The following is a 132382-nucleotide window of genomic DNA, read 5'->3' on the forward strand; positions in this document are numbered from 1 at the left end:
AGCAGGCATTTCTGGCAGCCGTGAAGGAGAGAAAGAGGCAGCGAGAGGAAGGACAGGCGCCAGCGGGTGGGTCGTGGCCAATAATTGGGAGTAAGAGAATAATGGCGGGCCCTTGAAAGAAACTGGAAGGAAGCTCTGCGTGTGTGACTCCGCTTCTGCTCCCCTTCCCACGTTCCGTGCCATGCTTGCCCAAACTTTGGAAGCACAACAACCCCATAACCAGGCGCAGCTCAAAGTGCCTTGGCAACCTCCGCACCCCGTTCCTTATTTATTAAGGGGGGGTCTATATGTTTAAGGACCTCGTTTCGTCCTGCCGAAAGCCGGCCCCGCCCACCCAGGGGCCCTCAGCCAATGAAAGGGCTGCTTCTGCCACTCGGCGCCCTTTTTTGCAGGGAGCCTCGCGCGGGCGGCGTGGCGCGAGGAAGGCAGCTCCTGCCGGGAAGCGGCTCCCACCGGCTGCTCCAGCGCCACGCCGAAGCGCCGCCCCTGGCCGAGAGGCCCCGACTGCGGACGGGCACCCGCCGGTGGCAGCTCCTGCCGCGGAGGAAGGGGCCGGGCGGCTCCCCGGGGAGTCCAGGGCAGACGCCCCTGAGGGCTCTCTGCCTTTTTCCGCGGGCCTAGGGTGGGGCGTCGAGGGGGGAAGCGAGTCGACGTTTCCTCAGGGACGGGAGGCTCTCGACGGTTGGTTTGTAGGTTTCTTCTTCTGTTTGATACTAATATGTACCTGCCACTCTTGATGGAAGTTGGTTCCTCGTGGCGTCTTCTTTACCGGTTTGGGATATACCTTTAAAAAGGCACATTTCCAAGCGCGGTCTTCCCCTTGAATAATTCTGGGCCCCGCAGATTAAGGCTTGCTGGGACTACAGGCCCCAGAATTCTTTAAGCGGTGGGGAAACGGGCTTCAGAGGTGTGGGGCGTCTGCCGCCCTCGTTGGCTTGAAGGCCCAAGGCGGTGGAAAGGTGAAATACATTTTTAATACACAGCAGTGTACCAAAAATATCGCCACTTGACATGTAGAATTACAATGAAATAAAACCAGCTACTACTGGCCTGGGGGGTAAAACAGTTTAAAATTATCTGTTTAGGATAGTTTCAAATGAAACTGGTATCCTAAATAGAAGCTGAATGAAGCTTTTGGGGTAGAAAATTAGCTGCTGTTCCTTTTCTGATGGTCACTTGTTTTTGGTGAGTGGGTAAAAAGCTTACTTGCAGAACGAGGGCTTTTGCCTTAATTTTGGCACACAGGTGCAGGTAGATACTTGCCCTGTTGAATTTTGGCCTGTTAGCTGTTAAAGACATTGGAACTCTACCCAGAACAACAATTAGGGTGTGTACTCAAGATCGCTTGCAGTATAGTCCTATGCATGTCTACCCAGAAATAACTTGCATTGAGGGAAGTGGGATTTACTCCTAGGTACGTTTGTAAAGTAGTAACCAATCTATACTAAGGCTGAAATTCTAAACACAGTTTAGCAGTTCCCTTGTTCTCATAATCAGGATTGGAGCAAAGGTAGATTTTGGTTACCCTTTGATGTGTATTTGTTTAAAGCTGAGGATTCTGCTTCACATTGGTGTTTGTGTGGTGCCATGGGGAGAAAGAGCAGGTATTTTGCATGAATGCAGAGTCAAAGGGTGTGATCTTGTTAGGAGTTGAGTATTAGGCATACTAATATGTACTCAAATCCCTCCATGTGGAAGTTTCTCAGCTGGGGCTGGGTTGCTGCTTTCCTGTCTGCCTTAAGTTATATACATAATCCACAATAAGATTAAAGAACATAAATATCCTTTCTCTTTAAAACACAATGATAATCAGCAAGATTCCAGCTAAAATAGCTGTAAGATCCACAACAGTAAGATCCACCTACATGTCTACAAGAGTAAAAATGTTTTCATCTGGCACCAAAAAGTTATCAGTGTTGGCACTAGGAAAGCTTTCCTTGGTTGGGGATATGATTCCACAAGGTTGCCACCAAAATCAGCTAGTTCTCTTGGTACCACCCTCTGGACTTCTGAAGGAGACACACAGAGAATGTGTGACTTGAGCTGTGTAAGTGTAAAACTAGCACCTAGATCATGGGTAGGCAAACTAAGGCCTGGGGGCGGATCCGGCCCAATAGCCTTCTAAATCCAGCCCGCGGACGCTCCAGGAATCAGCGTGTTTTTACATGAGTAGAATGTGTCCTTTTATTTAAAATGCATCTCTGGGTTATTTGTGGGGCACAGAAATTCATTCATTCCCCCCCCCCCATATAGTCCAGCCCTCCACAAGGTCTGAGGGACAGTGGACTGGCCCCCTGCTTAAAAAGTTTGCTGACCCCTGTCCTAGATCTACATAATGGCTTATGAAAAGATAGGAGATGGCAAAGTTCTGGTTTCCCCAATTGAGAAAGGATATTGTGGCACCGGATAGCTCAACTGGTAGAACATGAGACTCTTAATCTCAGGGTCGTGGTTTGTGCCCCATGTTGGGCAAAAGTTTCCTGCATTGCAAGTTGGGTTTGATGACTTTCATGGTCCCTCCCAACTCTGATTCTATGGAGAAGTTGCATGAAAGCACAGCCCAAACGACCATGGGAGTGGAGCACCTTCCTTATGAAGAAAAGTTACAATATTTGGGGATTTTAGTTTTGAAGTAAGAAATGATGTAGTCAGCTGTGACAGGTCTATAACATTATTGCTAAGGGAGAGAAAGTGGATTTAGAAGTTTTTATTCCTTTTACATAACAGAGCATTGTAGAATCAGAGTATCAGCTCATAACATCAGCAATATACCATGACTGTTAGCAGCTGATGAAACTGGCAGATGATGCAGGATTGGCAAAAGAGCCTTATTTCACGTGGTGCACAATTAGTGTATAGAATTTATTGCTATAAAATGAGGTAGCGACTAGTTTAGATGGCTTTAAAAGGGGATTAGAAAACTGGATGAGATTTCCTTTGGCTACTAGTAATAATAGCTATATGTGTGTGTGCGCGCGCACACCCACCCTGTGGTTCAGAAGCAAGTATTATGCTACTGAACGCTGTTGCTGGGTAGCAGCAAGAGGAGAGAGATACTGTTGTCATGTCCTGCTTCAGTTTCCAGAGGCATCTAGTTGGCCACTGTTGAAGAAAGAAATACTTCAAGAAGGCATATTTGTATCATACTGGTCTTTTAAATCTTGGATGTAGGACCAACATCCACCAGCTGATGTTCTTTTGCATGCAAACTAAATAACGGGTTACCAGTTGAGGTTGCTGCAGGAGGATCAGTGCTGATATACAGCTGGGAGTAACATAGTAAGGCATATTAAGAGAGACATTTTCTGTGAAAGGTGATCCATTTACAACTGGGGCAACTTCTGATGACTTAAAGGAACAGAGAATTTCTGATGACTAATGCTTCAGATTAAGATACTCATCAGTTTGAAAAATGGTTTGTTTTTGGCTTAATTTGATGTCATATGGAGACTGTAACAAAATTTGATGTGTTTTGTTTTTTGCAAACTTTTTTTCTGATTTCCACTTGAAATATTATGCTTTTATACAGTTTAAAGAGTGATTTCCCTCCCTTATTTACCATTTTTTATAAATTCCTGTCCTTTGTGGAAATGGTGAATTCTTAGCCACAAGACCAAATAACACTGGTCTCGAAAGACCTACATTGGCTCCCAGTAAGTTTCTGAGCACAATTCAGTTTGTGCTGACCTTTAAAGCCCTAGTGTTGGTGCTGACCTTTAAAGCCCTAAACGGCCTTGGTCCTGTATACCTGAAGGAGCGTCTTCACTCCCATCGTTCAGCCCGGACACTGAGGTCCAGCTCCGAGGGCCTTCTGGCAGTTCCCTCACTGCGAGAAGCAAAGTTACAGGGAACCAGGCAGAGGGCCTTCTTGGTAGTGGGGCCCAGCCTGTGGAACACCCTCCCATCAGATGTCAAAGAAATCAACAACTATTCAACTTTTGAAGACATCTGAAGGCAGCCCTGTTTAGGGAAGCTTTTAATATATGATGAATTACTGTATTTTAATGTTTTGTTGGAAGCTGCCCAGAGTGGCTGGGGAATTATTATTACTATACAGTGGTGCCTCGCAAGACGAAATTAATTCGTTCCGCAAGTCTCTTCGTCTTGCGAGTTTTTCGTCTTGCGATGCACGGTTTCCCATAGGAATGCATTGAAAATCAATTAATGCGTTCCTAGGGAAACCGCCTTCAGACCAGGTCCGGGGACAGTCTGTCCCCGGACCTCTTCTGAAGGCTGGGGGGGGGGGGGACAAGGGCTTTTCTTCCCACCCCCAGCATTTTAAAAAACCCCGGGACAGCGGAGGACTTCTCCGCTGTCCGGGGCGATCTTAAAATGCTGGCGGGCGGCATTTTAAAATCGCCCCGGGACAGCGGAGGACTTCTCCGCTGTCCGGGGCGATTTAAAAGCCCCTGGGAAGGCAGGCAGGGGGGACAAAGACTTTTTCTCCCCGCCCGCCTTCAGAAGAGGTCCTGGACCTCTTCTGAAGGCGGGCGGGGGGCGAAAGTCTTTGCTCCCCCCGCCTGCCTTCAAAAGCCCTCCGGGACAGGCAGGCAGGGGGGAGCAAAGACTTTCGCCCCCCGCCTGCCTTCAGAAGAGGTCCAGGACCTCTTCTGAAGGCGGGCGGGGGGCGAAAGTCTTTGCTCCCCCCCGCCTGCCTTCAAAAGCCGTCCGGGACAGCGGAGAAACACGCTGCGTTTCTCCGCTCTCCCGGGAAGGCAGGCAGGGGGGAACAAAGACTTTCGCCCCCCGCCCGCCTTCAGAAGGTGTTCCCTCCCCGCCGCCCGGCTTCGGAGCATCGTTCCGAAGCCCGGCGGCGGCGGGAGGTGTTCCCGCCCCACCGCCCGGCTTCGGAGGAGCCTTCCGAAGCCCAGCGGCGGCGGGAGGAGGTGTTCCCGCCCCGCCGCCAGGCTTCGGAGGAGGTCCGAGGACAGTGGGGAAGACGCGCTGCGCTTCCCCGCTGTCCCGGATATTTCCCTATGGGCTGTCGTCTTGCGAAGCAAGCCCATAGGGAAATTCGTCTTGCGAAGCGCCTCCAAAACGGAAAACCCTTTCGTCTAGCGGGTTTTCCGTCTTGCGAGGTGTTCGTCTTGCGAGGTACCACTGTATTATATATACCTTGTTTACTGTAATCTGGCAAAACAGGTTTATTGTTTTGTTAATTAAATTCTCAGGTGTGTTTTTTTTGCTCTTGTTCCAGTGTAAAATGTATGCTATACCGAAACAGCAAGGAATAATATATTTTTAAATAAGGGGTTAGGCGATCCACAAGTCCAAATTTACTTGGTATAGTGACCCATTGTTTTATTATCAAATGAATTTTGGATGCCATGTCTTTGTCAGCCGTTGGTTTCATGCATTTTTATTTCAAGTTTGCCTATTTTATAACTGCTACTTGGGACACCCAAGTAAACGTTTACTTAATGCTGCTATTATGTGGAATTTGTTGCAATATTTATAAAAACTTCCAAAGTTATTCACAGTATTGTTTATGGGAATGTTAAGAACACCAGCCATCTGATTGCACAATATTGCTTCATAAGCTATAAAATGTTATTCTAGAAACATATGGTTACACAAGTAGTATTAAATACAATGGAGTATTAATATTTTTAATATTCACGATAAAGTTCATTTTAGCATGTAGCAGTGGTTTGTCTGAGCTTGTATTTGGCCAACAAGTTGGCCAGTGAGGCATTTGATGGTTGTCACACATGTACTAATGTATGTTCACATTAGTAGCTTGAAACTCAGTGAGGTCATTTGCATGGAGATGCCTTCATGTGATCTTTATGGCTTCCTTTCCCCTGCAACCCCTATGGAACTCCTGTGCATTATGCTTTCACCTTCTCTTCCATGCTCATCTGCACTTGTGTGATGACTACTAGTGTCTTTTCACATTGCAGTTTACTCTGTATCCAGTTTTCTAATTGGATGGCAGCTAGTCTGAGTAAAAACACGTCCAACAGCAGTATTTGTCAAGGAACAACAGGATTGATATAGATTGTGGCTAAGGTTGTGTGAATTCGGCTTCTGGAGTTAGCAGTGGGAGCGCATTGGATGTAGAGTAAGTGGTGATGTGAGCATACCCATAGTCTGATTATTATTATTATTTTATTTATTTCCCAAATATATTGCTTGATTGTAAGAAAACTACTCTAAACGGTTATTAATACATAGGGTATAGATATTATTTCTTATTTTGACTAAGCAAATGTCAAATCACCTTTGGCTTAACTATTAACTGATCTAGTTGGCTGGTCCAGTGCTTTTACAGGGAGCACCTTGTGGTGAACTTTCACCAGATCTGCCAGAGTGTGGTTCCCAAGTGTTAAAATGCATGACTGGAGCTTTTTTTCTAATGTTCAGGTACAAGTGTCTGTCCACACAGCAGTGTAATGTACCAACAGAACAAAAAGCTGTAAGTGGTATTCAAATCAGTTAAGGATTAAAAGCAGAAATTATTTGGGGTTTACTTATAAAGCTTGCAACCCACTTGAACAGGGTTTGCGACCACAGCCCACAGGTTGGGAAACACAGTTTTAAATGGTCCCTGAATTTTTGGGAGATCAGCACCCTCCCCCCACCCAAATGTAGATTTCAGACAGTGTTGGAATTTTTTCCATAGTAAGGTGCAATACACCTAACCCTGTAGACTGCTATGGAATGATAGAGTTCTGCTTAAAATCTATTAATATTTTAATTTTTGAACTGACTTGTTTACTGTGTATTTTAAAAATTGAAATTGACAACCTGTGTGTCCGAAGTCATTTGCCTCAGAATGGGGTATGAAAGGGTTTGCAGTATTGCTTGAGCAACTGATATGGTCAGTGTTGCAAGAGAGGAAGAACACAGGTATTAACAGTTCACAAGTTCTTCTACTTCATTCCTGACCATTTGGGCATATTGGAAAATCTTAAACACAATGTATTTATTCATTGAAGTAAAGCTAAAATAAGTCTTGTGGATTGCTGACAGTATGATGGGGGAAAGTGCTGCAGTTTAAGAATATTCTTTAGCAGAATTACCTGAAGGAAAACTTGCATAGCTGTATCTTGTGCCTCAGGCTGCAGTCTTATTTTCAAGCATTACCACTAATATTTTTAAATTTGTGCATGCTTTCTTAGGAGTCCCATTGAATTCATTGGGTCTTTCTTCCAAGATGACTTTAGGTTCATAGACCTTGATAGCTGCATCCTCAGAACTGTGTCTACCCCACAGAAATCTGGTGCCTGACAAAGTGGAAATTCTGCTGCCATGAGCCCTCCAGCTGCGAATCCCAAGATTCTGTATCGGAATTCCCGCCTTCTTCGTATGGTGTTCCTTCAGCTCCATCGGCAACAGAGAGCTGACTTATTTTGTGATGTTGTCCTACAAGCAGAAGGTAATACTTAAAGCTGGGAGGGTTTAAGTTAAGGGTGCTTTGCTTCCTAACAGAGTTGGAAACTCCCAGGTGCCTGGAAATTCCTGGCCAGCACTTCTGCTTTAAGGATCCAGCACCTAGAATTTTGACAGTGACTCCTAGAAATTTCAAGTATTTTTCAAGCTTAGACTGCATGGTTACCAAAAAGGAAACATCAGCAACAATTAATTAATGATGTTTATGACCTATTGGATGTGATAGATGCATAGCCTGTTCTCAGTGTCATAGGTCCCTTAGAAACTTAGGCAGCTTTCTTGCAATGAGTAGAACCCATTGGTCCATCTAACTCAATAGTGTCTAAACTTAACTAACAGCAGCCATGGATTGAAGGGACTTTTTGCATTCAAACCTGAGCCACCACTGGTTTTTCTCTCCCAAAGCAGCTGACATCAATTAAACTTGGTCTGCTGGTTACTGGATAGGTGTGCTTCCCTTCTGTTCTGCAGTCCCAGGACAGCTTAACTCTCCCATTGAAATCAAGGCTTTGCAGTGCTGAACTTCGGCTGGATTATGCCTAGAGTTCTTAACCATGTGCCTCTCCAGTGTAGTGGTGTTTTTATGATAGCAAATTGTTCTTTGTCTGTAAAATGCCTGCTCACAAACAAATGTGAGTACAAATCCACTGAGAACTTCTCCTAAGCAAACCCAGTTGAAACAAACAAGAGTATATGTGTACTGGGAAAAGTCTGTGTATGCTTATAAAAATGTATAGTACATCTTATGCTGTGAATTGCTTTTTGCTAGTGCTTAAGTGCCCTCAAAGCTGAGAGGGCAGAGAACAGGGTGAGCTAAAATAACTTATTTTTTTCCAACCATTCTGTTCTTTATTTTAATTGTATCATATCCAGAAGGAATTGTGAAAATAAGTTTAACAGTTTTAAATGAGCTGCTGAGACAGACTCATAAGCAGACTGATCGTAAAACTAAATGGTTTTATGCTGTAATATGCCTCAGTATGTAAGAATGATTAAACAGTACAGCTCTATAATTAGTCGTGAGATAACACTTGGGGAATCTCAAGAAAAAATGTTTATTTAGGGTCTGGAACACTTTGGGACCAACTTCTGTCCAGAGAGGGGCAAATATCTGGGTTTCTTTGTTGATACAGTACCTGCTAACAATTGTGTTGTTTGCAGGGGAAGCTGTTCCAGCTCACTGTTGCATTCTATCAGCCTGCAGCCCTTTCTTCACAGAGCGTTTGGAGCGAGAAATGCCCCCCAAAGGACACAAGGTGGTGCTAGAGATCCGGGGGCTGAAAATTGGGACTTTACGTAAGCTGGTGGATTTCCTCTACACCTCTGAGATGGAGGTGTCCCGGGAAGAAGCCCAGGATGTTCTTGCAGCTGCACGGCAGCTTCAGGTGTCAGAGCTGGAGTCACTTCATCTAGAGGGAGGAAAGTTGGTCAAAAAATCCCTGGGCCCTAGATTAAATCGGGATTGCCTACAGCTATCTAGTCCATTATCCATCCCAGAGTTAACGCTGTTGCAGTCTCCCCCTGCCTGCAGTGGTAGCTCTTTGACGTCATGGCTGTCTTCAAATATGCAGCACACCGTAGTGAATGTTCCATGCACCAAGGAAATGGATAACAATAGCAGCATTGTCCAGAAAGCTGTCAAGAAGGAAAAACCAGAAGCATTGATGAGTGTGAATGAAGACCAGATGCCTAAAGATCCAGCAGTTACTGCCGAGCCCCTTAGAACTAAAGTTAAAAAACGTCTTACAGGGATGGGAAAGAATATATTAGGCAATAATGAGCATGACAGTTTGCGGACACAGGATGGGCCTGGCGATAGCCAAACTACAACCAGCTTGCAAGAGTCAAAAAAGATTAAGCTCAGTCGCTCAAAGCTCCCCTCATCACCTTTGCCTGTACCATGTGCCATCAAAGACTCTAGCACTGTGGAATCCAGCAAACCCTCAAGGTCCAGCAGGCGTCACTGGAGGCAGAAAAGTCTTCCGATCAAAGATGAGCAGAAAGAAGCAGAAGATAGCCATTTGTATGGTTTCTGGAGCCCGCCTCTACCTCCAGAGGCTGCTAAGAGCAGAAAGCGCAACGCCAGTGAACCTTGCGTTAGCTGTCCCCAAAATGCAGGGCAGATTGGCCGGGTAAGGCTCAGAAAAGTTATCAATGGCAGCTGCTGGGAGGTGGTGCAGGAATCTCCCTCAGCTCAGGCCACCAGGCCAGCAAACACTATGTGTGCTCTGAAAGAGGAGGGCTCTCGATCTCCGCCCAGGTATCCTGAGCTGGCAGGAGTAGATGCACAACAGTCAGTCACCTCAACTAGAGGGCTGCCCACAAAAATGGAAAGTCCACCTGTTAATGAGAAGAACCTGGGAGAACAAGCTGAGAACAAGGTATCCTTGGAAGATGGAGACCCTTATAAATTGGATCTGTTTCTGCTAGACCATCTGACTGAGGATGTGCAGTATGACAAGCTGGTTTCAGCTGGTGAGTTGGAACACATGCTTGATATGTTTTTGGCAGATGATGGTGATGCTGTCGAGGAGCCTCAAGAGGCCACTATTCCAGAAGGCATGAATATTTTATGGCCTGCACCAGGAGCAAATGAGATTCCACTAGAATGTGCTGAAATTGAAAGAAAAGATATGTGCTCTCCAGAAGTCTCTGACTGTCCTCCGTGGGTCAAGACCAAAAACAGTCTCCTTAAAGGGGAACTGGAGGCTGTTGACATGAAGATCAGCCGAGAAACTCATGGCTCAGCAAATGGGAGACCCTTGCTAGACCCTGTTCCCAGCTACTTTCCATTTGTGAAGTCTGAAACCAGCAGTGACTGTTTCACCTGGTACAAACCAGCTTCTCCCCAACTGGATGATTGGACAGCTCAGCATCAACTGTCCCTGTCAGAGAATATGCCTGCAAACCTTGGTGATCCTTTGCCCATCACTTTGGCAGACAATGAAGACCGGGGTTTTTTGTCCTATGAAGTGGGTATCTCTGGTGTCGAAACACAGCTCCATGCTCAGACATTGCAGAAGAGCCCTTTGCAGCACCACTTGGGCTATAAGGTGCCTCCATGCTTGGAAGAGGAAGAGATAGATGTTGGTGGGGTAGATGAACTCTTGGTTAGCATCGAATGCGTCAGGCCAGATCCCTCTCCGGTGTCCGAAACAGAGGTGGATGTTGTGAACTAGTGAATGCAGACCATGGGAAGGAGTTGCCTTGACTACCCAGGGGCTGTGAGGGGTCAGGCCTGATGTCAAAGGTCTGCTGGTCAGGCTGAGAAGGGCCCACTGCTACCCTGCTCACCTCGGTGCCAATAGGATCCCATCGGGCATTGTTGCTGCTACTTGCTGCCATTGGCTCATTATCCCTCTCCCTGGATGCATTTATCCTGGAGGCAACAGCACTTGTGGTTAAAGGGGAGCCTCAAGCCTTTGGTGGGCAGCCGCTATGCCAAGTCTCCCAAAATGCAAAGTATGTGGGGACCTTGGGGGACATTCAGCGTTGTGACTGCCTGCTGCAGGCCAAAACTGAACTGAGACTTGGCTGAGACATCTTCCCAACTGAAAGCGGGAAGCCTGCATCTAGGGAAATGGGGGACGAGTGTGTGACACAGTAAGCAGCAACGCCACGCCTCATCCCCGTCACCTTTCTCTTGGGACCATCTGGACTGTTGGACTTCCTTGGTGTGGTGGTAATGGTGAGCTGCAGTGCACCCTTTAACTTGGCTCTCCCCTGGTTTTGCTTTCTTGCTTGCCCAGTGCAGTGCACTTCTGATTTCAGCCTGCCACCCCCTCCCTCATGGACACAAGTGACGATGTCAGCCTTCCTGTGACGCCTGCCAGGACAGAGAACTCAGCTGCTGAACTGAGCCTCCCCATTGCCAGGCTGCCCTGCTTGAAAAGGTGGAGAAGAAAAAACGTAACACACACTGCCATGAGAGGAGAGGAGGGTGCCTCAAAGTAGGGGCAGCATCACCATGTCAAGGTCTCATAAAAGTCTGGCCCTGTGTGGGATAGACTTCGGTGCCACACTTAAAATCCTTGATGGGGCTGCGGTAAACAAATACTGTACATTAGTAGTATCTTACAGTGCTTTTGGAGTGCTGAGGGGAAAGTGCGCCCCCCCCAGGAATTCCAAGTGGTAGGCGGGGTTATTTTACTATCATCACCCCCTCAGCCTTATCTAATCATGACTGTTATGTTTGTAACTCTGTTTTCTGTACAGTGCAGGCTGGCAGGATTCCTGGTCTGCTTTATAGGATAGGTAGAAGCTAGAAACTAAAAAACTGAAACACCTAGCAGTGGTTCTGTCAAAAAGTAAGGAAATGTTAATGGTGGAGAAAGTCCTTCTCATGCACTAAAACTGCACATGAGCACAGTCTGTTTCAGTTCTATTTATAGTAGGAGGGCCACCAGTTTCCCCCCCACCACCCCCAATAATGAAGGAGGGTATAGCTGCCCCAAGGTGAACAAAAAGGGCTTTCTAAATACACAGGAAGTGTGGCACTCACAATTCAGTGAACAAAGTCAGTTGTGCATTCTAGGGTAACCAGAGAGTGACTGTGTTCTCAGTGACTCAAACTTATAGTTTGTTTGTGGCTTTAATTTTTAATGGTAAGCAGCTAAAGCAACTTTTAGGCCTTGCTCCCTGCCCCAACCTCTTAAAACCCAATCTGGTGAACAGTTACACTAGCAGCACAACTTGGGAGTAGAAGGGACTTTACAACACTGGAGAAGACATGGGTGGTGGCCTACTGTTCCCACCAGCTGTGTGCACACATCAAACACTTTATCACAAAGGTCACACTGGAGCTAGAAACAGCAGCAGGACTTTTGCTGATGCCTCTCACTGCATCTGCTGTACTTTTGAGTGGGTGCTCTTTGGGCTGCACTGCAAAAGCTCGGGGCATTTATTGGAGCAGCTGCCTGGAAATGTTAAAAGCCCCTTCAAGGCTGTCTTTTCACTACTTCCGGTAGGACCGACCACTTTCACTGGCTATTAATGCTGGCTAACCGTCTGTGGAAGCTGATTTAGTAAACAGTTACATGCCCTGCTGATTTTATTTTATTTTGTACAGAGATGGCTCTCCAAAGTCTAATAACAGGTTAAATCACTTGTTTTACATTCAAACCATTTCCCTTGTTTACAGCTTATTCAAGGAGAGGTGTATTCAAGTGCAGTGACCCATGCCTCCATGACGCTGTGCCAACTACTTCCTTTTGATAGCCCAAAGCTCTCATTGTACAGAAAACAATCTGAAGAGTAGATGGCACAAAGGCCATAAGAAATGTTGAGTTGTGACTTTGTTCAATTAAAGTTCCTATACCCCCCCCCCCGAGTTGTCTTTATTTTGTTTAAACTTATGGCAGCTTATGGTTTAGTTGCAGCACTGGTAGAAAAGAAACAAATTGCACACAAGAAGCTTGTTAGAAACAGGATGAGGGAAAAGCTGATATTACGGAAGAATCATCATCTAGAAAGGAAGTTACTGCAGGATATATAGGCAGATCATGGCACCAGATTTGGTGCTTTCAGGCTAGAACAAAATGGAAAGAAAGGGCTCCAGAGATTTACAAATGACATCCTTTTTGCAGTTAATGAACGAGATAATAAAGCATGCTGAATGTTAAGGTAGTTTTGCAAAAACCCTGTGCAGTTGCACAGGATTGTGATAGCAGGGGCAAGTCCTTCTAGCTTCCAACACCTAATTCCAACACCACACTGATTTTTATGCTGCTTAAGGAAAGATAAGGGCTTCACTACTGAAGGGCAACTGCACAGGATCCAGAAGAACCACTTTTATTTAGGGGCTTGTCCACATTTATTGCTTACCCCATACTTTCTAAACACTGTTCTGTTTGCCCCATCGCTTTCCCCAGGAAAACCTGTTTAGTGCCAAATTGGAACAAACATCAATCTGCAGAAAACTCAATTGATAAGTGGAAGTGTAGATGGGGCCTTAGTGAAGCTGTAGCACATGCTGCACTAAGGTTTGTCTAGACAGGTGCTGTCCTGACTGAACAGAATTAAGAAATATATAAGAATTAAGAAAGTATAAGGCATGACAATAGTTAAAGCTTTACTGAAAAGCAATATATGCCCACCCCCAAATGACTAACAAAGCAAAACCGTAAAGGGGTCAGGAAACAAGCAGCTGGTATGTTTTTCCTTTCGTGGAGGAGGGGCAGCAGCTTCAGAGATGCGACTGGAGTTTCATTATATACCCCACTTAATCATATCCCATCATGGATGCTCCACCTCTCACACAGGACGAAGTGTTCATCAGCTGTGCTAGATGCAAGGACAGACAGCCATTAGCCACAGATCTTGCTCAGTAGAAAGCAAGCTAAGTATAAATTCATATACTATGCTGAGTAGCTTGGGGGGGGGGGCATGCTCTTGATTTCACTCCCATCCCTTTCTCAGGAGATGCCAGCACAGATGGATAGCACAGCTATGATCCAAGATTCCCAGAGCTGGTAGGGAGGGGGCACCCTTTTCCTCTCCCTTGCTGCCACCTCCACACCCATATGTAATTAGGCCAGTGGCTGTATACTGCCAACCTGTGCTGTAGGTGATAGTGTACAAGACTGATGGATGGATGAGCAGTCCTCGAAGTATGTGACTTAATGATGGGAGCAGTTAATTTGCCTTTCTTCCCAATTCATCCTCTACCCAGCCGGGGGGGGGGGGGGGGCACAACAACAGAGAGACCACAAAATAATGACTAGCTTTTAGTCCTATTTCTTGCTCCAGCCAGGCAGTAATCATTTAAAACTACACAGGAATTGGGGTGGTGGTGGTGGTGAGGCCAGCCCAATAAGGCACTGACATCCAGCAGATCTCAGAGAATACAGCTGCTACATTGTACAAACCTACCATTGGTAATCCTGCCCGGTTGTTGGCTTTATTCTAGGTTGCCCTTCAGCATTTCAACCACCTTGTTTGGTTCGGGAAACTTGAGCTTCCGTGGTGGCCCTTTCTTGAGGCCGCTCCATAACTCCACCTCTAAAAAACCCAATAAAGACAAAATCAATAAAGACAGAAGACAACTTGCCAGCAGCATTTGTATTGTGTTACTTCCAGTCAGCCACAAGCACGCAGCCAAGATGCCATGTCCCTCTGCTGGCTTGTAGGTAGGGTTGTGTGCATTCATTAAACTACTGGTTGCTCTCACAAATAACTGGACATAGCAGTAGCTGAGCAAGTTACATCTCCAGTTGCCCAAGATCTCACACGTTGAGCCAGTTCTACAGCTGAGCTTGTGTGTGGAGTGGTGGAAAGAGAAACCGAATCTAAAGGCGGGACGAATGGGTTAAAGCTCAATCAAAGAGCTGCTGTGTAGGTCTTGCCAAACGTTCAGCCCAGTGTCCTGCTCCAGTTCAGAGAAACCCTATGAACAAGGCTCCAGGTGATAACTGGAGCAGCTAATGGTGCTGGAAGTTGTGCAAGCCACCTCTGGAGAACTCCCAGTCTCTCTTGGCACTGCCTGCCCACTCATCTTCCAGCAGCAACTAGCTTCTTGGACTTGCATCAGCAAAGGGGAGTAAGGGATAAATAAGCAGGTAGAAAGCACAACAGAACTGGAAGGGGATCCTCAGAATATGGCTATGGTATCTGGTTGAAACCTCAGCTAGCCCAGCTTTGTGATATGCTAGAGAGAATGACCTGGAAGTAGGTAAGTCAGGGGTGGGGAACTGTGGCCTTCCAGATGTTGTTAAGACTTCAGCCACTCTGGCCCATGGTCTGGGATTATGGGTTTTAGCCCAGCAACATCTGGTGGGCATGGATTGTCCACATCTGGTTTCCTTTTTATGCCAGCACACCCACTCTCTGTACTGTGTCACTGTTGAAGGTTGGAGGAGTATTTACTGAATCCATCAAATCTAATAAACTGTCACAGGCACCACAAAATAACCATTTCACCTGGGGTGGGGGGTCTGGCAATGATTTGATCCTGCCACCAAACAGTTACAACATTATCAGACACATTCTGAAGCAGACCAAGACTACAGATAAAACATCTGACCACCTCACCCCACTCCCGAAACAGGCAACCCATCCTAACAAAAAACACACAACCCTCAAATTTAAAACTAATTAAAAATTAGGAGAAGCAGAGGATTAGGGTTGGTGCTAAGTGGTGCCCTCAGATGTCACACTAGGGATCCCAGCAATAAGATGTTCAGCTGCTGATGTTTCAGCCTCAAATTTCTAGTTATGTACATTCTGATGCGTACATACAGGGAACCACAGCTACTATTTATGGCCACACAGCCATCCCCCACCCCCAAATTCTATGGCACAAACCACAGCAGGGGAGAGATACAGAGTGTTTTCTGATTTGCAGTGGGATATGGAGAAAAGCACAAGGCAGCCTAATTGCTTTTTGTACTTGGGCACCCTTATGGCTTGGTGAGTGGATTTGTGAACATCCGGTCACACATATTCTAGGCAGATGAAAACTACACCAAGAACTCAGTGCCAAAGGTTTCTCTACCAAGCTATATTTGGGGCATCACTAACCCCAAATAGATACGGCAACTCCAGGAAGGTCCCTACTGTCTCTCACTGAAAAGCCTCCCTTGAAAGCACTTACTGGTGCCATCTTCTTTCCACAAAGCAACCTCAAAGCTATTCCTGCGCGGTTTCTCAGGGTTCACCATCACCACGATGTCAGGAAAGGTCTGGTGCAGTGCCTCGCTGACTGCATTGGCACTGCGCCCATAGACTCGTCAGCTTTTACTGTGGAATGAAGAAAAGCTTTCAGAGAACCACCTGAACTGTGATTTGAAAGTCTCTGTTGAACCCCACCAGTGTTCAGAGAGTTCAGCCCAAACTTCCCATTCCGTTTTCTACTTCATAGGAGAGATGAAGTATTTAGGGATGAGATTTCCTGTTCAAAAAAAGGGTTCTTACTAGAGCTGTGGCAATACTCAGTTAAACAATAATCAATTATAAATTTGGTGTATATATATTTAAAAAAACCACCTGTGATTAAATCTGCTGACCAATTAAACTTTTAATACTAGTTCTGATACCAGTTTGCTTGGTGCCTACTGTATTGTCACTTGCATCTGTAGATGCAATTTTAGTCATACCACATTTATAATTTTAGGGCGTTTATTTTTGTATGGACATTTGAATGGTATTACTCTTTTTTAAAACCATCCAGGGAATTGGATTCAAGGGTGATATAATAATTACTTATAAAGAAATAAGTAATCAGCCACAGATGGCTAACAACACCTAAAGAGTTATTTCCTCCCAGATGAAGAAAAAGGAGGAAATAATATTTCTCCACATACATTATTTAAAACAAAAGCAAAAAAGGTGTGCTCTTTCTTTTGGAAGCATTTCTCCCCTCAGATGCAAATGTATGTAGATTTAATCAATTAAAACTAAAATAATTAATAGACTTAAGGGTCGCATCCAATACCATCAATGTGCTAGCAGAAGGATCTTTTCATCAGCAGTTTTCTCTCTCTTTCAATGCTGGGCAACAGGTCTGCTGGTGGAACTGCCTCACATGAACAAAATGTCACAAAACTACCATTACTATTTCTGTCCTTAGGAATTGTATCTGCAGATGCAAGTTGTTCACTTATGGTACCTCTTATGCAAAAGGACCCACTATCAGAGCAAATTCAACACTGGCTCACTTTAGGATTGTGCTGGGTGCAACCCCAAGATTTCTTCTCTCAGGCAGCAGCCAGCTCTATCCAGGAATCCCTTCTAGAAAGCAAAATGCATGAAACAACCCATGGATACCGTCCTTAGTCAGATGATGCAAATAACATGCAGGTACACACCAATGCTCAATGATCACACGAAAGCCCAATTCTTCATCCTTCTTCGGTTTCTTGGGCGATTCCTCAGCAACATTCATCTCCACTCCTTCAGATGTTGCAGTCTTGGCCCGAGGTGCCTCTGCCTTCCTCTTCCTCCCTTTGGGGGCCATTCTACTACTAAAGCAAACACAGGAGGGTAGGAAAAATAATGCCCCACTTGCCCCACTGGACTGCACATCTCAATGCATGTGGCCGGCCTTCCTAAGAGGAACAGCCAAGAAGATGCAACTCCTTAGGTTTGCTTTTGCTGCCTTATACCAAATCAGATCATGATGCATCTAGCTCAGTATTGTCCAAAGGGAAGGATAGATCTACTGCATGCAAAATACTGCATGCATGCCTGCAAGTAAGTAAGTAAGCAAGCAAGCAAGCAAGCAAGCAAGCAAGCAAACTGAGCCTTTCTGCAAAAAACATTATAGTATCAATCCTGACAAAGTAAAATACCCTAATGCCATAAGGAGGACACTAGAAAGGCTTAAGAATTTAGAAATTGGGTTATCAAACCTCTTGCAAAACACAGGGAAATCTATGGAGGTTGATTTACGTGTACACACTTTCAAGCAAAGAGAATGCGAGCCTGTAAACCCAATATTCTTAAAAACCTTTTTAATTAGTTAGTTACACAGGGTGGGGTGGGGAGAAAGTGAAAAGCAGCCTTTACTGTACTTGCAAACCGCCCAGAGAACTTTTCTGTTAATGGGCGGCATATAAATACTGAAATTTAAAAGAAAAGTATTAGGAGAGCTGGTTATCCCGAAGAAACGAAGATAACGGCAGAAATAGACCCCCCCCCCCAAAAAAAAGGGCGCCAAAAAAATCCAACTAGAGGAGGAAAAAGCAACAGCAGTTAACCAGAGCGGCAGGCAGGATGAAGCCATCACAGCGTAGAAGCCAATTACCGTAGGAGAGAAGCGCCTACGAAGCAGGAGAGAAAGAAAACAGCACGTTGGAGAGACCCGAAACAAAAGTGATAAGAGAGCCAAATTGCAAAAAATCTGGATAGAGACTCCTACCCGTTGCACAAGCGTGCAATCTCCCCTGGCCTTTCTTCTTTCTTGCAAACGGCGCTCCTGCCCACGCGCAGCTTGAGGACGACAAAGGAAATTACACTGCGGCACCAACCACGTGCGCCGATGATGGGAGGGGAGACTGGGGAATATTAACGCTAAAGTCGGGAAAGTCACAAAGCACCAGTCTCCTAGCCGGCCAGTTCAGCAAATGGGGCGGCCTGTGAGGATGCCAGCCTTAGCTATCAAAACATTTTGTTATGATGAAAGAATAGCAATCGCTGGGCTTTTATCCGCCCCCCCCCGTTCAAAGAGGTTTTGCAAGGTGGTTGCTACCACTTACACAAGCCCCTCTGCAAATCGCGAGGAAGTTCTGCCGCAGCCAATCCCGGCTCGCTTCCGATGCAGGCTTCTAAGGTAGAGTCGCTGGTTTAGGATTTCGTTGCAATTCCCCGCTTAGTACTGATCGTGGGCAAGCAGATTCGTTTTCATGCGATGAAGCAGTGGAAACATCCGCTGCACCATGTTGGGTTGGTCCTTCTACAAAAGATCACTTAATGCGGATGATCCCTATGCATGAGTTTTAAATATAGAGGGTCCCCCCCTATCTATTCCGTTATGTTAATTGAAGGTATAAAAAGAGAGTGGCAGGGCGCAGGAAGTATTAGAGTTGAGTCATAAACGCCACTGTTTTGCACTGTTTCGAAGTCACATCGCTATTACCATATAAAGCTGGCTGTATATTCTAGTAAACAGGCATCAGCTAGGTATTGTAATAACTTCTGTCCGAGGTTTGCTGTTTAGCTCTCTCTCTTTCGCCTTAAAGAAAATGGGTTTCTTAAAACCAAATTCCCCAAACTCTCCCTATCTTCTAATGCAGTACTCTCTTGTGGCATGGCAGCAGGCAAAGGACAGATCCACACATTCACAGTACTCTCACACAACTGATCACATGGGAGTACAGTGGTACCTCAGGTTAAGTACTTAATTCGTTCCGGAGGTCCGTACTTAACCTGAAACTGTTCTTAACCTGAAGCACCACTTTAGCTAATGGGGCCTCCTGCTGCTGCCGCGCCACTGGAGCCCGATTTCTGTTCTCATCCTGAAGCAAAGTTCTTAACCTGAAGCACTATTTCTGGGTTAGCGGAGTCTGTAACCTGAAGCGTATGTAACCTGAAGCATATGTAACCTGAGGTACCACTATATCTGGTTGAAAGCAGCCATGGGAAGTGATTTCGCACTGTCAAGTCATCATATGGCACTGTAGCAAACACAGAACCTTTTGTATTTTTATGTTGTGACCGCTCTGCAAACTTTGGATGAAGGGCAGTATACACATTTAATAAATAAAATATCTGTGGGTGAACAGCTCCTACCTTTCCTTAGTAAGACACATCCACCTCCTAAGTTAGGAGCCCCCAACTACTTTTAGGGAACTTGTTTCATTAGCAAAACCACTGCAGTTCCATTGTAAACTGAGCTGCCTGCTTATAGTTCCCGAAGTTTGTGCAATTTTCCTTTCTCTGTTTATAGAAGTCATTCCAATGATGATCAACATGGCATCCCTATCCTCACTTTTCCTTCTACATCATGCTTTCCAAATTGTTCCCATTTCTCAAATCTTTGTCTCTGATTGTATCTGCCTTTAATTAGGAGGAAACAATATAGGCATGCCCTTCAGAAGTACAAGCTGGCATTCTGATCTAAGCAAGGTCCTTTTTATTCCTTTCTTGCAGGGTTACCATTATAGTGCTGCCACTCTGTGGCCTACACTGTCCTTTCACATCTGGCTTGGCAGTGGTGTCTTTTTTGGCCCAGCCTATGAACAGTTGCATGTCTGGGGAAGACAAAAGCAATGCCTTTGCATGTGTGAGGAACAGCAGTACATCAGATGATCAGAGGAAGCTGAGGGCAGTTATTCTTCAAACACAATTTCTTTTTTCTTTAAAGGTTTAAAAGCAGGTGTGTGTGTGTGGGGTCTGGATTGGTACTATGATGCAGGGTGTTAACCCTTCCCCTAATTCAGCCTCACCGACAGTTTTCCCCAGGGTGAAAACATACACCTATCTATATGATTGGCCTCAGCTGACTATTCAGGAGGGGGAATTTTAATAAGGAAAATAGAAGAGAAAGACTTAAATCTCTCCCCCCCCCCCCATTGTAGTCCAGCTTCAAACTGATGCTTCCTCCATCTAAAAACTGGTGGAGACCCTAGCTGGAGTTTTCCAAGATCTTCCCAGCAACTCAGCCAGCATGCTGACTTCTACAGCCTGGTAGAGACCACCAAGAAGGATAGCGTAGCAAAGCCCCCATCCCATACAGAAGAGTTGAGCCCTAAACAGTGAACAAAATTTACTTGGACACTAGGAAACATCCTTTTAAAAAAAAAAGTACAGAATGCCCTGAGATCTATGGATGAAGGGACAGTATACAAATTTAATAAATAATAAGAATAAGCAAATGCTTGCATAAATCACTACAGATTGTGGTCATAGTCCAACTCAGGAAAAAAAAGAAGGCCCCAGAAGAAGACATTCCCAAGTTTGTTTATTAGAGATAGCCGTATAAGACAATTAACAGAAGTGTGAAGGTGGATGAGTACAGTGAAGTGGAGCTTGTTCCTATCCACGAACAAGCTCCCAGGGATGGAAATGGAGTTAGCAGCTATAAGAACCCTGTCAATTATGACTCTGGACGGCAGAAGCTGCTACTCCTCCAGTCTGGGGGCAGAAGGGACCCCCTTCTTACTGCACACCCTCAGCATATTACACCACACAAGCAGCTGCTGCTGATGATGCAGAGAACAGGAAATCCATAAGGACTGCATGGCTGCTGCTTACTCTCTGGCACAGCAGCACTTTCAAGTTCAGCAAAGAAACAATGTGCGTCCACCCATCGGCTTTTAAAGCCCAAAACTTATGGGAAGAGACCACGTAAGCTCTGTTGTCAGTACAGTAGAGGGCAGTGGGTAGCAAGTAGTCAAAACTGGCCAATGATACCTGTAGCGTCTCAGCCACAGATACGACCCTGCATAAAGCCAATTCAAACAGGTGGGAGGTGTCACAGCTTTGACAGGAGGGAGTCAATTCCACCGAAAGTGGTGATTCCTCCCATCCTGCCCATTTACAGTGTACACCGAGTTCTTGCTCCCCTCCCTTTATTCATTGCCAGAGAAGCCTGCAGTCCCACATCTAGATGCAGAAACAGGTTCTAGCTTCTATAGAGTTGGGGCCACATCTTATCTTGCTGAAACTACATCTAGCAACTCCTGGAAGGAGGATCAGGGGATGGGGGAAGTCCAAAAGAAATGTGTAGCTGCCAGCAGAGAGGCACTGAGCCCGGGAGGATAGAAGCTCTCTGGCAACTACACTCAGAAGATAGAAGCTCCCTGGCACGTACAATCATCTCCCAGCACCAGCGTTGTGGGCGAAAGCAGCTTGTGGCTGATGTCCCAGGAGAGAGATCAGAATGGCAATGGAAGAGGAATGGGGAGCTAAACAGTAAAGGAACACAGTCCATTCCTCTGGGCTCTATTTGTCCTTCTTGCTCTCTCCATTGGGGACCTCAGGGACAGCAGGCTGTTCTGGAGACTCCTCTGGGACCTCAGGCTGCTTAGACACTTTCTTGGCTCTCTGGTACAGCTCGTTCAAGTTGAATTCCCGAATCACATTCTCCTGTGACAAAAAGAAAGATCAGCATTGTTTTGTGTTACCTTGTACTGACCCCCAGCTAAATAAAAGGCGCACATCTGATATTGACAGCATACAAATGAAACTTCAGAAAAGAGTGTACCTCCGAAAAATTCCACGAGACTGCTCGCCCCTTTTTATCAATCTGTGGCCGGCGCATCACCTCCTTCCCACCTTGGAAAAGGATTAGTGTGGGCAACTGCTTAGTGAGAGGAGATGTACTGACTTTGTACCTGTGAAGAGACAAAGGGCTTGAGTCCAGGGAGAATAAGAAAAGGAACATCTAGCCAGAGATTGATATGGGCCAGGAAATTTTCTAGTGTTTTGTTTTTCCTTCAGGAAATATTGTTCCACAGGTTCATTAGTCATAATGAATGCCAACTACAAATAATTATTAGGTTACCATAGCTGATCCTAAGTTTTTAGCCTTGTTTATTAAATTGAAGTAAAATAAACATGCTAATTACATGTCTCTAGGAAATCAGAAAATTTTCTGATTTGAATTACTCTAATATGAATTACTCACAACACGGCATCTCCTTTTCCCACACTGCCCTGCTAATGCAAAACAAGTTTTCATGGTGCTGCATAGCACGCACCTAGCCTTGTGGTCTTCCTCATTCTCCCAAGGTTCCTACAGCAAATAGCTCACCTGGTGCTCACATCAGGGTAGCGGCCCACATCCACCTTCCCAAAGTTCAATCCAGTGCAGTTGTATCTGGGGAGGCACACAATGGTTAGTATGGAGGAAGAAACACCATGAAACAAGGTAGATGCTTATTATTTCATTAATGGTCACATCCTGTTTTCTTCCTGCATGGAACTCAAGGCAGCATACATATGTGTCCCAGACACTTTCCCATCCAGACACTAACCAAACCTAGATGATCTCAGCTTCATCCAAGGTTGTGGCATCATGTGCTTTCAGACAATAACAAAGAATATTAAAGAACACAGGAGGCACAGCCTTAAGCTGATTCCAGGGGCTTTCTCCGTTCTCTCAAGTTTGAACTACTCCTCTGATTAAGCACTGGGAAGCTTTAGATTTTACTGTGTTGAGTTATACAGGCACCCTTTTCCTGCTTATGCAACCACAACGTTGATGTATAACTCAACTCTACAGGGACTAAAAATGAAAACACTTTCTACACTAAGGCCATCTACTGGTCATTGCTGGAAGCAATGGGTTGCTTCAAAAAAAGCCATCGGCAGCCAGGCCCTTGCCAAAAGCCACTTAAAGAGTAATCCTTCACTTTGGTACCTCAGTACAAGGGGGGGGGGGGGGGGAGGTCTTTGCCTCAATTGAATGTCTGGTGGGGTCACCAGAATCTCCTATGGAGTTTTATCCAGAAACTGCCAGTAGCTAATGAGCTATTGCCACCATCCATTTCCCATTAGTTCAACTACTAGGTCTCATAAACCTCAGAACGGGAACCACAAATAAAGTAAACTCTCTTGGGAACTAATTTTCTTCAATTTTAAATTGTCATTCTATAGAAAGGCTTAGCACTAACCTTCTGCAACCACAAGGGCCTGGATTCATGGACATTCCCTATTCATTAAGGTTCTTTCCCATTAAAGTTTGCTTTTAGAGGATACTAAATTTTCCTCTTTTAAACCATAACTTGCATGGCTATGGTAACACTCTTTCTTAAAAGCCAGCAGTACATCGGGGGCTGCATTCAGAATAACCTGGTGAGTTTATCTTTGTTCATCCAACAAATGAAATATTTTATCTTAGAAATATAAGAATAAGCCACTTTTCATCCATAGATTTCAGGGCAGTTCACAGCATAAAAATACACACTCACCTTAGCCCAATAGTTATCACACTGGAACATACTGGACTCAATGCCTTTCTGTACCCTTCGGCACAACAAAAATGCTGGAGGTAAAGTATGCTTCACACTTTAGGCATCACATATGCTGAAGTCTGCCTGCCCCTGCGCTAAGACACCATACTTTATTAAAGAGTAAACCACTCACTTGAGAGACAAGTCTGCATAGATGGGAGCAAATGACTGGCACTCATTGGACCAATTAGCAAAAAATTCCACAATCCAGGTTACCCGCTTGTCCCGTTCTAGTTCCTCCTGCAAAAGAGGGATCAAGGCTGACAGAATGCACATCCCTCAAATGTCCACATACAACACTTCAATAGAGTTGAAAGGATATAGAAGGACAATCCCTATCCTGAAGCAGGATCACACAACCATCCACCCTTCTCTAACCTGGTGCCCTCCAACATGGTTTGTATTCCAGTTCCCATCAGCCCCAGCCAGCATGGCCAATGGGGAGGGATGACAAGAGTTACAGCTTAATAACACCTGGAGGGCACCAGGTTGGGGAAAGTTGCTGCACAGGAGGACCAGCAATCACAATCCAAATCCATAGAGTTCCAGGAGTTGAGAGGCACTGGCAAAGAACAGGAGGTTATCAGTAGAAGCCTGCTGGATCCGAGCAACCAGTCCAGCACCCTCTCTTACAGTGCCCAACCAGATGCCTATGGGAAGCCCACAAGGGCAGAGTGTAACAGCACTTTCCTTACTTGTGCTTCCTAGGAACTAGGATTCAGATGCAAACCACCTTCAATATTGGAGGCAGTACACAACCATCATGGCGTAGCTCCAAATAGTTCATATACTAGGCCAGGGGTGGCCAACTCCCAAGAGACTGCAATCTACTCACAGAGTTAAAAATTGGCAGTGATTGACCCCCTTTTTGGGGGTTCAGGTCAAAGTTGTTGAGTTTTTTCAGGGAGGAGGTAAAACGTCGAACTTTTTTTAGGGGAGCCACAGTTGTTTAGCTTCTTTGGGGGGAGCCAATGATCTACCAGTGATCTACCACAGACGTCCAGTGATCTACTGGTAGATCACGATTTACCTGTTGGACATGCCTGTACTAGGCTACATCCAACAGTTACCTTCATGCTTGCACTTCTCTCTGTGTTTAAGACTATCTGGAAAGCGCTCCCTTTGTCTGAACCTCAGAGCTCAGGGCAAGGCTTTTTCAGTTGGGCTGAACCAGTCCCATTCCACCACCACTAACCGACATCAATTTAGACTGTCAATGACACTCTTTGTTCAGATCTTCATGGGTCTCAATACTCTCTGTTCTTGTGTTAATATGTACCATTTCTATAAAATATTTTAAATAATATTTAATATTCCATATCTATAAACAAAATTTCCACAATGCTCACAGGGCGGTAAGACTGCATGCAACTTTTTTAAAAAAACTATCAGCAAGAGGAAACAGTGGTACAGAATAATAAACTTGGGGCCTCTTTAAGCAGAACTAATGCAGTGCAATGGGTAGATAAAGTGTCAAAGCAGAACCTGGAAGATCAGGGGTGAAATCTGCACTCAGTAGTGAAGCTCATTGAGGGACCTTGGGCCAGACACTTTCTCTCTGGCCAATCTACCTCAGAAGGTAGTTATGAGAACAAAGTGTGTGTGTGAATGTATAGAATATATGCCTCCTTGAGCTCCAAGAAAGAAAAGGTAGAACATACAGTTGGAGCAGCAACAGTGACCATCTACGGCCTGGGAAGTGGACAGTTATCATCATCATCTCTCTGCTGGTTCAGTCACTGCTGCTGCCAGGAAAAGCCAGGAGCTGCAGACTACCCACTTCCCCGAGAATAAATGTTCCAGATCCAGGGACAAATGTGGGAGGGGAGCATATTTTCCAAGGTGGTCACTGTGGAACCTTGTTGAAGCAGTGTCTCCTTTTCAGCCAGCACTGCCTATTTCTGTTTTAACAAGGGTTTTTATTGTGTTCATTTTCTTACTGTAAAGAAACGAAGTCAGCATAATATAATACACTATACCCAAAATAATAAGCTATACCCATTTTATCCAAGTCCACAAGAACAAATGAGAGTGCAGAGAATAAAATACTCACATCTATTGTTTTATCACTGAAATATTTGATGTATTCAGGACCCAGGTACAGAGGTGGCTTGCAGGTCATCAGGAACACTGAAAAGGCACACACCAAGCACAGCTTAGCTAGCACATTGGTAGGCAAGCTAAGGCCCGGGGGCCGGATCCGGCCCAACCGCCTTCTAAATCCGGCCCGCGGACGGTCCGGGAATCAGCATGTTTTTACATGAGTAGAATGTGTCCTGTTATTTAAAATGCATCTCTGGGTTATTTGTGGGGCAGAGGAATTCGTTCATTCCCCCCTCCCCAAATATAGTCTGGCCCCCGACAAGGTCTGAGGGACAGTGGACCACCCCACCCTGCTGATAAAGTTTGCTGACCCCTGGTTTAGCACTATGCTGGGATGGGATTAGGAAGCTGCTTTATATGGGACCAGAGTTTTTGTCCACCTACTACAGTACTGTCTATTAAAACGACTGGCAGTTGCTCTCCAAGGTAGGTGCTCTACAAAAGCTGTGGTTCCTCCCTGCTTTTGAGATTGGCAGAATTCTCAAAAGCTTCCCTGGATTATATTCTCCTCTTGCCAGGAATGAAGATTCCTCCAGCCCACAGCCCTCCTCCAATAGCTCAAGAAAATGGAATTCAGGCAGCAGGTTCCAGCTGCAGTGTTAGATATGGCAATCATGGGGTAGTCTTATTTCCACTTAATGCAAGTGCCCCAAAATAGAGGAATTATGAAAGATTTATTATGTGGTAATGCAGAACTGGTGGATTTTGCATCTAAAGTCCTATTATTTATGATGTCCAAGTCCTCCTCAATTGATATAACTAGAACTAGGATATAACTAGGATGACTCACCTATACAGAGGGTGAGGTAGAGCAGTCCCATTCTGATGTCAAGGCGGAAAAAAAGGATGACATTGGCTACTTTGCTGAACATGAAGATGTTTCCCACATGCTGGTCCACAGTAACTTGAGAGAGAGAAAGAGGCACATTCTTATGGCTGATAGGCCCAGTAACAAGCTGGAATTTTGACTGAAGCTTAACTTTTTAAAAATTTGTGGAAGCTTTCTGTGCAAGACAATTACATATTTAGAATGCCTATTGATAGATACACACACACAGTGTAGTTTTCTTGTCAAACGAGTGCTGTCCTAGGCTAACTGTGCAGTTTTGTATTTTACAGCATTTGTAAGTGTGTTATTTTCCTGCTTCCCATATCATTTCAAGCTAAACCCCACATTCTGCATATCCTTTCATCGTAGGCGGTCACTGTTCTCTGCTATATTCTTATCACCTCCATATTGACCTTCACTTAATCTCACCCATAATACACCAAGTCTTGGCACATGGAAGCTTTGCCCTGCTGGCCTCCATATCTTTGTATTATGGAACAGAAAACAAAAGAAACAGACAGGTCACCTTTTGAAGCCACTCCTGCAGCAGGAATGCACAGGGACAATGCACCGATTGTGGCAGAGGAACATGGGCCCAGCGGCAGCTATTCATCTTAAAACTTTTCAAATCATTTAGGTGCTTTCTGTTTCTGTGTGAATTTTTGGCACAACCTCATCCCACTTACATCCTACCAGCTATTTGTCCAAAACATACTGACTGGACCATACTGATTTTAAAGAAAATAAGATTTCGATACAGGTTAAAGCCAGCTGTGAAATCTTTCTTTTCTGAATCATTTGTAAGCTTTACTCCAAAAAGAGAGAGATAAAGAACAAGCATTACTTACTGGATCTGCGGTTCTTCATCATCACAATGGCACTGAGGAACATAAGAATCTCCACCTCGCGCTAAAAAGAAAGATGACAGTAAGTGGTTGTACAAGAAGTGGGGAAAAGGGACCAGCTGGCCTATCCTTAGAGCAGATGTCACATTTAACCATCAACTAGTTAGCCATACTGCCAGTTCCAAAGGAAGCTTACAGTTGCTTGGAAGTTTCAGGACCACAAACCAAGCAGGTGCACAATGAAATAAAACTAGAGCTGACTTTTATGTGACGGCATATGCAAGGATCACCCTTATTTTGTACATTTAGTAAATTGTGCAAGTCCTCTATGTTACCTTTTTCTAGTTACATGAAAAACAAATTATGCAGTTAACTACCTCCACGTAAAGGATGATTTGCAGTGGAAATATTTTTTCACTAAAACAGCTAGTGCAATCGTGCATAAACATCCTGCTCAAATGTTAAAGTGTTTTATGAGGCAAATACAAAAAGAATAGCCATGATATCTTGCTGCAGCAAAACCAAACAATTTTTGTAGCCATTTACACAACAAAATACAGTGTGGTACATCTGAAAAACTAGTGTCTAGCACAATATATGACTGCTGTAGACTAAAAATACCACAATAAAAAATTGTTTTTGCTTTATGTGCAGGGCAATTTACATTAAGTGGTACACGCAAACTTTAGGGCCAATTCATTAATATAGGAATTGGTCTCAAGTACAGTGGCAACCTACACATGGCGAGGTGTTAATAATAATAATAATAATAATAATAATAATAATAATAATAATTTTATTTATACCCCACCCATCTGGCTGGGTTTCCCCAACCACTTTGGGCAGCTCCCAACAGAATATTAAAAATAGAATCAAACATTAAAAACTTCCCTAATCTTGCAAATGGTAACAGAAGTCCTCTCAGCCTGTTGCTTACCTGTTACAGACCAACCTACGGTCATGCCCACAGAATTACACAGCCAGAGATGACCCAATTAATACTTTACTCCAACCCATATGATTAAAACATGTATCACATCTAAAGAATTCAAAAGCTGTCTGTCCAAATGTCTCTTTAAGACTGCCCATAGACCGGATCCCACAACTAAACTAGTTTTGTGATCACTACGTTCTCCTACATGATCAATTCATACAGGCAGGAAACTCCACAGTGTGACATGAGAACAAGTGCTATGGAATACCACACTCAAAGCAGCTTCTTTTGAGGTTTGGACTGGAAATACGAAAGAAGATGCAACAGGAAAGGAATTTGGAAATACGAAAGAAGATGCAACAGGAAAGGAATTTTGACTTATTGATTTGCTGAGTTGCTATGCACACATGTGCCTTACAACAGAAGGGGAGCACAAAATGAAATGGAAGTTTTCTGGCAGAGTTGCCAGGCATGAAAAAACTATCATAAGATGTTGAGAATTCAGAGACACCTTTATGAGCTCTTTTGAACTTTTGTATGCAGTTCAGTGCAAGCACAGGAGCCATTTGAGGAAAGGGCAGAAAATGGTAAGCAATAGTAGGAAGAAGAACCAGAGGAAGAATGGGAGTGGGAACCACTTTGAATTTACTATCTAACCAGGGGCTGTTTGTCATGCAAACAAACTCTCTGGTGGTATTATAAGCATTGAGATTTGAACAGGACAGCCAGCCAAATACCAGCATATTGGGAAGCAGAGAACAGAGCAGGCCTCCACTACTTTAAAGGGAGGTTAAGTGTGAAAGTTGGCAGATATTCCTGGAGGTCACTCCCATCAGAGGTTGGGAAGAAATTCACCTGTGCTTGGGGTCCTCTCCTGAGGTGGAGGAGCTTATTACATTAAACACAAGCTATTATCATGTCTTGCCTTTGTGTGTGTCATTCTGACAACAATTAAAACAACTGGGACCTTACGAGTGTAGGGTGGGTGATTAATAAAATACTAAACAGCAACTAGTCTGCAGCCCTCCAGATCGGGTTGGCCTCTTAACTTCCACCAACCCCAAATAGCATGCCCAGCAACCAAAGAGGGTGGGAACTGGGGCCCAACAATTTGGGGGGGGGTATTGGGTTGTTTTATTTTTATTACATATTTTGTGGTTTTCTATTTTGATTTTGTTCTGTGAACCGCCCTGAAACCTCTGAGTACAGGGCGGTATATAAATTCAATAAGTAAAGAAACAATATCTGGAGGGCCGCAAGTTAGTCACCCTTCACTAGTACATGGCGAACCAGCCATCAAAACAACAACAGCGCAATCAGTTGATAGCGAAGAGGAAGGAAGGAAGGAAGGAAGGAAGGAAGGAAGGAAGGAAGGAAGGAAGGAAGAAAGACGTTTGTCTTTTTCCTTCCAGTCGGAAAGTCGAGAGTCTCCGGGACGAGGATGCCAAATGGCAGATCTCGACTTCTCTGGGCAAAGAGGAGAAACGTTCCCTTCCCGGCAGTTGGCCGGATGAGCCCCATAGAGGAAAGAGGGGGTGAGGGGGACTCCGGGCAAGGCCTCCTCACCCAGTCGAAGTCACAGGGGTTGCCGTCCTCGCGCTGGGTGGGCAGCCCGTGGCATAAGGGCGGCACCTTCCGCACCAGCAGGAAGGCAGCCGAGAGCAGAAGCGACAGCGGGTAGTAGGGCTGCGCCAGCCACCGGCAGATTCCAGGCACGGAGTAGATCAGGGCCAGCAGCGGAGCAAGCACCGCCATCTTCACCTCACCCTGACCGAGCCCCCGCGCCGACTGCTTCTAGCGCCTGCCGGCGGCGCACGCTCGTCGTTCCTCCGCTCGGGCTCGCTGGCCAATGGATACGCCAATCAACGGAAAGGCGGAGCTTAGAGCAACACTGCGCACTATCATTGGCCGACTTCAGAATCGCTGGGATGGATTCGGAATACAAACTAGGGGGAATGCTTTCTTTGAGGCCTCTCGACGCATGCTGCCGACGTCATGCCGCCATCTAAAAATACGTCACGAGAAAGCAGAGCACCGTCCAATCGGAACGCGGCCTAGTTTCCAGGTTAGTTAGCCAATCATACGTAAGAGGAGGTTTCACCGCTCTCCAATGAAAACAAGGCGAGCCGAGGGGACAGCCAAGATGCGAAGCCAATGGGAGGAGATTGCGCGGGGCACGCCGGGATGATGGAGAATTTCTCCGCTCTCTTCGGAGGGACGGAACCGCCTCCGCCTACCACAGCCGCCGCGCTGGGCTTTGGACCAGGGAAACCCGGAGGACCGGGGACTGGGCCACCTCCCGTCCCTGCCGGGACCCCCGTCGGAGAGAAAGCGGCGGCCGCCAGCGGCCCCTTCTACCTAATGCGCGAGTTACCAGGTAAGTGGCTGTTGGAGGGGGCGGGCTTCGAGGGGCCACTCAGCCTACCGGAATGTAGAGGCGGGCCCTGCATCCTTGGCCAATGCCAACGAGGCGCCGCGGGGGAATGGCCCAATAGAGATACGCGGCTGCGTCTTGATGGGCACTCCTCCCTGTTCCTGTGGGAACGTAGACCCAGGAGGCGAAGTTGACGACTTCGCGGAAGCGCGGGTAGTGGTGGGATTTCGATTGGCAGCTGCCGGGGGCCAATGAGGTGCCGGATCAAAACAGGGAGGCGGGGTCATGCTGTGCATCCGCATTTGGCCCTGCCGAGACGGAAGCCGCTGAAGTTCATTATTAACTTCATGGCAAGCAGCTGTTTGCCTTTCCTGCTTTAATAGATGCTTGCTGTAATAATCTATATGGAAGGTCCGTCTGAAAAGCACTGTCTAAATACCATAAGCAAATAGGGCCCAGTGAGCATGTAACAACACTATGCCAAAACCTGGCTTAGCACACGAGAGCAAGCATTCCCAGAGCAAAGGCTGTGGTTTGGCTCCGCACTGCATGCCAACTCGGGGGTCATGGTTGTCTCCCCCAAACTATGAGTGATCAACAACAAACAGCTCATGGCTTATTGGGAGAGACAGAATATGAGCCCAGGTTTGGATGTCATGCATAGCCAAACTTGACCTTGAGTAGTGCATCAGCAGGACTCAGGAAGAAGCAACGCATCCATGATTTGCGTGAAGCCATAATTTGGCTTAGTGTTGTGTGCAAACTATTGCTTTTCTACCAGACGAGGGTCCTACAAACCATTACCTGGAAGCAACCTCCCATGGCATAAGTGGGACTTAATTTCAAGTATACATGAATAGGACTTTAGGGATTTTCTTCCCAGGATGCCTCAGCCTATCAAGAAGAGAAGTACATTTTCAGAATGCAGAGCAAAGCTTTTTCTTGATCTGGCTTCACCAAAAGCATTTTGGGTGTATGAGGCTGGACATGTCCTCTTGTCATCTCAACAAAGAAGTCAGTTGCAGGTGCAAGTAATGTCGTATTTGAAGGATTTGCTTGCCAGATTCTATCTGCCTTTGTCCTGTTAATCCCAACAAGCCAAACATAGGCAGTATTGTCATGTCCTTTGTTCTTTGCCAGGTACTACAGAACTAACAGGGAGCACAAACCTGATCACCCACTACAACCTGGAGCATGCCTACAACAAATTTTGTGGCAAAAAGGTGAAGGAGAAGCTCAGCAACTTTCTGCCAGACCTACCAGGGATGATAGATTTGCCAGGTTCACATGACAACAGCAGCTTGCGTTCTCTCATTGAGAAGCCCCCCATCTGCAGCAGTTCGTTCAACCCTATCACCGGTACCATGCTAACAGGCTTTCGTCTCCATGCAGGCCCGGTAAGTTAGAGGTGGGGGCTGCAAGGGAAGAAGGAAATATTGACTGTTGGTGGGAAAAGAATGTCCTGAATGACAAAAAAATTATGCCAGAGTTGGAAATGGATGTTAGGGTGCACTGGAGAATATGTGTATTGGGAGAAACTTCTAAGAGTCCAGCAGAATGGGATCCATCTCCCTTGATGGAATAGGCAGTAGTAGGTAGGCTGAAGTTAGAGAGGGATCCTAGGCAGGAGGAGTCGCAAAGAGAAGTACAGTGGAACCTTGGGTTACATACCACCCTCCTTACAAACGCTTTGGATTATGAGCTCCGCTAACCCGGAAGTAGGTATTCTGGGTAGTGAACTTTGCTCCAGGATGCGAGTGGAAGTTGCGTGGCGGCGACGGTGCAGCAGCAGCGGGAGGCTTCATTAGCAAAAGCGCACCTCAGGTTAAGAACGGTTTTGGGTTATGAATGGACCTCCGGAACGAATTAAGTTCGTAAACGGAGGTACCACTGTACTGCCAAATTTAGTGCTCTTTTGCAGAGCAGGTATGAAGAGGAAGGTTGACTCATATGTGAATTCCAGAGTAATGCTTTAGCCATATTCTGTGAAGGGTAGATTGCCAAGGAGTCTAGGGAGCTCCGAGCTCATAACAGACCCAAGTACTAAGCTTAGTGAACATAGTAGAAACTTTTCTTGCAAGTTTTGATGGGGGATAACGGTGGGACCAGGTTACCAAAGAGACAAGCAACCCCCTTCCTGCAAATGATTGCACCTGTGGTTATTTTCTGGAACAACAGATGTGGTATTCAGTGGACTAACGTGCTCTTTTGTTTCTTTTGCACTGCTTCAGCTGCCAGAGCAGTGTCGCTTAATGCACATCCAGCCACCTAAGAAAAAAAACAAGCACAAACACAAGCAGAGTCGTACGCAGGATCCTGTCCCTCCAGGTAAGAAGCTTCCTCCTTGGGCCCTGTGGCTGCATTTGCCCTCACCAACCCCAGCCCTTCCTTTCCAATTTAGCATTCCACAGTCAGGTGGCCTAAGCTACCGCAATTCCTGCTTCATCCAAAGTTCCTGCTTCAGTTCCTTTTCTCTTCTTGGCAGAAACTCCTTCAGATTCTGACCACAAGAAGAAAAAGAAGAAGAAAGAGGATGACCCTGAGCGGAAAAGGAAGAAGAAGGAGAAGAAGAAAAAGAAAGTAAGTTGGGAAGAATGCTTCCACCAGCTCAAGTAATTGTACCCTCAGGTGCCAGAGAACTGACTGAGATGTGGGGCCTTTTCTCCTGGCCTTTCATTATTGTTGAGAACTTTCATTCTCATTCTTGCATGTGTGTCCATTTTATTTTTCTTTAGAATCGGCATAGCCCTGAACACCCTGGTGTGGGCAGCTCTCAGGCCAGCAGCAGCAGCAGCCTCCGGTAAAGTCCTGCCACGGAGTTATCTTGGAAGGTGCTACAGCTTTGACAAGAAAAGGAGGAACAGCAATAATGGGGGAGTCACCACAGACTCATATACTTCCCCTGCTTCCCCTTCGCCTCTACTGAGTGGAACTTCTGGGACTCCATTGATCTCTCTATAAGGAACATAGACTTTGCCTGCGACACAATGCAGACTGGTGTCTTTATATGGGAGCCCTGCCTACTCGGGGAGGGGTTTTCCCCCCCCCTTCTTTTCCTTTTTACAGAATGGTCCTGACTAAGTTGGGATGTGTCTGCCTCGTAATTTAGTTAAACCTTTGTTGGAGCACTTGGGAGGGTCTGGAACCTCTTCTCGTATCATGGGCTTGGAAACTGCACTGTGAATAGATAGGGAGAAACTCTAGAAGTGCTTTCTTTTGTAAAGTGTGGCCCAAGGCTAGTGGGTGAGTTAGTTGCCTAAGTAGAAAGAGCTAATGTGATCGGGCTTTTTCTAAATAGGAAAATGGGGGAAACGGCAGAACTGTGAGGTGGGAGTAAAGAGAAGACAAGGTTGGTTTTACCTTCCCGGAGCTGATCCATGCTAATAAGTAGGCCTGCTTTAGTATCATCAGCTAGAGAGTTAAGTCGAAAGCATTGACCAAATTTCTTTTAACTGTGGAAGCATGTAAGTCAAGAAGCTATACTGTGAATCCAAGGACAGAACTGTGTATATGGTGATATTTTCCCCTAAGGGCTCACTTACCAGGTAAAGGCTTCTCTACATGTAATCCCTTTAAAAATAAAACTTGAAAACAAAAAAAGCTGACATCATTTAAATCTTTGCCAGCAGAAGGGAGAAAGTGGAATCTTCAGCAACAGACTTCAGCTGTGAACAGATGGAAGCCTCTGTCAGGAACCTGGACAAATAGAAACCATTGTTTTCCTCTATCCTGTTCTGATTTTTTCTGAATTACTACCTCAGCAGAGCACCCTGGCAGAAATGGTTCCTTAAACTGTCAGCTAGTCATCTTGCTGGCTAGTCTGTCTCACTTCTAAAGACAAAGGTGGTGATGAATCTGCCCCTATTTACTGCACCAAAATTCGAGTGACAAGAGGAACGTGCTTGGAAATAGCCTGCAGTCTCAACTGCTTCTTCTTTCCTATAGGAAGGGGAGTTTCATCCACAGTAAAACATCTCTTTCCTGAGTTTAAGGATCAGAATGAGGGTGGAACTTCACTTTGCTCAAGAGTGCCTCTTAGGGACAAACTGGACATGAGAATGTCAGGACCCTGATTGAAGTTCTTGTAACTTCTTAAAATCAGATTCCCCCAATATAAATTTTCTGCCTCAAGGGGTAAATGTGGGTCCCACCCACAGTGAATAAGCTGCTCCAGGGAGACTGTTTTTATCATGGAAACAGCTAACCCCCCCAGTGCTGTGGATCCAATCCAAACCTGCCAATTTTAATGAAATAAAAAAAGTTGAGAGAGCCCTGCGTAGATCGCCTTATCAGTCCTTTCAGAGATGATAGATGCCACTTGGAAATGAAATGCAGATGCTCTGGCTGACAGTATTAATAAATTTCTTTCTAGTGATATGCTGTATACTGCTTGTCTCTTATGGTGGTCTACTTGCACAGGAAGGCTTGCTTAATGTCCAAGGACTCCAATGAAGTACGAGTTTGTGCAGACTTCATGTTGCTCCATGGGGGAGCTTGCTTTACAACCAGTGCTTTTTGTGGAAAAGTGTAGATTTTTTTGGTAAAGTAGGCTTAGTTATGCATTCACCGATTACAGCATGATGCAGTGATTCAGTTGATAAGGTGGAAAGTGGAAATCATGAAAATCTACTCGTCTCATTCTATGATTCTATGCAAGAGGCTCATTCATTTGTTTGTGTCCTACCTTCCCTCTAAGAAGCTCAAGACAGCATACATACTTTCTGCCCTCCCTCTGCTCCACTTTATCCTTTAGGCTAGGCTGAGTGTGACTGGCCTAAGAATGCCCAGTGAGTTTTTGGTTCCCCTACTATGACACCATAATCATTACGGTACACTGCCTGGGTACCAAAGGAAGGAGAGTTGGGTTCTTCACCTGTATATCCTCCTCCTGATATACCAGGCTAATAAATATTAAAAGAGAGAAGGGTGGTTGGACAGACAGTTAAATTGTTTCTTTTATTCTCTTCCCCCTTGCATTTTGAAGACATTTGTAACCAAAATTACTAGGTCCTGGATCCATTTTCAGTACACCCCCTTTGCTGCCCCTGAACAATCTGACTGCCATTTCCTTTGCTCTCAGTACCTTCAGAAGAGCAGTATGAGCTGTTTATTCCATCACCATCCTCTTCACGCTTTTGCTACAGAGAGCAAAACTGAGCCGCGGCAGTAAATGGGGATCATATAATAATGCTTTGCTTGCTACTCTTCCATGTGCTTACAAAAGAAAGCTGATGATAATAAAGGGAAAGGATGAAAGTCTACTCCACTCCCAAATCCTCTCTACCCCCAATTATCCCATGCATCTAAATTAAAAGCCATTGCTAGTAGGAAAGGTGGGGCAAAACTGGCTGTTCCTGTTCCTCTAAGTGGTGATTTCTGCATCCTGAAGAACAGGTAAGGAATACTTTCTGTTCCCAACCCAGAACCATCAGAAAAATACTGCCATCTCCTCTGCAGCCCTGGGGATATGTTTCAGGGAAGGGAAACATGCCTTCAGCCTACCCGCCCCCCCCCCGAATGTTACAAAACTTCAACATCCATTGGCCATGTTTGCTGGGGCTGATGGGCATTGTAGTTCAAAAACATCTGGAGGACCAAAGATTCCCCACCCCAGATCATCCTATGTGTCAGGTGGGTGTTCCCATGCAAGTAGCTCCTCAGGCAGCATTTTTGTATTAAGGAAAAAATCCAGGCTGAACTGGGTAGCATCAATGGGAATTGTGGAAGGTAACAGGAACTGGTGTGAACAATCTGCTTCTATATTCTTCAGGTAAAGGTAAAGAGACCCCTGACCGTTAGGTCCCGTTGTGACTGACTCTGGGGTTGTGCCGCTCATCTCACTTTACTGGCCGAGGGAGCCGGCGTACAGCTTCTGGGTCATGTGGCCAGCATGACTAAGCTGCTTCTGGCGAACCAGAGCAGCGCACAAAAACGCCGTTTACAATCCCGCCGGAGCGGTACCTATTTATCTACTTGCACTTTGGCGTGCTTTCGAACTGCTAGGTTGGCAGGAGCAGGGACCGAGCAACGGGAGCTCACCCCGTCGTGGGGATTCGAACCGTTAACCTTCTGATCGCAGTGCCACCCGCGTCCCTCTCTATATTCTTTAGAACAACGTAAATAAGCAGCACAGGCGTACACACCTGAGAGGAACGAAGTCATGTCAGTTGCAAGACAATACAAGTAAGACTAACCATAGGGTTAGTCTTCTATTTCAAACAGTGAAAATCCAGACTGAAAAATTGTTGAGCTTTCTTTAGTTTTAAGGGAAAATGAGCACTGCCAACATGGGCTGCCATATGTTTGGATTTTCCCGGACATTTGGCCAATTTCTGCTGGAAAATGCGGTATTTCAGTATGTCTCGGAAATTCTGGATGTATGGCAATCCTACCAACACCCAAAGCATTGCACTGGAACAGTTTTGAAATGAGACAACACCCATCAACTACTAGTAGCACCAGGAACGTGTGCAATATTTCTTTGTACATAGAAATGCATCACACCAATAATGCGCAAATCATACATTAACAAAAAAGGATAGTGGCACTTTAAAAGACTTAATAGTTATTATGTCATAAGGCTTCATGGGCCAGAGCCCACTTTGTAAAATGCACAAAACGGCTTCTTTGGTTCACATGTAAAAGAGGCAGCATTATAATGCAATTCAATCCTAGCAGAGTAGGTGCAAACTTTCCCAAATATTAACAAACTGCCAAAAACAAGATGGTGAACAGGAACACCAAAAACAAGATGGTGAACAGGAACACCGAAAGTGGGACAGCTGTGAGAGAGGCACTCCCTAACTATACTGAGACTAAGTTAGGGTGTCAGTTCTGAAAATGAATTCCAACTCGGCAACATCATTCTGGAGCCTCCCTTTGAAATATTTTTTTGTTCCAAAGTATGGTAACTTTATAAAGTCTCTTACACAACGGCCAGACAGACTCCTGTAACATGAAAGCTGCCATACTTTATTAGCAGTTGGGAATGCGCCACGCCCTAGCTGATTAGATCTTTCATCCTTTTGCCTGATTATTTGTGCTCTGCAGCATAATGTAGCACAGCTCTCTCTTGTATTACTGAGCCCTGTGACTGTTGTGTGTTTCTGCGCAGATGTACATCTCCACCCATTTAAGATAACACTTGGTACTATCTGACAAAGTGAGCTCTAGCTCGTGACAGTTTTTTTCTGCAATAAATTTTGTTAAAGGTACAATTAAACTGCTAAATTTTGTGGAGATTTGCATATTTACAAGGGGGCTTTGGGATGAAGGTTCGAGTGGTGTGCTAATTGCAGAAAAATATGCCTCTCCCCCTTTTTACTGGTTACTTTTAAACTTTTATGTTAGCCTTTTTCTCTCTGCACCCCACAGCACCTCTTCTGCTATACAGCCACAGGGTTCACTGCACCACCTCCTTCAGTCCACAGGTAAATCTGCACCACAATCTCTTTAACAATGCAATAGCCCAGTTGAATCAGACCAATCACCCATCTCATCCAACATTCTGCTTCACACCATGGTAAACCACCTGCCTCTAAGCAAGCCTATGAGGACAGGAGAGTAATAGCCCTTTGCTGCTGTTAACCTAACAGCATTTAGTGGCATAGTGCTTTGTGAAGACCGAGGCACCACTGTCAAACCTATTCTCCAGCCATCTAATGTAGCAACCATCACTGCTTGGAGCAGTGAATGCCATACCTTTTAAGTATGCACTGGATGAAGTGCTCCTTTTTTAATCTTCAATCTAAAGGTAAAGGTACCCCTGCCCGTACGGGCCAGTCTTGACAGACTCTAGGGTTGTGCGCTCATCTTACTCTATAGGCCGGGAGCCAGCGCTGTCCGCAGACACTTCCGGGTCACGTGGCTAGCGTGACAAGCTGCATCTGGCGAGCCAGCACAGCACCCGGAACACCGTTTACCTTCCCGCTGGTAAGCGGTCCCTATTTATCTACTTGCACCCGAAGGTGCTTTCGAACTGCTAGGTTGGCAGGCGCTGGGACCGAGCAACGGGAGCGCACCCCGCCGCGGGGATTCAAACCACCGACCTTTCGATCGGCAAGTCCTAGGCACTGAGGCTTTAACCCACAGCGCCACCCGCGTCCCTAATCTTCAATCTACTCCCCAGCAAAGTTCACTTGGGAATCCCAATTTCTGGTGTTGACAGAAAGGCAGTAAAGCGCATCCAACATTATGCATAACATTACAAGCCTCTGCCATATTTTCTAACCCTCCCCCACCAATCTAAAAAGTTTACACATTGAAAGAGGTCCAGTCCTTGGCTAGCTTATCCGTTGACAGCTGGTAGCTGGTCCCAGATCCACTAGCAACCTTTGAATGCAGACACCTGCTGGTGTAATGATGTGTAGACAATCCCCCTCTTTTTTGTCTGGGCCCTACATATTCCCACAAAGGAGAAGAAATGGGTCACAAACAATGAGGTTTTGTCCTTCTGCCAAGGAAATAGTAAGCGGTCTGAAATCTGCTACCAGGTCATGCTGTATGGCAGACGTTCAACTTTTGCAGACCCAGGGCCCACTTTTAACTCAAACATGTATTTAGGGACCCATTTCGTAATCTCTTACCTTAATATTTGCATGGTGGCACAGCTCCTGTTGCGACCCACCTTGGATCAGGCCCTGATGCACCAGCTGAAGACCAGTGGTGCATGGAACTATTATTTACATACACAAATATGCCTCAACATAAATCATCCACTGTATTGAACATTTTGGTTTACCTATATTGACAGCAGATACTAGCACTGAAGTAAATTGCAGAGCTCAAATGGTTTGAAACAATAATTAAATTCAACAAAAATTGTGGCTTTCCCTTCATAACAGAAGTCACAACAAAATCACATTCCATTCCTCCTTCTAAGATTTAGGCACAAGTAAGCTTAGATGGATTACAAGTGGCAGGTACCAAGGTATGCAAGGTTAAGGACTATTCTTTTGTAATTTGGGAAAAAGTATGGCCCTGAATGGTCTGCTTTGGTGGGGTTTCTTTCTTTTTTTGTGAAAGCTGCAAAAGAACTTGAGTGATCCATACGGCATAGCTGCCTCGCAGACCAATGTATTCTATGCAAATACAGCCGTCTTTGTGGGCATAACCATACTATACATACAGCTAGCTATGTTTTTAGTTTTAGTTTTGCAAGTCACACAGATATCTGTGCTTCTGTCAAATGTTTTTGAGGAGTAAATAACGCCTTTTTGAGTGATGGGAATAGCTACCCATGCTCTTATCTTTGTCAAATGTACATTACTTTGATTTCTATTTTTGATCAAGTATTATATTTCATTTTGCGGGCAGCTGTTTAACACGCAACACAGCCAATAGTTAAAAAATCTGTAGAACAGACAAATTAATGTTACGCAACTGGACTATTAACCATTAACTGGACTATTACCCAAGTAGACACCATCACTAATCACGTCTGTGGCACTTTTAATTAGCAAAGTGTGTTACAATCTTTATTTGCGCCCTCACAACAACCCTGTGAGGTAGGTCACTGCTGTACTCCATTTTAAAAATTTGGAACTGGGATAAAAAAATGATTTGCTCAGTGAGAAACTATGGCAGAAGCAGAAGATGGATCCAGATCTCCTGCCTAGTGCTTAGCCCTATTCTTTACTCATGACCACATCTGCTTTTTGGGGGTGGCAGACTTACAAGCCTGGAAACATGGCAGCCTTCTTCAATGCTAACCATTAGCTTCTTGCAGCCAAAAGCCCATATTGTTGACTGAAGCTCAACAAGTCACTCCCTGTTCATTGGTTTCCCTCTGCAACGGTGTGACTCAAACATCATTTTAAGTTAATTTCATAACGAAGTTACATCATTATTCTCCAAGGGGGTCTCTTGAAATGTGGTATGACAAGACTTGCAGATTCTTAATGCGTCACTGTGTGAGAGGGGGAGGGTTCAGTCTGACAAGCCTGTGCAAAGCTGTACAGCTAGGCCAATCCAACCTGTATTAACAGAACCCATAATACTATTCTGTGCAGAAGTGTCATAAAGAGATATTTAAAACAGAGTACCACAGTTCAAAAGAATATGAGACTTATGAATACAAGGAGAAGCTAAAGGAGCTGAGTGTGTTCAGCTCACAGAAGATTAAGGGATGCTGTTGACCATCTCTAAAATAGTACAGATACAAAAGGGGTTACAAAAAAAAGGGGGGGGGACCACATTTAAAATTATATATTATTATATTGCTGATCAGCAATGGAACCAGCTGCTTAGGCAAGTTGTAGAATCTTCTTCCTTAAAAGATCACCAAGGAAATGCTGGGAACGGAAGCTTAGAAGGTCATCAGTTTCAAGTAAGGACCCTCCACACAATCACTTACAATACTGCAGTTGTTTTTCACACAGCACCATCTATGTGTATGGCATGTTATAAAGTACAGGTCTGACATGCCCTTATCCCAAGCAGCCTTCAAGCTAAAAAAAGGCAAAGAACAGAGGCAGGGGCAGATGAGGGAAGAATATGCAGTTATCACAATTATATGTACTTCAGGTGGGAGGGGGACCGAATAAAATCTCCAAATCAAACTGCCAGCAGAGCCCGTAGTTCCAAACAACTAAAGGAGCATCCCATAGGGGAAGCCCCCACCCTCTCTATCCCTGACAAAATACACCATGTGTTTCTCCCCCGCCCCCAATCCCAGTATGAGGCTGTGTCTAGCTGCTATATGTTGAGTAGAAATTCAACAGGAACAGTTTTCATAATTTCTGTGCAATTTGCAGCAGAAACTGGTTGAGGCTGTCCCTTCCAACTTACACTGCATGAAGATTTGCCGGTATGGAAGCGTACCATGGCAATGCGCACTGTTGTGGAAGTTAAATTAGTCTTGTCTCCTAGCAAAACGGCAATTGAACAGCAGCTAGCGAGAAGCCAGGGTTCCCAAGATCACTTGAATTAGAATTTATTACAGAGCAGCCTAATGAGTCCCACCCACAGGCTATTAGAATTACCGGTAAGCCTTGCTACAATCCTACTAGTCTTCACCAGGAACTCCCTTTTCTTGAAGACTGCCTGCTATAGGATTATAGCCTGCTTTCATGAAGGTGTCTGTCAGATGCTTAGTCGCCATTACTGTACTACCACAGCCTTACTCAGCTCTTCCAGATGATGAGCAGGTATTGGGAGATACAAACTAGGTTCAAAGGCTTCTCCTTGAGGCAAAGTAAGCAACATCAAGGCTCTGGTTCAGAAGTGTAATTGGGGCAATTAGCACTCTTGCTGTCATCAACAAGAAGCAGAACACTTAAAAGAGCCGTTGAAGAGCTTAAGCACACATTCTGGGATAATTTAAACTAACTCACCAAGGTGGAAACATCTATGGAAACTGAATCACTCTAGAAGGACCAAGCAGGCCTAAAGCCATTACTGCTGTAGCCGGTTCTGAGCCAAGCCCCTTCCTTAGTCTCTAAAGTAGAAGAATTAATGAGAATCTGTTTCCATAGTTAATAAAAGAATTAATGAAATAAAGCACTGACTTGCTGAATGAACATCATGGTTGTTATTAGCACTTATGACATATTTTAAATGTTTATCTACCAGAAATTAGAAATCATATTATGTGGATGTATACAAACAGCAATTGTGCGTATTTATTTATTTAATGCACTTTTATACTCCACCCTTGTTCTATAAAGCATCACTCAGGCCATCTCTTTTACCTTCTATATAAACGGTACTATTTAAGTAATATTGGCATGTCAATAACTTTCCCACACTGGAATCAATGAGAAGCATAGGTTTAATACTGAAGTCAAGGGGACTTTGTCCTGCCTTGTTTTGGCTGGATTAAGACATCTCACCCGGCAACTGTTGCCATATAGATAGCTGCATCACTTGCTCATAGCTTTCTCCAAAGTCCTTTAGATTCCTTTTCTGTGAAATTCTATTATTTGGATATAAAAATTACAGGCTGCAGCTGAGCCACATGCTCCTCACAAGAAGTGGTTTTCCAACCATCTGTATCAGAACTGCAGGGTAAGGAGGATATATATATGCTTGATGTCCAATATTTTCATCAAGGTGTGAAAGAAACAAAAACAAAGAGAATGTAGACTTGAATGTAGTAAAGATGAAAATTTCACTAATGACACAGAACTTCAATTCCCTCATTTGGAATGCTGTGCAGTTTTATCAATTGAGAAGGAACACAGTTTAGAATGTAGCAAGTGCAGTTGAGGGTTATTTACATAATTTTTGTTTTAATGGCATTTTTAATTTGTTTTTTTACTTTTATATTGCAAGCCACTTTGAGGCCTAGCCCTCAACCTAGGATATAATATGAAAAAATATTAGAACAAGAAAGCTTAGGTTCTGAGATTAGGCTTTTTAGCCCCACAAAAAGTTGGCAAAAATACACTTGTACTTTAAATGTATAATACATTAAAGATAAAGAAAAACATTAGCACAAAATGGTTCAGCAATATGTTCAGCTTTGCGATTAGAATGCTACTAGTTAGAAAAGAGCTACATACATTTCAAGCTTTTCAATTAATATAATGAAATAAGGTAAGTTGTAATCACTCTTAATTGTTTCAGGTAGTGGCTGACAAAAATCTCCCCCTTGCTTTCTGACATGAGAAAGAACTGTGCTTAGAAATGCTGAACTAGAAAGGCTGCTGAACATTAAAACTCACCCCATTAAAAAAACTGGATTTAATCCTAACGTCCACACTTAAGGACGGAAGTTCCCCTCCCTTACTTTATTTGCTGGCAATGTTAACTGCTTCGTATCTTTTTCACAGCAGCACATCTTCTGTCATAACAGATAATTTTACTATAGTCCACTCAAAGGATGCTGACTGGAAATGTTTGCTTTGGTTCAGGAGAGAACAGTAGGACTAATAATAATAATAATAATAATAATAATAATAATTTATTATTTATACCCCGCCCATCTGGCTGGGTTTCCCCAGCCACTCTGGGCGGCTTCCAAAAGAATATTAAAATACTGTGATACATCAAACATTAAAAGCTTCCCTAAACAGGGCTGCCTTCAGATGTCTTCTAAAAGTCTGGTAGTTGTTGTTCTCTTTGACATCTGGTGGGAGGGCATTCCACAGGGAGGGCGCCACTACCGAGAAGGCCCTCTGCCTGGTTCCCTGTAACTTGGCTTCTCGCAGTGAGGGAACCGCCAGAAGGCCCTCGGTGCTGGACCTCAGTGTCCGGGTAGAACGATGGGGGTGGAGACGCTCCTTCAGGTATACTGGACCGAGGCTTTCTATCTGCATTAAAGTCATAACAACATTGAAGTACAATTTTTATTCCTCCTCCTCCTGGCTTTTGAAACCATCTGCCAGACTATGTAAGCAAGATTACACCTCCTATTAGTACAAACCTTTTAGGACTCTTCTCTCACAACATCATTTGCAACATACCTTCAAAAAGTCTTGCTGTCAATATTACCATGCTATAACACTCGCAATAAAAAACTGTGCTGTATATCAAGATTAAGGAACAGTATTTTAAATTCAGAAAAATATTATTTTCAACCCCTGAAAATGAAGTTGGGGGGGGGGATTATTTTTTTCTATATGAGATGCAGTCACCTTAGAGCACTTGTATGGTCAAAAAAAATCTCCAGAGGTTCAAGAGGCAAGCTACATGGACCACTACTTACACATAAGGAATTAATGTACATCCTTCTCTAACAGCAGCAGCAGGATTTGGACTGTGTTGGGTAGGGAGGGGAAGTTTAACACTTTCCCTGCTGAAGCCTGCTATTTGCATCAGAAGGGAAGTGCTGACAGAACCTCCCTCCTCAAATGAAGAGCACTTACAGGGAGGGCTTTCCGGCAGAAATGTGGCTGAGAGAGGCAGGGAAATCACCACTCTGATCTTGCTCCACTCCCCGCCCCTCCCCCCTGTGCCTGTTTCCTCCTTTAATGCAATGTCACATAGGTGGGATGGAACTATGTTCAATAGTTTTCTTTCAGGTTACTCAACAGAAACATATAACTTAGATTCTTATATATACGGTAATTATTTGGTTTTAAGAGGAAATTCTTCACAGGTCAGACTGACTGGAAGAATTGCTACTTCTTCCGGGAGGGAATTTTGCCCTCCCCCATGGTTGATGGCTTGGTTTTCTTGCTTGAATTTGCTGGGATGTATTTGCTCTGCAATGACCTTGTGTGGGGCATATGAGCTATGCTCATGGTTTGGGCTCCAAAGCATAATGCAGTTGGTGAAGGATGGCCTTTGTTTCGTATAGGAGATGTATAATAAATGACAGTTGCTTCTTTTCCATTGCCTGAAGATGTTCATTCTAGATGCAACTACTTTCTGAACCAGTCCTCCATTGTAAGCCTCCTCTGTAACGAGGTTTGGAATGTAGACGACTGAATGAGCATTCCTCACTTACCTTCTTGGGAAACCTTTTGCACCAGCTCTGGGAATCAGCACAATGCCTGCAGTTCGAATTACCAAGGATCAGAAGCTAGTAATGTCCTTCCTATGGAACCATTTTGGGTGACACGGCAAGCAATACTGAAGGACAACCACCAGGACCTCTCTCCTCCCCAGGTTAACAAAACAAAACAAAACTACACAAGCATGGAGGGAGTGGCTCATTATATAATTTTTTATTCCTCATTTTAAAATGGCTAGTCATAATAAAAATAAAAGTGTGGCCCATTGCAGGCCACAGTAAAGATATTGCCATAGAGAAAGAGTCAGTAGCGACTGGAGATTGTTGGATTCCTGGGTTGCTCTGATTTTTACTCATGGGCTTTTAGGGGTTAAAAGATTTTTGGCATATGGAAAAATATTGCTTTTTGGTTTGTTTGTTTTCCCTCTTCTTTCTCTTGCCCAGTTTGTGAATAAAGAACCATGATACCACAATAAATCAATATGGAACAAATCATAAAAGCAATGTAAAAAAGCAGGGGAAACCACCTGGGGGAGGGATTTACTAAATACAAGTAATATATCCACATAGGCGACACAGCTCCAATGCCACTGCCACCCTCCTCCTGCTCAGCACCCAAAGCACGTTCCTGTATCCTAATAGTATGCAACTGGCACCTGTGCATGCTGATTGGCCTGGTTTGTAGGGTATGGCATCCTTTCACTGGGAGTCATTTTACTGAGAAGTCAAAGCCTGTCTGGAGCTGAAAACATGGGAAGCCAAACACTCCCATAGTCTTCTTAAACCCCCCCAAGCCCCCCAGAAAAGAAGGATTTATTCATGGGGAAAATCTTCCAGAAGGATAGAGCAGGGATTAGGAAGCCTTTGTCTATTCCCTTCATTTCCTGGAATCCAGAGTGGGGCAGAACAAGCCAAACTCAAGCCTGGCCACAGGCATTGGGATGACCAGGTCAGTGGTACCAATTAGGTAACATATTAGCATTTCCTCAGCCATATTTGTCCAAGGATAGTGATTTAACAGCAGTTTTTGTATTTTGCCTGACCCATTCAAAAGTAAACAAAATAATTAATCTGATACAGCCCTTTGGACTCCTCAAAAATTAAAATGCTCCACACATGGCTTCCTCAGGCCCAGCTAATGGGGTCTGCCAGGGCCACCCCACGCTCCATATGGATATATATATATATTTTAATATTTATATTTATATATTTATAGATATTTATATATACACACACCCAGTAACTCAGAACAGGAAAAAATAGCATCCGTTAACAATAAAAAAAAATTAAAAATGATCCACTCCTACCGCACTAGGCGAGCGATTGCACAAGGTCCACAACTGACTGTCCTGTTGGTAGTGGGGCAGCCTGCAGCCTGTACCTTCTCTCACAGAGGGTGCTGAGAGCAACTCCCTCCCCTTCTCTCTGGGCAGTGTGCGCTACAAATTGCAGTCTCTTTGTTGGTTGAGAGGAAGAGTGCAGGCTGTGGAGATGAGCAAGGCTAGAATCCTGCTGTAGTGTTTAGGGACTCTCCCAATCCCAGATACTTTAGTTTAAAAAGGTAGCTGTCCCTTCAGCTCTCCCCCCCCACCCCCCACAAAACTGTATTTGTAAAAAAAGGTCCATGCATCTGATGGGGCAACCATTTGGTGAGCAAGTCCCAATCTCCTGCTCATCAGGGATAGAGCATTTTGGAATCAGCCAGGGAGGAGTCAACAGTGGGGATATCACCTCCTCATACAGAGATCTCATACGTAGTCCCACCCACTCCAGAGACCTTCTTGACTCCTCCACGAGTGGGGCTGCTGAGAGGTGGCTGACCAGGGGTGGGTGAGGTTGAGCTCAGGCTTTTGGGCTGTCCATTGGACTTGCTGTAGGAGGGTCTCATCTGCATCTCGTCTCTGGGGAAAAGGAAGGATACAAGGATGTCAGGAAGTGACCACTCATTCAATGGCAATGGAAATGGAGGATGCCTCACACTCGGTAAGGAAAGAAAGCTTGGGATACATCTTACACTGCTTAAGGAACAGTGCACTTTTTGTATCTACAGAGAACTTATTCTAAATACTTTCACCACCCAGGTAAACACACTAATCTAGAAGAGGATAGGATACTACACACAGAGAATTATTAAGAAAAGATGCTACATGTACCCAATACAACACTCTCTAGAAGGTAAAAAAAAGGAGGTGCAGTGGGAAGAAAGCTTTTCAGGAAACTGACAGAAGGGCTCATGCTTCCACCATCATGAGAGGAGCAGGTGATTTCTTACAATTTGTCCTTTCCCTGGTGGACCCAAGTGTCTCTTTCATGCATGCCAACAAGACAGGGAAAAGGACCACACTTGGGTAAGGTAGAAAGGCAGACTCATATATAAAAGTTTTATATATGAGGTAGAAACCAAGCAGCTTTCACAAAGATCCAGGTATCTTCTAGGAAAGCCAATGGCCATCACACACACCCAAGGAAAGTAGGGGTGTTCAAAGCCACACACACTTCACAAAAAGGAATGTGGTACTCTGGAGATATGCACTGCATTGTATAGTGGAGGAAATGGGCTGGTTCACACACTGGAGGGAAGGAAGGAAAGGAGGGAGGGAGGGAGGAAGGAAAGGGCAGACGAGTGCAGGCATTATTTGTAGATCTCCCCCAGTTACTCCCTCCAAATGCTGCTGAAAGGAACAAAATTATCTTGGGGTCTCTGGTCAGATCAGAGACAGGACAGGGTTGAATGCGGCTCATCCTCCACCAAGTCAAGGAACACTTAAAGCGCGAGGCAGGTGTCACTTGTACTTACTTTGGTGCCAGTAAAGGCTGCAAGGCCACCTCCTCAGTCTCTGGGACAATGGCCTGCGAGGACTGTTTTTGGCTGCTGTAAGACACAGATTTGCCCAAGTGTGGGGCTGCAGGCTGGTCTGGTGAGCCCAGAGAGCGCACTCTGAGTGCATGTGGTGGTTCTGGCTTGCCAAAGCGAGGTGGCACTGGGCGGGTGAGTGGGTTCTTGCCCAGAGGTGAGCGTTTTGAATCGTCCGAGGAGGAGCTGGTACGTGGAGCATTACTGGAGCCTGGGGTGGACTGGATGCCTGAGTCCCCCAGTGCTGTATCCTCCTCTTTGGCCAGGGGTGGTGGCATGGGTGACTGCTGTAGCAGCTTCTCCCGCTCCTGCATGGAGGCCACAATGTGGCGTGAAAGATTGTCATAACGGACCGGTGAAGGGTCACGGGGTGGCTGGTGCTTGGGTGAGCCAGAACTTGGGAAACGACTGTGCAGGTCAGCCTCCCGCTGCTGGGCAATACGTGCCGAGAGGAAAGGAGATGTGTAGCCCATGGGGGCCTCTGGCTCTGGGCCTGCCTGCACTGACTCAAAGTCAGGGCTGTCAGAGGGTGTGAGAAGGCTGTCGTAGGACAAGCTCCCATTGCGCGTCTGGTTCACCAAGCTCTTGTAAGATGTGGATGTGGTGCCCTCGGAGCGGATCGACTGAAGATGGCCCAATTCAAAGCCCATGCCTTGGGCAGACTTGAGGCTGGACGAACGGGAGCCACTGGATAGTGGATCAAAATGGAAACTTTTGCCAAAAGTAGGAGACCGAAAACTCTCTGGCTCCAGACTTGGCTCAGAACGGTAGCTGGGGTTTCGACTGCCCTCAGCAATGGAGGTTGCCTCCTTCAAGCTGTCTCCTCGGCTTAGCTGCAGCAGGAGAGAAGGAGGGAAGAGGAACATATGTAATAGTCATTAGCAAGCGTCCTGGGCTGTGGATATTAATTCATAACTATTGGGTGCAGAGTTTGCTTTCTCAAAGCTCCCATAAGCATCCCTCTGCTTAATGTAAATGAAGTTCCCACATTTCTTGATGCAGAAACCTCATTTTTTCTAAAACATTGTAAACACAATTATGTAGACTAGATAATCAAGTTATTACTTATTAAGAGTCAATGTGGTGTAAAAGACTGTTAGACTTGGACCTTGGTTTAAATCCTCCCCAAAGCTGTAAATTCACTGTGTGCCAGTGGCTTAGTCGCATTCCTTCATCTAACCTATTTCACAGGATTGCTTTATACATAAGGATTGAACCTGGGATCTTCTGCTTCCAAGCATATATTCTACCACTGAGGTATACAGACCATTCCTTATATAAAGTAGAAGAACCTCACTTACTTCACCCAAAGCTCCACTAAGGGTATTTACAAATGTAAAAAGAAATTCATTTTTTTTCACTGATCAAATTCTAGCCAGCCATGGAAGAAGCATTAAGAGTTTAATAGGGGACCATTTACACGTATTCACCATTGCATCTAACATCAAGCTGAAGTGGCTGAGTGCCAGTAATTTGGAAGCGAAATAGAGCCAACCCAAGATAAGATAATGGTTTCTACATACTAATGGGACTCCCTAGGTAGGAAGGAATACATAGATTGGTGAATTAAAAGAAAAGGCAATGCTTACAGAGCCTGAAAGGATCTTAGCTTCCACATTTACAAGAAGGGACTAAATCAGGGTGGCTAACCTGTGGCTTATATCTAACCCACAAAAGGATTTTTGTGATCCCTCAAGACTACCCTCAAAACCTGACAAAAATTTTTTAACTGATCACTCTTGTTCCCTCCCCCATGCTGCCATGATACCCATAAAGTTTTTGAGCCCACGTCCAAAGATTTGGCCATTAAAAAAACAAAAACCGGAATGATAAAAAGTATTTAGAATATCATACAATAACTGACAGGAAATCCTTTTGGAAGGCAGTCTCGAGAACTGCAATTCTCACCACAACTACTTTTACAAATTGGCCACATCCACTTTGAAATGTGGTCCGAAGGGTTGCTAATGGGTCAATGTGGCCCTTGGCCCAAACAAGATTAGCTACTCTTGGTCTAAAATGAACCAGAAGTTGGGCACTCATAATGAGGCTAACTAGTTTATGCTTGAGAACTTACGTATTTATTTAAATTTCTATGCTGCCCTTCATCTGGGGAACCACAGGGCAGTTTACAATACAGAAACACAAAAATACCTAACATAGTAAGGTAAAGGTAAAAGGTAAAGGACCCCTGGATGGTTAAGTCCAGCCAAAGGCAACTATGGGGTGTGGAACTCATCTCGCTTTCAGGCCGAGGGACCTGGTGTTTGTCCACAGACAGCTTTCCAGATCATGCGGCCAGCACGACTAAACCGCTTCTGGCACAACGGAACACCGTGACGGAAACCAGAGTGCATGGAAATGCCTTTAACCTTCCCGCCACAGCGGTACCTATTTATTTACTCGCACTGGCATGCTTTCGAACATAGTAACAGATAATAACAACGATAACCCCGCCACACACACTTTAAAAGACCATAGTTTAATTGGCCAAAGGCCTGGAAGAGGAGGAATGCTTCTGCCTGGTCCCTAAAGATATGTAACAAAGGTACCAGGCAAGCCTCCCTGGGGAGAGCATTCCACAATGGAGAGCCACTGCAGAAAAGGCCTGTTCTCGTGCTATCGCCTCTGGACCCTTCATGGAAATAGCACACAAATGAGGGCTTCAGATGATGAGCACAGGGTGCCAGTTGGTTCATATGGGGAGAGGTAGTCTTTGAGGTATTGTGGTCCTGAACCATTTAAGGCCTTATAGTTCAAAATCAGCATAAGGTAAGGCCTTATAGTTCAAAATCAGTCTGGCCAGGATTGGCTTCATCTGCTCAAAATGTCTTGCCCTTCCTCACATGCACTGCTACCAAATTTCCTTCTCCGCATTTTTTTTTTTTTTTTTGCGAGATTTGAACTCGGAACAAGGGCAGTCCTGGGGGGAGGCACTAATATTTTGCTGTATGTACCACTTGTCTTCATTGCTAACTGAAGACAATGCTTCATATATTTGATGAACTCTAGTCCATGAATACTTATGCTGCAATTAGGTTACAATCATATACACACTTAGCAAACAGGACTTGCTTTTGAAATAAACAAACACACTATTGCACTGTAAGACTCTCAGCCCTTACCACAATACTTTTTGTTGTTTTTCCTGTGACAAGACTAAATCAGCTGCTCCTCAGGAAACTGCTTATTAGATGTACACCAATTTGGGCAGGTAAGGTCTGACCACAAAACAGTGTAATCAAGAAATAGGAAAATGGTAGTGAGACTCACACACTATTGGACAGCAATAAGGAGCATGGAAATAGGAACTGGAGTTCATGGGAAGAGACAGAGAACTGAAATTGGTGAAATGGTTATTCTGGCCAATGAAAGACCCCTCTCAGTCCCACGATTCCCAACATTGTACCATGCTAGAATTCTCCATTTATGGCATAATAGCAGCTGTACAATACACTAGAGAAATTTCTTATAGAGAAATTGTCAAATTAAGGCACTAAACCACTGCACAGTCTCAAAGAGAATTCCCTTTCCAACTCCACACCCTGCATGGTCTCCTGAAAACCCCACTCTTCATGTTTAACCCCCTTAGTTCTTCATTACCTTGGCGCTGGTGGAGTGAGGCAGTGCAGCTGAAGTACTGCTGCTGCTATAGCCAGGTCGGTACTTGTACATTGTTGGAGTTGGAGGGCTGTCCTTGCTTAGCAAACTGCTGTCTGTGGAGATAAATGGGAATCACACACATACTTACAAGCAATATAATATAGTTACTTACAGGTTTTCCTGGGGAGTTCCCAGCAATCCTGGTTTGAACGCTTTTGCAGAAATTCCACATATCACAAGTGACTGATCCGTGAGAACCAGTTAAGAGCCTCAGGCAGGTGGACACACCATGGAGGTCAAGGAAGCAGTCAGGAGGTAAGGGGTGTATTGCAGGAGTGGAGGTGAAATGGAGCAAGAGGAACATTTCCTCAATAAAGACACCACACAAGAAGCTTCCAATCTGTACATGCACACCTTGGTAGTCCTGACCCTTGGGGTGTTCAATTTTGAGCACTGCTAGATGGGAAACAGTAGCACTGACTAGAAAAGAAAGCTCCAAGCATTTCTCCATGATCACATTTTCTTTCAAGGTGCTACACCCTCTGGAAACACTACAGCAACAGCAAAAGCAGGTGGTTTCACAACTACACGAACTGGGAAATAACTCTAGCCTTCTGTTATTGTTGTATATAAGCTCTATGACAGCAGAACAAAGCACAGACCTGTCCTTCCAAGTAACCCCTGTTTCCACCTGAGTGTGGAACAGTCAACAGAGGGAGGAACAGTCAATAAATCCCCAAATCCTGACAGTAGCCTTCACATGTGGACAAGAGCTAAAGCTGGAGATTTACATGATCGCAACATCTAAAAGGTCATAACCTAGCTACCGACTCAGCACCTGCTCTAATAACCTGCCTGAGCACTGAGGCAAGCAGGTGGCTGTATGGTCAGCAGTGCTGTGAATACCAGCACAGAGCTGCCATTGGCTTTTGTAAACAGTGCAGTACTGACCAGCTTCACTACTTGGCACTGCAGTCAGAGACTACTTCTCTGATGGCAGATCACTGTAGAAGTGCACAGCTGATTGGATCCCTTATCTCTCTGGAATGCTCCTCTTACCCTCATTGGTGGCCAGGGTTAAATGCGTCCTCAGACCTGTGTAGCGGCTGAGGTCTGGCTTGGGTGGTGGCGGTGGCTCAGCATCAGCAGACTGGCTCTCCGTCACCTCAAGGCTTCCTTTGGACTGCAGAGACAAAGTGCAGAAGAATGAGACAGGACCCAAAGTCCTGAGCATTGTCCCCAGCTCTAAAAGGTTGAAAGTGTTATTAGAAGGACCTGCAGCAATCTAGCATTTCTGCAAGTGTAGTTGTAGACTGTGCATGTCTCAGTTGCTGGATGAGAAGGGAAAGGACAAGTAAAAATTATATAGGATATAAAAGGGGACAACTCTCATGCAGCAATAGTCACATGGGAGGAAAACAGACCTTCACTTGTCAGGGAAAACTAAGTACAAGTTGTGATAACATGGGGGAAGGATGTCCAAGAGGCTCATTTGGTTCCTACTCACGAATGCAGTGGCACCATCAAGGTCTGGAGAAAGCCAGTGCCTCGGTAGCACCTTCATCTCCTCCTTACCTTTGTTCTCTTTAGCTCAGCCTGGATACCATTGTCCATTATCTTTACAGCTATCTGTCCATCTGTTATTTCTGGTCGCAGGAATGGTGGCTTCACTGTAACAGTCTGCTCTGCCTTTGGCCGTCCAAGATACCTAGTGAATCATGGGAAGTCAGCAAAGATGAGACAGTGCCTCCTGCAAACATGTGAACCAATGATGATGTTTACATGCTCTGGCAAGAAAGTCTGAGGAATGTTGGAGGCATGAAGTTATTTGTATCCAAAGAACTGCAAAGGCAATACTGCAGGTCACAGTTCTCTCATTCTCTAAAATCGAGTCCTGGTATCACCTGTGGCTTCACTGTACATTCCCTTATGCGCTTCCCTGCTGTACAGAATGCACTCAAAGTAGTGTCTTTACACCCTTTGAGTTTCTGTTACATTACAGGCCATATTGCCAGAGTGAAGGAAGAAAGTCAAGCAGTGATGTGACAATATCTGAGAGAATGTACATTTCCCTGATGTAAGTGTGCTGTCAAAACAATTATTATTTTTAACAAAATACTTAACAAACTGATGTATAACAGGTCTCACTAGCTGAGAACAGAAACAAGCCAAGGTGCATTTTTTATCCCTTTGTTTCTCTGGATAGGAACCTAGGATTAAAAACTGAACACAGCCATCCTTCAAGGATATAAGGCATTGGGGAACAAGATACACCTTCTATCTAGGAAAACTGGAGAAAATTAGAGGCCAAGAGATAACAGTCACCAGAACAAAACAGATGAATAATTACAAAAAGTGTCAAATCATGGAGTAAGTAATGCATTCCTTCTTCACAAGTTACATTCATTGATGTAATAAAAGTAAACAGCTTTTTCACACCTGTAGTCTGTTCACACTTACAGGCAGCTGTGATGAGTGCAAAACACAGCATGCTGAAATAGTTTATACAAGAAACACTAATAAATGCGCAGCAAAGAATTACTGGATTATGATTTACATGAGTATAGACATGTAGTGATATAAAGTCATACAGAGTTCTGTTCTCTCTAACGTTACATACATATGTGTGAGGAACACTAGAGCTGTTGGAATTGGAGGTATCAAGGGAACATAACAGAATGATCTATTGCTAATGAGCCTTGCATATAACCTCAAGCAGGAATACCACATATTTTTGTTCTGTGGATAGTTCAAGTAAGCTCACAACCCACTCCCAATGACTGATTATGCTCAGTGGTATAGACGCACCTTGACATACAGATCCCAGGAAAAACAGCCACTATAAAAATTAATTAATCTTTCTGCCACATCTTTAGATAGTTGCCAGCAACCCCTTTCTTTACTTCAGTCTACAAGAGGAAGAAGCTTATAGCTGCTGTGTTAGACAACTGTACTTCAAGGTGTGATCTGGCTGTGAGCAATGACTTCCCACATCCCACCACCTCACTGTTGGAACCATTCATATGACTGATCCCAGAGAATCTTCCTCTGCTTCTCTGCTTGTCTCCATTAGCAATCAAGTCAATCTAGCTCTTCTCTCTCCAAGAAAGAATAGGGCCTCTACAAATTTCTTAGGTGAGGCAGAATTTACCTGGGGGCTGGGGAGCTGCAGAGAACACGACTGACGTTGTTACAACAGCCATTGGTGAATGGGTTTACTCCACCCCGGAATTTGCCTGTAACCTGCAAGAAGAAAAGATATATCAGGAAAATAGAGATACCATGTAGTGAAGTCAAAAACTAACCGTAAAATAATATCTACCTGCTCATTTGTAGTACGACCTCTGGCTACCAAGACCACATGAAATCCTGTAAGGCCTACAACAGGTATGAAAAACAAGCCAGCCACACACATCACAGCCATACTGTCAACAAAGTCAAGGAAGCAATTCATGAAGGACCAGCCTACAACTTTTTTGGGGGGATTCCTTTCCCTCCCACCACCCATCAGTTGGCAGTATCTCAGGTGAACAGCCCAACTGTTCACCAGAATTTGATTAAGGAATTCTTTGCACTCTAGAAAAAGAGGATACGTGACGGCCATACGGATCCCAGAGAGCTCTTCAACTTGACACAGGACAAACAGCAATCCAAAACCAAATACACCCATGATATGTGCTGTAAGTGAGAGCAGGAACAGGAAGAAATAGCGATAATTGCGCCGCCCAATACAGTTGTTTACCCAGGGGCAGTGATGGTCAAATTCCTATCAGTGAAAGGATAAAGAACAGAGTAAGAAGGACATCACCTCTGTTAAACAATACTACACCTGTAGAACCCCTTGAAACTCCAGGAAACCTGAATCCCACCCAGATTTTCATTTCCACAACAGAAGATGCAACTCATATAACAAGGGTAAGTGGAATGGCTGTGGTCAACCAGCAGATTGTGAATTATAGTTGAATGGTGCCTCATCACCTCTCCTGCCTTTCAATATGTGTTGAAAACACTTGTACACACATCACCTTGAATTTCATTATGGAAGGTGAAAAATAAATATAAAATAAACAAACACGAATACTAGATGAACGTATTTGCTATGGATTACCTTATCCACAATTATGCAATTGATTCTGCCCCCTCCCTCTCAAACCACCATTTTGTATCAAGTGCCGGAGTGTGGACCCTGGGGCACTGATAAAAAAGGAAAGCATGCAAGTCTGAGGTGTCTATCCCAACCTATAACACACAAAACTGAATCTTGCAGCCCAAACAGTTCCTAAACTGAATCTCAAAGATTACAGAATGTCCCAAGTTCATTATCAACAATCCAACAAGCAATGCCAGTCGCTCCAACACAGCCTTTCTCTTCCCAGTCTCTCACCTCCACACAGTTGTCGCAGACACTGCAATGAGAGCAGCGTGGGGGCCGGTAGAAGCGACACGTTGCACACCATTTCATGCGCACTTGAATACCCTTTATCTCCACAGTCTTGTATAATGGAGCTCGGAAATCATCCTCCTTGTCCTCATCTTCTTCAGCTGAAGCGGCAAGAAAAAATTATAAAATCCAATGAAGTACACAGCATGTCCAACATGTCCTTGCCCCCAGTTTCACAAACCCATTCACCCTGGCACTGACTTTTTGTTTTTGTGCTTCTGGTGAGACACCCTATCCCCTCTCACAAGTTTAGAGAAAAGGGGATGGATTATGATGACCCTTGATCCATTTTGTAAATAAGCCCACAACAGCTTGAAGGGTTGCTGTTTTTTTAAAAAAAGTCTAGGAGTCTAGTATTCTGCATTTCCATGCTGGTCAGAGGAGGAGAGGAAGTCCCCTAATTGGTGTCTGCTATGGAAACCCAGGACACCAGATTCTTTGCAGGCTTGTAAAAACCTGTTTTGTCAAGAATGCTCCCATAGCCTTGGCAGAGCTAAAGGATTGGCTTCCCTTCCTCCTCAGCCAGTACATAAAAGAGACCAGGAGTGGAAAAATCCATCTCTCCTCTACTAGCTCACTCAGCTGCCTGCATGGAATGAGCCTTGCCACCTACAGTTACCAGTGAGCTGCTACATACTAGGCTGTCCTGTAATAAGCCATGGAGAAGCTCTGAAAGCAGTGAGATGCCTGGGTCTTCTGAGTGATCCCAGGACATGGATAAACTCCCACTCAGCTTGATGCTAGGCAGAAGAACAAGGTTTGTCCTCACAGCTAGGGCCTTCAAAAATTTGTAGTGTGACACCACAATCAATACTCCCACCCCCCCACCTTAGACCAGGTTTGGTGGAAAGAACACATTTGGCTAGCTATCAAGACCAACCAAAATTTGTAGAACCTCCCAAATATAGCAATAGCTTCCAATAATGAATCCAGCATAATTCACACTGTTGAGCTGGAAGATTCCTACCTATCCAGATTACAATAATTTATGCTCTGGATCTGGAGAGTGGAAGTAGCCATCCCTAATCAAAACATTTTCAGATCAATCAGTGCATTGAAAATTGCTTCACAGGCAATTTTCAGTTCTCACCTCGAGGAAATATGCCTGGATCCATGAAGGTGGCCATACTAAAGTTGGCCAGCACAAAGAGGAAGACCACAGCATTGTAAATGGGGATGATTGGGGAGATATGCAAGCTCAGCCCTGGGCACCTACACAAAGAAAAAGTAAGTTAAAACAGATCTAGTAACATTTTAAGATTAACTATAAATTTATTCAACTTTAAGTAAAAGCACTGAGGTCATTCCACCTAAATAAACCTGGATAACCAGCAAATGGAAAAGAAAACTCATCAGGAGTTTTGGAGTAAAGCGTCATCTGTAAGCTGAGGGCACACAGTTCTATTTCGCTATAACATCTGAATCAGGAGTAGTTGTGCAAGCCCTGGACCAGTACCTGAATGTGGTGATGGACTGGATGAGGGTTGAGTTTGAATTCTTGGAAGATGGAGGTCCCATGCCCCAAAGATAGAACAGTTGCCTGTTCTGGATAGGATCACACCCCTCTAAAGGAGTATGTAGGTAGTTTGGGATCCTACAAAGCCTATACTCTGCTCACTTCATAGCAAATGGCCAGCGTTAACCCAAATATGCACAGGAACCCATTAGCAGTGTGGAAGCATCACTCTGTCAAATCACTTAAGAATTAACAAAACAATATAAATATGCATTTCAACACACGGCCCACACCACCCACTTTGGTTCCCAAAGATGTGGATAAAGTTCTTCAAAATTATTCACTGAACAACATTTTCCAGCACAAACCTGATTAGCTGTAATATTTGGATAACTCCAAAATGTGTAAAATTCTTCAAGATGAACCACTGCTTATGTACCACTACCATCATGATCGTGTAGCATTGAGATCACCCAACTCTGTGTAGTACTGGTCTTCTGTGCTTTTAATGGTTGTGTTTAAGTAGCATTTTCCCGTTTATAGCAAATGTCAGCTCTGCTGAGGCCCAAGTACTGTAAATATTTTTAGTTTTTACTCACTCCAGTGATGAAGAACCCATTAACATACATAGCTGAAATTCTTAATGATATAATGCTACCAGTGTTCCTATAGATGCCAATGTGTACCTTTCACATTTTTGTGAGCTCAATTTGTGCACTCAAAGTGCTGGGCAGTTTAAGCAAGCAGTTAGTATAGTAAAGTGCAAGTTGGAATGGCCCAGGTTCCAATTTTACCTCAGCTATGAATTCATTAGATGGTTTTAAAGCAAGTCAATATTCTGAGCTTCATTTACCAGTATGCAATATGATACCATTATTATCCACCTTGCAGAGCTATTGCAAGGATTATGGAGATAATGTGCATAAAGTACTTTCAACACTTAGGGAAAGTACAATAAAACACATTTTTGTGAAATAGCAACTTTCATAATTGGTACATATATATATATAGCAGTTACCAGTTTTAAATGGTTATTGCTCTCTATTCAATGTACACAGCATGGAGCATGTAAGTTAATACTGCTGAAAATGTTTATATAAATAAGAAAGTACCATTAGTAACATTTGCTTTCCCAGACACTACTTGAGTATGCGTATGAGCTCTATGAGGTTTGGCATTTTGGACACACTATAATCAGCTGTAACCAAATTTGTCAACGAACAGAACACAGCAAGAAAGAAAAACAAGTTTAACTTGTTTGACTAGAAGATCCATATGCAGAAGAACATCCCACATAAAACCTACAGTAAGGCTACAGGTAAAGGAGGGAAGGCGCAACAAAAGTCTGCTTAGAACTAAGTTAGATAAACCTAAAATATTTGCCCACTAGATTCAAAACTTTAATGGAGCCCTAAAGAGGAAATACCGACGATAGAAGAATGGAGAATGAAACTGACAGATTATGCGGAATTGGACAAATTAACTGGGAAAATCAGATATGTGCGAGACCAAAAGTTCATCGAAGACTGGGGAAAGTTTGTAGAATATCTGAAAAATGTATGTGATGTACAAACAACGCTAGTGGGGTTTCAAGAGGCACTGTAAAAGTTGTGATGTATTGTTAAAAAGAAATAGAAGGGGGAGGGAAGACAAATGGCAATACAAATGAAGGGAATGCGTACTGAAGAGACAAATATGGATGATTGCCAGAAGTTGAAGGAAGTCCAAAATGAGATAATTTGTTAAAATTTGGATAAAAATGTATAATTGAATTGGAAAATTAATTTAAAAAATTATTTTTTAAAAAAACAAAACTTTAATGGAGCACAGCCAGAAGAGTATCAGAGCAAGCTCATATTTATTTTTAATTAGGTAGACAAAAAAGCTAGGAGTAGCCTTAAGTTAAAAGGTAAAGGTACCCCTGCCTGTACGGGCCAGTCTTGACAGACTCTGGGGTTGTGCGCCCATCTCACTCAAGAGGCCGGGGGCCAGCGCTGTCCGGAGACACTTCCGGGTCACGTGGCCAGCGTGACAAAGCTGCATCTGGCGAGCCAGCGCAGCACACGGAAACACCGTTTACCTTCCCGCTGGTAAGCGGTCCCTATTTATCTACTTGCACCCGGGGGTGCTTTCGAACTGCTAGGTTGGCAGGCGCTGGGACCGAGCAACGGGAGCGCAGCCCGCCGCGGGGATTCGAACCGCCGACCTTTCGATCGGCAAGCCCTAGGCGCTGAGGCTTTTACCCACAGCGCCCCCCGCATCCCTGCCTTAAGTTATCTGAATGTAAATGTAACTAAACTATAAAGTTTGATCAAGGATGATCAAAAGTCGATGCATTGAGATCAATGAACTTAAATTGCTTTGGTCTACTGATTTCAGTGGGTTTACTTGGCAAACACTGGATACCACCCAATAATGTTCCCAGCCCAATAGGGAAAGGAATTACACCTCCATTTGTATCTTAAGACAAATGAGTCAATTCATTTCAGATCAGTTGCCCCATAACATATTATTTTCATTTACACATTTGTGAAAGACTGCACTTTTTCATCCTTTTAAACACATGGTTATGAACAAATTAGGATTCTAATCTATGTTAGTAAATACAAATCAAGAGCCTGGAGATAGGTGCTGCCAGTGAAAGAAAAGGATGTGGTTTTGTAAATTTGATGTCAAAATAAGCTCTGAAACTTTTAAAGCTTTCAACTTAAAAAACCCCAAACAAACATTATTTATACTGCTTTGGGCAACAAGGTTTTTGAAGTGGTTTGCAATAAACACCATAAAACTGATAAGGCTTAGATTAGGGCCTGGATGAGATAAATATGTATAGCAGGCTAAAAAAATTAAATAGGCAGGCAGATAACTGCAACTGGTTCTGTACATAACAGCCTTATTCCCTAAGTCCACATAGTGGTACAAGAATAATTTAGAAATCTAAGGTTTTATTGGAGTCTTTAATTCTTTTATTATGCAAGAATGTAATTATAGGTGATATTAGAATTGTAAATAGCCATTTTAAAAACTGTCACACCTTTTTTATTATTTTTGGTTTACAAAGGTAAATTGATGAGATTTAGAGGCTACCGCTACCCTGAATAAGATATTGCAGTTCACCACAGGGATTGCACAGAACAGTCTGCACTGGTTCTATTGCATGGCTTCCCATGGGGTGGGCGGGAAAGGTGTTCATACGGCATGTCAGTCCTGGCAACTGTCCTACTATATACTAGACACACTGGGTTTACATTTGCTCTAACCTGAGACATCTTTAGAATAAAAGCCAGGCAACTCCCTCACCTCGTCTTGTCTCAATCATAGGACATAACCTGAAAAGTAAGGTGTGTAAGATATACCTACCACAATGCTTCTTTTAGCAGCACAACCTCACCCAATTGTATTAGGGATTACTCCAAAAAAACATTAAGATGCTGGTGAAATGTACTTTAATTATGCTTCGGTACCAGCCAATTGGCTGTATCCAACACTGAAGCTCTGTTCGGAATACAAAACATCTTCTTCCTCTCTTGTCCTCTCCAGCCCACAGAATACCCTTAAAAAATTTTATTTTCAAATTGGGGGCATATCTGGGGATGAAAGGAAATTGTAGTCCCATTGCACTAACAGAACTCTGCTTGTTCAGCATTCAATACCCAATCTGACCCACCCTAAAGACTTTCTTGGTGCAGTGAATCTTAACAGTGAGTTTGCTATTTTACTCTTCAAGTTATGGCATATGCTGTCATACCATCTCTAGTTAAATCATCAAATATTTTTCTTGAGGACTTATTTCTCACTAAGCAGACTGTGCATGAAAATAAGATGCATTTATTTTCAAGAGACCATGTATATCAGGCACATCCAACAGGCAGATCGTGATCTACCGGTAGATCACTGGTAGATCACTGGCTCCCCCCAAAGAAGCTCAACAACTTTGGCTCCCCTAAAAAATGATCAACATTTTAGCCCTTCACACCCCACAAAACAGGGCTTTCCTCCTGCCTCAGAAAAGCTTAACAACTCTGACCTGAACCCCTGAAAAATGGGCCTTCCTTAAAAAAATATCAACAACTTTGACCTGAACCCCTAAAAACGGGGGTTTCCTCCTCCCTAAAAAAAGCTTATCAGCTTCAACCTGAACCCCCCCAAAAGGGGGTAGATCACTGCCAGTTTCTAACTCTGTGAGTAGATCACAGTCTCTTTGGAGTTGGCCACCCCTGATGTATATTAAAGCTATGTTGCTGTGCAAAATGCAACTTAATGCACAAACTTGAGGTCACCACTCTTAAAAGCTGTTTTTAATTTGGTATTTACCCAGTGCTGTAATCCAGGAGTTGCCTGGTCACCAGTGGGAAGAGAACAATTGCTCCTGACAACTAAGACTGGCAGAAAGAAAACCTTGGCACACCTGCAACACCATGTGGGATATGGGTGTGCCTATGCCCTCTTCATGGGCAACTGGTCTTTTCATACAGAATGGTAACTGCTGCATAATGCTGCACATGCCACCCACCGAGTAGCCAGGGCTGCTCCTTTCACTACACTACTTGTTTGAGCACTTCATAGAAATAAGTTGGGATGTGCAACAAAATATTGCAGTTTGGAGCGTTCATGTTCAGCGTGCCAGCCAGCAATGTATTCTCCTAGAAGGACACTTCATTCCACTCCTCATCACATCTAGTAGCTGCAGTGTATGCTCAGTCCTGACTGAGAAGCGTAAATAAAAACCAATTTAAAAATTATAAACATTTAAATCAAGATTTTATTTTATTTAAAAAGATAAATGCCAAGTTTCTTTTCAGAAAAGTTTAGGATATTAATCTGAAGAAATGGATATTAGCTCTACAGTTAGTCTCTTAGCTATAGCAATGCCTCTACCCGATACATTGAGTTAAGTGACACTTTCCTATAAAAACTAAGAATAAACAATTTCTCAAATTTCATTATTTACACTCATCCACCAGACATTAGCTTTTCATTTTCACTTGAATGAAAATAGCCAGCTCTACCCTGCCCACTAATTATCTGGACATACTTTGATGTCATGGGTATCCCCCCCCCTTTTTTGTTACTTTTTTTGACACGTGCAAGATGCAATCCCTTGTTTTAAGAAAGAAACCATATAAATTCCATTTAGTTGTAAATTAACATGATTTAATGGTCAAATATGCACCACTGTGTAGGAAATATATGAAGAGGAAATCAATAGAAAAATTATTTAAATCAGCCTTTTCCCCTTTGCAAATATACACCAATTTAGTCAAACTTAATTCAAGCACTAGAGCTAATCACAGTTTGTCTACATAATCCCCCCTGACAATGACAGAACCTCATCCCATCACTCCTAGGGGGACTTGCTATAGTTCAAAGTGCATAGCAGCAAGGCGTATTGCATTCTAGACACTCCAGGCTGTGGGCAGCTGGATTACCCATTTTTAAAATGCTAAATAACAGATATTGCTTTAAGAGGAAGTGCTTCAGCCCTTGGACTACCTTGTAAAGTGATCTGCAGGGCTGTGAATTCTGAAGTGGAATCATAATCTGATACAGGTCAGTATCCACATGTATCAGATTAGAATTATAGAGTTGGAAGGAACCCGAGGGTCATCAATCCAAGAATTTGCTGATCCTTATTGCGATTCTTAATTTTTTTAATGTTTTGCAGATATTTTTAAGCTGCTGTAACCTGCCCTGAACATTAGACTACAATAGAAGGGCAGAGGATTCCCCCCCCCCCTAAATCCAATGTGCCAAATAATGGCACATTACCATGCACCATCAACATTTAGCAACTTGTTAATTCACACCCCATTAGCCACCCTGGATAGCCACACAAACTTCCCAAATAACTGTGAACCCACCACTGTGTTCACTTGGCCTCCTGTATATCCTTTAGTAAGATGAAGGCTCTGTGAATGTGGTGCTGGGGAGTTAAGGAAGAGAATATCTACCTTGAATCAGTATGTGGTACTGGGAGACATTAGGAAAATTGAGAGCAACAGTGTGATTATAACTTGTGCCTCTCTGGGCTTGTTCACTGCAGGGTGTGTGGCCATATTCAGTGATGGGAATGGGGGATGGGTTTACATTTGCATCTGTGTAGCCAGGTATTTCAGCTGGCCACAGTATCTATATGCTGCTCGGAATAGGTGTTAATTACAACTCTGGAAATATTAGCAACACCACAAGTTAATATGCCACAAACACGATACATATCTCACATGCAACTGTGTCTTAGGACAGAAGCCAGACCTATGTCATATAATTCCATTCCTTAGAGGGACAATGCAGGTCAATTCTTCCAGGACAAGGTACTCATTCATATGACTAATCCACAAGCAAACACACAGGCACAGTCTTGGAGGTTGGAAAATGTTAAGATGGTACCCACTGACAAAATTACTATACTGAAGAATCCTTTCCACAGAAAAGCCTGGGCTCAGGACCCAGCGGGCTTCCCCCTTGAAGACGCCAGTGTAATACCCTAATCTGCTTTGCTGCTGGGAGTTTAATCCCATAGATTTAGGGCAGCATCTGTCCTTCTTTCTCCAATCAGAGCAGTCTGTGATAAACAGATGGATTTAGGCAGCAGGAGCAAAGAGCAGGGAAGGGAAATGCAAGGCTACCTCTAAAAAATGACATATGGAGTAAACCAATTGACAGAATGCTCAGAGCCCACTAAGGGTATCTAAGGGGCATATATTAGATTAGCAGGCAAGGGTGAGGCATCCCTCCCAATATAGTCTTCCTCTCCTCCCCCTCATTATCAAAATATCTATAAGGCAAAGGCCAGTTCAACTCTTTTCATTTGTGGGTCAGTGAGAACACAGGCTTAATCTACAATACAGGCCAAAAAGAGGCTGAAGCAGCAGCAGCTAAAAACCGACTCAACAAACCCTGCCTACTGGCATCAGGCCTGTGAATCATTAATGGTGGGCTGGTAACTAGAGGCAGGGAGGTACTGTCAGTGTATTCTGAACAGCAGAATTAGGCAATGCAAACACACACCAAAGCTAGGAAGACAATAATCTGCCGTGTATCTACAGAGAATACAACAGAAGTTGATATTTCCTGTACGAGCTAAGGATAGAAACTTGAGCTTATGGGTGAATCCAAAGAACATGATATGGAGCCTTTTTGTTCCATGAGACTAGAGCAATGTTGTCCAGGTGTCACAGTGATATGCAAAAGGATAAATGAACACATTCAAATTATTATATATGTACACATCTCAAAGCCACTAGCATTCAATATGTCTACAGAAACAGTCTTAAGGCCGGACAAAACCATGGGAATTATAAGCCTCTTGCAGAGTGAGATAGTAGATGACAATGATGTTGCTGATTCTTGATAATTTTTTAAAGAAGTTATTATGTACTGCATATACATCACAGGCCAAGCACCTAAAAGATGGGAATTATACATCTTTTACCTAGCATTCACATACCTATATTTTAATTATAAAGCCTTCTACTGTGGAAAAAATAAAAGAAATGAGGGGAAACAAGTAAGAAGGCTAGTGACAAAATGAAAGGTGGTCAAGGTATTCAAAGTAGACAGGCAGATGCTGGAGACTCCACCCTGTCAGAGGAGGTAATGTTTAAAGAACTCAGACAGGAACTCTCAAGTCCTATCCCAGTAGTTAACCCAATTTATTTTATAACTTTCTCCCTACAGAAGAGATCTAGGTCAGAAACCTTCCCAAACATCTAATGACACAGACATGCCCAGCCCGTGTTTGTATTTTCTCTGCTACAACTGAAGGGATGAAGAGGTGACTCATTCGCAGCTCCACTCCATTAGTGAACTGTTTTAGGCCCCCAAGCTATACACTAGTGAAGTTCTTGGCTGTTTAAGAGACAGCTAATAGTGCAAAAGGAGAATAGAATATAGGCCCTACTCTGAAGAAGTTGGATACCCACATGGTGTTCCTGATCATGCCAGTCATAATTACTGCATTTCTGCTAAATTACTGTTTGAGTCCAACTTTCTCATAACTTCTTATATGTAGGCCAACCAACATTCAACTTCTTAGAAATTCCTTACGGGTGCTACAAAAATCTATTATGTTTTGGACAAATGAAAAAGTTACTCAACCAGCTCGGAAGCTTCAAAGTGATTGTTTTACATGCAAAATAAAATATGAAAAGTATACATACTTATATGAGAAGCCATTCGCCAGTAAGCACACTATTGACATAGTTAGTGCCCATTTAATCAACTACCTTAATGTAGGAGGGATGGTGCTTCCAAAACTCTACATTAAAATCTCAAATCGTGATATGGATGAATGAAATTTTTGTGGCATCAATGATCCGTTGGTTCCAACTGTTTTTCACCTAGACCAGGGAAATGGGGCTGGACAATGAATTTCAATGACACATGGAAACTGCGACCAATACTTAATGGAACTGCTTCTATTTGAAGCACAGCCCATTCAGTTTCTTAAGATGCCTATGTAACCTGTGTCTAGAACCCTGACCCAATCAGGATCTACCAATATTAGAGAGAAAAGTTCAGTGGTTTGCTCTTACGATTTTAGCCTTCTAGTTCAGGCATAGGCAAACTCAGCCCTCCAGATGTTTTGGGACGACAATTCCCATAATCCCTGACCATAGCTAGGGATCATGGGAGCTGTAGTCCCAAAAAATCTGGAGGGTCAAGTTTGCCTATGCCTGTTCTAGTTTCTAGATCCCATAAGAAAAGAGATGCAAATGGTATGTTTAAGCAAACTGCTTCACTAACATGCTTCCTCAGGTTTTGTTTCTTTCATTTCACTTTATACATCCTGTCCATCATGCATGAATGGCATTCTATTACTTGAATTCTAGAAATTCTGTTCACATTAACATTCTGGTTTTATTATCAGGGAGGGTGCAAAGAAGAGGAAGGGGGAGCACGTTTCTGGAAATGTGAAGCTGGTACTAAGGCATTTGCAACAAATTTTAGCTCTTTATTTTTGTACAGCCATCAATGGAAAGGCAACTACATAATATATACAAGAATCATTTAACCAAGTACTAGTGTTCTGAAGATTAAAATGAGGCAGCTGCCTACTATTACTCTAAAGATATTTGCAGGCAAATATGCCAGTTAGTTATGCCAGTTAGTTAGTTAGTTAAGCTTGCCAGAAGAAATATCAACAACCTCAGATATGCAGATGACACAACCTTGATGGCAGAAAGTGAGGAGGAATTAAAGAACCTTTTAATGAGGGTGAAAGAGGAGAGAGTAAAATATGGTCTGAAGCTCAGCATCAAAAAAACGAAGATCATGGCCACTGGTCCCATCACCTCCTGGCAAATAGAAGGGGAAGAAATGGAGGCATTGAGAGATTTTACTTTCTTGTGCTCCATGATCACTGCAGATGGTGACAGCAGTCACGAAATTAAAGGATGCCTGCTTCTCGGGAGAAAAGCAATGACAAACCTAGACAGCATCTTAAAAAGCAGAGACATCACCTTGCCAACAAAGGTCCATATAGTTAAAGCTATGGTTTTCCCAGTAGTGATGCATGGAAGTGAGAGCTGGACCATAAAGAGGACTCCCTGGTCCTGAATGGGGTTAACTCTGCCCCTGAAGGACCAGGTGAACAGCCTGGGAGTCATTTTGGACTCACAGCTGTCCATGGAGGCACAGGTCAATTCTGTGTCCAGGGCAGCTGTCTACCAGCTCCATCTAGTATGCAGGCTGAGACCCTATCTGCCCACAGACTGTCTCACCAGAGTGGTGCATGCTCTAGTTATCTCCCGCTTGGACTACTGCAATGCACTCTATGTGGGGCTACCTTTGAAGGTGACCTGGAAACTCCATCCATAATCTAGCACAGCTAGACTGGTGACTGGGAGCAGCCGCCGAGACCACATAACACCAGTCTTGAAAGACCTACATTGGCTCCCAGTACGTTTCCGAGCACACTTCAAAGAGTTGGTGCTGATCTTTAAAGCCCTAAATGGCCTCAGCCCTGTATACCTGAAGGATTATCTCCGCCCCCATCGTTCAGCCCAGACACTGAGATCCAGGACTGAGGGCCTTATGGCGGTTTCCTCACTGCGAGAAGTGAGGTTACAGGGAACCAGGCAGAAGGCCTTCTCGGTGGTGGCGCCCACCCTGTGGAACGCCCTCCCATTAGATGTCAAGGAAATAAACAACTATCTGACTTTTAGAAGACATCTGAAGGCAGCCTTGCTTAGGGAAGTTTTTAATGTCTGATGTTTTATTGTATTTTTAATATTGGAAGCCACCCAGACTGGCTGGGAAAACCCAGCCAGATGGGCGGGGTATATTATTATTATTATTATTATTATTATTATTATTATTATTAATACTACTACTACTGGACCTCCAAAACTTACCTGCTGCAATAGGAGTGCTAAGAAGCTGGCAGCTTCCAGATAAATCCCAGAAGGCAAACAATCCACCCTGTATCAAACTGCAGCTTCCATCTACATTATAGACAGTTTCAGAAAGGTTGGTTGCCAGGGATTTTTCTCAGAGGCCACAAAGGCCTTAACCCCCTCCCCACACAAAAAACCCCCACACCTGAGCAACCCATTTTCATGCAAGATGATGTAAGAATTTTGTAACTTAAGAATGTGGTGACTGAGACTGCTTGTTTTCCTCTCCCCTCTACATCATCTTCCCTCTTCTGTTATGGCTTTTTAGACTGTACACTGGAGAACAATTGATTTGTAAGCCACTCTGGGCAGTTTTCCATCAGAAGAGTGGTATATAAATATTTTGAATATATAGACATGAAATAATGTACGAGAGGCCCCTCAGAGGCTCTAGAAGAAACTCAAAAAGCCCTGTAGTAAGTGTATTTTTAATAAGCTTCCAAAACATTTAAACAAAGGGGGTAGGGTGGGAATAAAAGTGGGATTCCTGGAAAAACCTGAAATTTGCATGTGGGGGAGCGGAACTGAAACTATCAAGTAAAAAAAACAACAACAAAAAATCTAAACTACTTTACTACTTTAAAAATATGAACAGCATTATACATTACATAGAATTGTATCATTCAGTCTATGAAGTGTAAAAGTATTTGTAGCAACATTTTCCAAACAGCAAATATTTAGTCCCAAATGTTAGATCGAGCTGCAAACACCTGCACCTTAGCATACTCAGTAAGAGTTTAGTTTGTACCCTTGCATTTTGCAAGGTTAATTGTGGGTAATATTCCTACCACAAGACAGGGTTGTCCACTATCACCATTATTGTTTATATTGGCCTTAGAAGTCTTGGTGCAAAGAATAAGAAGTAATCAGGAGATTAAAGGAATTGCAGTGGGGCAACGATCCTATAAATTAAAAGCTTTTGCAGATGATGTGGTGTTATCACTAGAACCACCACTGGAGTCCACCCCAAAGGTTTTAGAAGAAAAATTTAAAAATATTGAAGAAATGGCAGGCTTTAAACTGAATAAAAGCAAAATGTTAGTGAAAAATATGAAGGAGAGCCGGGGGGGGGGGGGGAATTAAAGGAAAAAACAGGTCTTATGACAGAGAAAAAAGTAAAATACTTGGGGGTATGAGAGAAGAGTCAGTAGTTGTGCTTGCACTAATAGGTGAGGAAATGTAGTTAGGAAGCCCTGGAAGTGAAATTTAGGTTGTGAGGTAGGATGATGAGAACCAGGACTTTCAAGATAGCTTTCTTTGAAATCCTACCAGTTTCACACACAGAGCCAGCTAGACAGGCACAGCTTTGCAGTATCAATGAGTGGATGAGATGGTGGTGTCAGGAGGAAGGATTTGGATTTTTTAGGCACTAGGGAATGTTTTAGGACAAGCTGAGCCTGTACAAAAGGGTCAAGCTCCACTTGAAAAAAGATGGAACCTGACTGCTGATGCTTAAAATAAAAAATGTGTCAGAGCAGTTTTTAAACTGATTGCAGGGGGTGAAGCCAACGGAAGCAAATCTTCCCACTAAGGCGTAAGGGGTATGATTGTTTAAATGGGTACTGGCAGTGCAGAGGCACATGACAGAAGTTCAGAAAGACGAAAGCACCATAGACTAAAATGAAAAAGGACAAAGACAGTCACTTAATGCTATGTTGCATACAACTGAGTAAGTGTCCCATTAGTGCAAGGACTTCTGCTTGTGCGTTGGGACTTTCTTCCCTTTCCTCTCATCTGGTGCCCTCTTAATCTGTTCTAGGGATTCCCCCACCACTCTGAATAATATCTGAGGACAGCAAAGAGAGCCATTTACTTAAAAGTAGGTTGGATACAACCAACAAAATTTAAGTGTTTATATGCTAGAAGACTCGAGTCAAGATGGATGAGCTGGACTACTTGGACTTTGAGGAAAATACAGAAATAGTAGGTGTTATGTCTGGAGCTTTAATCCTAGAATAACAGGCGGGTAGGATTTTAGAATGTAGTAATTTGATTGGCTGTTAGAGCCGTCCAATCTGGCTTCAGAAGGGAAGTTTAAACCAGCCTATCAGGTGTGACCTAGGGTGTGAATAAAGGATATATAGCCTGGGGTCTGGGAGGGGCAAGCAGGCAAGCACAGACAGAGCCACACCCACTAGGCTGGTTCAAACTTCCCTTCTAAAATTTTACATTCTAAAATCCTACCTGCCTATTATTCTAGGATTAAAGCTTCAGACATAACAGTAGGCATAACAGAAACCTGGTAGAATGGACAGAACCAATGCACACAGTTATCTCTAGATACAAACCCTATAGGAAGGACAAGATGGGGCATACTGAGGTGGTGTCACTCTGTATGCCAAAGAGGACATGGAGTCCAATAAGCTGGATATTCCCAAAGGCACAGATTCTTCCTTAGAGTTGTTGTGGGTAGTGATATTGAGCCTCAAAAGGTAATTTAGCACTGGAGAAATGCTGTTGCTCCCCCTGACCAAAATGCTCAATGATCTTGAAAAGGAGAATAAGAAATCAATGGAGAATTAAATCAAGGAGGCATCTAAAAGAGGAAATGCTGCAGTAATAGGTGACTACCATTATCCTCACATGGACTAAGTGCATATTTGTTTCTAGATACTCAAAATGACTCTGCCTTAGAACAACAGGTAATGGAACTGAACAGAGGAGTGATGACCCTGGGGACTTAATCTTGAGTGGCCCCCAGGACCTGGTGCAAGTGTAGTTGAATCAGTTGAGAACTGTGGTCATAATACTATCAAATTCAATGTATATGTAAACAGACAATTGCAAAAAAACAAAAAACCCACAAAAAACCCACAAAACAACAACAACCCCTGAACCCAGTCACATATGACTTCAAAAAGAGGAAACTTCCCATAAAAAGGAAGTTAAAAAAAGGAAGCTGAAAGGCAAAGTCAAGGAGGTCATATCTACCCAAAATGTTTAAATGTTGTTTTAAATTATAAATTAGAATTTCAGCTAGAATGTATTCTAGAGATCAAGAAAAGTACACCAGGGCCAAGAGAATGCCGGCATGGTTAACAAGCTTGAATGTGACAATCAATCTTTGTATATTTTGCTAATGGTTAATGTTACAAGGAAAGATATTCTGAAGACAGCAAAATAAGACTACTAGAAAAACAAGATTTTTTCCTGCTGTCACTCTGCAAAAAGAGTAATCAGCATTTACAATACTATACATTCACTGCTCAGATTCTCAGGGCCATATCCCAAACTAAATGAAAGGGGAGGCGATTGAGAAATTCGTAGCATACAACACAGAAGTCTATAAGATCATAGTTGTGGGAGGGTTCATGCAACTGCTTACCAAATAATCATGAAAAACAACTTCAAGTACTCTTGAATGTAGACACCCCCAAGATCTGTTGAATCATGTTTTTCACTGTAGATAACAGGCTTCTTGGAAGCTCAGCTATGACTGCCTGCCAAATATACTGAGTCACATCTTCAGACCTAGAAGGCTCTCTTTTAATCAACAGCTGGAACTGAACTGAGATATTTGCTCCAATTCTTTTAGTCAAAAAGAAGCTTCAAGAATCTTGCATCTAGTAACCTGCAAGGTTAAGCATGTCTGCTACAAGCAGCAAATAAATTAGTGAAAGAAAGCTAAATTACATGTGTGTACTGCTAAGGAGCTCAGCTAAATGAACACTATAGCAGCCAAACAATAGTTCTGCCCTCATCACAGCATAGCAGAACTGCATCATATTGTGAATGGGAAACCATGTAGCACAGTCCTATGACCACTGCTGACATGCCGGCTCATACTAATCATCATCAGTGTATTATTAATTACTATTTATTTATTAATTAATTACAGTGTTCGAAACCCCACAGGTGCCAGGCACGTTTTGCTACTGGCACAGGTTGAATTATTACCATGTGGAGATCTCTGGGTGCCAGGTTGGCGACTAATATCTCCATCTATCTGGGCCCTCCAGCTTTCTTAAGCAGGTAAGCAGAAGAACTTATTTATTGCATTTACATCCCATCCTTTTCTCCAAGGAGTACATGGTTCACCCTCCTCCTCAGTTAAGCCCTACAACAACTCTGTAAGGTAGGTTAAACAAAGGGGCTGTGACTGGTCCAAGGTCATCCAGTGAGCTTCATGACTGAGTGGGAATTTGAACCCTGATCTCCCAGGTCCTAGTCTGACACTCTAACCACTACACCACACTGACTTCCAAGAGCACTTCTGCTATGGGCAGCTATAAAAATTAAGTAGACATATAAATATGGGGAAAGCAAAATGTCACTTACAGAAGGATCTGAAATATTTTCCATGAGGCTTGAATCTGTTTTATTCAGAAAAGTTTTACTCAATGTTTTAATGTGTTGTGAACCACTTTGAGCTTTTTTTTTTTTAAAAAAAAGCAGTATAGAAATAATAGCTATTATTTTTATAATTATTTCTTCAAACACACACCCATGGCATCTTGGTTTAAGATATATAAGGTTAGCTTATACATCTAAGTTCCTAACACTGGTGATGAAGTTGACAGTAGACAACAAAAGCTTATGTCATAATTAATTTGAACTTTTGTATCATCTCAGACACAAGGCTTCAATGGAATAAGTACAGAATCAGCTTAAGTCAGTCAAATGAGAAAATAAGTGATGCAGATGCGGGAGTTAACGTTATCTTTATACTTCAGTAACACCCTGCATCACTTTTGAAAGAAACTATTAAACTCGTACCCCTATTCCTACAACAATGTGAAAATGCTACATGCCCATCTCAGGTACATGTTGGGAAATATTTTTTAAAGTATGCTTCAGACACTACATGTTAACAGGTCTTCAAACATCAGGGGTACAACTATGTTGCTTGTGAAACTTTCAATTATGAGACAGAAGCAGCCCTCGGAAATAGAGGTGATGTTCAGAAATGCCATGGAGCATGGAGAGAATTACATTAAATCCATGGCTCCCACCCCAAATGACTCTGAATAAAACTGAAATGTCAGGAGGGCTTCAATCCTTCTTGAAGAGAAGGATAGTTATGATTCAATTTTAAAATGTTATAAAGTAGGCTAGCCAACTTCAACTAGCCTAGAATTAACTGACTGAATTTTCATTCTGAACAAGCCATATATATGTATACATATTTCTAGCTTACAAAGCATAGGAACATCCAGTAAATACAATTGTAGCTCTCTGCAGAATGCTTCTATAGTATACTTATGGTGGGGGAAAAGTTTAAATACTGTACTACTTTTTATGAGTACCTTCTGTGGATCTGAAAATACATACCTGTTACAGCAACTAGCCCCATAAATGCCATCAAAAATTGCTTTCCTGTTACTAAGTTCACTGATTATGTATTAAATAGAAGGAGTAACTCAAAGGATTCCACTGATGGAATTCAAGCACATCACATGGAAGTGATATATACATTTCAGACAAGGTCTGCCAACAGTTGTGGTATATCACCGAAGTTATGAGCTGCTGAGATAGCTCTGTTGGTAGAACATGAAACTCTTAATCTCAGAGTTGTGGGTTTGAACCCCATGTTGGGCAAAAGATTTCTGCACTGCAGGGAGTTGGACGAGATAACTCATGTGGTCCCAACTTTACAATTCTATGATTCTAAGACAGCCTCTTCCTTAAGCATTACTTGTTATACTACCTGGTGAAGAAGTGGTATATTTATTTATCCAGAGACTATGTGCTAGCAAACTTAAACTTTCTGCTATGCAGCACTTTAAACAATCCTATTTTGTATGACCAAATATGTGCACAAATCACTCTTCTCGCCCTGAACATTACTTATTTCAACTTGACTTCACAAAAAGTCATCACTGAAAACTATATCACTGTGTGTGCAAATGTTTTAAAAAGTATTTGAATCATATATTGCATAAAATTATTCCTTCAAGTGTGCACAATTTAGCCATTTTTTCATACACATCACTGCAATTATTTAACATGAAGACCAATAACAACCTCAATGGTAAACCAGGATAACAGCTCCTACCTGTGGCTTATTTTCCTCCCTATGTATCCAAACTCCTTGTATGACAAGCATTCTGTTCAACAGAAACTTATGTTTTTGTAGTATGCCATTCACAATCTCAGATTGCCTATTGCAATTCTCTTTTATAAATGTCAGTGGACATTTTCCACAGCAACAGATTCTGAAACACAACTGACAACTTTGAAGGTAAGGAGGCTTTCAGTTTTTATAATTAATTGTAATTGATTTTACTCACTGTATGATTTTTAAATACACCATTTAGACTCTGGTAATTAAGCAGCATATAAATATGTTAAATAAAACAAATAACAACCAGACAAGTTATTTAGGCTATTTTAATGGTCTCACAGCGTTCAATTAAGTTATGCTTAACAGATATTACTCTATACAGTCAACATATCTGATTATTTTGACTACAAATAAGCCTCCCAATGCTGAACAAGCTTTCCCTTTTTATCTGGCAGATAAATCTTCCCCTATTCACCATGGCAAAAAACATCACTCCTCTGCATTGCAGGTAGAATTGTGAACCCCAATATATACAGTAACCTCAGTGCTTGTGCCCAAACGAAGCTCTCACACTTCCCAGCACAGTGAAACATTATTTTATCTACTGGATGTGCATTTTAATCTAGGTTCTACTTACATTTCTTTCCAAGAGGTCCCTATAATAAAAGCTGTAAGAATGGCACTCTTCCACCAGAGCAAAACTGAAGTGTAACCTTGGCCATTGCAAGTGAGCAAGATGTGGTGGCCTGGTTTGCACAAACAAATCCTGCCTTAGTAAGACAGGATATGCCCGAGTATTATACACTCACATGCTGGTTCTTTGCTAACTGAAAATTATGGCTTCTCTGGCAGTCCTCTTCCAGAATCTAAAGCCAACTTCACTTCACACATAACGGGAAACTATGCTTAACTTTGGCTTCCTGGTTTGTTTCAACATACCTATACAGTATTGTAGGAGCAAAAGCAAGTGCATATACAACCAATACCTTTCCCCTTAAACTTATATTTAATATGACCATAAACATGACTGCAAAGTTCAACAAAGCTAAACAAAATTAGCCATCAAATCAGTGGGTTCTGAGTGCCCTGATTCAGATTACCATTTCTGTAAAGTCAGCATAACAAAAATGAGTACACGGCTGGCTTTTTCTATCCAGGAGTACTGGATTTTCTTAACAGCCTCTAGACTCACATGCAAAACTGCCAACCCAGTCTATCCATGCCCCCCTTCCCCAAATACTATATATTTTCTTGACTCACGTAAAAGCAAAGAAGAGTGTGGTGGATCCTACTAGGAAGATTGCAGCCGCTGATACAGGGACATACTTGCTGGGTTTGAATCTCTTTCCAGATGCTGCTGGCATGTTGGAGCTCTGATCGATGATCCGCCCTGCAGCATAGCCTAGGCCCAACTGGAGTCAGAAAGGACAAGAAAATGCAGGAGGGACCTTCAAAAAGAAAAGCAACTGTGCAAAGGAGAGACTTTTAAATCTGTATTCAAGTTCTTGTAGTTAGCTGTTACGAGTCAGATCAGATTTACAGTATGATCCAGATGAAAATGAATAGTAGTATGCACAACCAAAGCAAGTGTCACAGAAGACAACAATGGGAATTCTATATGTAGTCCCAAGATTCTTGTGGGGCAAGGAAAATTAAAAATATAAAATGAGAGCTTGTACTCCAATTGAAAAATCTAGTGGTTCAAGAAATTGCACAGGTTCCTGTACCAAGAAAGTCCTGTAAAAATGTGCGCTTCCTAGAGTAGAGAAGAGATGATCCTCTTCTGAGGTGACACAGAGTTGAAAAATGCAGCAAATGAAGTATCAGAACTGGGCTAGACGTTTTAGTGCAAGAGTGCAGGATGAGCCAAATAAGCACCCCAAGGAAGGTGATCAATGAAAGACACAAGGTATACACTAGGTTTTGATGGTTTGCTTTGTTATTATTTTTGTTTCAGAAAACACATGGTAATTTTGCAATGTAGACTCTGGAACAAGTTTCTCCTTTTTAATCTGTTTGTTGTTGCTCAGCGGAAGGTTATTGTGTTAGCAAATCTGCCATGCTTGTGCACATCATTCTCTGGCCCCCACCTCGTGCCGCAAATGTTCTCTTCTTTTAAAGTAGGAGCACTCTCCCCTGATTTCACCAGGAACTAGGGTTGTCTGGCATTCGTTGTTTAATTTTGTTTATTTCTCTCTTGACTACTAAATCCGGGTAACAGCTGGTGCAAGGTTGAGCTGAAAATCCTTTTCTTTCAAGGGGGAGTAGGGGGCACACTGGAAGGCTGGTCTTGCGTTTTAGTCTCCTTATTTGTTCCCTTGTGTACAACACCAAAAATCCTTCAACAAGTCCAGTTTTACTGGTAAAAACTGAAAATTAAGTTTGAGATTGCTTCATTAATCATGGATCAGTTGTGTCTGGAGTAGACCCAGTTAGAGACTGAGTTTTCAAATGTTTTCCTAAAAATCCAAAATGTAACTGACAGTAAAAAGAAAAGATGCCTAGGACTTCCACACCCATGTCCTAGAGCACTTTGTCTGCTCCAAACTGTTGCATTCTCACGCCCCCTTCACACAAATAAAATTAATCCTTATTCATTCATATTTGCTTTAAAAGTCTTTAAATCATTTTGCCAACTTGTCATCTTGAGCTTCTTGTACCTAGAAGAGATAAAAATAAGGTTAAGCATTCAAGAGAAAGTGCAATGCAGTACTGATCCTTAGTACAGATCTGAGAGTTAAGAGCCAAAGTACTTTTCCCATATGAGAACCTATAATTATGGGTAACAGTCTTATGTGACTCAGTTTCCACATCTGTAAAACTTGTGAGACATGTTATATTTAGGACACACACCAGGACATATTTTGCACTCAGGGAACTTCAAACATCAATTAATTCATTCCGGATTTTGGGATTATCTAAAATTATCTATTAATGTTAATAAAACTGAAACCCAAAACCCGGTGGCTTACCTTTATTTTCAGCATATTCAGAGCCAGGACTCCACTCTTTTAAAAAGGCAGATTTTCTTTTCAAAAGACAGTATACATTAAGACAGCTAAGTCTTTGTTCTACCAGAATTAGGTGATTGTTTCTCAAAATGTCAGGGTCAAATATTTCATGGCTTGTATCTTAAAAGGCAGACTCTTTACTGTTATAAAGTTTTTATTCTTAAAATAGATTTGCAGAACCTAACTTTTAGATCTGTTACTTTGCCCATCAGTCCTTTAAGCCTCTCCCCAGCTATGCACATCCCCTTAGACTGTATTTCCCATTGGTCAGATTCTCTCTCCTTCCTTCTGATATGCCTTCTGGATGTTGCTTGCAAGATGATTAATAGCCTTCTCTTTCCCTTGTAGGTTTAACAAATAGATTCCTACAAGCAGGAACCTTGTAGTGTTTTCCAGCTCATAATGCTGTTGTGCATCTCCAACCAATAAAAGAACTCCTGTTCAGCAGCCAGCCTGGAATGAATGGTCAGTGTTGCTTTCCCCCCACCATTGGGTGGGGATTCAGGGAGATTATTTCTGACTCCCCCAAGCCTTTTCTTACCCCACTATATAATACCAAAGGGTTCTGGACTGGTTGCAAGCCCAGTTTATAACAATATGGGGGGGGGGCTTCTAAGAAGTGTGGTAAAGGGAAAATATGTGCTTTTTTCTTTTTAAATTCATGCCATTTTTCTGCAGGGGCATCTGGAAAACCACCTTGCCCTGAAGGAAGGGGAGAAGAAAGAAGCTTGGGGATTCCACCCATCCTGCTCCCATTGTGGCCCCTCCATCGTCCAAATGTCATCACATGGATTCCTGTAGAACCAACTTGCCCTGAGGAGACTGGAACAGAGAAACAGCCTGGTGAACAGCCAACACCCAGCTCCCATAGCAACCCTTCCCCCAAACTGCAGTCACAGTTTAGCTTCTTTGCTATCTATCAACAAGAACATCCCACAAAGAAGGGAGGTGTGATCAGTAGTAACGAAAAACTCATATGAGAAATGAGACACCTGAAGAGTGAACTAATTGACATGATACAGGGAACTGTGGGATTAATTCATTTAACAAAGACGTTTCAGAACCTTAAAACCCACTTTTCTAATTATTTACTAAGTATGATAGTACTGTCTCTCAGAACAACTTTGGAAAAAGAACATCAATGATCAGAGTAGAATAAGACTATTGTTTGAGATTACAGGATGAGTCAGGCCCCTAGAAATACAGTAGGAGGTCTGTATACTTTGACTACCCAAATCCAAATAAAATTTCACTAAAGAGCTATTCCCTAGGGCCTAGAGCCAACTATAGACTGAGTTATTTTAACTGGACCAGACATAAAATTGCAAGGCCAATAGAAACATAGCAAGAAGATGTGGTACTCAATGTCTAGGAGTAACTATATTAAATGTGATGTTCCCACTAGAATATCACAGAACCCTGCAGGATGGTACAATAAATGAATATGTACAATATTTTTTTACAATACCTCAAGTTCAAAGTTACCCATCTCCAATAAAAAAGGGAGTCAAAATACAGAGGACAAAGGAACTAGAGAAAGGAAGAACATAAGGAGGCAAAGGCAGTGAATCTGTATATAATTTAACTGTACATCCAGAATGTAGCCATTTGGGCTCTCTGGAGCAAAGGGGTAAGAAATGGTGCTAATGGAATTTCCAGGGCAGGCAGTGAGAGAGGACAGACAAGACCTTGCAGACAGTAACTATACTAAGACCATCTTTATGGAAACCATCCTCCACTGCTGTTTAACCATGCTTATCCCCCTTTGTCTTATTTGCCTCTTTTTCGAGCAGTGAAATGAATTTTATTTGACCTTCTACATAGCTTTAAATAACTTCCAGGCGTCCTGGTGGGATCTGATACTTCTGTGTCTTACCACTTCTGTGTCTTACCATCTTCCTTTTAACAGATTCAAAGGGTGGGTTTAAACTAATGGGTCCTCTCACTGAAAGTCCTGTGCAAAGACTAATAAGAATAAGAATAATGTATTTTTACCCCGCCCATCTGGCTGGGTTTCCCCAGCCACTCTGGGCGGCTTCCAACAAAAGATTTAAAATACAGTAAGACATCAATCATTAAAAACTTCTCTAAACAGGGCTGCCTTCAGTTGTCTTCTAAAAGCGAGATAGTTGTTTATTTCTTTGACATCTGATGGGAGGGCGTTCCAGAGCGGGCATCACTACCAAGAAGACCCTCTTCTGTTTCTCTGTGCAATGGGGCTTCCCCCACCCCATACACATGCTAAAAGTAATTGACTCTGGGAGGATCAGGGAAAACCCTGGAGGGGAGGGGGATTGCTATGCATGGCAAGGAAGAACATGACACTGAATTTCTAATTTGTTAGAACTGCTGCACTCTACACACACACAAAGAAATATAGTGAAATGTTGGCCTTTTGGGGAAATTTCCCACACTCACATGCTAAATTAAATTAAAAATAAATCTGATAGCATTTGTGCAATTATTTCCAAGCAGACTGACAGCATTTCTAGAAGTGACCAGAGGAGGAATGACTACTGCAGAGAGTGCAGAGAGAAGAAACACCAAGCTGCATCTGCAGCAGCAGAACAATCTGCCCCAGCTGCAACAACCATGCCTGTCCCGTATCAGTCTCTACTATCACAACAAGCGCTGTAACCTTCCAACAGTTTAACCCTCAAATTGTCTCCTATTGTCTCCCAAGACAGACACACGCCAACCAATCGGACAGCACTTACATCTTCTATTAGATCCTGAGGACTGCTTTGGATAATTCAATAGTTGCCTCATTTTATTGGTTGTATGACTAATTATTGCATGGCAAAATGTGTGGGGTTTTTTAAAACCAGAAATGTTATCTGACAGACCTATGGTCCCCCCCAAAAGCTTTTGTTGCTTTGCCCACCAGCAACTGAGTGAAAACAACAAGCATTTATGTTCCTACATTTTCTACTTATATGCCACTTTGAAAAGAAAGTGGTTAAGAATTCAGAAACTGATGCTAGTCAAGGCACATTGAAATTAATGGATCTAAGTTAATCCCATCAATTAATTTCAACAGAACTTACTATGAACAGAACTAAGATTGGAAGCAATCCTGAAAACTAACCATGATTTAACTCTTGCATGTAACAGCAGTAATTTAGCTGTCATTGTCAACCAGTGATGTGGGGTTTCTGGAAAACTTCTGGAGGGAATTTCGATACAAATTATAGAGTAAATTGCGTGAGATAATTTGTGGTTCGTTAAGTGATTTAAATTAGAATATTTATTTTATTTGTATTTAGAGGAAAAAGCCAAAAACATTGCCAAGCTTTTTAAATATTTATTAGTAACTGGCGTGCATTCAGTATTACGAACAAACTTATGAAAGTGAAAAGTTTCTAAGGAGAAATAAAGCACTGGAAAATGTTACACCCACATCACTATCTCAGCTACACAATCTACTTCCAGAATCCTTTAAAAAGCAGCAAATATATTTGTTTCCTCCATTATCTTCAGTATAGGTCCATCTTTTCCCAGGCACAGGTCAAATAAATGCATTTCTCTCTAAAAAAAATACCAGTTGCAATATTTTCCTTTCAAGATGCCCGTCTCCACCCCCCCCAATGCTCAAATTACAACCGTTTATATACAGATTTGCACCTCCATAAATTGTACAGTTTCAACAACAACATCCTGCTAGAGGAAAGGGCATATGCCTCCCTACAGCTCCCCAGGGTGACCTACCATACTGTTTTGAAAAGTACCCCAGTGCCCTATATCAGCTTTTTAGGGGGCACATAGGGAAGAGGGTACTGGCAAAAATCATCTCCCTGTACCCTTCCTCCAGCACACCACTACTCTTACCACAAGACTCAATCCAAATCAACAATTGCTATTTCAAACAATTACCCTAAATTTCAACTGTATATAATAATGAAAACTCAATGAGTACTGTGTTGTTTGCTGGCATACAGAATAAGAATAATTCTAATTCAGGTAAGAGCTTGTCAATGGAGTTTCATGCAGCAGCTTTACCTGAACCATCCTCAGCAAACTGTTTATTCTGTTATTTATGTTATATCAAATTAGAAAAAAATACTTGGTGTTCAGTTTTAATTTTCTGCAATCTCTTCTTCCAATGTGACTCAGATACCTCATTTCCAGTACATCTGATATTACCCTCTTTATTCACTCTTCCTTCTTAAAAAAAATTTTTTTTTATTTGAATTATCAGCCCTCACACTTTTCACACATTGTCATCTTCCTATAGTTAAATAATGAACATGTACAGTGGACGCTTGGGTGGTGAACGTGATCCGTGCAGGATGCACGTTCGCAATCCGCATCTGTGCACGCGCAGGTTGTGGTTCGGCGCTTCTGTGCATACACAAAGCGCAATTTAGCACTTCTGTGCATGCATAACCGCCGAAACCCGGAAGTAACCCGTTCTGGTACTTCCGGGTTTTGGCGGTCCGCAACCCGAAAAAACGCAACCTGAAGTGGCTGTAACCCGAGGTATGACTGTATTGCTGATTTTCACACTGAAGCCCTTTCATTCAGCCACCATGCCTCCCAATTTACCAAGGCTACCAATACAGAATAAGTAAAATGACTCTCTAAAGTGTTCCCTGGTATTATTTTCTTCATGTCCAAATATTACCTTCTATAGCCTTTCTAGTTGTCTCTTATCCACCTAAGCTTCCTTTTAGAAGAATCTGTTTCGTGATTTCCCCCACCTTTCCCCAGACACCATTACTCAGGTCTTTACTTACCCATATTGTTTTTTACCTCACTGAACTCAACTCCAAACCCTTATTCAAGGCAGCCAGTTTTGAAATTCACCCATTTCCCCCCCACAACTTTCCCCAATTCCTTATCCTTTAAATTTTCATTAAAGCGTCAATAGTCTCAGGTGAACCATCACACCAGTACCTTCAATCTGCCTCCTTACAGAAGCTCCAATTCATACATATACAAAGGCTGTACTACTGATTACAATTTCTTCTACTCCCTAAACCCATAATTTCCTCACTCTAGAACACTATCAACAGTGTTTATATTAGGCATTAGTCTTCCTGAAACAATACCATATTCTTTTTTCAAAAACTTATTGGCATCTCACTCACCACCTCAAAGTACCGTATTTTTCGTTCCATAAGATGCACGTTTTTCCTCCTAAAAAGTAAAGGGAAATGTCTGTGCGTCTTATGGAGCAAATGTGTGGTCCCTGGCAGCGGTGGAGCTGGGGACTTTGGTTCCCGGAGTGGCACGTCACCCGTGCAAGCGTCCCCCGCCTGTGCGAGTGGGTGGGGAGAGGTGAGGCGGGGAAGAGGGCTTTAGAACGCTCTTTAGAGTTCCCTCCGTCTGAAGGGCTCTGTGACTTGCATGAGAGCAGCCAGGAGCCAGCACGGAGGGGGATCTTCCTCCCTCGCGTGCTCTGTCAAATTGGGACGGGGAGCTTTTTTCTTGCTTTCCTCCTCTAAAAACTAGGTGCATCTTATGGTCAGGTGCGTCTTATGGAGCAAAAATACGGTAATGCTATCTGTATTCACCAAGCCTTACTAGACTAGAATTCTAAGGATACAATTCTGTGCCACATGCTGCTGTAGGTTTTTAGCTTTTTCTATTTTATCTGTAAGCTGCCTTGAGTCCCAGACAGAGTAAAAGGTGGGAAATAATGATCATAATAGGTGGAGAGGAAGTAGTGGCATATATGATACACAAGCCCACTTCTTCAAGCCACTTTACAAATTAAGCTGTTGTTTTGTTTCTCAAGCCACTTTGCACAATATAGATGTAACTACAAAGCTTCCTAAAAGCAATCTCACACGAGCTAGTAATGGTTTATAAAGATGTTTATCCAAATAAGGTCCAGTTTTTAGCTCTAGTGCTGCAAAGTTCCAAGAATATCTTTATTCAGATCCTAAAGAGGAGTGTCTCTTAAACAGCTAACTTCAAATTATTGTCAACAGCTTTCCATCATATTAAAAAAAGTTTGGCTTGAATAGTTGTTTTTTAAAATGTCAATTTCCTGCCGTCTTAAACAACTAGGTTAATATTAATTTAGCCATAAGAATGCTAGCTCTACAGTTCATCATTAAACCAAATCAATGCCCTAACACAGGGATGTCCAACAGGTTGATTGTGTTTGACTGGGATCACCAGGAGGTTCTGACCTGAAACCTCCCCCCCCCCAACAAAGCAGTAGATTACTGCCAGTTTTTTATTCTGTGAGTAGATTGCAGTCTGTTGGGAGTTGGACATCCCTGCCCTAACAGATTCACTGAGTGAAAAGAAGATATTCTATGTAAAATGAAGAACCATTTTGTTCTTTTTTTCAGATATGAATATTTACACCTAAACATATGCATTTCATTCTCATTGATAAAAAAACAGCTCTAGTCTGACCAGTCACAATCAGATCTCGCTTCTACGTGTAAGTATGGATTTTTGCAGGGTGGGAGGCTGGACCAAGGCAAAATAAAGTAGAAAACACATTACAGCAGCAATTACAATATTACCCAGTCAGCAGGTTCCTATATTCCCATATTTAAATACACAAACTGTCACAAGTGCTATAATTCTTATATAGGATTTTAAGGACATTACCTCTACAGTGGTACCTCCGGTTACGAACTTAATTCATTCAGGAGGTCCGTTTGTAACCCAAAACCGTTCTTAACATGAGGTGCACTTTTGCTAATGGTGCCTCCCACTGCTGCTGCGCAACTTCCACTCGCATCCTGGGACAAAGTTCCCAACCAGGAGACCTACTTCTGGGTTAGCGGAGCTCGTAACCCGAAGCATTCGTAAGGAGGGCGGTACGTAACACGAGGTTCCACTGTATAGCAAAAAGAATAGCATGCAAAATATATACAGTGCAATGTCACATACTCAGTTGCTAGATTTTGCGCTGCCCTGATGGACATACGTCAAAGGACGGTTTGTCTCACAAACCAGGCCTAAACAGAAGGCCCATAATGCAAGACCTCTGCTGCTTCACGTTCCCTCCCTTATAGTCACTTTTAACTGTTTGTCTTTTCTCTCTTTCTGCTTTAAATTTATGTGAGTTATAACCACTTTTAACCATTTGCTTTTACCACTCTCCTCTTTAAGTCTTATGTGCTTTATTTTATTCGCATGTTTGTATCTTATGCTGGTCTGCGACCTTAATAAAGTTTGTTGTCGTTGTACAGTGCAATAAAGACACACAGTCTTGCAGTAATATCCACCCACCCTGCTCATATTAAATTAAAGCTTGCTGGCTGGGAAGACTCAAGCTGGTGCTCTTGAGCTCACTAAAGAGCTTCTGAACCAGCATATGCCTCTACTAATGGAAGTGTGGGGGCTATATTTGCATATTATACCCCCAGCCCCTGAAAACAGGCTGCAGATAATTGGCACACCTGTCAGAAGAGGGAAGAAGGTGACACAGAGGCAGGAGAGGTGAAATCAACAAAAATTGCTTGCTTTCTCTTTGCTGGATCAAAAGCACTTATGTGAAAGTAAGGGCACCAACTGAAATGCACCCACACTCAACTTTAAAACGTACACTTATTCTTTAAAGTGCTTTACAATTCTATTCGGGTTCAATATTTCCTGCTTTCCTTTTATTTTTCCAATCACATTTGAAGGGATCTCTGAAATATTCTGACATGTGTCCTTGCCTGAATAGTTGCTAGAACCTTCTTCTCTTCATTATCTACAGGGAAGGGCAAAGTTCTCATCATACAGTACAGGATATGTTTTCTTGCACAAAGATCAGCTTATCACTATATACTGTCTCTTCTAAGTGAACCAGGTTTTCCAAATAACTGGAAAGAACGGGAAACACATATACAGCTATGATTCATTACTGATTTATACTTTTCATGATAAAATACATTTAAGGAATGGAGACATTACCACAGTATACTCACTAATTAGTTAAACTTTATCAAGATTTAGATATGATGTAGTGTAACTTTTACCTAATCAAAGCCTCTATCACATGTGAATCACACTGGCCCCACCTTCAGACATGGGTGTTGATTTCACACAAACACACCATGGAAGCAAAGCTGAAAGCCCAATAACTCTCTGTGAACCACATGTACATCGCCTTGGGTTCCATAGTGGAAGAAAGGTAGGATATAAAAAGAATAAATTTTCAGAAATAAAACAATGCCATGTGAGTCTGGGTATTCCACAGATGGACACTACTACCAAGAAGGCTATACTCAGATGACAGAAGTGCCTGGAGTGAAGTTTCCAAAGAGGACCTTAATGCACATACAGGTTGGTGTAAGAGCAGGCATCCCTTTGGGTACTTGAGTCCTAAGCCTTGTAGGACTTTAAAGATAAGCTGCAGCACTTTGAATGGTACTTGGAAATGGACTGGAAGCCAATGTAAGTTTCTGAAGACCAGTGCGATGCGTTTCTACTGACCAGCCCCTGGTGGCTATATCTAGAACTAACTGCAGTTAATTCTTCAAAGATTCCCACATTTCAGTAATTAAGCCTAGGTGTTACAGAGCATAGAAAACAGTGGGCATCAGAATACTGTATAGGTGACATGCCATATAGAACAGAGGGGAACAGTTGGGGTTGCAGGGAGAATTATCAGTATGGAAATATAAAGGAGGAAACAATTGATAAATGATTGTACTGATCAAGGAGTATGCATGCTGTATAGGTGCAGAAGGAAAGAGGCTTAACAGAGAGGAAAGAAAAAGGATTAACAGGTAATGACTTAAAAGGAAAAACAACAAGCTAGAATAGTACCCCCCAAAATTTCCTAGTTAATGTTACCATGCAATCTAAGTTAATATCTAAAAGCGGCCTTCAAATTCATTTAAATTGAGGAGTTAGGATAATAAGGAAAACATAAGATGCTTCAATTCCTGAAGTGCTTGTTCAAGCAAACATTAACAGATGAGGGAGGACCTGCTCCATCCATTACCAAGGTGACTTTGTGTACAGGAGATAAAAAGGTTTACTTCCTGAAAAGCAGGGCAGAGGCAAATGCTGGGATATCTTCTTAACACTTTCAATCAGTCTTCCTTAAGTAAAAACATGGGGTCTATATAACTGCCCAGGAAGCATTTGTGAGAAATACAGATGGCATGCTCTCCTGAATAATCCCTAGAGAAGAAACGAAACTTCTTCACTTTTCCACCATATGAACACAAAGTAAGAAGCAAAGGAGAGGAGGGCTTGGTAAAGGTAAGAAGTGAAATATGATGTACAATATATAAAAGTATCAGCTAGTTAACAAGTATCTTTGCTTTTCAGCAAGATCTTTCAAAGGGTTACTTATGGAAAGCGTTATCCTCAGGAGAATAATTAATGCCATCTACATTTTGCAAGGCTATGATTACACACCCAACACAGTATGGAAGACAAGCCCCGTTTCTATATTTCCAACTTGGTCCCCTCACTCCAACTATCGCCACACACCTATAGGCCGGGCCCAAAACTATAATTACAAACCTATTAGTAGATACGTTACCCTTAAAACAAGCGGCCTTAAGTAGGCCACCACCTTGTCAAGTGACCACGGTTTTATAGAACAGAAAGTGGGGGGGGGGGGGAGAGGAGAGGGGAGAGAGAGAAGGAGCTTATCGGGAAAGGAACTTATCCACTCATGAGTATTACCGACAACACAAGCTGCTACCGGCACGGAACTCAAAAGAAAAACACTTCGCAACCCTCTAAAAGCGAAAGTAACAGTAGCTGTCGCAAAGAGAGAGCGGGGGTGCGGCGGGGGCCACCTACGCGGGAAGGGCCCTGAGGGGACGTAGGTGGGGTGGAAGTTACACTCTCGGCCAGCCCACGGCAGGAAAAGGGTGGGATGGGGAGGTAAGGCGAGCGAGGGGGAAGCACGCGACGCGGCTACTTCCTTCTCTACTCCCTCACTCTTCACTACCCCGAGGAAGGGCAGGGAGACGTTAGGCCCCGCCGAGCCGTTGCTGAGGGAGTCCCCCTCCACGCCCGCCTCGCCCTTAGGTGGAGGTGAGCCTCTCCCTCCCGTGCCCTCGCTACCGTCACTCCCCGGCCCGCCTCGCCTGGCAACTCACCCGCCAAAAACGTTCCCGCTGGTGCCGCCGCCGCCGCCGCGCCTGGCTCCCGCCCTGTGAGGCGAGGAACTCGCTCGCTCGGCCCAAGCAGTGAGAAGAAGCACCAAGCAAGGGGCGCGGGGCGCGCACGCGCGCTCTCAAAGCCGTCCGGGCTCGCGACGCGGCTCGCCGGTTGGTCAGGTTGCTGCTCGCCCGCGCTCCCCCACGCGCGCGTGCGCACTCGCTCCCCAGTACACCCCGCCTTCGCCTTCCTTCGCTCGCGCTCTCGCGGGCATGCGCGGGAAGCGATAGGCTGAATGAAGGAAAGGATTCGTTTGCGTAAAAGGGGAGGAGCCGCGCGTCTACAAATCGTGATTGAGGGAAGAGAGGAGCAGCAGCAATAGCAACAGCGGCATTTCCTCACGCATGCGCGGTCTCGTGGTACCCGAGAGGACCAGGACCACCTTACGAAAGAACTGGGAGGGGTAGGGACGAAAGTATAGGGCGAGCATGCGTGAATCGTCCTCCCGTATGCAGATTATTTCTTGACGTCCCACTTCCAAGCACCTTATTGGAACGCTGCGGCTGAGATTGACAAACCTGATATCCAGTCGTTTATTAGACTTCATATAAGGTGACGATCTAGTGGTGTCATTGATTTAACACGGAATTGCTGATTAAAATCTCTGTTGCAGTTTGTAGTGGATCATTTGTAATTGTATTTCTAGATATCTCAACGTTCTTTTAATATACATAAATGTGGTTTGTGTATGTATATATATATATGAGTTTAATTAAATATTACGCAAACATTTTCACCTGCACCTTTTTAAAAAATCTGTTTTTGTTTTTTTTAAAAAAAATAATTTTTAAAATGTGCTGGGTACTGTCCTGCAGCACTACCTTAAACGTGTATACTCATTTATTTCAAAGGGTCTTAATCCCTAGTAAATTATAGGATCGCTGCATTAAACACACTTCTACTTTTGACAAAAGGACTCATTGCACAAGACAAGTTTGGACTCTTAAACATAAACATTTCACAGTCAGCATGTGTGAAAACAAATTTGCATGTCATCTCGTGTTCCTACCTTAATATTTATACAGTTCTGTATCTGAAGAAGTAGGCTGACACTGATCAAAGCTTCTGTTGTATTTAATATTAGCCTGAAAATGTATTATTTGATCTGTACTTTAATTAAGACCATATTTCATCTACACCTTGTGAAGCAAGCTCTCCATCTAGCTGTGAGAGATGTGAATTTTTAAAAAAATGCAATTCTTGTATCCTGTACAGTATTCTATTTTCAGAATAAAACTTACTGTATTTGGAAACATGGAATGCAGAAAGTCAAGAGAGCAGTTGTTTAAAAGGTGATGAAAGAGGGATGGTGAGTACAGTGTCACACATCCCCTAGGATTTGGAACCTGAGGGCAATACTTGAGATCGATGACAAATAAACACCATGGGATTGGAGGTTTAATGAAATGACAAAAGACCATAAGTTGTGGAGAAAACAGAGAAGCAAGATATTTTGCGGTAACTAGGATTGAAAGCATATCTACAGTACTGTATAGACTTAAAATAGTTTAAACAGCCATTCATTCCTTCTTCCCAAGGAATGATAATTTTGTGCAGAAAGGCTATAGAAGTTTCCAGCACATTTGCTAAATGGTAGTTTACAGACATGACTGTTAAACATAGAAGTTTGTGCTTTAGATGCATTCAGTGTTTTTTTCCCTGGGAGTACTCAAGAGTAAGCAGTACCAGCACCTTTCCCCGCAAATGTTAAAAGTGTGGTACTTACTGCAACAACTTAATGGTGAGTACTGGCACCTTTTTTTTATTAAAAAACAAGACTTCAACAGAGTATGTTCCAGAAGGAAGCCCCAAGATATACTGTATGGACATTTACAGTGTTTTTTTTGAGATATGCAGGCATCGTATCAGTGTGTGACACTGAATATTTTTAGGGGGCACTGAATACTTTGAACCTACAATTTTGGTTTGGCTGAATTAGCATCTGCTACAAAGCAGGGTGGGAAATGTCACCAAAAACTGCTCCATAGCACATATTTTGTAGATAAACAGGGCTACAGTAAGATAACATTACTAAAATAAATAAGCTTTTGTATTCATGATCATATGATCCCTTGATCACTTTCCTCTGTGGTGTAATACTTCACAAGAACTAAGATGTCCAGACACAAGCCAGGCAATTTAAGTAGCTGTGGTTGGAACAGACTAAACTGAAATGATTTAGTTCCAGATTATTAAATTACAGCTAGCGTCTACAGTTTTTTCCACCTAAAATCCAGAGGTAAACAAATGGCAATTTGAAGATATGTAGCAACTGCCCAGAGAGCCAGGGGCTTTTGAATGGAACTTCTGAGGCTAGTGCAGGATGACAGCCATGGTTGACTCAAGACATTTTGCTTCCTGAGGCAAAGAACACAAGTGACCCCACATTCTAAATGGACTGACAGCAAAATCTTATTTCCAACACTGACAATCGAACAGCATCCTCTACCACAGGCATAGGCAAACTCTAGCCCTCCAGATGTTTGGGACTACAATTCCCATCATCCCTAGCTAAGAGGACCAGTGGTCAGGATGATGGGAATTGTAGTCCCAAACATCTGGAGGGCTGGAGTTTGCCTACGCCTGCTCTACCATACCTGAGGACAGAAGGCTAGCATAAGGGACACAGGGCAGCCTGTATGGCCCACGCTGTTCTTTTCTCCAACACCCAACTACTCATTCACTTCTTTGCCTAGCCCCGTCTGCTGTCCACACAAATAACTGCTCATCTCACAAGCAGAGCAATGCATGCTGGAGTGTGCAAGTTGGCCTGGCTCCCTTTCTGTCTGCTTGCTAAGTCAGGAGCCTTTCCCACTTGTGATACATTGAGAGAAGGCAACTATGATTTGAGAAAGCTAGCTAGGCAGCCAGTCTGCACAGGCCCAGGAACAAGCGAACATCACCACAGCGGATGGGCAGGGAACAGCCAGTGGTCTTACTAGGAACGGCTTCTTCAACCCCACTCCCTCAGTAGCTGCTGCATGAGGCAACCATCTCTCCCCCCCCCCCCAATGGTAGGGTCAGCTCTGCCTTTGACTGGATACGGTATATCATTGGGCTGCAGCTAGGCTGCCAGACCTGCTCTGACAGTGGTACAGAGGTCTTCTTTTTTCAGTCTGGTAGCCAATTGTTGTTAACTCTTCAGATTTTTACCATACAATTCTGTGCATCTTTATGCAAAAGGAGATTTTACTGTGCTCAGTGTGGCTTATGCCCAGGTAACTGTGAACAGAATTGCAGCCTAAACAATGTAAATGCAATTTGTTAACATCTTTAATTTGTGATCTCAACTCCATGTTTCTTTTTTCTTTCACTATCCATAATCACAGATGTCTGTTGAGAAAGTTTAAAACAGCAGGCTTAACTTCTCACAAGATCTGACAACTGCAATCCATGTTGTGGAAACAATTAAAAGAACAAGTGATCACTTGATGAACTGCTCAGGGAAACCTACCATTTAACAAATCAGTTATGTAAATACTGATCCTTAGATCAATACAAAATAAAAACAATTCCTTCCAGTAGCACCTTAGAGACCAACCAAGTTTGTTATCGGTATGAGCTTTCGTGTACATGCACACTTCTTCAGAATTCTTTAGATCAATAGTTAGTAAAAATAGGTTTCAACCACCACTTTAAGAGCAACAGTGACGGGCTGAGCACTACAACATGGGGGAGGGGAGTACCCTGCAGGGGACAGAAGTGTTGTCTTCTTCCCCTTCCTCACCAGGATGTTTATCTTCACTATCTGCTCTCGATTTGCAGACTTTAAGCAGCAGGATTTCATCCTGCCTGCTGTTTGCCAGCTTTGGAAGGGGTCACAGAAGCTCGAACAACTGTGTTTATGAAAATTCTCTGACATTACAGTGGTACCTCTGGTTAAGTACTTAATTCGTTCCAGAGGTCCGTTCTTAACCTGAAACTATTCTTAACCTGAAGCACCACTTTAGCTAAAGGGGCCTCCCGCTGCCGCCGCGTGATTTCTGTTCTCATCCTGAAGCAAAGTTCTTAACCCGAGGTACTATTTCTGGGTTAGCGGAGTCTGTAACCTGAAGCGTATGTAACCCGAGGTACCACTGTACTTTTTTGAGTATTCATGTTTTATTTAAATTGGGGTCACTTGTAGATCATTGGATCACTTTTTAAATACAAACTTTTAGCCTGAAACAGTAACCTGATTTTGGAGGTATGGGGAGAACCGTTCTATTCTAGGTCAGGTTTAGTAGAGACGTTCTAGTATTGCTTCACATTCTGGGAAACAGTACAATCCTAATCAAGTCTACTCAGAATTGTGTTTGAGTCACTTCCATGAGTAAAGTTACTAATAAATATTAATATACTAATGATGATATCTGATTTAATTCAATGGAGCTTACTCCAAGGTATGTAGAGTTAAAACTGAAGCCCAAATTTGGTAGTTTTCGGTGCAAAGCTCTAGCACAGGGTGATAAAATGGCCCTCAACATTTGACACCCCCTCCCGCAACAGCCATTGCACACAGGGAAAGCTGGGCTTGGGGAAGGAGGTGTGAGGGCTCTGGCAGGGTCCTAGAGTCCTCCCACCTCCTTCCGAAAGCCTAGTTAGTGCTTTCCCAGCTTTCAAACAGAGGTGGGAGGTTCTAGGATGCTGCCAGAGGCAGCTTTGGGAAAGCAGCATGAAGCTGGGGGGGGCAGGGGGGGCACATGTCACAAGCACTCTTGTAGCCCACTTGGTATGAAAAGTTGGACCGCCCTGATCTAGCGTATCAGAATGGATTTTCATACTATGTTTCCATTCATAAGCCTAAGTCATGTGCCTAATTGCAAGCTTCCTATATGAAAATGGCTAGTGGTATTTGTAAGCCATGTTCTTTGAAGTCAAAATTACCACTGCTTTCTTATGCACATTTTTATGTATGTCTTTTTGCCCGATGGAATATTTCTTCTCATCCCTGTATGCTTATTACCCAAACAGTCCCCCTTTGTCCTGCCTTACCCTGTATCTATATGCACATGTTTTTTAATGCTGAAACTAGGTTTTAGTTACATGTAGAGAGAAACACAAACATGAAACTATCAATATTTTGGAATTTATTAAAGTTAAAAATATCTATATATAAAGTTTTTTTTTTAAAAAAAGCCCTCTTTACACTATTGTCACTTTCAGATAAGACCAGTTTAAATGAATGACACCTCAAAGGAGACCAATTAACTAGCTAGCAGACAACACTTTTGTCCATTATAGTGGTTCAATAAGTCAAACCCGCGAATTTTCTAAGCTTCATCTTCTACCATTCTACTCAGGGATTCATTCCAACAATGAAGAGAAAACAGAAAGGACTATTTCAAATTGTTCAAACTATGTTCATCCCTTATTGTGCTTTCTCTCTCTTGCCTGGTCTGTGTGAGATGCTGTTCCATCCAGGATTGTAATGGGTTTGTTTGTGAGGGAGCTAGCAGTTGCCTGGCGGAGTCTTATCATTTTCTTGCAAAGGCCGGTACTACTTAAGATCCATGAAACGAATGTCCATGATGAGCAGAAAGTTCTTGGGCAACGGGCGAGGTGCTGGTGAAAGCACGGTGAAGACCTGGCGTTCAAGGTCAACTCCGGTGACTACAATGAAACCAGCCACACTTGTTTCAGAGATGTTCTCATCAGTGCCATCAGCAGTACTAACACTTAACAGATGGTGTACCATGTCACGCCCAGGTGTAACTGGTACCAGTTTGAGTTGGTTGTCTTCCTGCGACATGCCCAGAGGCAGGCAGGAATCAGGGATAGTGGGAGCGCCCACTTTGTATATCTTGACATCGGAGAACTTCACATCAAAGGCATGTGGGTAGAAGCTTCCTCGGAAACCATAGAAATATTCGCGTATGCGGTCATCACGAAACTCCCGCCGGAAGTCCTTGGAGCGCTCGACCACTCCACCTGACTTAGGGAGCAGCACTGTCCGAACAAAATGAGGCAAGTCCCGCTTCAGTTCATTGTAGAGGCGCTCCTGGTCCAGAACTACCACAACATCAACTTCAAAGGCAGAGGCAGCATGTACAAGTGCCTGGTACCCAGATCCCTTCACCCAGCCACAGGTATTGATGACACAGCCACTGACCGAAGCCCGGCGGTTCACCTCACAGCGCTGGTTAAATACATCAGCCAAGCGGGATGTAATCTGCAGAAAAAGATGAAGCAGCAGCATTAACCAACAGGAAACCACACAAATCTCATGGGTGAAAGTCTTATGAAATGAAGATAGCTGGCCTCTTTTAGAAGCTTCCGTCCTTGGAAATCTCCAGATTGTTTACTAATACTGAAGTTTTAGCTTAGTCACACCCCACCCTGCTTTTCAAAAGTGAATCTGTATTACTTTTCTATAAACATATGAAGCTGCTTATTCTGAGCCAGACCATTTATACAATTAGCCCATAATTGTCTACTCTGACTAGCAGCAGTTCTGCACGGCCTCAATAACTTTCCCAAGCCTGTGACCTGAGAGCATTTTAACTGTAGATGCCAGAGAAATAAGTTGGAAACTTAAGAGGCATAGCATACCTTCCCCAACCTGCTGCCCTCCAGATATTGGATTTTGATGGGAGTTAAGCTGAAATAAGCTCCATGAGCAATTCACTGTGTTTGCAAAAGACTAAAGCCTGCTGTTTTAAAGAAAAGTTTCCAGATCAAACAAGCAGCATCATATGTTTATTCAGCGCAGATGTTGTCTTCATTAATGTTTTCTTCAATAATGAAATCATCAGAGTGGTTTTTAAATATTTGCCTTCATCAGAGACACATCAAGCCAAACATATTAACAAGATCCTTCCTAAACTGTCCTGCCTTACACAATTTACTTCTTAAACCAGTAAAACCAGCATGTCTTGTGTTAATGTCTTTGTGTAAAGGATAACGATCTGGAGTTTCATTGGTGTGGTTTTTAAGGATTTGCCTTAATCAGAGACAGGTCTGTTATCCAAGTCAAATATATTAACAAGACTCTCCCTAAACTTGTCTTATACAATTTACTCCTTAGATAAGTAAAACCAGCATATTTTAGTTTATTGCCTTGTATAAAAGATAAGGATCTGAAGAGTTATCGACCATTAACAGCCTAGTCCTATGAAGAGTTGCAGGTGCCTATGCCTGTTCAAATAAAATGGCTTAGGCAGCCCTACATCTACATTGGTCTCCAAATTAATGACAGTTGGAATATAACAGCATGCTGAAGCAGATTAACAGGGCTCATGATAATAATTTATTGACTAGCCATCTCTTGTTTGTCCTCCAGCATAACATAGTCAAAGGTGAAAATGGAAATTCAATTTCTAACTATCATCCCTATTCTCAGTTTGATAAGGATATAGAAAACCTAGCCCAGCCCAGCTCCATGAGACTAGGATGCATGCAAAGGATCACCATATCGCATACTATTTCAAATATGCTGCTTACCTTGTTATAGAGTTTGATGTTAGTGCCAGGTGTGGTGGACCCAAAGTGATAGACCAGAGGGGCCTGAACCGAGAAGCCTTCTTCAACATCTGCAGGTCGCTCAATATAGAGTGCCCCCATGGTGCCTGGGATAGAGATTGAGCCCTGCCCTACATCCAGCTCCACAAAAGTGGGCCGGCGCCCTAGGCGCACAGCATAATTCAGCAGCAGACGGCAGACTGTTGACTTTCCTACATCCGTGGGGCCCACCACCATGACACGAGGTCCCCGTTCATCCTCACGCTCAGCCTGCCACCGCATCTGTTCCAGGGCTGTATGGGTGTTGAGGTACAGCAGCATGGGAGTGTCCTTGGAGACGTAGGCTACTTCAGTCCGACCGGTTAGCTGTACTGAACAGCCATGCCAGGTGAAGACAGCCACTTTGGCACCAGCATCAAAGGTGAATTTCTTGTTGCGTGTCAGTTCCGTTCCAAAGACCTCAGCCATGCCTGTCAGAAGCTCTAGTTGGACCATTTGTGAAGCTTCAACCTCAAAGCGGAGCTCAGTCTCCCTCTCCAACTCAAACTTGGCCACCAGTTTCTTTTCATCTCCAGCTTCCTCTGCCATCTTGTTTCCTTTGCAACTGCTATGGATAAAAAAAATTAATTAAACCAACTCATGTTTTAAAAATGAAACATCTACTCTTGTCAGAAAGCTTGCAAAAGTACTGAGGTATCTTTGCTCTCCTGGTGTCCCATCTTACATAACATGTTAAGTTGGACAAAAATGCCCCCAATTATATATACATTTTTCAAAGGATGGACACCTTGCTTTCCTGTTTATTCTCTAACCTAAATATGTTTCTGGTTAGGCAGGAAGTTTCCCCAGGTGGTCCAGGGAGTCTGAGGGTTTGCCATTGCTGGGGGACTGCTAATTATCACTGGCCTAAACGATCTGGATGGGCTTGTCAAACCATACATTGAATTGTAAAGATCACAGTTGCACACTCAAATCTCAGCTTAATCAGCCAAGATATGCACAACTTTCAGACACCTGCACACATCCCCTATGCACCATGCTTTGTGTGAATGAACAGACAAGCCAAGAAACTGCAATTAGCCACAGCTTCCCTTCACAGACAAACCAGGAACAACAGTGAATTGCTTCCAAATGATCCAGGTTCTGGAAGCCAACTTTAAACCATAGCTTTATAATCTGGCTTTAGAAGCCATTGGCAGTAATGATTAACCATAGCTTTATGAGCTGTTTTGCCAAATGAGCTGCCTGAAAATGCTTGAAGCTTCTGCACATCTCAGCTTAAATTGAGATATGATTGTGCAAACACAGTACAGCACAAACTTCATCCATCCCTCTTCTTTTGCTTGTGGTACACATTATAAGCTGGATGATGTGCCTCTATAAGTGGCTGCATGGGCTGGCTATAAACGTGTGCCTGGTGGCTCCATCTGAAGAAGACAGCTAGGGCTCCGTTTTATTTAGGTCCCTAGTCAGCAACCAGTTTCACTGGAGGATCCTTCTGAAGAGAGGGTGGAGGAGAGCAGCCCAGTGCTCCCACACCACAGCAGAGTCTCAGCAAGACTTCTAGCGGCAACCTTTCCCCCACATGCTTAACTACTGAATTGGCATTGTACGGAGGGGGGAGGAGATCGATCCTGGGGTTGAAAGTTGCTGATCTGTCATTTTGATCCATCTGGAACAGTTTCGTTTCCGTAAAAGCGAAACCGTTCTAGATTTAACCAACAGCCAAAGATTAGGATCTATCCGTATGTCGTTGACACTGGGCGAAACACTGCTTCGCCAGCGGGGTTTCAACCCCCACCCCGTTTCGAGTGTGGACAACCGCGCAGCTATCGCCCCGTTTCAGTGCCTGCCTGGCAGCACAGAGGAGAAGGGGCCTAAGGCGAGGCGACGGGCAAGACTCTTCCCCACGAAGAGGCAGTTGCGCTCCTGCCTTCGCGAAGGCTGCACGTCTCCATGGAAACCGACCCGAGGCCTTGAGGACCTGAGGAAAGTCACCCACCTACTGAATCCACAGGGATCCAACCACACGAGTCCCGGATCGGGCCAGGCAACGGAAGTGTCGGTTGTCCCGGAAGTGACGGCCGCAGCGATTGTGTGATGTACGCATGCCCCTGAGACGCCTCCGCCTCCTTCAATTACCTGACGGGGAAGCGGTTGGTGTTCGCGCGGCCCGCTGGGAAATGTAGTTTCTGAGCTCCATTTTTAACCCTTTGCTGTTCAGCTGCTAAATACAAACAAACAACCGCGGAAGCACGTTTCCTACTCTATAGTGCAGGGTTATTTCCTTCTCACCACCTCAGATCAAAAACACCCATCTGGAAAATTTCACTCTCCGTGGTTCTGAAGAGAGAGAGAGAGAGAGAGAGAGAGAGAGAGAGAGAGAGAGAGAGAGAGTTGAAACCCACGCAGCCATGAATAATTTCTGCATCTCATCTTTTGACAGAAAAAGGCGTATCATTGTCTTTGATTATTTGCTTACAAATTCAAGAAAGACTCCTGCTATGCCAAACATCCACCCAAAGAAAAGCACACTAAAGATTTATTGTGGAATAAACTTCCTTGGACCAGAGACTATAAAAGCTTATGCCACAAAAGGTCTCATGGAATTTATGTTTTCCCCGGATTCTCTTTTACTATTTGTTTACTTAGAAAAATACACAATGTTGGGCATCAAAGCCAGTACTAAGTCTTCCCAAAATAGTCTGTTTTGTTTTAAGGGTTCAGCTGATGAACTTCCAGGTTCTTACTACTCAGACAGATTGTACCTGCTGCTTGCTACTCTGCACTGAGTCAGTTGGGTGTAACTGCCCACCCCTGCAAATCTCCAGTCATACCATTACAAAGTTCTCCTTCCCTCCAGCATTGTTCAGTAGCTAAATGTGCTTTATTGGGCTGAACAGCAGTTTAGAGGCAATGAAGTTGCAAGGATGTCACTTATGGAAGAATCCTATACATGTCTATACAGAAGTAAGTCCTATTGATTTCAATGGAGCCTACTCAAGGCAAGTGGCTATGGGATTCCTGCCTTAGTTTGCCTTGCTGCCCTGAACAGGTCCACCCAACAGGATATTTTATGCTTTTTCCATTTGCATCCTTTAAAATGTCAGTTAGGGGAAATGTTCATAATATTTTATTATCAAACCACAACTATGTTACATAGCTTTTTTTTGGGGGGGGGGGGGGGTCATGTCGCTCCATTCTTCAGTTGCAGCTATGGAAGGTACCCTTCTCACTCCACTTAGTTACTGACTGAAGCAGAAACAACAGCAAGTGTAGGTGGGGGCCTTTTCGGAAGTGGTCCCCAGACTGTGGAACTTTCTCCTCTTGCAGCTCTTCAGCCTCCAACCTGCAAACCTTTCAGTGGGTTTAAAAAGCCCATTTATTTCAGAATTGCCCTCTCCTAAATAAAGCCTTCATTGTTAGGGGGGGGCAGAGGCAGGGGGGAACTAACTTTTAAAATAGTTCTTCACATTTGCAGGAAATTTACATTGCTGTTTTGTTTCAACTGGTCTACCTTTTCAAGTATTTGCTAACACTGCTGCTGTTGCTGGGTTTTTGGATTGCTGTATGTATTGTGTTTTTATGACATTGTGAACCACCTTGAATGGGCTGTGCCAAAAAAGTGGCAAAGGGCCTATAAATAGTATTATAAATAAAAGGGACCCTAGGTGTCTGGATGTAGGCTAAGTTTGAAGGAGATCAAAGAGGCAGCAGAAGGTAGGGAGAAAAAAGGTTAAGCGAAAATGAGAAAGGAAACGAAGTATAAGTCAATATAATCAATTCCTTTGGTACAGCCCATATTCATCTTCGGCAAGAACAGAGTCATCTTCAGAACGCTATTACCATGACAGTGATCTTGGATCCTTTTTATTTGAAGGACATAACAAGATACAGCTTCCAGATGCTTCTGTACCAAACATGATTGGATCAAGTCTGTTGAAGTCAGTAGCACAACCAAGAATGATGTTCTGAGCATCAGACCACTGATTTAACTGCAAACATCACTGTTAATCAAAAAAAGACTTTTCTCCCCCGTTTTGCGGTTTGTTAAAGGTGGCTTATTAACCACAGAAGACTCAAACAGTTTTTATACTACTATTTGAGTGTTAAAATGAGAAGGAAAGAATGAGATGTCTGCAACTTACGAAAATGACATAGTACTTTGGTGGAAACTGAAGTACAAAGGATCAGGGAGTGCTGTAATTCTAGAACAGCAAGAACAGCCTGTTAGTTTGTTTTATTAGGGCCCTACTTGCATGACTTTCATTCAGCTTGCGGCAACTTAGGTTTTGATCCATCAGTCGGGGCTTTTAGCACCGGAAGCAATTGCAGCTCCTCAAGGTAAACATAAATACACAAAACAGTTTAGCATGCAACCTTCCTAAGGGAGATGAACTGGGTGACTGTGGAAGACAAACATTGATGCATTGATGCAGCACCTGCTTGCTGAAGGACTCAAGAATTCAAAAGCTTGCACATTTTTAAGCCGACAGAAGCTGATCTATCATATCAGATAGGTGTGCCTCCAACTTGTACCTTCAGCCTGCCTGGTGTATGCTTCCACGGAAGAAGGCTAGTGTTTCTTAGTCTCTATAGCACCAGCAGGACGTGTTTGGTCTTCCTGCTGCTGCTTAGTAACAGACTAAATGGATGCTACTCCTCGTCGACAGAACTGGACGCCCAAACTCTTCTTGGAGTTAATGGCCCCACATTGATCCCGAGGCCAAATTCGTCTGGCAACCACGTTGCGGGGAGGGGGAGGGAATGATGAGGTTGTCGACCTATTCGTTAGGGGATGCCAACTGGGGTGCGGGGTAGCGAAGAGAAAGTCTAAGCAATGACAGAGTCTGTCAAGGTTGAAGAGCGTTGAGAGATCTGGGCCTTTGCGTTTCGGGGTGTCGCCAGATCCTGGAAGCCCTAAAGTGAGTGGCTAGATGTTTTGGGGGATGGGGTGATGGTGGAGAAGTTCACCGGAGAATGATATTGCAGATTTGCAGCCCGTGACCCTGAGCTGCGTCTCTCGCCTCTCTCCCTGCGTCAGAGTTTGCCACGGGCGCGCAACGTGGGATTTATCACCTGCGCGTCCTTCTCCCTCCCCACCGCCATCGTTGTCGCCGGAGCCACCCCAGCAGCGCCCCCGCTTGCCCGGCTCCCTGGTCGCCAGCTGCCCGTTCCGCCGATCTCTCCACCCCAGCGTGCCCATTGCGCCTTGCATCCCTGCTGCGGTGGTGCTGGTGGCCCCTGCTTATCCCCTCCCTCTCTGATCCGTGTCTCCGGCCCCTCTCTGACGTAGCAGCAGGCTGAGAGCGGGGAGGAGGGGGGGAAGGAAGAGAGTCGAGGAGGAGGGAGGGAGGGAGGGATGGATGACTCACAATGTTATGATGCGGTTCCACAACACACAGCCACATTCGTCTACCGACGAAGCACAAAAGCAGCCCTTCGGCGGCCCTGAAGCTGCGCTCGCCTGGACGCGACCCCTCGCCGCTCGGCAGCAGGAGCAAGAGCAGACACGGACAGGCAGCTCCCCGCCGCCGCGCACACGCGCCCGGGCGCAGGCTTCAAGGTGAGCAGCGCGGAGGGCAAAGGCGGCGGAGGCGGAGGCGCCGCCGCTGCAGCTGAAACTTTGCCTCCCTCGCTCGCGGGGCTCTTGGGGAGTTGCACGTTTCGCCTCCACCTCCGGGCCGCGCCGAGAGAGCCCGATCCCCGCTCCTCCCCCCTCCGGTCAAGTCCCTCTGGGAACTTCGCGACGCCAAATCCGCCTTTATTTTCCTTCCGCGCAGGCAGCCACGTGAGTCAGACTCTGCGGTGATTAACGCCTCGAGTCCACCCCCCCCCCGCACGCCCCCGACACCTGGGCTCCTCCCACTTCACTTCTTTTTCTTACCCCTGATTTCTCCCTCCTTCCCCCCGCCCTTCTAGGAGAGACGAAGTGGACGGGTGAAGTGCGAAAAGCAAGGTAAGAAAGCAGCGCGCAGGGCTTTCTGCTGGGACGCTTCTCGCGCGGCATTGCTCTGGACCCGGGCTGCTTTTGGGGGGGGAGCTGGAGTTGCGCGCGGCGTTGCTGCTGCAGGACGGATTGGGAAGCGCTAATGGCCCGTGCCTGCACGGTGGACAAATGCATGAGGCTGCTGCTGGGGCTTCCGAAAGTCAGCTTTTTGCGGGGGGTTGTAATGCCGCTTTGCTGCCGACAGGGGGAGCGCCCGCGCGCCCGAGAGTCGCTGTCAGAACGGGGGCGGACGGGAGGAGGCTTTGAATGAACACGCATGGAAATGACGTCGAGGCCCCGGTAGAGGGCCCTCTTGCAGCCACAATAAAAGGCCCGTGACAAGGGTGGGTCGGAAAAGGGAATATTATCCGAGGCTGCTGCTCGTGGCAGGGGTCGTTTAGTGCAAGGGGCAGCGGGGTACATCACCAGAGGGTTGGGTTTAGGCAATGCAACGTTGCTGACCTCTTTTCTCAAAGGTTGCTCAGAGGCCTTAGGGCACTCTGCATATTTCAGAATGTTTTCCAACGTTGCCAGAGTCATTGGTTATGTGACATGCTGTGTAATAGCAAGATCTACAATTGGAAGGCTGTAGCTCAGAGGGAGGACAGCTGCTTTGCATGCAGAAGGCGCCAGGTAAAATCTCTGCATAGGTCTATGACAGCCCCCTTCCTGAAGCCCTGTCCTCAGTTAGCATAGGCAACATTGAGCTGGAAGGGTCAATGGCCTGACTCGCTATAAGGCAGCGTTGTGTGTTCATATGAATAAGAGCAAAAGCAGAAAAGCTGTTTCTTAATCAGATGGGCCTTACAGATCATGGGTGTTGTGAAACCCAAGACTCTGATTCTGTGCAGGCTTAACTGGGAGCAAATCATTCCATACTCAGTGGGATTTATTTCTGAGTAAACATACGTAGGCTTGAGCTGCATGGATACAATTATGCTTAAAGCAAAAGCATAATGAAACCCTGGCCTTAACCTACAATTAGCTGACCAGGTTACGAAAGTTGGGAGGATAAGCTGAACATGTTGTTCAAGGCACCTGAGTTGTGGGCCTGTTTGTGTAAACAATGAGAACAATAGGCTGAACCAGGGATTTGAATCGTGCAGACCCCAAACCGCTTAGCACAAATTACTAAGGTCCTCTCTCTCTCCAAGTTCCCTCCTGAACTTGGTAAAAACCAGGCTGATTTCCTCCCCCCCCCCCACACCTCGTTTTCATTGCCTTTTTATAGAGGTGGGTGGAGGATTTTAATTACCGAACTGTCTGAATGTGGAGCAAGGGCCCAGTGGTAATTATTCCAGACGGATGAATCCACTGAGCTTTCTATCTGCTCAAATACACATTCCATGCTGTGTAGTGCAGGACATGCCATAACTTCCACCTCCAGAAGAGGCCCAGATCACCTCCTCCTGGGTCTGACACGCACAGTAGGCTTCTCCTAGGGCTGATAATTGCTTGCCGTTGTCTCTCCGCAGGTGACTCCGCTTTCGGTCTGGTTCTCATCTGGGGGGGCCCTGGCAGTGCAGCCCCCCCAAACTTCACTTTTCTGAAACACGGCTCTAGCCAACCTGCTTCGCTGTTTCACTTGCGACCGCCTGTGCGGGGGCTGCACAGCGCCGGCTCCCCCCCCTCGACAGGGCATTGCTCTCCAGCCTGTCATGCCCAGCTGTGAGCCAGCGCCACCTGCCGCCTGCCTCCCTACCAAGACCTTCCGCAGTTACCTGCCCCGGTGCCATCGAACGTACAGCTGTGTTCACTGCCGGGCACATCTGGCCAAGCACGATGAGCTCATCTCCAAGGTACGTGCATCTCTGGGACATGGGAGCAAGTTTAGCTACACCGCTGTTATTTATCTGTGGTCTTCCTGGATCTCTGGCATTGTGTGACCCCCCCCCAAAGCAGTGCCACCCCAGGGCCCGACTAGGACACTTTCTAAAAGATGGCACCCTACTGGTGGGATACCTTGCTAGCAATACCTATCGGTCTGTCCAGGAACAGACCTGATCTTTCTCGTATCTGGGGTTTTTTGCCTTGAAGCAAAGCAGTTGGGTTTGTGGGGGGAGTGGGTCAAAGAGCCTTTCAAGGGAGAGGGTCGTAACTCCTATACTTTATTTCCACAGTCTTTCCAGGGAAGTCATGGTCGCGCCTATCTTTTCAATTCTGTGTGAGTCTCCTACTGCAATTGGTTTTATTTGGTGTGGGTGGGGATGCGGGGGAGATTGGAAGAAGCAGAGCAGAGGCAGAGGGAGAGAGGTGGTTTCGTTTCACACCGGAAGAATGTAGAGCACTGCTACATCTCATCCGTTCCATTAGAAGGAGGGAAATCTAGAGTGATGCTGCCAGGGTGGGGTGGGTTAGGGTTACATTTGAGTACTTCCAGGGGGAGGTCTTATATATGATGGCATTGATCCGTCATATCTCACTCAGCATTCCATACTATGTAGGCATTCTGATAATCTGAGCTTGACATACTGAGCTCTGGAACTCAAGAGGAACAAAGCAACATTACCTCTGAATATGTGCCCCTCAGCACCCACTACCTGGGGCTTGGGGTAAGGGCATCAGCCAGCAAGGATGACTTCTAGCTAGCATTACACCTGAGCCATTCTCTTTTTAGAAATGAAGCACATCTAATAGAAATTAAATAGTGCGTAATTTCTGTCTTATTGTAGTCTTTGTTCCCAAAGTCTCATGGTCAGTCCTTAATTCAGCGCTGGATTCCTCCCTACATCATCCTGCTGAACTTAATGGTAGCACCACCAGACCTTGCACTGGAACTCCTCGCATCTTGCTTTGTGTTCTTGCGGCTCTCTCTCTCTCTTGGGTGCTGGCTCAACCATCCACAGGACGTTGCACTCTTGACCTTCGGGCATGATTTACCCTTGATTCTGAATTGCTGGCAATGAGAACTCTCTTCCCTCTGATCTAACAATCAATCAGAATCTGTACAAAGTGTTTCTTATTTATGTTGTTTCCTTCAAGATGAACCCTTCGTTCCTCTGCTCTTTTGACGACTCTTGCTGAATGCATCTGCAAAGGCCAATGTATGAGTAATCTCCTGCCTCACTACATAGAGATGTGCCAGAGGATTGCTGGTCATCCTTCAGACTTCTCTAATATATGCAAAATATAGCTCATAGTGCAGAAGGCTCTCTCTAGGTGCCTCCCTGTGTGCCATGGTTTTGACAGTGAAGAAAAGCACATAGTTTCCCCTTCTCTTCATTTCTAATTGGCCTTTGGCAGGGAGAAGGCCTAGTTCCAAGGCAGACCGACTGAGTCATACAGATCTAGCATTCCTCTGTCATACTTGTTGAACCTAGCCAAGCAAACTGTTGTTTTGGAGTGGCGAATTCTTTCTGCCTGAGAAGTAGATGCTCTTTTCTCAGTGGTAGGAACCTGTGGGATTTGCAAAAGCAAGGACCTGCTGGGCCAGTTCTGCGGGGAATGGCAAATAGGATGTCTTTTACAGTTTGTGGAAAGTTCCTATTGATAGTTTCATATTGGTGAATTGACCATCGTATGACAGCTGGCGCATTTCATAAGTGAGTGATGATTTGATGGCTCTTTTTTCCGGTAGCATTCTGGTTTTGCCCTTACTTGGGCAAACATGAATGGAACAGTTCATCTAAACAAATATTATAGAATAGCTTTTATTCCAGCTGTGAAACTGGGTTTATCGCCCTTTTGGATGTCAGCCCAAAATAGAGACAAGGAACGCAGTTATGGTGCCTTACACCTCACTAGAGAGTTAGTCTGAAGTAATTGATGGGAGACCAAATCTTAGTGTAAGGGTAAGATCTGAATTTCTTTCCCTCTGCCCCACAGCCCCCTAATTCCACATCTTAGAAGAATTTAACTTTTCTTTCAATGTAGATCGGTTTGAAATCATGAGGGGAAAGCTCTAGTCTTTTGATGGTCCATGGCTGCAGTAACTCAAGTCTGGCTGCCTCCTGCTTCCACCAGGTTGATCTGCTTTATCATGCCAAGAGGGCATTGGCTAGGATAAGAACATGACCTAAAGACATAAGAAGAGCCCTGCTGGATCAGGCCAGTGGCCCATCGAGTCCAGCATCCTGTTCTCACAGCGGCCAACCAAATGCCTTTGGGAAGCCTGCAAACAGGACATGAGGATTCTCTATATAGTAAGAGATTCTTACGACGAGCCGAAGAACCTTATATTTAGGAGATGATATTTGTACTTTCCAGGGCAAATGAAAGTGACACTTCCTGAGTTCTTCTAGGTTCCTTGTTGTTTCTAGGCCCCTAGTTTAGCAGGGGAGCCTGTTGTTTTGTTTCATTCCCCCTGCTGCTGGATTGGAGAGCATTTTTAAGCTTCCCTGAAGTTTAAACCTTTGGCACTTCCTATGGCTCTCAAGTTGTCATAGGCCGAACACCCCATGTTTCAGCTGACAGAACAGCAAGCTCCTAAGACAATTGTTCAGCTGGCTGCGGTAGCCTCTGTGTTACAGCTAAGCATGTACCATCAAGCCTTGGACGAGGCAGAGATATCGTGCCTTGAGTAAAGATCAAACACATCTGTCAGAGCTTTCTCTTCCCAGGGACCAGTGTGGAATTGGAATGGTTCCTCCACTACAATGTGAATGTGTCCCAGTCACACTGGGTATTTCTCCTCATGGCCACAGGAGGCCGCTGTGGGATTGAACTCAGAACTCTTCTCTTGTTTTCAGTGCCCCATCTTGGTTCCTAGAAGATGACAAATAGGCTGGCTTTTCTTTTCTTTTTTGAGACAAATGGTAAAGGCACGAGGAAGTGATTTATTTGTTTTATTTAAAAAGCTTATATCCTGCTCTTTCCCACCAGGTGGATTAAAAAGTGGCTCACAATGTAAACTTATTAAAACCACATCAAATGTGATTATATTTTAAACTGCCATATAAAAACAGCATATTTATACCACTAGTATAAAAGAACCACATGTATGGGAACAGCATTAAACACATTATCAAGCTGAAAACACTCAGCCAAAATCCTTCTTAAACGGCTTAGGTTTCAGTCAAACGCCTGAACGAATATAATGTTGGGGTATGACTGTTCTTAAATCTATTTATTTTTAAAGCTTAGGAGATGTGACACTTCTGCATCCTAAGAAAATAGGTGCTTAATAGGTTTTTATCTGGAAACAGGAACTGCTGAGATGTGGTTTCTCATAACCAATTGTGTACGTCATGTTTCAGTTGCTGAGAACTTTCCATGAACCAATCACATGCAAAAAGTTGTGGTGGGGCTTGAAATCCTTTCTTCTTTTTCTTCTCCTCCTCTTCCTCCTATTTTCTTTTGTCTGTCTGTGTGTGTGTGTGTGTGTGTGTGTGTGTGTGTGTGTGTGTCTGTGTGAGCAAATGCACAAGTGTTAGGACAAACATAGTTCCTCACACCCTCTTTGCGTAGCGTTTGTGGTAAACTCCCTGTGAGGTAGAACAGAGCAGGGTGGAACTCTGAGAAGGGTAAAAAGAGATAGTGCCTTCCAATTTCTTTGACTGCAGGGTTAATGTGGGCTGTGGTCCAGCCGAACAACGCCTCCTGCTCACCGGCCTCCATTCAGTCGCTGACATTTTCTGTGAAAGCTGCAAGACAACACTGGGCTGGAAATATGTGAGTACTGAATACTGGTAGCTTACAAGTCTAGACAATAAATCCCCTTTCAAAACAGGATTCTTGCAAGCAACCTTGTTGGAAAGAGTCAGAATGAGGCATCCATGGAAAACCTGTCTCTGACTCTGCCCAGTTGGGGAGAAGGGCCAGGCTGACCCCATGCCCTACATGTGGGCAACAAGGTCCTTGTCAAAGCCATTTTAATTTATTAATTTATTTATTTAAATTTAATTTATATACCGCCTTTATCTTCCAAGGATCTTAAGGTGGTGTACTTGGTTCTCCTCTCCATGCCATCCTCACAACAACCCTGTGAGGTAGATTAGGCTAAGCGATGGTGACATGGCTTAGTGGGGATTTGAACCCTGCTCTCCCAGGTCCTGTCAAACCATTACACCACACTGGCTCTGAGAAACCATGGCACTTAGAAATGTCAGCCTCTAGCTGTCAGGCCACACCAGTAGAAACTCTTGATTCCTACTTCCCCTGTTGTAATTGTGGGTGGTTTTTTGTTCACACACCCCTTTTGTGTTTTGGGTGCTGCAGATTCTATGGAGTTTGTGTGTGTGTGTTTTTAGGCAGATGTCTGAAGCAAATGGGGTTAATTCTCCCAATCTCCTCATTTGCCAGGAACAAGCCTTCGAGACCAGCCAGAAGTACAAAGAAGGGAAGTACATTATTGAGATGTCACATATGGTGAAGGACAACGGCTGGGACTGAGGGGGACTCTGGGCGCACACCCTCCTGCGTAGCATGCCTTGCCCTTTCCCAACCCCACACCCACAGCTGGCATCCCGGCACAACCAACCTGCCCCACCCCCCACCCCCACCCCTCCTGCATAGCATTACCCGTGGGAGTGGAGATACCAGGACCCTTCTCCCAAACCTCTTGTACTTTCTAAGAATGCTGGATTCGCAGAGTGGAGGACCCCACCCCTGCCCTTACAGCAGAAGGGGAGGCTCAGAGGGTTCAGGGGATAGTGCTGGGGGTGTTGGATTGGATTCAACGTGATCTATATGCTGCCCTCCCCACCTGCTGATAGCGCCTTTCGGGCGGAGCAAGCGGTGGCATCCGGAACCGCACGCAGGTTTTGCACTTTTGCAGTCCGTTGCGTAGGACAGAAGCAGTCCTTCCTGGAACAGGACAGAAAGGGCTGTGGGCACAGGGCAAGCTCTTGAGGAGATGCCATGGCTTAGCGGCAAGTGTTGCATGAAGGAGGTTCTAGGTTCAATCTCTGGCATCTCCAGTTTTTTATTTATTTTAAAAGAACCTCACGGAACGGCTAGAACAGGCCCTGGATAACTGCTGCCAATCAACATTGACCAGGTTGAGCTAGAAGGGCCAAGAGGGTCTGAGTCAGGAAAAGGCAGCTTTTTATGCTCTTCTCCTTTCTTGGGAGAAATAAAAATTGCGTTTGACAGCCTACCAGTGTTGGGGAGAGGAAACCCCTCTCAAACAGGAAACAAAGGGATCCTAGAGGTAGGGGGCGGGCGGGGGGGGGGGGGAGAGCAGCCCCTCTCCACATGGAGCCATGGTAGTTCACAACCCCTTTCACCCCTCCCGTTCCCTGACACTGCCGTGGTGTTTCCCCCCATGTCTACTCTATGGAGTCTCTTTCTTTTGTTTTGGGTCGCCGTGTGCTTGTGATCCTTGGGCACCATGGCTCCCCCACATCCCCCCACCCCACATGAAGACAGGATGGGGGGCAGGTGGGGGTAAAGCCTCAGCACTGTCACCAGCGCAGGAATTTTTTTTGTATAATAAAGGTGTTTTATATTTAAAAAACAAACAAAATCAAAAAGAGCCATGCTACTAATGGCTTCTCTTTTCCTGCTTCCTTGCGCAGCTGCAGCCCAAAGCTAGCAGTTATGTTCACAAGGATTAAGCTTGCTGGCCAAACGTCCCAAGAGGACTTCTCTAAAACAAGAGCGGCTGATTGCTTGAATTTGGAAAGCCCACTATACTTCTTTTTCTTTTAAAATAACCAAACATCAGCACCATTGGGATGAGCATCGGGAAATCCACATATACAAAAAAATACAAGCCACAAAGTTTCTCCCCATTTGAAAACTTAACAGAACTGTATGTGCAAAATTACCATATTCTAGGAAGTCGCTGCCCATGTCTTCCTTTCCACATCTAGAATGAGTCAGAGCTTTCTTTCCCACAAATTTTAACATTTACCAGCAATTCAGCAACTTTGAGAACACAGGAGCCACCCAGTTAAAGAAGCGGTAACATTTATTAGGCAATAGGCTGCTGTAACGGCTCGGAAAGAGAACAGTCAAAGGTGATTTGCAAGAAAGCAACAACCCTTCAGCTTCCACTCGGATGCCAAACCATGTTGGCTGTGAACAGCTGATGCTGAACAGCCCCATATATATTTGGGGTGGATGGGAGCACTTCAGCTGTCACAGGAGCTATGTTTTGCTGCTGCTGGGCACTATCCGTTTTCTCAGTTACACCTTCCTTTTGCCTCACATAGCAAGGCTCCATGCCTATCCCCTGAATATTGCCAGCAATGGACGTATAGAGGCTTCATGCTGCTGTGGCCACCCACCCAATGCCCTTTTTACATTGCACTGCTTGCGTTGGGCTCAGACAGTAGCACAATGTGAAAAGAGCCTTGGACAGGGGCCATGCCCAGTGCCTCAGGAGGCTCTTCACACACTCTTTCCCTCTCTCCAAATTCCTATGCGGAAACAAGAGAACCACCTTCTCACCTCGCCCAAGACAAGGGGGATTCATTTTAACTCTTTATCAGTTTGCTTTCTTTGGGGTGCCCTCTGGGCTGCTGTAGTGCCCAAATAATTTCAACCGTCCTCTCTGGTCTTCATTCAGCAGGAACACCCAGTGTTTCTAGAAGGTGATTCAGAAGGTCCACCTAGAGAGGGAGGGGAATAAAAGTAGATGGAATAACTTCTTTCTACAGCTGAACTGCTCTCTGTCACTGCACCCACCAGCTCCACATCTGCAGCGAGCAGGCTATTCACTAAGTGTGAACTGGAATGGCAGAAGATTAAGGAAATGTCTGTTCTTGTTAGGACGGCTAAAAAAACTCCCTTCTTGCCAGATCAGAAAAGTCTTTATTTTAGTGCAAGTATACTGTCTCATTGGCGTAGCCACTGAACAAACAACTAGATCCAGAAAGTTGGATTCAACTCTTATCTCTCCCCACAAATGCCTCTGTCTTAGTATTCTTTTAATTCCAACCTGAGATTTGTGGGTTGTTGTTTTAATTCTACAGAGGGATAATACTTTGCATCTAGATGGGAGTATAAGAAATAAGCCGCCTTAAAAATAATAATCATTAGATACTAGGATAGTAGGATTCTTAGGGATACAGGTGGCACTGTGGTCTAAACCACTGAGCCTCTTGGGTTTGCCAATTAGAAGGTTGGCTGTTCGAATTCACTCAACGGTGGTAAGCTCCCTGGTGAGCTCCTGTTGCTCTGTCCCAGCTTCTGCCAACCTAGTCGTTCAAAAGCACACCAGTGCAAGTAGATAAATAGGTACCGCTGCAGTGGGAAGGTAAACAGCTTTTCCCATGCACTCTCACACTCACCAGTGTCCTGTTGCGCCAGAAGCAGTTTAGTCATGCTGGCCACATGACTGTGGACAAACTCCGGCTCCCTCGGCCTGAAAGCAAGATGAGTGCCGCACCCCAAAGTCGCCTTTGACTGGATTTAGCCGTCCAGGGGTCCTTTACCTTTTAAAACCTTTTAATAGAATTCACGTGTTCACATTTCTGGGTATGGATTCAAACCTGTACCACTCGTCTCTTACTTTTGGCCCTACATACAATCTCATATACAAATACTGAAGATCTGGGATTCTCCATTTCCACCATGCCTTTGGAAGATTGAGACAAATGGAGAAAAAGTAGCTTTACACTCCAAATCATCTAGTAGGCAGCAGAGTCAGGGATAAGCAACGTTAGGTTTCCTGATTCCATGTCTGTTACTGTAGCTATCAACTAATCCTCACTACTATTCAGTACACAGAAGTAATTTTTCCATTAACAACAAGTATGTGTCTCTGCGCCAACCAAATGCACACATTCCATTCTAGTAGTCTGGTGTATATGACAAGAGTGTGATTTACACGTGAACTACTATATGGGCTGCAATATATGCTGAATGGTTGATACAGGTTATCACCATGCAGAATTTTGTGTGTGTATGTCCAACGAGCAGCATATAAAGGTCTTACCATAGCTCTGCAAATATATGCAACAAAGTCCTCTGACAGTCTGTCCTGCAACTGTTGCCAGATGCAGACAACTGCTGCATGACTGGTTTGGCTGTGGTCTGTAAGCCTTGAGGGCCGAAGCATTCACTTGACCTGATCTCTTGATCCTATGGAATTCACTATGGATGCTATAAATATCACCATGGGCCTCCAGCAGGAACTTTGGGTGGAATTGTTTTCACGTAACAACCAGAAGCTTTGTTGCGGAAAACAGGGTTGAAAGTACAGGGTAAAATACATGCTCTACCCAGAGGAACTCAAAGCAAAAAGATAATAAGGGGCAGAATGGCAAACAGGTGCAGGTGTGGAAGGCTTATTTTCCAAAGCTATGAGTGCTGTCACTCAAGGCTGGGAGTCTCACCCCACTGCCTTAACCACATCCCATGCTAATCACACCACAAGACCTTGGAATTTGATTCATGTGAACACTAGGTTAAAAAAAAGTTGTAACCCAAGGCAAAACTGTCCCCCAGAACCAAAACCTTGCTATCCAATATGGATATGCCTATGGAGACCTCTGAAAGAGAACCAGCAAACAGCTCACCAGTAAAAATTAATGCAGATGTATTTATAACAAAGTGCCTAAGTGGTTTGGCTGGGAATTGTGCCATAAATGAATTGGAGAGGCCGACTGATAGTTTTGTGACGTGGGCTGGTGGGAAAGGGTGCCCTCATCTTTCACCAACAGGTCATTCACCTACCAGTAGTGCTGAACCTTGCAACTAGAGATGAAGCAATTGGAATTTTTGGGAAATGACAACATGCTTCTGGAGCAAAGGGAGCAGAGAAGAGGCTTTCAAGTGAAAGAACTAGATAAGTGAGCTGCACCACAGATATAATCTCTCCTCTCTCATAAGTCTCCCACTCCCTACCCATAGAGGCTTTTATATTCTGCACCAGGGGTAGGGGAGTTATGCCCTCTGGAAGTTGCTGGACTACAACTTCCATCAATGCCAGCCAGCATGGCCAATGGTCAGGGATGATGGAAGTTGTAGTCCAGCAACTCCGGAGGGCATTGTGTTGGCTACACCTCTTCTTCTACACACAGGGATCTTTGCTGGATCCCGACTTTTTGTTGCAGTTAGTCTGCATGGTTTTCTTGGCTGCACAAATTCAGTGGTAGATAGCTGCAGTGATCTAACACAGAGAGTGTAGGCAAACCTCTCCTACAATGCAGTTCAGTTCAGGCTGTGTTATATTGGTTGAGGCCATTAAATATATATCTAATCACTGCACCTCTTTAAGAGGGGAACCATATGTTTGGCAGAGAGTGGTTGTATGTTTAATCATTGCTAACTTCTAAAAATAATAGAGACAAGAGCAACCCAAGGCATTAACAATCTGCAAAACCTTGGAAGACAAAAATACCAAACTTGGCTTCATATAAAAGTCAAAAAAAGTGTAAAAGCAAACATAAATGTAATTAACAAAATCAAGATGATCCAGAGAAATGAAATGGAAGTATGCATGACTTTGACAGAGACAATTTCTTAACTGAACTCAAGCATGTTTTCTAATAAATTAAGGTAAGTAGTTTACTGGGTGGACGCCTCCAAGGATTCATAAGCGTGCAAGTTTTGTTGGAACTACAAGAAAATATTGCTGCAATGTGACCGAGCTCAGGAGCAAGGAAGCTGCTTGTGAACGCAATACTACGTAAGACCAGCATGAAAGCATTTGAAACTGCCCATTTAGCCAAGAACTTTGCCCTTTTCACAAACAAACAAAACCAGCCTCTAGTATACAATATAGAGGACAAATAGTTAAAGACCACTGAAACACGTCCCCAGAACTCTGATCAGCTTTCCCCCAAAGTTATATTGTTCTAAACAGAAAAGGTAACACAGGGGCCTTCTAGAGTTGTTCCCTGAGATTACATATATGGGTTGTACCATAAGGACAGCACATCACTTTTGAATAAGACAGTTTAAATTGTAGTTACTTCATGTGACCCCAGAAGAAATACTTCATCATGGTTTTTGTTTGTTTTAAAAAAACAAGACCAGTTCGAGTTTATTACACCCAGCAACAGAATGGATTGAGTGACACATGTAAGTAGAATGTATTTTAAAATGTTTTTAGAAGAGCACTGAAATCTAAAATTCTGACTAGGTGTAAAGATACAAAATCCAATGATGCTCACATGTCCAAACTTGAGTGTTAGGAACCAGTATACAGAGTGGAGGCAGTTTGTCAATTCACACTGATGCTTGAAAGCAGGTAATTGTGCCCGTCTGTGAAAGAAAGTTGGTGGGCTGCATCAATTTATGCACATTTAAGGCCTTAGTATTTGGTGGCAGAGCAATCTATCGTCTCTTCCAGTCTCTGCAGGATGCTCTGATTTTTCTCACACACTCAGGTGGTCCGATCTGAGTTTATGGAACGGTCACTCCAATACAACTGCCCCACACCAGGAAGCAAGGTTGTAATCCCAACCCTTGTTACCTGGGAGTAAGCCCCATTGAATTCAGTAGGACATACTTCTGAATAGACATGGTTAGGCTTGCACTGTAAGAGATCACCAGATCAGGGAGAAGTGTCCTTGATTAATAATATCTTGGTTTCATGCTACTATAGCTCTTTTGTCATGTTTCAGGTTAAAGATAGTTATAGTGGATATATTTCCACCTAATTAAGCTTTGTTGAACTGAATTGGTGACAATTAGTTGTAAGGCACTATGAGGAACCTGAGAGCACAATCCTGTACTTGAGTTAACATTGGCTGAAGGGCTTTACAGTTTTGCAGAAATCCCATTATACAGACAGAATGCTGCTGCCACGGCAGATCCTTGGGTGGGACTTGCCCAGTACAATGGCAAAGCCACATTAGCAAAGCTGGAGAAGATATGCCAGTGGAACAGCCAATATACAGCTTTGCATCCATAAGGTCCTAGATTCAATCCCCAGCATCTCCAAGTAGGACTAGGAGAGACTGCCTGAAACCCTGGAGAGATGCTGCAGGTCAGTGTAGGCAATACTGAGCCAGATGGACTGAGGGTCTGACTTAGCATATGGCAGCTTCCTCTCTTCCTATGAGTCATGGGTGAGACATCAACAGCACAGAGGAGGAGCAAACATGCCGGACCCTATACCCCTTCACTCCACAGCTATGCCCCTGTTGACAGCGAAATTTTGCATCAGCCCTGGACAGGGCACATGAGATTTCCTTCCTACTGTCTTCAAGGGGGTGGGACATATGAAAAGATAGCTGGCCCTGCACGGACAGCTGGCCCACCCGCATCTCCATGAGAGAGTACAGGATACCGTGTAACTCAGCACCCAGTCACAGCACACTCCAACCAGTAAAGCCTTAACAGATGGCAGAACAGCACACCCAAAGAACTCGCAAGAGAGAATCTTTAGTGAGAGGAAATTATGGAGAAAGAGCGCTTTGAACAAAGAAGTTCACTTTCACAACACACATGGGAATGTGAGCACATTGCTAGAGCTTCTCTGCCTTGAACCCTAACAGGCAGTGTTAGAAACCAAGATGTGAAAGCTAGGAGCTAAAGGGCACCTTAATCTTAGGTTATGGGTACAACAACGGAATGTCTAGGCACCTTTTAATAAGAATACAAGCTGAAAATGAATGAACTGCAGCTAAAATCTTATGTTCATTTTTCACATGGTCTAGTCCTTCCCCTGCCCACCCCCCTAATATTCTTAAGAGGGTCTCTTCTCCAGTCTTCAGAGAGTAGCTGGAAGTGGGGAGGCAGAAAAAGGTCCTCCTTTCCTTCCACTCTGCAGTTTTAATCTGAAATCTTAGGCAGAGTACTTCGTCCAGAGCTCAGAAACTGCTCATACAAATGAAATTCCCTGTCGCAAAATGCACCTAGATTCATGGGTAGGCAAACTAAGGCCCGGGGGCTGGATCTGGCCCAATTGCCTTCTAAATCCAGCCCACAGATGCTCCAGGAATCAGTGTGTTTTTACATGAGTAGAATTTGCACTCTTATTTAAAATGCATCTCTGGGTTATTTGTGGGGCATAGGGATTCGTTCATTATTATTTTTTCAAAATATAGTCTGGCCCCCCACAAGGTCAAAGGTTAAATGGTCAAAGGCCTGGAAACGATGCCTTATGAGGAACGGCTAAGGGAGCTGGGCATGTTTAGCCTGGAGAAGAGGAGGTTAAGGGGTGATATGATAGCCATGTTCAAATATATAAAAGGATGTCATATAGAGGAGGGAGAAAGGTTGTTTTCTGCTGCTCCAGAGAAGCGGACACGGAGCAATGGATCCAAACTACAAGAAAGAAGATTCCACCTAAACATTAGGAAGAACTTCCTGACAGTAAGAGCTGTTCGACAGTGGAATTTGCTGCCAAGGAGTGTGGTGGAGTCTCCTTCTTTGGAGGTCTTTAAGCAGAGGCTTGACAACCATATGTCAGGAGTGCTCTGATGGTGTTTCCTGCTTGGCAGGGGGTTGGACTCGATGGCCCTTGTGGTCTCTTCCAACTCTATGATTCTATGATTCTAAGGTCTGAGGGACAGTGGACCAGCCCCTGCTGAAAAAGTTTACTGACCCCTGGCCTAGAACAATGGGAGTTTCAAACACTGCTAAGAGGTACCTCGCCTTGAAGCTCCCACCCTACTCCAATTCCAACTACTTAGAAATGTAGTATCTTAGTACTCTATATATGCTATCAGAACATGAAATCTAATGGAGAACAAAGCTTTCCAAACAGGCTATGTAAAAAAAATGCTGCCTTCACCCCTGAAAATGTCAGATTGTTGGCATAAAGATGCTTACAGTATTATGTTATTGTTTCTAGATAAGGTTACTACCTACTGAAATAAAAATGCTAGTCCCTGGGCAGCCCCAGTGTTTTCCAGGACTCAGCAGTTACCAGGGAGTATCTATTCACCCAAGATGCACAGCTCCAGAAACAAGCAAACTGAGGGGGGGGGGGAACCCTGAAGTTTCCTGGTTTTTCTGACAATTATTTGAAGCAAAATAAAAATTGGCCAAGTCAGTTCCTCTTCTCTCCCCTACCCCATTGGGCTGGCAACCAAATTTGTATACAGTCTAGTCTTGCTAGCAATACTTATTTAGCAAATTTCTTACTCTCTCAACTTTAATTCTCACTTTATGCAAAAACATGATCCTCAGGGTCCCTTCCAACTCTGATTCTATCCCTTTCTCTGTTTAAATTGCAAACCCCTTCGGGAAGCTGCTGCTTTATTATGTATGAACTAACTCTGCATTAATGATGGCTGTGTACCACCTAGTTCCGGCTTCCTCAACCTTGGCCCTCCAGATGTTTTGAGACTACAATTCCCATCATCCCTGACCACTGGTCTTGCTAGCTAGGGATCATGGGAGTTGTAGACCAAAAACATCTGGAGGGCTGAGGTTGAGAAAGCCTGACCTAGTTTAAAGGAACTGTAATGATGGGAACTGCAGGTCTGACAATACGGTTTAACATTGGCAGCATAACATAAACATATACCTTGGTCAAACTGCACCCAAAGCAAGGATGAATTGCTTAGGTCAGGGATAACTCACACAAATATTTCTTAGGTCTTTTTCTCAATCTGTACAACATATATCTATTGTCTGCACTGATTGAGCTAGTCCACTGCCAACATACCAGCCATTTGAAATTGCCTTTATCCACGCTGTGAGTAGATGCTTCTGCCACAGATGTGCATAAAACCCAGCAGCCTCTGCTAAAGCTGAAAAATAAACCGCAGCAAATAACCTTGCATGTTTCCCCTTAAAAGGGAAACTTTATTCCCCAGGAGGCAACAGCGCTGTCCTAATGAACATCACTTTCCCCCGGAAAATGCAAACAGGAACATAGGGAGCTGATTTATATCGGATCAGTCTATGGGTCCATCTAGCTCAATATTGTCTACCCTGACTGGCAGTGGCTTTCCAGGGTTGCAGACAGGGATATTCCCAGCCATGCCTGGAAATGCTGGGGGTTGAATCTGGGACCTTCTGCACGCAAAGCAGATCCTCTACTACAGAGCTATGCCCATTACATGTGCTTGGTTTTTGCATAGGCTTGGATCTCCAGTGGGCAAAAATGTAGACAACGCAGGCTAAAGAGTCACTGGGCTGGAGAAGTCCTCTAGATATTGGGTGCTTGAGGTCTTTAGAATCCCTCTTTTACAGACATCCTAGGCAGCCTTCCTCCTCAGACTTGCTGGTTGCTGAGCTACAAAAGTGTGGCCAATGAGGACATGCAAGATCCTCTCAACTCAAACCCCAATGTGCATATGTCCTAGTTTGGGGGGGGGCGGGAATCCAAATATGAACTGAGGAGAACACAGAACTTTTTGTACACGTGATACAGGGTCCCCGCCCCCCAAAAAGTACACTCAAAGCACCTTTTGCATTTCCTGTAAAACATCCATAACCATGGTGGCTGGAATTGTGGTGTCTTCATAAAACCCTCCCAGCTTTTTCTACCCTGCATTCACATTCACAAAGGAGCGCAAGCCCTGAGAGGAAAAAGGAGGTCCGAGGTACCTTCGTGTCACATTTGGGGGGGACGGACGGGCCAGGGAGAAGGGGTGCCTGCAGCCCGGGACTACTCTTGGAGACCTGAAAAAGCTGGCGGGGGGGTCGCTCTTCCGGACTCTCTGATTCCCATGGGACCCCTCTTTCCTGGGCCCAGGACACGGGAGAGAGTGGTCCCCCGAGGCATTTTGGGGGACTCTCGCCTCCTGCTTTTTTCACCAGCCGGAGAAAGCCTGTCCCCCGCCCTGCCCTCCTTCACGCCACTCCCGGAGAAGCCTCGCCAAAGGGCGCTTGAGTGGAACTGGCGGGGGGCTGGAAGGACGGGGGCGGGGAAGGCAGGTTAAAGACTCGGAAGGTCGCCGCCCTCCGTTCCCCGGGGGTCTCTAGCAGCACTCCGGGCGGGGCCCCGTCCAGCCTTCGCCCCTCTCCACAGAGCCGCCACACGAAAACACCCCCGAGCCCCCGCGCTTCAGACTCGGAGCTTGTGCGAGGGGCGCCGGAGGAGGGGAGGGGGCCCCCCTCGCGAGCCCTTGGACGCCTTTACCCTTTCAGCAGCTCTCGGGCTTCTCCTCGTCTCTCGCCTCCCCCAGTGGCAGAGGTGGAAACTTGCGGGGAGTTTCCTCCCCCTTTCCCCCGGGCATGGAAGTGGAAGGCGCTCAAAGCAGCAGCTCCCGCTTCTCCTCTCCGCATTCCCTTCCGTCCATCTTGAATACTTGAGATTCTTGAATGGAGCGTGTGGGGGATCCGCGCCGTGCGGCTCCCATTGGCTGCCCGTTAACCCTTTGGAGAGGGGCTTCGCCTTCTCATTGGACGCGGTCCCGTCCCCCCCCCCCGCCCACGCGCCACCGCCCCCCACCCCTCGCGCCCCCCCCCCCCGCAAATAGGGATTCTGCTACAACCTTTCGATCTGTTGTTGCAGCTTGTTTGTTTCGGTGGTCGGTGCGTCAAAGTTCGTTCAGAAGCAGAGGCGCCCGAGGGGATCGTTGTTAGAACAGCAAAAACAACAACAACAACTACAGTACTACTACTACAACTGCAACAAAGATAACAACTACAACAACAGTACCCTGCCCATTTGACTGGCTTGCCCATTTGACTATACTGTATAACTAAGTTGTATAGTTACTCATCTCCACTTCAGAGAAGGCCCTCTGCATGGCTCCCTGTAACTTCACTTCTCGCAGTGAGGGAACTGCCAAAAAGCCATCAGAGCTAGATCTCAGTGTCTGGGCTGAACGATGGGGGTCAGGGGTGCCAACTTGAATGAAAGGGGAGGGGCAGGTAAACCCCTCCCCCCATGATCGATTACAAGAAGCAGTGCACACACACACACCATTTGAATGGCAATGCCCTTCAACTTGGGGGGCAGCCCCCACAAATATTTTATTGGGGGGGGGGGCGAAGGGACTTTGGCTCCTAGGAGTTGGCTCCAATGACGGGGGTGGAGACACACAGAAGCAGTGAAATGGGGCGTCTTGCCTAGTTTACATGAGATGGGAATGTGGAAGCAGGAACCCCCTCTTCCCTTGGCTCCTGGTACCAAGAAGGTGGGTGGGTGGGGTGCGGTGAAAGCAGGAGCTACTGTCTGAAAAGGGTCGTGAAAATGTTGGCCCTTGAATGCTTCATTTTGGCTCTGCATCCGCAGCAAAATGCCCTGGTCTGCAACAGCTCTCAGCGCTGGCATGCAGCTTATGTTCACTTTTGGGGGCATTTTTGTGCTGCCGTTCTGCCTTCCCTGGATGGTGACAACCCAGCAGATGGTGCTAGTGCCAACAGACATGTCAGTTTTGTTCTGACAATGGCCCAGTTTCAAAGCTGCATTTACACCTGTGGAGGAAAAATTGCCCCTACATCCTTTCCCCTGAAGCTTTGAGATCACATGGGTGGAAGCAACTTTCAGCAAGGTAGCTGGGATGGTGAGTCCTGTCCTCCAGCAACAACTGGAAGGCTACAGGTGAGTCACCCCTGGTATCCAAGAACACACATCGTCTCTTAAGAGAACCAGGGAACTCCCCACAATGCATAGTTTTGCCCTTAGGCACTTTTATCAAATCCTTCACCCCAAGTGACCACAAATTAAAGGAATGCAGAGGAAACAAGTTGCAGACAGAACACAGGTGAGAAAGTCCTCACAGCCTGTGTTGACATCTTGTGTATCTCCATTAGTAGGGCATTTCCTAAGAAAGGCAGTACTCTCGACATAACAATTGGGACATTTTGTATTCACTTACACCCTGCACATCTGTGAGACAAAGACTGTTCAGGTTTTCTGAATAAGTACCTATTTTCTACATTTATTTGCATATATTCCCAAAGCATCTTCATTATTTTTTTCATTGAAGTATGTCGGTTTGTACATCCATTGTTTTTATTTATGGATACGGTAAAGGTAAAGGACCCCTGGACGGTTAAGTCCAGTCAAAGGCGACTATGGGGTTGCGGCCACCCGCTTCTTTTATAACAGGAAGTTACACCAGCCAGTCATGGGCACTGTTAAAGAATGGTTTGGGTGGCAAATCTAAAAAAATGTAGTATGAACACCGGCAACTGGGAAACATTGGCCTGCAAGCACTCCAATTGGAGAACAGCCTTGACCAAAGGTGTCAAAGGTTTTGAAGACGCTTCAAAGGTTTTGAAGACGCTCAAACTCAGGACAAAAGGGAGAAACACGCTAAGAGGAAGGCACGCTGGGCAAACCCTCACCATGATCAACTCCCGCCCGGAAACCTATGTCCCCACTGTGGTTAGACTTGTGGATCCAGAATTGGCCTCTACAGTCACTTACAGACTCACTTTAAAAACTGTGTTTATGGAAGACAATCTTACTGGCTACGAGTGATTGCCAAAGCCTCAGGTCTTTTGTGCTGACTCCCAAGAACTCCTGTCAAGATGATCAAGGGTCTGGAAACCAAGCCTTATGAGGTACAGTTGAGAGAATTTGGTATGTGTAGCCTGGAAAAGAGGACACTGAGAGGAGATATGACAGTCACCGTCAGATATCTAAAGGGCTGTTACAGTACATGAGTGATGGAGCAAGTTTGTTTTCTCCTGCTCAGGAGGGTAGGACCTGTAGCAACGGCTTCAAGTTACAAGCAAGGAGATTCCAACTAAATATCAGGAAGAACTTTCTGGTGGTAAGCACTGTTCATCCCTCAGGAGGTGGTGGACTCTCCTTCCTTGGAGGTTTTTAAGCAGAGGTTGGATGGCTATCTGTCATGGATGTTTCAGTTGAAAGTCCTACATTGCAGGGGGTTAGAATAATAGAATCTTAGAGTTGGAAGGGACCCAAGGGTCTTCTAGTCCAACCCGCAACATTTGACTCAAATGGTCAAAATGATGAAGAATGGGAACACCAATGATAAAACTTGGAGACTTATATATTCAACATCACAAGGGTATAGAAGAGGCTTCTGGACACCCTCAGAATATCACTATAGTGCTTTGAGGGAAAATAATTTCCTGCTTGCAGATGCTGGGAAAACCAAACATTAGATTTCCCACAAATACCTCCCACAGGCAAATACGTACAAGCAGAATTTCTCACGCACAATCCTGTTTGATTACGGTGAGAGCAGCCCCAAGCAATGCTTTTTACATCATTTCCCGTTAGAGAAGGAAACACAGGAAAGCTTCCACTGGGATTCAGGGAAGGCTCTTCACAGAACCATGAAATAGCAGGAGATTATGGGACTTTTAACACAGTTATTTGTACTGGAGGCTATCGTTGCACACGGCTTGCATAGGAAAGGTCCTCAGGTAGAAATAAAGAAAAGTGAGCAGGGTGTGTTGCATAAAGAACAGCAATAATTTTTAAAAAGTTAGGAACTTTTCAAGACAGGTTGAGATACTTGAAATCAGCATCAAGATCAGAGAAGACATTCAATACTTTAAAAGCTACAGATTATTATTATTTGAATTTATATACCGCCCTATACCCGGAGGTCTCAGGGCAGTAAATTCCTCAGATTTGTCTCAAACATGGGGGGGGGGGCAGTTTAGACAATGTTGCCAAACATTTTGTGCTTACCAGTCTTGCCTGTTGTTCACAGTTAACTGACACAGAAGTCTGAAGATTGCCATTGACCAGCTCCACCTGTCCCTTCATGGTCTCCCAGTGATAGGCAAGGATTGTGAAGTGTATCCTTTGTAGGTTGTCAGTATAGGAACAATCCTAGCCCACTGTTGTACTAATATAAACATACAACAACGTAGAAGGTAACTGATGGAAGGAGAGATGGGAAACTGAGACTTCCCTGTAAGAATTCGCTTTCTTTGTTTAGATAGGGGCTGAGATAAAGGGTCGAGTGTTCCAACATTAGGGGTGTTTCCAGACAGGAGCTTTATTTGGAAATGGATCAATGAAATATTGCAAATGGATAATTGACAACAGGTTTTTGTTTTGCTTTAACTTACTGGAATTCTCCTAGAAATAGTAAATCTTTATTAAATGGGTTGTGGGGATATGGAATACAGGCAGGCAGTTTGGTACCGAAAACATTGTATGGATGCTGCATGCAGGAAGAGCATTGGCCCCACAATAAACACCTGCTAGAAGCCTCCAATGTGTTTTGTGTGGAATTGCCACCACTTCATTCACTCGTTTTTTTATGGGGCATCCACACAGATGAAGCTATCATCCAGTCATTGTCATGCTGCATTTCCCCCCGTGATTTTTCTGTCTTCTATTTTCAGGGAAGGATTTAAGCATACACCTGGAAATTTAGATTTGCGCAATTAAATTGGATTAAACTCAAGTGCAACAAATTCAGATTTCATAAGAAACAGACTTTTGTGGTTTGGAAAGGGGCAAATACACTGGAAAATGTGAAATGAATGACTAACAAGGAATACATGCTGTATATATGCCCCACAAGCAAATCGGGATGAATGTTTGTGGTTGTATAATTTCTCTGCAAAGAAAACAGATGCTTAATAAAGACTGGATATAATCTAACATCTGCAAATCATGACAAAAGTTTGAATAAATACGTCATCTGGAGCAGCCCTCAGGCCACAGGAAGTTCAATCTAGTCTCCACAGGTGTAGATGCTCTTAACACTCATTACTTCTCCATCTGTATAAAAGGTGGGCTTTTCATGTGGGCAGCAGCTATTGGACCTATCACAACTCGGCAACCATTTACTGTAACCTTTGGGGTGGGTTCCATTTAATCACCCTATTTTTAAATCAGCCTTTAGCACTAAGCATATATATAAATATGAATATGAAGGTGAATGAGTTTGGGGTATTAGGCTGTATGCTGATACACTTCTAATCCCTGGATCCAGCAAGTGTTTGATGATGCATGCTCTAGTCCTCTTCAGCGCACCTTTGCAAGAGCTTCAGAATGTTGCAATTGTGCACAGGAGACTTTAGCTGTTCACACAAATGTGAACATTTTGAAATAACTTGGAGACTTTGGAAGAAATGCCCAAAGGATGTCTTATCCTGGAAGAAATGTGGTGCCATCAATTACTCTCAGTAATTGGATGCTAGTCAGTCACACCCTTTCTTTAAGAACTTCCCAGAGGAATTCAGCGCTTCTTTTGTGTTTCCCAGTATTGCTCCATCCCATAAAGTGACATAAAGTTACTGGAGCACCAATAACCTACAGTCGTCATTTCACATTTCCACATCCGTAGCTTTTGATTTATGAATCCACCATTTCCTCTGCTTCCTGGGGGCATCTCTCAGATTTTTAGCTTATTCACTTTGCCTGTCATCTCTTATACAACATCTCCACAGACGTCTGGCTCACGACATCATGCCCACAGCTGTTGCACATCTTAGAAGATCTAATTTGCATTTTGAAATTTTAAGAAATCTCTTCCTCCTAAGAGAGCCCTTCCTTTATACTGGTCCCCCCCCCCCCCGTGCTTAGACCTTTCCACAAGTAACTTTTTCACTTGTGCTTTAGTGTTTACTGTTTATTTACCTTTGGCCAGCAGTTAAGTTTTCACAATTGTCTGAAAAGTGAAAGCTTTTGTGTGTATGGTTGCTACATGTTAAGTTTTATAATAAACTAAGCTGTACACCGGCTCCCTCGGCCAATAAAGCGAGATGAGCGCCACAACCCCAGAGTCGGTCATGACTGGACCGAATGGTCAGGGGTCCCTTTACCTTTACCTAACTAGACTAGCTTACTTACAACTTTCATATGAACGTAAGAGCCAGACCAGCATCAAGGGTGCAATAGAAGAGGCCAACTAGATTTGACCCAAGGCCCATCTAGTTCAGCATCCTCTTCTCAGAGTGATCATCCAGGTGCTTGTGGGATGCCCAAAAGCAGAATAACAACAGCATCCTGCTCACCTGTGTGCCCTGTGACTGATATTCAGAGGAATACCACCTATGATACTGAAGGTAACACACATCCATCAAGAACAGCACCACCAATAGCTTTATTCCCCATGAATTTGTCTTAATTATCTCCTTCCAAAGTCTTGCTCGTGTACCTTGAAATCTGGACTTCTGCACCTTCTGCTTGCTGTTGAGTCTGCCCCTATTACTATTAGCCTGAACAAAGATCTCTTCCTTACTTTCAAGGAAGAGTTACTGCCATTGTGTTTTGGGGAGCCTGACAATGATATTTAACTGTTCTTATTTGGGTTGCTGTTGCTGATTTGGAAACTTCTTGGCTTTGAGTCCTGGAAGACCTGCTCGCTGCCTTGCAGGCCTTTCCCCACCTGGCCTGAGAGGTAGGGCCCTGGTTGACTCCAGCAACAGAAGCTGAGACTGCTGAACAGAATCTTGGACTGGGGTATTGTTTAGGCGCTTTTGTTGGGGGGGCCCTTATGGGTGTCGTTGATGCTAATTCTTTGTATCTTTATTTTGGATCTTACGATTTATGTGGAAATTGTTCCGTTTGGTTGTGTACCTTTTGATGTTTTGCATATTGTTTATGGCTACTTTTGTAAATGTTGTAAGCCACCTTAAAACCATAACTTCGGAAAGGTGGCATACAAATAAGATGATTTAATTGTTGTTGGTTTTTTTAAAGAAAATGCACAGGAACCCAGTGAGGTTGTTTCAGAACTGGTGGGATGTGTTCCATATAGCCTCTGTCAGTCAACAGTCTAGTTGCTGAATTATGAGTTAGCTGAAGTTTCTGAAAGGTTTTTTACATATTGATTGATTGTATTTTTACACAACCCTTCTTCCAACAAGATCCTATGATAGTTTGCAACTGGGGACCCTCCAGATGTCTCTTTTTATTGTGCATTCATGCTTATGCATGCTCATGATGTTAATGGGCCGGTGGTACACAGTGCCACTTCCAATACTGTTTGCACCTGCAAGCACTTTGGGGCATACATACTGTTTCCTTTCCAACTAGTATAAGTCCAGTAGCTTCCTGTGACAATCCTGTAATTTTCCATGCCACAGATGTTTCCAGCAGATGCGTGTGTTTGTCCCACTTTTGTATAGGTTCTCATATATAGCGCAAAAGTGCCCCTCTGGGTGACAATAATGAGGTTAACATTGGGGAAGTATTGAAGAGCAGCTAACAAAGCAGAATGACATGTCACCAGTCCAGTGTAAATCCACCATTAGTGCACTATATAAGACCTATACCTCAGGGTATAGGGCAGTCTAATGCTTTTTTTCTGGGGGTAGGCAGGGGTACGCATACCCCTAAATGTTTTGTGAATCTAAGTTTGGCCTCATTGAGGGGCAGTATTTCAATATGAGTAGGAAAATGAGAGTACCCCTAAACATTTTTTTAAGGAAAAAAGCACTGGGGGAGTCTATAAATTCAATTAATAATACAGTAATAATAACAACAATGCAAAAAGCATCTTCCAGTCTGCAGGGGCCCCGTCACATTAGAAACAGCAAGAAAAACAGTGCTAAAACAAGACTTCAAGCAAGAAATACAACTATACAATAAATCCTATTACTGATTTGTCCTGTCATGTGCCTGTGCCCCCTAGTCCTTTGGCTCTTGAAGGGAAGCCTCACATGTAGCATATTTCAATAGATGAGTCCAAGATAGGTTATTGGGACATTTCTCTGTCCACTTCCTTCATGCCATGCATAATTTTATAAAACTCTTGTCATGTCTCTGCTTAGTCATTTTCCCTCAAAAGAGCCTCAGATGCTCACGTTCCCTCAGAGGGAACGTCCTTCAACCCCTTGATCATTTTTCTTGTCTTTTTATATATGTTCCCCAAATCTAGGATACTCCATCTTTAAACGGGTCAACCAGAAATGTGCACAACATTCCAATTGTGGCCACACCATGGATTTCTAGTAAGGCATTACAATACCGGCCAATTTGTATCAAAATCTCTTTCCTAATACCCACTAACATGGACTTTGCCCTTCCCTCTCACTAACTACTACATACTGCCTACAGAGTTGACATTTCTGTTGAGCTGTCTACCACAATCATTACAACTTTTTCCTATTTCAGTGTCACTTAGTCCAGATTACATCGCTTTATCTGTTAAAGCAGGGAGGCTGTGAGCCCTGGGTTCTTTGTGTAGGGGCCCAGATCTCCTGCCCCTTGCCTCCATTCCTACATGGTGCCCTCCAGGTGTCCTTGGACTACAACCACCATCAGACCCAAGCAGCGTGGCCAGTGCTTAAGGATTATGGGAACTGCAGTGCAGTCATGCTGTCTACCCCATCTTGCGGGGTAGCTGGGTGCCACAGGTGGTCCTGTCAGTGAGGTGGCAGAAGTGAGGAGGAGTAGGAAGGTGTTGGAGGACAGAGCTTTATTATTATTATTATTAGTAGTAGTAGTAGTAGTAGTAGTAGTAGTATTTGTACCCCACTCATTTGACTGAGTATTTATGCTACATAGCCTGTCTTGTTCCCCTTAAACTAGCCTGCTACTTGTGGCTACAGTGCAGCTCTGCCACCAGTTGTTGCTGTTGTTTTTAAATACTCATTTATTAATTATTTTGAACACTACAATGTAACAGACATGTGTTACCATGTGCAAATCAAAGGCAAGCAAGAATAAACTTTTGATATAATTTGTTTCTGCTGCATACACTTGTGTATAAAGAAGAAACTAGGAAGGGGTTTCAGGAGCAATGCACAACCTCAGGGTGGGTTGGCGATCATGTCGAGTCTCTCCTAAGGCTAAACAAGCAAGGCCAGCAGCCTCACCTCCTTCTACCAATTCAACAATACTTGCAACGTGCAGAAACTGGACTTCCTCAAATGGATCCGTCTTGGATTGGCCCTTACTCAATCTGGTGTTGTGCGTCAGTTTCTCAGACAAGCCTATGTACTAAATTTGCCTGTACTAACCAGTAAAAGTGATGTGCAAGAATGTTTTCCATCCCCCAACCCGCCACTATCATGCAAGCAGCCACGAGTGGTGAGATGACGAGTTCCTTGCAGAATAGCTCAGAATCAGTGAATAAGAATACAAGAGCTGGAGGAAGAGATATTGATACACTTCATTTTGTTCCCAGGGGCAAGTGGTCAAAAAGCTGGTCTAAGAAGCATACTACGTGGAGGCAGTGCCACCACATATGCATGTAGGTACTGTGCTGCACATATTTTCTCCAGCACTTAGCAGACATGGTAAGGTAAAGGTAAAGGGGCCCCTGACCATTAAGTCCAGTCGTGACCGACTCTGGGGTTGCAGCGCTCATCTTGCTTTATTGGCCGAGGGAACCGGTGTACAGCTTCCGGGTCATGTGGCCAGCATGACTAAGCTGCTTCTGGTGAAACCAGAGCAGCGCACGGAAATGCCGTTTACCTTCCCGCCAGAGCGGTACCTATTTATCTACTTGCACTTTGACATGCTTTCGAACTGCTAGGTTGGCAGGAGCAGGGACAGAGCAACGGGAGGTCACCCCGTCACGGGGATTCGAACCGCCGACCTTCTGATCGGCAAGTCCTAGGCTCTGTGGTTTAACCCACAGCGCCACCCACATCCCAGCAGACATGGTAGGGCTCAAATAGCTTAACTTAAGCGGCATAAGTTACCAGCAGTGGGTTACTTTAAGAACATCTTCCCTGATTGCAGGCACATTCTGTTCCAACTTTTAAACACCTGCTGAAAACTTTATGCTCCAGCCGGCTTATGCAGGCAATTAAGAATACATCTTTCTTCAAAGGTCTGTTTTTAACTTTTTAATATGGTTCTTAACTATTTAATATGTTTTTCACTGTATGGTTTTATGTTGTAAACCACTTTGATATATATATATTATAATTTTTCTATATACAAATGAAGAAAGAAGCATGGTTTGGAACGGGGTCTATTTCCACATTGCCTTCAAGGTCATTTCAGCTACAGGTTTTCCAAACCAGATGCTGTCCTCAGTGCGGAAGTGAGATTCATCCGGCAATCTGGCTCGCATTTGTTCCTGGTTTGAGGTGGGAGTGTGCTACCTTGCCCTTTGTGCAGTGATGATGAGGCCCTAGTCACTCACCCTCTCCATTTCACCCAGAGACATTCTATTATTATTATTATTTATTAAATTTCTATACAGCCCTTCATCTGAGGATCACAGTTTACATTCTGTACCCTGATGCTAGCTTTTCCCAACCTGGTGCTCTCCAGATATGATGGGCTGCATCAGAGGCATACCTAGGCTCCTTTGTGCCCTTGGCCTTTGTGACCTTGTATCAGTGCCCACTGTCCCTTTGTCTGGCCTCCCAGAGCAGGGGAGAAGTGGCCCTAGGGAGTACGTGGATGGATGGGCAGACCCGAGCCAGAGGGGAGAGGCATTGTTTTTTCACCCCTCTGGGCCTGCCCCTTGGCAGCTGCCAACCTGTTCAACATCTGGAATGCACCAGCCCCAGCCAGAATGGCCCAAGGTCAAGAAGGATGGAAGTTGCAATCTAAAACATCCTGGGGAAAGCCGATTTATGCAAATTTCTGTTTCTTGTGTGCCTGTTTCCTTAAAGTACCCAGCAACATTCCATATATATTAGCATATGGACATGTGTTTGTATTAACTTTTTTGGCTTTATATTTTCCAGACAATATCTGCCACACTTTCAAGCATCCTCTCCAGTTTCTCAACATCCTTTTCAAAATGGAAACGTCAGAACTGGATACAGGATCTCAGCAGTTCATTCTGCAAATTTCCCAGCTTGGTGTGAGCAATTTCCTTGGCTTGGAAAACCCCTTTTTGTTGTGAAGATTGACACTTGCATTCCTATCCTTCATCTCTGAAAGAGAAGAAGAGAGGCATTCAAGACTAGGCATATTCCACAATTACAAAATCAGTGGCTTGTCTCCAATTTACCTCTACTAAGAGTAGACCCATTAAAGTTAATGAACCTAAATCAGCCATGTCTATTAATTGAAATGGGTCTTCTCTGAGTATGACTAGCACTAAATATAACACAGTATGGTTTTTTATCAGTATTTCTTACATTTTTCTTTGAAAAACAACAGGTTCCTAGTCCTTCAGGTTGCAGGATCTAAACAGCAGCAGTTTGCTAATTTCAGCTTTTGCAGAGAATTTCAGATTGCCCCAGTGCAAATTGTTGTGGTCACACTACATGTGGGTCACACACAGCCTCTTCTGCCTTATTTTTTTGAACTACAAGCCCTTGTCATCAGCCTTTGTCCCAAAATTCTTAGCAGTGCAGGAGGACAAATGTGCGGAAGGGGTGCATGAGTGTGTGTGAAAGATCAATTGCATGAGCAGCCCTTACACACTTAGTAACACAGTTTGAACTTTTCTCTTTGGCCAACCATGAGAGGAGAGGAGAAAGTAAAGCAGGTGCAGCCCAGTTAGCTTCTCTTAGGAAACACCCACACCCCATATCAAGTTTGGGTTTTTTTTGGCGAAAAAAGTAAATAACAGTCCAGGCCAAGGGGATGGAGGTTGCAACTAGGGCAGAGTTGGGCCAAGTCTAAGATCAATAAAGGCAATTATCATACTAGAGGCTTGATAGGTGGTTTCAAATTGATCAGGGTGTCCCTAACTGATCTGTCACACTTGCTCCTTTTCCTTCGCTCTTCTCAACCTGGGAGGGAAGCTGCAGCTGTCTAGATCAGTGTTTCCCACCCTTTTCCCGACTGTGCCCCCCTTCCGAACTTGCTTCCTTCCTGTGCCCCCCATCCTACCAGACAGCTTGCCGACAGCTTGGTGCGCACAGTGGTGGAGTGCAGAAGTGGGAGGGAGAAGGAAGCGGAAGCAACGTTGTTGCAGAGTGCGCATGGCGATCCATCCACTGGGAATCACGGTCACTTCTCTGTTCACTCCTCTTCTCTGTTTTCCATTTTCTGCACTTCTCTGTTATCTTTTTCTTGTCTGTTTTCTTTTCTCAGTCACTTCTCTGTTTTCTTCACTTCTCGCTTCCCTCTGTGGCCCCCTAGTCTCATGCCATGCCCCCCCCATTTATGTGATTTCCACCTGTGGCCCCCTTGGAATATCCTGGGGGTCCCCAGAAGGCCATCTGGCCCCCAGCTGAGAAACACTAATCTAGTTCAGGGCCATGGAATTTGTGCCCCTCTTACAACTTCCATCATCCTTGACCCATTGTCCAGGAATTGATGGAATAGGCTCAGGCAGAGAAAAACTGCTATTTAATGTACACCATCCGTTCACCCAGGCTGTATATACACTATGCCTTTAAAGCACATTTCCCCCCCTCAAAGAATTCTGGGCAACGTAGTTTGTTATAGGCTGCTGAACATTGTAACTCCGCGAGGGCTAAACCGCAATTCTTTGAGGGAAAGCATGCCATTCTGAATGTGCTTTAAAGGCATGGTTTGTACACAGCCACAGTAATTGATTGCAAAAATAAACACGTCTCCTAGATAGACATTGTGCATTTTTCCAGAAGGATATCTGAGGCTGTAATCCTATACCTACTTTTCTGAGTAAGCCCACTGAACTCAGCAGTTGCCTCTGAGTAGACATGCAGAGGATAGCACTGTGAAGCTTTCCTCAAGACATGAGTATTCTGTTATATAGTTCTAATATCATACATTGTTTCCTGACAGTGTGAGTTTGTTATACCTCCACTTGAAATTATGGCTGCTACCTGTTATAGGGGGTCATCTGAAGATGCTGGAAGATTATTATTCAAGATCACTGACAAAAAAAAAAGACTTCTAGGATCAATGTGATCATGACATTGATCTTTTAAGAAGCATTGGCAGAAGAGAAAGAAACATATCCAGAAAGAAGAGAAAAGCGGGGTTGGATGATCTGATTCAGCAGAAATAGAATTGAGCACCTCTGCATAAAAAGCTGTTGAGAGATTAAAAACTGCCTGAAGAAAACAACAAACCAAAGTAGGATTCAGTTGCAGCAAGGAGTTCCCTCCTAACTTTTTGAAACTTGACAGTTGAGGTTTTTTTCTTTTTCACTGAACAGAAACAGATCTAGGCTAGGGGCTCTCACACTTTCTCCTTTGGGGAAGCATAGTGTTCTGATCAACGGAAGTAATAGTACCACTCTATTCTGCCTTTGTTAGACCACACCTGCAATACTGTGTCCATTTCTGGGCACCACAATTTTAGAAGGATGTTGACAAGCCAGAACATGAGCAGAGAAGGGAGACCAAGATGATAAAGGGTCTGGAAACCAAGCCTTGTAAAGAATGGTTGAGGGAGTTGGGTATGCTTAGCCTGGAGAAGAGGAGGGGAAATGTGATAACTGTCTTCAAATATCTAAAGGGCTATTGCATGGAAGATGGAACAAGTGTATTTTCTCCTGCTCTGGAGGCTAGGACCTGAACCAATTCAAGCTACAAGAAAGGAGATTCCAACTAAACATCAGGAAGAACTTTATGACAGCAAGTGCTGTTTGACAGTGGAACAGACTCCCATCAGAGGTGGTAGAGTCTCCTTCCTTGGAGGCTTTAAAGCAGAAGTTTGCTGGCCACCTGTCATGGATGCTTTCGTTGGGATTCCTGCATTGCAGGGGGTTGCACTAGATGATACACAGGGTTCCTTCCAACCCTACAATTCTATGATTCCAGACTCTATGATCCTTGCCACCAGACCCAGCTTCTCACGCAGGACACCTCCATAGATTGCCCTGCCCTGCCCTGCTCAGAAGTGTCCAATGAGTTCACTCTACACAGCTGAATTACATTACCCACATCCTGTTCATTCACAGAATTTCACAGCCTGCTTTTCTCTAGAAGTGATGTCAGACTAGGGGTGTGATCAGCAGTAAACAGGTGAGATATAAGGACCCGGGGAAAGCAGTAGGTAGAGGGACAATTAAGGAGTGGAAAGGCATCTAACTTGAAGCAGGATGAGGCAGCGTAAGTAGTAGAGGCTGCTGGAGGGCACTCTGTTGCATGCATGTTTCCTTGGAAGACAGTGTGGAGAGATGGGCTGATTGGTTGAGAAGTTTATCTGGGCTGAGCTAGTGGAGGGAAAGTCTTCTTCAATAAGCTGGTCTGTGGTGTGTGTGTGTGTGTGTGTGTTATGAGTGGGACAAAATGTTGAGGCAAGTGTTTGGGGAGATGGGAGGTAGGGCAGGTTCTGGATGTTTCCTGGAGAAAAGCCAGCAAGAGAAAGTTGTACAGTGGATTGTGACTCTTCCAGTGCTGAGTTCTCTCAGTGGTGGGAGCAGAGTTGCCAACACATCTGTGATTTGTCATACTGGGCAGCACTGGCGATGTGGATTCTCGTTTGTGTGCTTGAGTAGAAGCAGAGATGTTTTTATTTTTTTAAAAAATCTACCCAAGGTGAGATGTCATTGCTGGATTCCTGGATTCTTCTGTTGCTATGCAAGATTTTTCTTTGAACCTTTGGGGCATAGTCGACCTGTGTATAAACAGGGGGCAAGGGTGTTTATCATGCTTTGCCCACTGTGGTGAGTTAAACAAAAAACGAAAACAAAAAAGGGTTGAGAATGCCTGAGGGCCTGCTAGGATGTCAACAAGGCTGTGCATGCTTATAGCGGGGGAGCCCTGGCTTCCAGCAACAGAAGGCTGAGCATTTAAAGCACATTTCTCTCACCACCCAAGGAGTCCTGGGAATTGTAGCTTGTTAAGGGTGCTGGGAATTGTAGCTTGGTAGCCATGTGCTTTAAATGTGCATTAAATGTGCATGGTTGCAGGGCTTGTGTGACCGTCTGACAAGTAGCAATTAAACAGGTGGTCTCCCTTGGTGTGGAAATGTGGGGATAGGGGTGGGGAATGGAAGTGAGGATTTTGTTTTCCTCCTGGCAAGACTCCCATGCTTCTACATATTTTTTTTTTGCTAGCAGGAGTTCTGGACTTGGGACAGGACTGAGCAGCTCTAGGGAATTTTGGTGTTGGAATTTGGTTTGTAATTTAGGGTGTCGTTACGGTTTTGGGTCCCCCACCCAAACATGAAGTGCATTACTGTTTTGAAACCCAGGTCTGCACCCCCCACCCCATTTCTTGCATTTGTGGTTTTGTAAGCTGATGATCTGACCCACTCACATCTCCCTAGAATGATGAGAGCTGTGGGGGTTTTATGGTCGCTTACACAACATATCTTTAAAGCACGTGGCTCACCCCTCCCCTCAAGATGTAATTTGTTAATGGTGCTGAGAAGTGTAACTCTCAGGGGGAAACTACAGTTC

The 132382-nt window shown here is 44.1% G+C and overlaps 7 protein-coding genes and 1 long non-coding RNA gene across 21 annotated transcripts; 3 read left to right on the top strand and 5 right to left on the bottom strand.

Annotated features, from left to right (window-relative positions):
* Positions 1-5343: 5343 nt before the first annotated feature.
* On the bottom strand, positions 5344-18522 carry SELENOH (selenoprotein H). Of its 8 annotated transcripts, XR_013393923.1 has the most exons (7): positions 18251-18522; positions 18090-18152; positions 17199-17354; positions 15986-16131; positions 14266-14394; positions 8532-9030; positions 5344-7368 (listed from the first exon to the last, which is right to left on the bottom strand). XR_013393923.1 is itself a non-coding variant. In XM_028738311.2 (6 exons), exons 2-5 carry the CDS (start codon positions 18113-18115, stop codon positions 14294-14296), a joined length of 429 nt encoding a protein of 142 aa, XP_028594144.2. In that variant the 5' UTR covers positions 18116-18152; positions 18251-18522; the 3' UTR covers positions 8219-9030; positions 14266-14293. The 8 variants fall into 8 exon arrangements, 7 of the variants coding, with proteins under 7 accessions (XP_028594144.2, XP_028594133.2, XP_028594123.2 ...); XM_028738311.2 differs by lacking the exon at positions 5344-7368 and having other exon boundaries at positions 8219-9030; XM_028738300.2 differs by lacking the exons at positions 5344-7368; positions 8532-9030 and adding an exon at positions 13453-13672 and having other exon boundaries at positions 18251-18521.
* Positions 7255-11178, top strand: BTBD18 (BTB domain containing 18). The gene is made up of 2 exons (XM_028738251.2): positions 7255-7381; positions 8557-11178. Exons 1-2 carry the CDS (start codon positions 7255-7257, stop codon positions 10572-10574), a joined length of 2145 nt encoding a protein of 714 aa, XP_028594084.2. The 3' UTR covers positions 10575-11178.
* A 2252-nt stretch (positions 18523-20774) lies between the features above and the next one.
* Positions 20775-30413, bottom strand: TMX2 (thioredoxin related transmembrane protein 2). Its single transcript, XM_028738352.2, has 8 exons — positions 30064-30413; positions 27567-27627; positions 26680-26793; positions 25840-25916; positions 23920-24026; positions 22586-22651; positions 22037-22166; positions 20775-21918 (listed from the first exon to the last, which is right to left on the bottom strand). Exons 1-8 carry the CDS (start codon positions 30250-30252, stop codon positions 21775-21777), a joined length of 888 nt encoding a protein of 295 aa, XP_028594185.2. The 5' UTR covers positions 30253-30413; the 3' UTR covers positions 20775-21774.
* A 111-nt stretch (positions 30414-30524) lies between these two features.
* On the top strand, positions 30525-35246 carry MED19 (mediator complex subunit 19). Its single transcript, XM_028738363.2, has 5 exons — positions 30525-30874; positions 32012-32268; positions 33103-33199; positions 33357-33451; positions 33607-35246. Exons 1-5 carry the CDS (start codon positions 30652-30654, stop codon positions 33673-33675), a joined length of 741 nt encoding a protein of 246 aa, XP_028594196.2. The 5' UTR covers positions 30525-30651; the 3' UTR covers positions 33676-35246.
* Positions 35247-45468: 10222 nt separating this feature from the next.
* On the bottom strand, positions 45469-87249 carry ZDHHC5 (zDHHC palmitoyltransferase 5). Of its 2 annotated transcripts, XM_028738375.2 has the most exons (12): positions 87058-87249; positions 75285-76684; positions 57258-57379; positions 56111-56268; positions 55320-55492; positions 55049-55151; positions 54878-54969; positions 53302-53434; positions 52786-52909; positions 51727-51839; positions 48067-48956; positions 45469-47170 (listed from the first exon to the last, which is right to left on the bottom strand). In XM_028738375.2, exons 2-12 carry the CDS (start codon positions 75386-75388, stop codon positions 47005-47007), a joined length of 2178 nt encoding a protein of 725 aa, XP_028594208.2. In that variant the 5' UTR covers positions 75389-76684; positions 87058-87249; the 3' UTR covers positions 45469-47004. The 2 variants fall into 2 exon arrangements, with proteins under 2 accessions (XP_028594208.2, XP_077789065.1); XM_077932939.1 differs by lacking the exon at positions 75285-76684.
* Positions 87250-92170: 4921 nt separating this feature from the next.
* CLP1 (cleavage factor polyribonucleotide kinase subunit 1) lies at positions 92171-100578 on the bottom strand. Of its 5 annotated transcripts, none has more exons than XM_077932965.1 (4): positions 100446-100578; positions 96825-96901; positions 94541-95165; positions 92171-93269 (listed from the first exon to the last, which is right to left on the bottom strand). In XM_077932965.1, exons 3-4 carry the CDS (start codon positions 95144-95146, stop codon positions 92598-92600), a joined length of 1278 nt encoding a protein of 425 aa, XP_077789091.1. In that variant the 5' UTR covers positions 95147-95165; positions 96825-96901; positions 100446-100578; the 3' UTR covers positions 92171-92597. The 5 variants fall into 5 exon arrangements, with proteins under 5 accessions (XP_077789091.1, XP_077789083.1, XP_028594248.1 ...); XM_077932957.1 differs by lacking the exon at positions 100446-100578 and adding an exon at positions 99934-100073; XM_028738415.2 differs by lacking the exon at positions 100446-100578 and having other exon boundaries at positions 96701-96837.
* On the top strand, positions 99986-108130 carry YPEL4 (yippee like 4). Of its 2 annotated transcripts, XM_028738430.2 has the most exons (6): positions 99986-100124; positions 100481-100517; positions 102023-102346; positions 102668-102711; positions 106049-106157; positions 106788-108130. In XM_028738430.2, exons 3-6 carry the CDS (start codon positions 102206-102208, stop codon positions 106875-106877), a joined length of 384 nt encoding a protein of 127 aa, XP_028594263.1. In that variant the 5' UTR covers positions 99986-100124; positions 100481-100517; positions 102023-102205; the 3' UTR covers positions 106878-108130. The 2 variants fall into 2 exon arrangements, with proteins under 2 accessions (XP_028594263.1, XP_028594289.1); XM_028738456.2 differs by lacking the exons at positions 99986-100124; positions 100481-100517 and adding an exon at positions 100707-101180.
* Positions 108131-108381: 251 nt separating this feature from the next.
* LOC114601240 (uncharacterized) lies at positions 108382-117659 on the bottom strand. Its single transcript, XR_013393928.1, has 2 exons — positions 117424-117659; positions 108382-109877 (listed from the first exon to the last, which is right to left on the bottom strand). It is a non-coding gene; the product is annotated as an uncharacterized LOC114601240 (long non-coding RNA).
* Between the last annotated feature and the right edge of the window lie 14723 nt (positions 117660-132382).

This window comes from Podarcis muralis, chromosome 1 (assembly GCF_964188315.1).
Source record: "Podarcis muralis chromosome 1, rPodMur119.hap1.1, whole genome shotgun sequence".
NCBI classification, from domain to species: domain Eukaryota; kingdom Metazoa; phylum Chordata; class Lepidosauria; order Squamata; family Lacertidae; genus Podarcis; species Podarcis muralis.

Coding starts and splice junctions, on each gene's coding strand:
- TMX2 (XM_028738352.2), bottom strand. CDS start 30,252: ATGGCGGTGCTTGCTCCGCTGCTGGCCCTGATCTACTCCGTGCCTGGA. Junction 27,628..30,063: donor ACCCCTGTGACTTCGACTGG/GTGAGGAGGCCT, acceptor CTTTCTTTTTAG/CGCGAGGTGGAGATTCTTAT. Junction 26,794..27,566: donor GATGAAGAACCGCAGATCCA/GTAAGTAATGCT, acceptor CTCTCTCTCAAG/TTACTGTGGACCAGCATGTG.
- ZDHHC5 (XM_028738375.2), bottom strand. CDS start 75,388: ATGCCAGCAGCATCTGGAAAGAGATTCAAACCCAGCAAGTATGTCCCT. Junction 48,957..51,726: donor CTCACTCCACCAGCGCCAAG/GTAATGAAGAAC, acceptor CTCCTGCTGCAG/CTAAGCCGAGGAGACAGCTT. Junction 47,171..48,066: donor CAGCCTTTACTGGCACCAAA/GTAAGTACAAGT, acceptor CCTTTTCCCCAG/AGACGAGATGCAGATGAGAC.
- YPEL4 (XM_028738430.2), top strand. CDS start 102,206: ATGCCCAGCTGTGAGCCAGCGCCACCTGCCGCCTGCCTCCCTACCAAG. Junction 102,347..102,667: donor ACGATGAGCTCATCTCCAAG/GTACGTGCATCT, acceptor TTATTTCCACAG/TCTTTCCAGGGAAGTCATGG. Junction 102,712..106,048: donor GCCTATCTTTTCAATTCTGT/GTGAGTCTCCTA, acceptor CTTTGACTGCAG/GGTTAATGTGGGCTGTGGTC.
- MED19 (XM_028738363.2), top strand. CDS start 30,652: ATGGGAGGAGATTGCGCGGGGCACGCCGGGATGATGGAGAATTTCTCC. Junction 32,269..33,102: donor TTCGTCTCCATGCAGGCCCG/GTAAGTTAGAGG, acceptor GCACTGCTTCAG/CTGCCAGAGCAGTGTCGCTT. Junction 33,200..33,356: donor GCAGGATCCTGTCCCTCCAG/GTAAGAAGCTTC, acceptor TCTTCTTGGCAG/AAACTCCTTCAGATTCTGAC.
- CLP1 (XM_077932965.1), bottom strand. CDS start 95,146: ATGGCAGAGGAAGCTGGAGATGAAAAGAAACTGGTGGCCAAGTTTGAG. Junction 93,270..94,540: donor ACATCAAACTCTATAACAAG/GTAAGCAGCATA, acceptor CTTTTTCTGCAG/ATTACATCCCGCTTGGCTGA.
- BTBD18 (XM_028738251.2), top strand. CDS start 7,255: ATGAGCCCTCCAGCTGCGAATCCCAAGATTCTGTATCGGAATTCCCGC. Junction 7,382..8,556: donor TGTTGTCCTACAAGCAGAAG/GTAATACTTAAA, acceptor TGTTGTTTGCAG/GGGAAGCTGTTCCAGCTCAC.